Source organism: Carettochelys insculpta, chromosome 1 (assembly GCF_033958435.1).
Source record: "Carettochelys insculpta isolate YL-2023 chromosome 1, ASM3395843v1, whole genome shotgun sequence".
NCBI lineage: Eukaryota > Metazoa > Chordata > Testudines > Carettochelyidae > Carettochelys > Carettochelys insculpta.
The window spans coordinates 184,804,671-184,948,849 of record NC_134137.1 but is presented as its reverse complement, the minus strand read 5'-3'; the positions used below and the strand labels follow the sequence as shown (position 1 = coordinate 184,948,849).

Below are 144,179 nucleotides of genomic sequence, written 5' to 3'. Positions count from 1 at the left end.
ACTGTTCACAGCCATTAACAGATTTTATCCTTCCAATAGCCTTGTGACGTAGAGAAGTATTGTCCCCATTTTACAGACAGGGAACTCAAGCAAAAGAAGGATTAATGTGCTCAGGGTCATCTACTGTTTCATTAATAAGAAGATTGGTGCAAGATAAGCCCTTGAATAGGAACGGGAATTAATGTTCAGAATAAGGAAACAAAATGTCTTACTGCTTTGCATATCTGCATGTCTTTGTTTGCACTCCTCAGCACAAAATGCCCCAGGAAACCAAAGGCTGCATCTAAAATGTTCAGAAAATCTGGCGTTCTGCTTCCTGGGGAACTTAATCGATAGCAACAAGAAGTCCTGTAGCACCGTATAAACTAATGGATTTTTTTGGCGCATAAGATTTCATGGGCAAAGACCCGCTTCATCAGATGCGCGAGGTCTTTGCCCACGAAAGCTTATGCTCCCAAACATCTGTTAGTCTGTAAGGTGCCACTAGACTTCTTGTTGGGTTTGCAGATACAGACTAACATGGTTACTCCTCTGATACTTAATCAATAGAACCAGTCACACCTGAAATGTGTAGTGGAGCTGTGAACTGAATCAAAGATACAAACTGGCCATCAATGACTATGGTAACACTAGCGGATTTTGTCAAGAAAAACTGGTGTAACATTCACACACAAAATGCATTTTGTCAACTGTTTGTTGACAAAACTCAGCACTTTCGCCGGCAGCATTCTGCCTCTCAGCCATGCAGCATAACAGGCACCCGGAAGCACAGCAGACAGGGCTGCCCATTGCTCTGGATGCACTGTCTGTTGAGAGAAGGTCCCCTCAGAGCATCCACACAGCTCTTTTGTCAACAGAATCTGTCGACAGCAGCGTTATGCTGCATGGCTGAGAGTCCAGCCGCTCTGTCAGCAGAGCCGATCGCTCTTCCGATTGGCTTCTGTGCCTGGCTGCACTCTGTTGACAGAAGTTTGTCGGTAAATCTCTTCCGACAGTGACTTCTGTTGACAGAGCGCTGTAGTGTAACCATAGCCAATATGTTTAGGCTTGAAATTAGACAAAGGTGTCTAGTCCTCAGAAGAGTGAAGCTCTGGAATAGCCTTCAAGGGGAGCAGCAGGGGCAAAATATCTAACTGGCTTCAAGCCTGGGCTAGATAAGTTATGAAAGGGGTAGTATGATAAGACTGCCTACATTAGTACATGGCCCATCTGTGCCTGCTTTAGGTTGGACCTCCCTGGTCTGGCACCCTCAGGAGTTCACTGGTCCTGAATAAGGGAATTTGCTGAACCAGGGAAGGACCCTTGCCCCCAGCGTACTGCTTCTCCTTCCACCCTGGCTGGCCTCCCTACTGCTGGCCTGGCTGAGCTGCTAACCCCAGTGTGCTCCCATCTCTCCAGATGCCAGCCCTGGTTGGCTCATAGCTCCCAGCCTGGCAGGGCTCTCAGCCATCACCAGCCCTCTTGCCACTATGCTCCTGGCGCTGGGGCTCTCTGGTCCAGGAACATCCATGGTTCAGATGTTGCTGGATCAGAGAATCCTGGTTTTGAGAGATGCAAATATAATAGCAAATATCTCTAATTGCTGGAGATAGGACACAAAGGCCTAATCTATACTACCATGAGGTGTCAATCTAAACCTTGAGATACATGAATAATCTTGCTAAAGCTGACATACTTAGATCTACACACCGTAACATCTTCTCTGTGACTAAGCCAACAGCTGATACTCTTCCATCGACTCTGGTACTCCACCACAAGGAGAAGTGCACGTGGCGTCAACGGAAGAGCACAAAGCGGCTGATTTATTGTGTCTGTATTAGTGGGTAGTGCAGACATGCCCTAAGGTACTACAGAGAGTTCTTTCCCAGGTGCCTAGCTGGAGGGTCTCACCCACATACTCAGGGTTCATATTTGGGGTTGGGAAGGAATATCCTCTTGTGTCAGATGGCCAGAGAACCTAGGTTTTCTTCACCTTCCTCTGCAGCACAGAGTACTGGTCGCTTACAGGTTTAAACTACAGTAAGTGGTGGATTCTCTGTAACATGAAGTCTTTAAATCATGCAGCTATGAATCTATTACAGGAGGGCGTGGGTGGGAGGGTGGCTTGTGATTTGCAGGAAGCCAGACTAGATGGACATGTCTGGTCTTAAGCCTATAAGTCTATGAATGTCCTAAAACCCAGTCTTGTGTTCTGTCTACTAGGCCATCCTATTTGGTGTTAAATATTTGGAAACTGAAATGAGGATGGAAGAATGAAGCAGTGAGAGTGTGGAGGGGACAGAAAGAAACTGAGAAGAGAAGGTCTTATAATATCACCACATTTTGCTGAGCAGAGCAATTATTCCACTGAGCAAAACTCTTGACAATTGCTTTCCATTCTGAGGGATGGAGAATGTCACTCGTTCTGTAACTAAAACTGCATTTTGAATGACCTTTCACGTTCCATTTATTACTCCCATGGTTAAGATTTGATTAGGAGTGACAAGGGACACAGGATCAGGGAGCAACATCAGCTCTGAGCCTTGACAGTTGAGAGGTGAAAATTATGGTTAGTGTTTTGAGAACGTAAAATGTAAATAGTTTGTAGATGGATCAATTCCAGCTTTACCCAGGTACCTAGACAAAAAGTTTTTGGAAGTGACCACTGATTTTGGGTGCCCTGAGGAATTAGCTACCCAAATTAAGGTGATTTAGGCCTAACTTTTTTTTAAAAAAATATTCTGTGGTGCAGAGCTTCAAGCTGTGGTGCTGGAACAATTTTCATAGTGGGGGTGCTGAGAGATGTTGTGCCAAACGGTAAATCATGTACAAAATGGAAACCACTCCAAGCTAATGCATGCTGCAGCATCCTCTGCATCCCTGGGACCAGCACATATGGCTGCAGGTGCTCAGTGCTTCTGAAAGTCAGGCCAAGTGTACCGCCCGCCGAAAGGCAGTGGTCACTTCTGACAAATGTGGGCCTAAACCTCTGTACCTGCTTTTCCACCTATAAAATGTGAAGTGCTGTTAAGAGTTACTAGCTTGCTAAAGCACCTTGAGAGCCTCAGCTACCGAATGCTATAATTATGAAACATTATTTTATATCCAGTCTCAGCTTTTAATTAGCAAATTTGCTCTTGCAATAAAAACAAAAATAAATCACATACTTAACTATTCTCTTCCAAAATAATGCTACTGCTGTAGAGTGAGAACACCAGACTCAAATAGTTAATAACAGCTATAGATTACATTTTCTTTGACAAAACAATCATTTTATAATAAACTGTTTACAATAAAGAGTGAGTCCAAAATTTGCAACTGCAATATTACTTTCAACGGAAACAGACTAAAAGAAATCATGTCAGATGAAGGTTCTCCAGAATCATAGCTCAGAACATAGAGCATAACTTCTGAATAAACAGATTTTGTTGCATAAGGTAGACCTAGAAGGCAATCTTCAATTAGGAGCATCTGCATTAAGGCTGCATATGACTTACTGTGGTAAACCCACAGGAAAACATCCCTTGGCATGATTATTATTAGTGATTGTAACACGTCCCGAGATGCCCAGCCCCTTGGCCTAGTGGGGGCGGCAGCAAAAAGGGGTTAGAGCACCAGCCCGTACTCAGTTTGGGTGGTCAGCGGCTCACCGCTACAACACCATACAGGCCCCAGCCCTCAACCTAGGGCGGGGCCGCAGTTCACAAGAGTAGTATAGTTCTGGACCCAGCCCTCAGTCCAGGGCAGGGCAGCAGTTCATAGGTAATAGTACCGTTCTAGGCCCGGCCCTCAGTTCAGGGTAGGGCAGCAGTCCCCAAGTACTAGCACAGTTCTGGGCCCAGCCCTCAGTTTGGGGCGGGGCCACAACACAAGGTGTAACCACAGGCCCAGCCCTCAGTTTGGGGCGGGGCAGCAACCCAAGGTGTAACCACAGGTCCAGCCCTCAGTTTGGGGCGGGGCAGCAACACAAGGTATAAACACAAGCCCAGCCCTCAGTTTGGGGCGGGGCAGCAGCACAAGGGGTTTAAACGCAGGCCCAGCACAGGCTGGCCCTGTCAAGGAGGAGGGTAGGGGGTCACAGGCCCTCCCACTCCACTGCGACCCGGCCCGGGGCCCTGGGGGTCGCTCACATGCCACCCCGGCAGTGGGGATCCAGACCGCAACACACTGCCATTGGTTCGTGAGCGTCGTTCCCCGGGCCACTTCCTACCTCACCCTCTGCTGGCGGAAGGTCCCAGTCCATCTGGTCGAGGGGTCCTCCTAGGTCGGTCTCCTCCGGGTCATCCACCTTCGGGGGCTCCGGCCAATCGTCCATAACAATGTCGTTAGGGTAGTCAGGCGGCGGCAATACAGGAGACGCAAGGTGATCCTGGGTCTGAGTGCTGTAAGGATCCGCTGGGACTCTGGGGCAACCCGCTCCCGGGGCCTCTTCCAAGGTGGGGGGTCTCCGCCGGCGGGAAGGTCCTGGTAGGTCTGGGAAGTCCGGGTAGTCTCCTTGGGGCATATGGACCCGGGATTGCTTGGAGCCTCTGGGGGCCTGCTCCTCCGGCCTGGCCAGGCGGCCGCAGGCCCTCTCCCTTTGGTGCCGAGGAGCTCGTGCAGGCATGTCCTCCCTGCCCGGAGGCCCAGGCCCAAATGGGTCCTGAGTCCCGCCTTTGGCTCTTCTAGCCCTTGGCCCCGCCCTCTGAGGGGCGGGCCTCTGGTCTCCTGGCTCCGGCCCCGCCCACCAGGGCCTCTGCATAGTCTCCCCTGCCTCCGGGTCTGCAGGGGGCCATACTGACTCACTACAGTGATGCATTAGTAAGTTTCCTTGTTTTTCTTCTACACAGGCTTCCTCAGAATTGTACGATAGTAAACATTCCTTCCCTACTCTACTCTACAGGAAAACTTAGACCTGAAATTATAATAAGAATCCATGGGACCTAATCCATTTAAATTGCAAATCAACTGCTTCTTCTCAAAATTTTTTATTCAGTAAAAGATTAGAGAAATTGCCCACAAAAAGGTATATACTAGAGCTAGGTGAATGTATTAAAGAATTCAAAGAATTTGTGTAAAAAAAAACAAAAAAACAAACAAAAAGAAACCCTCACAACTTTCATCAACCTGTTCAAATCTTTTTTGACCATTTTTAGGCTCCACTTCAGCAAACACATAAGCATGTGCTTGACTTTATACACTGTGAGTAGTCCCACTGTCTCAATGGAACTCCTCAATATTCTGGTCGACAAAGGTACTTACACCTTCCTCATCACGGAAGTAACTAAGCTTCTTCCATTAACACAATAAAGCGACCAGTATTTCTCGCACACATTCATTCTCTCTCACACCTTCTCCCCAGAGGAAGAAAAAGTTGTGTAGCACAGTGCTTTGTTTGTTCGTTTTTGGGTGGGATTTGGAGTTTGCTGGTCTTAAATGCATACATAGCTATATTTTTATATTGGAGCCCTTGAACCTGACTCCATGTTTTATAGGAATCCAGCAACAGAGATGGTAGGGCAAACATGCTGAGTTCCTGGTGGCCTCTGTTGTTGAGACCTGCTGCAAGATTCTGTACAAGCTGGCGCTTCCTAAGGGCTGATGACATCCCACAGTGTGTAAAATTGAGGATGTGTGTAAGCCTGAGCAGGATCATGACGTTAGTGAGCACAGTTTGAAGTCCTGGGAAAAGTAGAGCTGAGCAACAAGTAAAGAAGGTCCTGGAACATTTTGATGCCCTTTAAATAGCTGTTTACTCCAGTTGTGTTCCCCTTTTATTCACTGTTCCATGAACATTGAAATGAAGACCAATCAATCAGCCAGTCACAGGAGCAGTCTTGGAAAATGAATCTTGGACCTATTGCTGACACAGGTTTCATCATAAAACAAAATTTGGTTAATAGCTAAACAAAATTTGTTTTCTGGAGAAAAAGATTGGATAAGAAACTAGAAATAATTCCATGTAACACATACGTCAAGTCACAAAACTCATATACTTAAAGCAATACCTGTACAGGTTGAACCTCTGAAATCTGGAACTCTCTGGTGTGGCAATATCCATGGTCTGGATGTTGCCAGACCAGAGAACTCTGGCAGCCAGGACTGGAGGACACCTCAGCATCCAGCAGCTGCAAGGATGAACCCAGGCCAGGCAGCTACAGCCAATGACTGGGGGCCTGGCGGTGGCTGGGGAGCCACCAGTAGGAACCCGGGGACCAAAAGCTGGGGAGCCACGGCTAGGTCTGGAAAGGCACTGGGGAGCCAGCAGGCCGCAGCAGCTGGGAAGTCATCAGGGTGTGATGGGGCCTGGAATCCAGCGGCAAGCTTGCTGGGGGTAGCTGGGAAGCAGTGGGGCCGTGATTGCTGGGACCAGGAAACTGCAGCTGGGGCCAGGCAGCCAACGCACAGGGCTGGGGCGCAGGTCTGAGAACAGGAAGCTGGCTGCCCTTGGGAGGCTGAAGGTCCTGCAGCTGGGGCTTGGGAGTGAAGGCACTGACCTCCCCTTGGCCAGGATTGCTCAGGTCCTGAGGGTGCCGGCCCACGTAGGTGCAATCTGTAGTGTAGCAAGCAGCTCTTTTGTCTCCCATGTTGTGCCACCCTTGGGGCTGTGTTACAACCCACTATGCTCACAAAGGGAGCATTCCCTACTCTCTCTAATGAGCCCAGGGATGGCAATGATCTATTGTAGGGGTGCAAGAAGCAGGATACCTCTTTCCAGACTGAGCAACTGGGCATACGCTGGCCAACTGAGATATGTCACAATACTATGAATAAATGCTTGCGTACACATCACAGACAAGAAAAGGCCTGAAGCCACTCAATAAATTGTATGCTAAGAATAAATCAATGAGCTTGAGTGAAGATTCATTTTCAGTTCCTCATAAATCTGTTTGCAGAGGTCTCTCTTTTGCACAACTGTTATAGGAAATTCGAAAATGCAATAATAATACAGCTGCAGTATAAATTTTGCTTATTTTTTTTCTATTTTCCACACCATTTTACCCAGGGGCATACATTTAATTAAGTAACCATTTTACATGATCTAATACTGGTACCAAAGTATTATAAATGCACATGATGCAACATATACTAGTAAGATCTACCGCCGAAGAGCTATTTAGGGGAAAGCTGCTGATAGTTCCCCTCCCCTTTCTGTATAGGGAACAAGCTTTGATGAGCTTTGTCCATCATCCTGAAGATAGCGACAGGGAGGAGAAAGTCACTGGTAGCCAGTTTTACTTGCCAATTTGGAAATAGCAGTATTGTGGGGAATGGGTCTATGGCTATTCTCTTCCAAAAACATGTAGCATGGAAGCCAATAAGTACTGAACAGAAGTGAAGCCTAAATGTTGTCTTTAACTAATATATCAGATATTCAATGGAATCCTACCTGCCATCCAAGTTTTGGACCCTGCTTGGTTACCTTCCTGCTCACCAGCTCAGATCCTGGGCTGTCCTCCTGGTGGATTGATTCAGAACTGGAGCTCCTGCAGTTTTCAAGGTTGTCCACAGGATTTCCAGAGCAATCTGGCCAGGGGACTGTCCCAGAGCTGGGGATCCATTCCCTTTCACAGAGAATTTTGAAATCTGAGGTTTTCATTCTGAATCTGAGTGAAACCAGATTTCAAAATATCAAAGATCTCCATGAATGGAGTAACCTTTCTCTGCCCGGCTTGAGGCTTAATTCATGACCTGCACATAAGGCACACAGACACTCTCGGTCTGAAATAAGTGGTCTGAAAAAAGGATGTGTGTATAGGGACCTATCACATTCAGGGAGTAGCCATTTTGGAAAGACAGTGCTTACAGTAGGCTCCTCCAGCTCAGTTTTGGTTTTCTCCCTGCTTCCACGACTGCTTATGATTTCCCTTCCCCCACCTCTCTCCCGATTGGATACTGTAATGGTAAGTGCTATATATACCTCAACAAACTTTGAGACTGAATGGATTACAGAGAATTTTTGTTCATTTTACTGGCCACTAAGCTATTTTATTTTGCGTAGTGTTGGAGGAATGCATAAATATGAAGTTGTTATTATATGGCAAAGAGTCTTCTGTGTATGAAAAGAGATTTTTAAAGCCCTTGTGTCTTTAAGAGGATGTTTAGAACATAAGAATGATTTTTTTCTTTCTAGATGATGTTATTTATAAAGCTAATGTTACATTAACCAGAGCACACTGAATTAGACTGCACTCTTTTACACATTGCAAAGCCACTTTGTGCATAGGCTTTATTTGTTTCATGTGCACTTACGAGCTGCTGTTGCTATTGAAAGCTGAAACTCACTCTAAGTGTTCTCATGGCCTCCTGTCATGGAGGAAGTCACAGAAAGTCCAGCTTTTCATATGTGAGAGGATGATGTCAACTCTGACCTTTGACTTTTTGGGAAATAAAGTTTAGTAAAACCATTGCCACTTTGTTGCAGGCACTGGTTGTGGGTCTTGGTTACATTAAGCCTATTTCTACACAGAGTGCTGCTGCCAGCAGGGGCACGCAAATGAGGGCACTCAACAAAGCAAATGAACGCTCATTTGCATAATTGAACACCTCATTTGCATAATCACTTGAGATTGCTGTCCTGGCAGAGGCTTCTGTTGTCACAAAACAAGCTGTGTAGACAGAGTTCTGTCAACCACCCCACCCCTTGCTGACAGCCCCTTATTCCTCATTGTTTTCAGGAATAAGGAGCTGTCAACGAGGCAGGGGTTTGGTAGACAGAACCCTGTCTACATGGCTTGTTTTTTGACAATAAAAACCTCTGCCAGGACAGCGATCTTGCACATCTTTGCTAATGAGCAGCCATTTGCATTGTCTAGTGCCCTCATTTGCATGACCCTGTGGGCAGCAGCACACTGTGTAGCGGTAGCCTAAGTGTGTGGCCAATAGGTATAGGTATTAGCTTGGTAAGTCAGGGGATAAATTCAGGCAATCAGCCTACAGGCCTACGTCCTGCAAGACATTATTCTAAGGCTACGTCCACACTAGCCAAAAACTTCAAAATGGCCATGCAAATGGCCATTTTGAAGTTTACTAATGAAGCGCTGAAATACATATTCAGCGCCTCATTAGCATGCGGGTGGCCGCGGCATTTCGAAATTGACGTGGCTCGTCCTGACGGGGCTCCTTTTTGAAAGGACTCTGGCTACTTCAGAATTTGAATGACTCAAGAGTATGCGTGTTACTGAAAAAATATTTTCGCACCATTATTCAAAGGGAAACAGCTGAGCTGTCTTTTATATTCAAATTTGGCATATTAACATGTGGTTTGAACTGGGATGGGAATTCTCTGAGTAACTATGGGGCTTGTTTGCATACTTGGCTTAATCTAATTCTTGACCTTCCTCCCCGACCCCTCCACTCTCTGGTTTGCTCACCTTGATCATATTTTTCTGATTTGTCCTCCTTGATTACTGTTTTTGGTTCTCTGTGCCTTAAATATTGAGTCTGTTCTGGTATGGCTATGGTCTGAAGAAGTGGGTCTGTCCCACGAAAGCTCACCTAATAAATTATTTTGCTAGTCTTTAAACCCCTATAATAAAGATTGAGATGAACAACTAAGACTGGTCTCTTCTGTACGAAAATTGTTAAGGCACAGATAGAGCTAATATCTGAACATGTAATAGAGGGGTGTTTACTAGCTGTTAATCATAAATCGTGGTTTCATTCTAGATTGTTCAACAAATAACCCAACAGCTTCTGAAAGTTGGGAGCAGTAATATGTAGTTTGGCCAGTAAAATAAAAATGGAAGAAAAAGAATTTTATATAACTCTTCTCTTGCTCCTCAGTAAGATACACTAGCCTCTCACAGGAAAAATGGGGGTGCAACCTGTGGCAGAGTGTTGACTTCCTCTGCCCCCGCAAACCAATTCCTGCCTGCTCCTATTCTAGAGACCAGTTTCCAGGCACTTACCTCATAGGTTTCCTATGCCCAATACCACACACCTAGAGATGATGAAACTTTGACTAGCTTTCCCTCCATGATATAGATACCTTTCCTGTTGATCCTATTAACCAAATACTTTTTTCCAGTGCACTTCTTTGAGAGCAACCCAGCTTGGAGATATTCAGTGCTCTCTCTTTCTTCAGGGATCTGCTATGATATTCTATTACTTGGTGAAGCCCTTTGTAACCCATGTAACAGGGTTTCACACACCTCTCATGAGTGCCCTCTCTCACAAGTGCATTTTTGCCCTTATCTCAAGGCTCTGTCTTGTTTGCCATGAGCTCTCCACACTGAGCTGTCCACAACACTGCTACTCTTTTAGCCAGCCTCCTAGTCTTCACTTCTTGAGCTTCACACAGCAACTAACTTCCGCTGTATTGTGTTTCTCCTTTTATATGACCCTCCTGGCCTCTTAGCAGTTTCTCCTGCAGTCACTCTAGCCTGTTTGGAGGACTTCTCTACCGTCTTTTTTCTGGGGCAGGGTGTGATAGGGCCACAAAGCCACCAGTAGAGGGCCTCAAGGCCTAGTCCACCCTGTCATACCCCCATATTTCTCACCTATATATAAATGTATACAGACAAACTTGGCTACCTCGCTGAGATATATAATTGTGATAGTCCACATAAAACGTGTGGTATCTGGGGGGAAAATAATGATCTGCTGCAAGTCATTTCTCAGGCAGGTGAGTCTGGGAAGCTAATAGCTGGGTAATTCCTCAACTTACAGCATGTTTTAAAGTGACAACCATACATGTTTTAAAGTGACATCTCATAACTTCATGACCATTAATAAAATACATATATGGATAGACAAATGATTCTTAGTACATATCATTACCTTCCCCCGATACCTCACACAGCATGCTTTCATATACAACATCACAGTTATATACAGATGGGGAATTTGGGGGTTACAAAGTGCTCTGCTAAGGTATAGAATGTCACACTCACAAGTGGCATCACCAGATTTTGAACCAGGATGTGTGTGTGACATGAAGGGTCACTAGTGACTGTCAGTGGGCTGGAAAGTTGCTTTGTCCTGCACTCACCTGGCTGGACCTGTGTGGCTGGGTCTGGTTCCCCACCTGACGCATGGGGTTGCAGCACCATTTGTGTTTGGCCTGCCGACCCTCTATTCAACCCACTAAAATCAGGAGGAATCAAACACTGAAATACCTTTAAAAATCTGACCCAAAAAGACTTGCCTAAGGTCAGAGAGGAAATCTGCTCAGGAAACATTTTACAGCAAGAAAGAATGACTCTTTTGTACAGTAAGTTTGTGGCAGCTGTCATGTCTCTGGCAATCATAGCAGTCTGCGTGAGCCCACCACCAAGCAGACTGCTCAGTGACAAGGAAAGCACATCAATCTCTCTTTGCAATGTCTAGCCCTGTCAGCTTTCTGACACTTTCTTCTGTTTGCCATGATAGACACAACAAAAGAATATTTCTGTGGATGATCCACTCACTTTGCATTGGGTTCACTAGTCAAGGCATTTATAAAGACATCTTAATAAGGCAAACAGTGGGAAAGCCGGGGCTCACCTTATTCCCCTGAACAATCTCACTGAAAGCACTGAGCCTACCTGTCTTAGCAAGAAGAGTTTGGACTAATGTGGCTTCACTGATGAACACAGGCAGCTCTCAGGGAAAAGGGAGAGTGCACTGAAGCATGAAATTCAAATATAAACATGCAAACATAATTGCTGAAACTAGCTGCCAGCTCCAGGACATTTAACATACAGTTCTATACAGTGTTCGAGGAGGAAGCTGGCACATCACATCCGCAACAGACTTGCCATCGATTAGAGAAAGTTGGGATGATATGCCACCTTGGTTACAATTACTCCAAAAAAACCCCACTAAGCTAAAACAAACAAAAAATACTACTACCACCACTACCACCCAAGTAATAGCCATGTATCCCATGCACTAGCTGTAGACTGGTGTACCAGAGCTCTGTGCTCAAGCTGCACTCACTGTGGCTTGATATTCTGTGGAGGGTGTGTGTGTGAGTGAGTGTCTGGCACAGAAGCCAGACCAGCTTGATTTATTCCATCTAAGAATAACCCTCTGCTCAGAGAGCTCTCAATTTAGTTTTATCCTAGTCCCCTGACTCAGGAAATTCAAAAAAGCTGGGATTTTGGCAGGGAATCTGAGCCTAATGTCATAGTGCCTGAAAGTTACTCGCATCTAATAGTTGTCCAGTGGCCTATATGAATCCCATGAATTTGTGACCTTATGCAATCTGTTCCTTTGAGTTATTTCTAAGGTTGTGTCTTCACTTCCAGAAGGGTGGTTTTTTTTTTAAGCAAGATAAGTGGCAGATAGTTATCGAACTGTAAAACCCTGGTGGAGAGAGCCACCTGTAGTTTTTACTGCAACATAGCTGGGTGAGATCAGCACCATATACCTTGCCCATGGTTGACTTCACCTAGCTTAAACTCATAATTAATCTGCATTGCCATGCCTGCACTAGGATTTACAGTGAGTTATCTAAGATGCATTGGTTACCCCATAGTAAAACCACTTGTTTTTTTAAGCAATGAAGACCTTAGATTAAAGGACCTATTATCTTACTATCTACGAACTCAGGTATGGAATAGGGCCCAACTTCAGAACAGACACTGGTCTTACCCAGTTATGGTTAAACTAACTGGTAGCTTCCTGAGACCCCCATCAACCACCAAAATTTAGTCAATATCCAGTAAAAACTAAACAGAAAAAAATCTACCCAGATTCCTAACCCAGAGCCACAGGCTTTGTTTATGTCACCAAACAGGGAAACAGTCCAATTAAAGAAATACCTTCCCCTTGGTTTATTTTAGTCAGTTTTACATGTTTTAGCATAAAGCCCTGCCTGCAGCTTGTTTTGGAGGTGCTTGAGAGGCACACCCGCACCCAGTTCAATCTACACAATAGCCTGCTTTGTTTATTGATAAGTTAATGAAGGACACCTGCTAGCAAAACCAACTGATTCATAATTCCTGCTGGATCTGACTACCTACTTGCAGTTTGCACTCGCCCATGAGGTTTCTATCCAGAGACAAGCTTAGGGTGAGGTTCTCACCCTGCATTCTCCAAAGCTGGTCTGTTCTCTAAGGCAGACATTAATCACCATCCCGGTTAGTTTCAGCAGATGCCCAGGATTCAATGGGCTTGGAGGATGAACCACTTGGTCACCTTGAAAAGTTCTGTTTTAAGAACATTGAGAAGGAAGTTCACTCAAGCAGTACAGCTGTTGCCTATACAGAAAATACCATGAAGATAAAAAGAACATTCAGTAAAGCACTTCCCAAAGTGGTACTGAGAAAACTGCCATGCTTTTTTTTTTTAAAATCTTTCATCCGAGCAGCCTCCAACACCTGGGAGCAGAAGAATGAGACTTTAATTCCTATAGAGTTAATTTAATTCCTAATTCCTACAGAGTTTTCACTGAAACGTCAGACTTGCATCAGAGCCTACACTCTGGCCCTCCTTCCATGGAGTCCTAACACAGAGGCAAACAGGCTGTGCCCCCAGTCTTGCTGACTCATTTTAGCAAGCAGTGCCTCTGACATATTTTCACGGTTAGCCTTGTATTTGGTATTTCCATGGGCAAAACTGAAGATTTTGTCATGCTCAATTACATATATGAGTTCAAGTCTGCACTCACTCAGAACCAAAGCATATGCTGCATGTACAATAATGAATATTTTCCATCCTGAATCACACAAAGACTGTCTAATTGTACCTGAAGGCAAACAACCGGAAAAGGACGTTCCCTGACTGCCTTCCCTCTAATGAATAAGAACCGTAAAAAGGAATTAAGTTCAATATCAATTATTCATACTCCAACGACTAACTGACACATCCTTAAGTTATGACTTCTATCCACGCGAGCAATAACATGCAGTTTCAGTATCACTGGAATGTATGTTATTGTCAGTTGAAATATCAAGACAATAGAAAAAGACAGCACTGCCGAGGAAATAAATAACACTTGGCAGTCCCTTGGGAAATAAATAGGCAAGACAAGACAGCAAGGATCCTTGTCCAGGACCCTTATCCACAGCTTCTGTACTTTTAAACATTGACCTCTGAAGAAAATATTACCTGTGCTTACCTGAAAATTTGCTTTCTTTAAGTAATAAGCTCCACTGATCTGTTACAATGGGTTGAGGGCAGAGCCAGACCTGTCAGTCACCAGCAGCAGTAACATGATCTGCTCTCTTTGGATGAGGTCAGGCATGATAATTCAAATCTTTCCTAATGGACAGATTTTGATAAATATACATTGAGGAAAATGCACAACATCTCCTAACAACATAAGACCATAGCATAAGAACGGCTCTACTGGGTCAGACCAAAGGTCCATCTAACCCACTATCCTGTCTTCCAGCAGTAGCCAATACCAGGGGCCCCAGAGGGAAGGAACAGAACAGGTGATCAATCCCCTCTTGCACACTCCCAGCTTCTAAGAGCTTTTTACTGCAGGATATGCGATATTCTCCCTAACTCCAAACCTAAATCTTTGAGTATCAATTGCCATCCCTATTTTGGCTAATCTATCTACGTCCGGGACAGGCTGGATCTGTGCAACTTATCACTTGAAGGAAGAAAATGTTCAGATAAGTACAGATTAGTAGCCTTCTTTGTCATCACGTCATGGCCCCACGTATCTTTTACAATAGGACTTCCATTAGTGCTCCTCCAGAGATGGGAATCAGGATCATTCTTTATATAGGGATCGCCAAAAAGAGATACATTATATAGCCTATATCTGCTCTTGCCCACTAAGGCATGGTGACGACTTCTGCCGAAAAATTAAAAACCTGGCATTGCTAAATACTGGATAACCAGCATGCATAAGCGTGTATTAGTTCAGCAGTTTGGCTGTCGCGCAAGGGATCTACAGGCCACATCCCTTGGTCCTTTTCTGCAGAACTGCTGCAGAAGTCAGTCCCCAGCCTGTAGCAGTATATTGGACTCTTCCATCCCAAGTGCAGGACTCTACACTTGTCCTTTTTGAACCTCATCAGATTTCTTTTGGACCAATCCTCCAATTTGTCTATGTCACTCTAGAACCTATTCCTACCCCTCAACACGTCTACCTTTCCCCCAAGCTTAGTGTCATCCGCAAACTTGCTAAGAGTGCAACCCAACCCATCATCCAGATTGTAAATGAAGACGTTGAACAAAACTGGCCTCAGGACCGATCTCTGGGACATTCCCCTTGATACCAGTTGCCAACTAGACATTGAGCCATTGACCACTACCAGCTGAGCCGTCTAGCCATCTTACTGTCCATTTCATCCAATCCATATTTCTTTAACTTGCTGGCAAGAATGATACAGGAGGCTATAGCAAAATCTTTGCTAAAGTCAAAGTATATCCTGTCTAACACTTTTCCAATAGCCATAGTCAGTTATCTCATCATAGAAAACAATCAGGTTGGTCAAGCATGACTCGGTGAATCCATATTGGCTATTCCAGATCACCTTTCTCTACTCTAAGTATTCCAAAATGGATTATATCCATCTAATTATTGATAGCAGTACCTTGTATTTTCTCATTTGCCTTTTAATAATTTTTTTTAATATTAATCTTTCTTTTGGATTATAGATAATACGAAGGTCTTGACCTTTTAATTCCTCGGTGTTTCAGTTCCCCGTTTGTAAAATAAAATAATTATTTATTTCTTTTACCCTTTGCACTCTGCTAAAGTCTTAAAGGAATGGATGGTTTTACAATGTGCATGTACATCAAACTAGGGGCCCTGGTCTTGGTTGCAGCCTCGAGGGGTTACAACACAAATACAAGCATCAATAAATAAAAATAATAATAGTGACCAACTGCTGTTATTAAAGATTCCAGCTATGCTTCTTTGTTCATGATTTGTTGTACAGCTCCTAATTCCTAGGGCAAATTCCTATTTGGATACATTCTGCCTTAATTCCTTGCACAGTTTCAAGATGTTAAAGCATTTTTCTCTGTTTCCTGCCCCAGATTGTCACATAATATTATTCTGTGCTCTTAAATACCTGTCCTATTTCAATCCACAGTTGAGTATATGTCAATGGTGGGTAAAAAAAATTACTGTATAATTAGCTAATAAAGCATTTACAGATCCTTTAGGATGAAAGATGCTATTGAATGTAAAATATTATTATTATTCTAATACATGGCCACTATCACTTTATGAACTATACCAATCCATAAAAATATTGCTGCAGTTTAACAAAAGGTCTCAAGAACATTAGCTTTAAATTAGAAAAAAATGCATTTTTATAGCAGAATGCTGTTACTATCAACTTATTTGATTTATGAAGCCTTATCATCTTTTCATTGTAGCATTATTTGAAAATTAGGCCTCCAGATTTGTTAAAATTGCTAACAATTCTCCATTATAGCTTTCAAACTACTCAACATTAAATGAGTAAATCCTTTAATTTTTCGGTAAGAAAAGTTTATATTGGCACTAATCAGTTATTCACGGGAGAATGTTATGTAAGTAATAATTGTCTAGCACATTTAATTTCTCATGGCTTTGCCTCAAACTTTTAACTCCTCTAACTGATCATTACCTAACTGCAAAATCGCCCCCCAAAAGGTCATTAATGCTTAAATAAATTTCTCTTGCTATTGCTAGAATATGCACTGGGTGCAGTGAGCAGAATGGTGTCTAATGAGATAAGTGGCTTATTCTGTATGAAGATAAACAGCAAATAAAATTAGTGCAATGAACACTGATTTGCTATACTTACTATTAAAAGACTGATGGAGTACTACACATTCTTCCTTGGTTCACGAAGGATGACTCAGTCTTGGTTGTCAGAACATATGCAGCTCTCACCAGCAGCATCATATAGATTCTATTGCACAACCTTGTCTCAGGTAAACATCTAAGTCAAGGCTGAACAATAAGTGACCTGCAATAACTAATCTACAGTCAAGGGGAGCTGCGAGCAAAAATATCTGAGGACAAAAAAGCAGTCATGTAGCACTTTAAAGACTAACAAAATAATTTATTAGGTGATGAGCTTTCCTGGGACGGACCCACTTCTTCAGATCATAGGCTTACCAGAACAGACTCAATATATAAAATTGTTATCAAGGATGGCAAATCAGAAAAATTGTTACCAAGATTGGCAAATCAGAAGAGCAGAGGAGGGCAGGAGGGAGGTGTGGGGTGGGGAAGTTAAGGGTTAGATAAAACAAAGTATGTAAAAGAGCCCTTATAATGGGCCAGGTGATTGCTGTCCCCATTCAAACCACGTGTTAATGTGTCGAATTTGAATATAAATGACAGTTCTGACCATTCCCTCTGTAAACAGTTGTTAAAGTTCCTTTTCAGTAAAACACAGACTTTCAGGTCATTAACAGAATGGTACACTCCAGTAAAGTGCTGGCTGACAGGTTTGTGAGTTAGGAGTTTTTTGATGTCTATTTTGTGTCCATTCATTCTTTGTCGAAGAGTGTTTGCAGTCTGTCCTATATACATGGTGTGTGGGCATTGTTGGCACGTGATGGCATATATGATGTTAGTTGAGGAACAGGAGAATGTGCCTGTGATTCTGTGAATAACATGGTTAGGTCCAGTTATGGTTTCTCCAGAATAGATATGTGGACAAAGTTGGCAAGGGGCTTGTTGCAAGGAAAAGTTCCAGGATTGGTATTATTGTGGTATAGCCTGTGGTTGCTAGTGAGAATCCTCAGAAGGTTGGGAGGTTGTCTATAGGAAAGAACGAGCCTGTCATTTAGGGCCTTCTGGAGTGTGGCATCCCAATTTAGGATAGGTTGTAGGTCTCCAATGATAAGTTAGAGTGGTTTGAATTGGGAGCAGTAGGTAATGACCAGTGGTGTTCTGGTGTAGGGTGTGAGAAGACATTGTAACAGTCGAGAGTGCAGTCCGACCCCTCTGTGAATCCTCAGAAGAATGTAAACAGACCAGTCTGTGCAAGGTGAAAAGCTGCAAAATAACTGCCATGGGAACTGCTGCAGAACAAGGAGTGCTTGCCAAGACTTCAAGGCTATGCTGGCAGTAGGCCACAAGAGATAGTGATAAGAAATGCACAGGCAATTTTAGGCAATCTTATGTTAATGAGTTCAGCTTTATCAGCTAGTGTTAGGAGGCCTGTTACAGAGCCGCTCCCCAAGCGGAGCTGTGGTGCGTCGGGTCTTCCCCCACGGGTGACTGCGGCGTCTCCAGTGCTCCTGCCGCGGGTGTCACGTGCTTTCAATAAACCAAATATAGCACTCGCCTTCTGGGTGCAGCCTCGTCTCTGGGGAACCTGAGCCTGGTTGGTTACATCTGGTATTGGCTTTTCTGGGCCTATCTTGGAGTCGTTGGTTTCTGGGTATTTGTCTAGCCCTGTCGATTTGTTTTTTTACTTCTCCTGGTGGCTAATTCAGGTATATGAATGTTTGGTAGTGATCTTGTAGTTTTTGGCCTCTGTCAGTAGGATCAGAGCAGATGCGATTGTACCTAAGGGCTTGACTATAAATGATGGATTGTGTTGTGTGTGCGCAGGATGGAAGCTAGAAGCGTGTGGGTAAGTATAGTGATCAGTGGGTTTCCAATAGAGCGTGGTACTGATCAGTCCATCATTGATTTCTACTGTAGTGTCCAGGAAATGTATCTCTTGTGTGGAGTGGTCAAGGCATAAGTTGATGGTGGGGGTGCAGATCGTTAAAGTCTCCGTGGAATTCTTCTAGAGTCCCTTTACCATGGGTGGACATGATAAAGATGTCATCAATGTAGTGTAAGTAAAGGAAGGGTTATAGGGGATGAGAGCTGAGGAATCGTTGTTCCAGGTCAGCCATAAATATATTAGCATGTTGTGGGGCCATGCAGGTGCCCATGACAGTGCCACAAATCTGGAGGTATAAATTGTCCCAAAATCCGAAATAATTGTGGATGAGAACAACGTTACAGAGGTCAGACTGTGGTAATGCAGGGATGATATTCCTGATCACTTGTAATCCATCTTCATGGGGAATATTAGTGTAGAGATCCTCTACATCCAAGGTGGCGAGGATGGTATTGTCAGGAAATTTTTCGATGTTTTGTAATTTCCTCAGGAAATCAGTGGTATCTCAGCAATAGCTGGGAGTGTTGGTGGCGTAGGGTTTGAGGAGGAAGTCTACATAACTGGGTAGTCCAGTAGTAAGGGTGCCAATACCTGAAATGATAGGGCGTCCGGGGATTCGAGGTTTGTGGATTTTGGGAAGTAAATAGAATAATCCAGGCTGGGGCTCAGATGGTGTGTCTGAGTGAATAAGGTCCTGAGTAGCAGCAGGGAGTTCCTTAAGTAGCTGTTGTAATTTCTTTTGGAATTCCAAAGTGGGATCAGCGGAGAGAGGTTTGTAAAATGTGGTGTTGGAGAGTTGTCTGGCTGACTCCTGTTCATAGTCTGACTCATTCATGATGACAACAGAACCCCCTTTGTCAGCTGGTTTGATTATAATGTCTGGATTATTTTTGAGACTCTGGACAGCACAGCATTCAGCATAGTTGAGATTGCTTCTCATTTGGTATTGTTTGCGTGTAATGTCAGTCTGTGCACGGCTGCAGAAGTGCTGCATGTAGAAATCCAGACTTGCACTGTGGCTGTCAGAGGGAGTCCACATAGACTTATCTTCTTTTGGTGCTGGTGGTGGTGGTGGGGGGTCGGGGGTGGGAGACAGACTGATGTTCATAGGTGTGTTGGAAGAATTCCTTTGGACAGAGACAGCGAAAGAAGGCTTCAAGGTCACCACAGAATTGTATTAAGTTCATGGAGGAAGTGGGGCAGAAAGAAAGACCCCAGGATAAGAGAGACTCCTGCTGGGTTGAGTTTGTAGCTGGAAAGGTAAACAATATTGTTTGTTGAACTGTGGTTGTTGTAGCTGTAGTATCCTGAGGTATGAAGTAATTTAGATAGTTTATTGTCCTTTCTTTTTTGTAGGGAGTGGAAGGGTGTTTTATAGATTTCTTGTCTCATATAGGTAAAGTCTCATTCTGTGGGATCTTGTGTGGATGCCTGATTATTAATGAGAGTTTCAAGTTCAGAGAGTTCATTTTTCATCATCTTTTGTTTATTGTAAAGGATTTTGATCAAGTGGTTCCTCAGTTTCTTAGAGAGTGTGCAGCACAGATTCTCGCTGTAGTCGGTGTAGTACGTTGATTGCAATGGGTTTTTCACTGTCAGTCCGTTGGGTACAATGTCCATTTTCTTGCATTAGGGGAGAAACATGATGTCTGTCTGCATCTGGGTGAGTGTTTTCATATAGTTGATCGATCTCCATTCCAAACGGTTGAAGGGAGCACCTTGCATGTTGAATATTAACAGAGAGATAGCCGTATTAGTCTGTATTCTATCAAAACAAAAGCAGTCATGTAGCATTTTAAAGACTAACAAATTTATATTAGTCTGTTCTGGTATGGCTATGATCTGAAGAAGTAGGCCTGCCCCACGAAAGCTCATCACCTAATAAATTATTTTGCTAGTCTTTAAAGTGCTACATGACCGCTTTTTGGTTTTGATAGAATGCAGACTAACACGGCTATCTCTCTGTCACTATTCATACTTGAGGACATGCAGGTAAATATTACCTGGGGGTAATCCTGGAGAGGCACATCCAGCATATTGCCCACCCTGATCTAAGTGGATCTGCTAAACCACAAATCCAAGGAAGAGTAGCTTCTGGGAACAGCTGCTTTCGTTTTGGCATAGGAAACCTTGCCCTCCAAGAAGTCTAAGTGGAGCTAGAAGGGGCTGCAATGAGAACTAGAGCATGGGATCACAGCACACAATTCACAAAGGCAAGCAGTGAAGGTAACGTTCAATGGCAACCCAAACTAGTGGCATTGTCCACTACCAAGTTAAGAGATTAAAAGACCAATTGTCCAAAAAAAGCCACAAACTGCATTCTAATATTCTCTCTCATTATGACACATTACAGGACCTTAGACTGAGGGATGTGAGTATACACGTGGCTAAGGGCAAGCCATCTTTACTTTAATCCATTCATTGGTGGGTTCATCAGAGCACGGTGAAGAATGACTCCAAACCACCAAAATACTCAAGGTTTTGATCAGTGAAAGTGTCAAAAGACACTTGCAGTTTAATACCAGTTCTTCTCTTTAGATGTTATATTAGGTTTTAGCTGTTGTCATTTTCTTCTTTTGCAGAAAAAAAATCAGTTCATCTATTTTCTTTATAGTCATAAAAACAAAATAAAGTTTAAGGTATAAACAAGATACATAGTGGAAAAAATGATAATAGTGTGCAGTGATGATCCAACTGATAAGACATTTAATAAATGCTACCTAACCTGAAGTTCTGAACTCAACTAAATACAACTCTGCGCCTCTTTAAGATGGTGAAACTCTCCTTTTTGGTTATGCAGGAACTGTTTTTTTGCCATATTACTTAAATTTAATAAATCTTCTAAACTCTCTTTCATCTGCATATATTGTACAAGTATCTCAATTGCTTTACAAAGGCTGTTTCCATTGAACTTATTCTCTAAACACTCTGAAAGTACTCAGCTGCATATAGATACATAATCATCTGCTCTGATGGAAGCTGATATATATTCCTGCACTGATAAAATTCCAGCTGACTTGCAAGAAAGGAGCAGTCCTATGCTTCATTCTCTGATCAGACAGGGCAAGGGATCACAAAAATCAGTTATGTTACACTGAATTATCCTCTGATATGGCCCAAAAGGGGTTTTTTTGAGAAAATTAATGTAGAAGTAAGCCCCACAAGGCTTTCTTTGGCTGCAGTCCCAACAAACTGAAAACACTGTTCATTTCTGTGAGACTCCAGAATGAATTTCTGATACTGGCCTCCTAAATACATGAGCTTCTTTTGCAATCTAGATACCTTATTCTCCATGACAATCTGTACACCATAATGTGCAATCTGAAAGCTGCAACTTAACTTGTGGGCTTGACCAATGCTTCCTTACTAATCACTAGAAATGCTTTTTCCCATAAGAGATGTGCTTTACTATTTGGACTGGCTAATCTTACTGTAAGAAAGATCATCATGATGAGGGGAGATTTATGATCCAGGAGACATTTATGTTTCCTTTTTTTGTTCAGGAAACTTTAAGGGTTGTTTTCAGCTACAGTGCGGCATGAGCTTATCAAATAAAAATGGAACTTCAAAACTGCTCTGAGATCTATTTGCGTATGCCAGGCAAGCACTTAAAATAGCCTGTGTTTTGGTCAAAAGTAGCAACATCACAGTTGTGCTTTGATGTTACAGAACAGAAAATCCTGAAATGAGGGGAATGAAAAACACTCATTTCATTTGTACCTTCCTCTCCCATTAGAAAGTATTTTGGCATAAAAAGCATCATCAGGTATGATCAGCTGCAAAAAACGTATGGGTTACTAATATGCCCTTTTTGTGGGACAGGAGGAGGGACTTCATGCAGACAAAATGATACTAGCTCTGTTATGCAGGCTGACTACTAGTTCAGACTGGTATATTGGTAGACATGCCATCGGCCTTCGGAAGGGGCTATGGTAATGTGGCACTTTAGAATACGCTAATGAGGTGCTGTGATGAATATGCAGCACCTCATTAACATAATAGCAGCCACACGTGCTTCAAAACTGCCTGATTTGAAACGCATGCCACCCATGTAGCCAGGGGCCTTTTGAAATGACCCCGATTTCGAAAGCCCCTTCTTCCCAAAACCATCATGGTGCCTCATTGCCATATACCTAAGTGACACATTATCATAGCCCCTCCAAAAGGAGGGGCTAGTGTGGTCACAGCCCTCTGGTGTTCCTCATTTGGGACCTAGTTCAAAGCCCAATGTCACCAGGAAGATTCCCATTGCCTTCAGTAGACTGTGGATCAGGTCCTGAGTGAAGCAGCTTTATTTTCAATTTGCAATGCATTAATATCCATGAAACCCATGTGCTTGTTTTTAAATAAACACATTCTGAGCCTTAGGAATCACAATTTACTTGGAGTTTATATGTGTAAAAAAGGCTGTTTCCATAATTTATTGGTCACCATAACTTCTTGATGTGTTACATCATTTTTTCTCTTCTATCTTATAGATAGGTTGTAAAACATACAAATAATAAAGGAAGCCATAAAAATCCATACAACAGCTGTAAATTTTGGATAATAGCAAATTTACATAAAAATATGTTTGTGTCTTTGTTCCAACAACACCTTCAAAGTAATTCTGGAAGAGAAGAGATCCACCTCTAATTTGCGTGGGCAGTTCTTAAACAGGATGGTAAATCCAACTCTAATCTTCTTTCAATTTATGGAGCCCAATTACTTGCACATAATCATTCCCCTATCTTCTCTATTGATGGTAATGTTTACGGTCCTCTGTATGTATTTTTCTTTAGGTAGACTATTAGCTTGTCAGAACAAATGTTCAATTAAAAATTACTACTGATCTTCATACAGTTTAATCAGCAATCAAAGAGTAAGGAAAAAAACCCTTAAAAATTGCTCGTTTTTTCTCCAAAACTATGTCAAAATTTTGCTGAATCTAAATGTACTTTCAAAATTAAAGTAGTATCTAGTGATCTAAAAAACCTGTATATGGTATTTAAATACATATAAAAGATTTATCCATAATTTATAGTGAAATCTACATATAAAAATATTCTGTGTGCTTAGACTACTGGCTATAAACCAGACTTAATCCTCATAAAAGTAGACACTTCAAACAGCTGGTGTTTTGGTCAACAGTAGCAATACCAGTCATATTTTGGCTGTTTGGTGACTTCACAAAATTATTGTTTGCAATATACCCATCAGATCCCATATACTGCTACACATACCAGGTCATCTGGTATTCCTATTTTGGAGTGGAAGTCGATAAATAATTTCTGTCTTGCTTGCTATTCCTTATTTATACCACTTCAAAGAAAGGTATGATCTAGGGCTGTAGACAACAGTTGGAATTTTCCTTGCAGAACAGACTCCAACCACTGTCTCATGCTCTGAAGAGGATGCTTATTAACCATTTCTATCATACACTCCTCTACATGGAAAAGTATTCCAGCTCACTGTAACAAGTTGCTAAAGAAAGCCAGCAGCATTTTGGTGGATGCCAGCCACTCTTGGCCAGGCTCTAAGTCCAAGTAGCTGTTTCTTTTATTGTGCTCTAGTTTATTTGTGAATTACAGAGACTTGGAACGGACTACAGTTTTCTTCTGACTTTAAAAGTCATTCTGAATGACAGCAACTGTCATTCATTACACTATCACTTGGCAGCATTTGTTGAGGTAGGCTCCATTGTATTTTGCTCGTAAGTCAACAATATCTGTCCATAACATGCTGGCTGATTCAATAGGAACTTTACATCTCTTTAAAACCAGTTAATTATTTCCCTGAATATCCAGGGTATGGAGGTGGTGGTGGATATTGTATTGAAGTCTGTGGAGTTGAAGTATAAGAAGGAGGTAGATCTGCTGGGTATTCCATCTCATATGCAGAGCTATAAGGCAGAGGAGCCACTGAAAATGAAAGGGAAGAAGAATTAGTCTGAAAAGTATAATTTAACCAAATCAGTATGATTTAGATGATGGTTTCCAGTCGGAAACAGCTCTACACATTGTGGGACAAAGCCTGAGGTCTTTTCTTTAGTGTTTGTCAGATTTTTACCTGAATACGACAGAGTGAGAACTGACAAGAACTTTAGGCTTTGGTCTTAAATGTGATAATGCTATCTAACACACAGATTTGGTCTTAAATGTGATAATGCTATCTAACACACAGATTTGCTCGCTGGAAGTTTTGGAAAATTCTATTAAAATTGCTCACTATTTTGCCCCTTCCAACCAGCTCTACTGGCTGTTCATTCTACAGAGGGTTTAACCCAGCAAGCATACATCTGGAACTCTTAGTATTTATTTATATCATGGTAGCAACCGCAGACCCCAGCTCATGTCAAGGCCCCATTGTGCCATGCAAATATACAAAAAGACAATGCCTATACCCCAGCATATGTTTCTTTACAGTGCCATATCTCATCAGGGAGGTGACCCACCTTGAAACTACATTGAAAAGAGACTGGAGAGCCTGACGACAGTGAGAGGACATTTGCACTCTAGGAAGCAATCAGATCGCAGTGCAAAAGAGAGACAATGGCACTTCTATGAAATCTATTCAGAGCTGAAGTGGCGGCAGAAGGAAGAGATTCCCACTGGTTACCACCTGCATCTAACACAGCTCCTGTCTACGAAGGGTGAAAGAGAAACTGCTTCTCAGATCCTGTTCCATCGTCCAAACGCTGCTCCTGCTGGAACACAGAGCCATTCCAGGAAGGATGGTCATAACGGGCACAGGCAAAATAGAGAACTAATAATTTCTCCCACCAAAGATGAATGGGTAAGGCTGAAAGACAATGAGGAAAGCCTTGTGTTGGGAAAGTCTAGAGCCTCCATTTTGTTTTTGTGTATCAGGGTGACTGACACTAAAGTTTCTCTTTAGAAATTAGTAACTGCGTATGGCATCATGATACAGTCTGACAATGAGTCTGACATTGCTCTTTATTACTCAGCTCTCTGTGTTGTGCAAAGCAGCGTTCCATAATGAGTAGGATTATAGCTAAGTTTAGTGCAGTTAGAAAGTAGAGGAGTGAGGGGGAAGATAGATACCTTGCTTATAGGAGACTGCAATATGGATACATACACAAATATAGTGAAATGGAGAGATCAGGGTTCTGTGTTTCCCAGACAATATGGTATGGAATTGCATTTTTAAGGCAAGGGGAAATACCTGCAGTGCAGCACGACTGATTTTACTGTTTGTAAAATACATTAAACACAAAGCCGTTAGCAGGCAATTCCAATAAAATTGACAAAATTAGACCACAAAATAAGATACGCTTCACTCAGGTTTTCAGCATTAGTGGAGAGTTCATGATTTCTATGGGTAAAACTGACTCTATAAACCCCAATTAAAACTGCTACAGCTATGAAATCCAATGATTAAAGAATATAGATCTATTCTGATGACCCCCACTCGTGTTCTCTGATTGTTCCTCATACACATGCAGATACAGATGGCGATACTGGCAATCACCCCCAGTATAAATATGATACCAAATACAATTCCTGCTATCGTTGTGCCTCTGTGACATCAGAGGGAAGATGCAGTCAGTTTCAGCTAAAGGCAATTGAAAAAAGAAATCATTTTCTCTTTTTAAACAAAAATGCATATTGACGATAGGAAACCCCACAAATAGCAATGCATCACAGCATCTAAACAAAGAGAAAGCTCTCTCTCTCTCTCACTCTCTCTCTCTCACACACACACACACACAAAATAAGACAGTTAATTCAAAGTCACCTAGAACTTTATTATAAGGATCAGAATGCTGGCAGATGACAGAGTATGACCTCGGTAAATTGTCGACCTTTCACACTGGAAGCCTTCAAAGTATCCTCCATATTTTTCTTGGCCCAGGACAATTTCAAATCAGGACCTGCTTGCATGGTGCAAGCAAGGTGACATGGCCACCATCATGAAAAGACACTGGAGATGGGTTGGGTGCGTGCCCAGGAAAGATGGAAGCTCCATCACAAAGACTGCTGTACACTAGACCCTTGATGGGAAGTGGAAACAAGGAGGACCCAAGACAACAAGGCACCATACTGCTGAAGTAGAAATGCAGAGCATGAATCACACTTAGGGCACTATTGGGAGGCTGGCCAATGACAGACAGAAGTGGAGGACCTTTGTTACTGCCTTACATGCCAGTAGCTGAAAAGGTGACGATGATGAGAACAGTGGTTCCCAACCTTTTCACTAGTGCAGACCCCCAATCATCCCCCTCCCAAACTGTTCACAGACCCCCATCAAAGCCAATTCTAGCTGCTATGAAAAATGAAAACGGAAACTACAACATAGGTTTTCAGACAACTCTTCATAACATTATAAGAAAATATTTAATTTAAAAGTAATAACTGACTGTAACTTTGCAGTTTATTTAAAATTTATTATTTATTTATTTATTAACTTAAAACATGGTTGTTTTTATTTATCTTTTTTTTTTTCCATGAACCCCCTGCAATACCCCCGTGGACCCCAGGGGTCAGTGGATCCTTGGTTGGAAACCACTGACCTAGATCATTGAGCTAGGTCAGTCTGTCGATTTACTGTATGTTAAATTGTCCCACTCCAGGGCACACATAAATTACTTTTAAATACTGTGTAGACCAGTTTCTCCTCTTCCTCCCCATTATGCAGTTTTTCCCCTAGAAAGCAACACTATTCTTTTCTCTTCAGAAAAGGTAATGTTTCCCACAGTAATTCCAAAGACTACCCAAGGTGTTTGCCTGGTAGGTTTCCATTTGCATTTTTCTTGTGTTTGATATGGTTTGGGTCACAAAGTTTATCTATCAAAACAAAAAGCAGTCAAGTAGCACTTTAAAGACTAGCAAAATAGTTTATTAGGTGAGCTTTCATCGGACAGACCCACTTCTTCAGACTATAGCCAGACCAGTTTATCTAGTACACAGAATTGTGTACCTGTTCAACTCCAGGCCCATAGATTTAGGAGAACATTCTCTATTGTGAACAATAAGAAACAAATTCAGTTTGGTTGTTCTTTCCACATCTTTTGGTGCTTCCAGCATGTTTACTTGCACAATGATTAAAATAAAACAACAGTCAAAGGTGCTCAATTCACCCCAGTTATCTCTTCCCCACAGTGATTAATCGGACTGTAGTTACAAACTGTCTTGAAGAAGGAAGCCCATTCGCTGTCATACTTTGGGTCAAAATTCTTCTTTCAGGTGTATGTGTAGAGGTTGTAATATGAAAGACAGAAATCAGCCCCCATGATAACTTTAGACCTGCTCATTCTCGTTATGCTGTGCAGTCCCTGAAGCATGAACAAAGTATGAGAAACTGCTGATAGTCATTACTTTTATACAGAGAAAACACAGCTTATTGAGTATTTTTATTCTGTGCCTCATTTTACTTTCAAACCAGGATTCTAGATAGCAATCTTGTGGAGACTGTAATGTATGTTTTATGCCTTCTAATTTGATACTTTGATCAATAACAGGTAAGCCACACAAGGATATCTTGCAATGCAGAGAATAAAGAATGCACTGCAAAAACGTGAAGGTTATGAATAGGGTTTATAACGTTTTGGTTTTCCTACAGAAAAGTCAGCATAAATAACCGTAATGCAAGTCCGAATGTTGAGTGCCTAACTCCTTCAGTTGGGGCCAACAGAAACCACAAGAACCCAATATTTTTGAAAATCAGACCATGTATTGAGGTGTCTCAGCATCCAAGGGCATTTCTAGAACCACAAAGGGAACTTAGACTCACTGTTTTGTGGTCCAGAGAATCCTCAGCCATAAGCGAGGCACCAGGCTGTTTATACAGTGAAGGGGTAGGCTCAGGTGCCTATGAATGGGATTCATAGAGGCACAAAGAAACCTAGGAAATACGAAGACTGTGCTTATACCCTCAAAGGGAGTTAAGATGCCACATTCCCTTCAGGACTCACCACCGCGAACCCTCTCCTGATGCTTGGCACCTAAGCCAGCCCTTTCTCACAAAACACAGTGGCAGTAGCACCTCCTGAGAGCTGACAGCCCAGCACTTAGAGGGCTTGCTCAGCACAGAATCCAGTCCGCACTCTGCCCATCTTGAAATCAGGCCTCCTGCACTGCAGGCATGCCACATGCTAGGAGACAAGGGGCTGCTCTGGGGTAGGTCTCCCTCAATCACTCCCACTCAAGCTGTGCCACTTGCTTATTAAATATCTTTATAGTTGTTGGAGCAGGTAATGGAACCAGGGTCACCCCGGACAGTGCTCTACCCACTGGGCTACAGAGTCATTCTCACTCGCACAGTGCATATATAACATATTTCAGAAAACCCTAAAAAAGAGGGCAGTCACCTGGGATGTTAAAAACCTTAGCTTCAAGTGCCTTTTCTGACTCACTCGAAGTGCTGTTTTAAACCCCTGTCTCCCATGAGCTAACAACTGGACTACTGGAGTATAATGCATACTGGGTGTTAGCCGGTGGCCGGGTAATGTGCGGTGAGGTACTCCCCTGGGTCCTAAGCAACCCAGTTTTTTACTGTTAGAGCAGGCAGCTCCTAGCACTCTCACCCACGGCCAGGCTGTAGTAACCAAATGGTTAAAGTTCTTTTTGTTGTGCCGGCTGTGTTGCAGTAACAAAAGGGTTAACAAAATGGTTAGGCTTGGATCTTAACTAGTTACAAGTTTATTAAGCTACAGTTATAAGCGTGTGGTTACAAAAGGCTATTGTTTACTTCTTATATGCTAGCAAAGTACAGGTGTTAACAAGTTACGTTACAATCCAACACAAAGATATCTGTTACCATCTAACACAATGATATCTTGATACTAGCTACAGAGCTCTAATTCTTTAGCTGTGCACAAAAAGTCGGAGACCTAGCATGGGTGTATCTCACCCTCTCTGCGTCTCTCGATACCAGCGTAGCCAAGCTGGATCGGTCACTCAATTCCGCGGAAAGACGAATACGAGGTTGGGCGTCCCCAGTTGTGGACCTCGGGAGGCAATCACCTGACCCGACCAGCAGGTAGTTGGTGGAATGCACTCAAAGTTAGAGTTCTGCTGGACCCACCTTTTATACCCCTTTGGGTTACGTATTCTCTTTCTTATCTATGGTGCCAGATCATACTGGTCTGTCTTTGTGACGCCAGTTTGTTACAAGGGTATTTCTACTTAGTTTGCACTTGTAAGACAAGAGATAAGCAATTTAGGAGTACAGGACATTCTTTTGTGTGGGCGGGGCACGTCCCCTTCTGGGATGGTTGTGTGTGTGCATCATATCGATCAATGCCAGCTGGGGTGATTTCTGAGGGTCCCCCTCCGTCTCATGTTGACAGTCTGGCCTGTTAGCCTTCTAGCTGTACTTTCTGCTTCTCAGGGTCACGATAAGCTAGCATATCTGGGCCTCAATGAGGGCATCAAAGACTGTGCTGTCAGCAGCCGTTTCCGTGCCCTATGTGCTTCTCAGTGGCGGGGGGGCAGCGAGCAAGCTGGCTTGTAAGGGGGAGACTTTGTCTGGCTACACTGGGACAACTCCTCCACATCCTGTAGGGGGCCCAATGCTGTAGGCAGCCTTCAGACATCTCTGCCATAGCCAGCCCTGCAACTGAGATAGGTAGGGATAACCTAGTTTGGGAATGCTTCCAGGGCTTACATGGTGAGCAGCTCAGTGGTGTTAGGAATTAGAGAGCTTTGTGCTCACTAACAGGAACGTAGAGGTCTTTAAATGGAGTCACCTAAGGACTTTATACCCCTACAGGGTTAGGCAGCAACCATGCAGAGGTTCTGAGAGTTTACATTTTAAATACCGTTGTCTAAAATGGCAAGTAGGTGCTTAAATCACTTTGCTGCTCTAACCCGCAACATTCTTCAGCAGGAGCAATTATTCCATACTATGGCTAGGTCTACGGTGGCCGCGGAAAAATCAAATGCTTAGGTTCGATCTTCTGGGGCACCGTTTTGCACATGCGCAAAACGGTGCATTCCGGGGTCAACATCGACATCAGAACTCTTTGTGAGCCACAAGGATTAAGGAATGTCAATGGGACAAGCGCTCCCGTGGGTCTTCTGCAGTGAGGACAGGGACCAAAGTTGACGGCTGCAAAGTTGATTTTAGGTATTGGCGTATCAGCCATTGACATTCCTGGTAAGTGCAGATGTAGCCTTAGACTCAAGCCCAGAAATGTGACACTATGAAGCCCTTATTTGTAATATAACAGAGGCTATGTCTACACTAAGACTAAACTAAACAGGGTGTTCAGCAGATAGGAATAAGGGAATTTCAAAGTTGGCGGGGTCCTTTTGTAAAGGATCCCACTGTGGATGAGCTGTGCGGCAGTGAAACACGGCAATTTCGAAGTGCAGCAGCCACCAGCATGCTAATAAGGCACTGAATATGCATTTCAGCACCTCATTAGTATTCTTCGATATGGCCATTAGCATGGCCATTTCGAAGTTTTGTCTTAGTGCAGACAGGCAGAATGTTGCAAAATTAGAATATGTGATGTAGATCTTCCAGTTTTTGAGTTCATCCAGTTCTCTCTGTCTGCAGGTTAGCTATGTTTGGAAGAACGGGTGCATTAAAAATATTTAAAATTCTGAAAAGCTGCTATGAGATAGTCTTTCACTTCCAAAGAGTCTTCTGATGACATTACCAAAATATAAGACTAAACAAAAAACAAAGGCATAATGAAAGCTCCATTTATTATAAATAACTGCAGAACTGTGAATGCTTCTATTATATCCATTAAGTGGATGAATCATTGTGACCTTCCCCGGGTGTGCAATATCAGAAAATGGTACAGAACCTTGCTGTGCTCAAATGATATCCTAGGGTGAAGAAACTGAACCTGAAAACCAAACATCCCTGGACTGCGGGTTACAATTTTAGTTTTATTTTTCCTTTGTATGTGTACAACAAGTCTCCCACGTTAACTGTTCTACTGTTGAACAGTAACTTTCCAAATATGCAAATCTATTCTACCCCACTCATTCACTCAAGCGCTTGAGATTTACACATTTTTGCTATTTTTTTTTTCATGATAAGTCTACAAATTGAGGGGAATCCAAAACACTGTGACAGGGTCACTATGGCTCTCAAAGCTCTCCCCCAGCGGCAAAACCACGTGCTCACCACTTCTCTGGAACCACGGGTTGATCTACAAATACAACAGTATAAATACTGTGTGCCAGCTTCTGCACTCCCTATGCTGACCTAATATTTTACAAGAGCAGAACTGAAGTCAAGGGGATTACTCACTACTCCTCACGGGACAAAATCTGTTCACGTACCTGGATGAGGAGTGAATGCTATTAGTATTCAGATACCATACTGGTACTTAGCTCGTGTCTATTGTTAAGTTTCCCAGGATAGATATGTCAGGAAAAGCCGCCCTGTGTAGATAGTTTACTTGCAAAAAAAGAGAGTGTTTTTGCAAATACAGGTTGAACCTCTTTAGTCAGGCACCCTTGGGACTTCACCAGTGCCAAATGAGAGAATTTCTGGACCACGGGAGGTCAATGGTGGCTGTAAACAATGGTCAACTGCTGGCTGGAAACAAAGTTTATGGGACCACATGAAACTTGGCTCCACCCATGATAAGTGGTCATTTGGTTAACAATAATCATGTCAGATACGGATGTTGACAGATGAGAGAGTGCCAGATTAAAGAGGTTCAACCTGTATAGGTTACAATGGCTCAGTGGGAAAGCTAAGCAAGACCAAACACGTTTTGTTAGTACTACAGTAAACTCTTTCGTATCTGGCAATCTATTATCTGGAACTCTCAAATAACCAGCATTTGAACCAAAAGTTAATTTTAGTTACGTTTTTTGTAAGTATGGTACAGTCGGATCTCAACATTCGTGAGGGTTCTGTGATCAGAACACTTGCAATGTTGATTTTCATCAATGGGGGAGTAGGGTTGGAGCCCTGGGAAGTGGCAGCCATGGGTGCTTCCTGCCCTAGGGCCCCAGGGAAGCCATGGCAGCTGCTGATGCTCACCGCCCCGGAGCCCTGGGGAAGTGGCAGCAGCTGCCGGCGCTCCCTGCCTGGAGCCTTGGGGAAGCAGCGGCAGCCGCCAGCGCTGCCTGCCCTGGAGAAGCGAGGACACTGGAGAATAACTGAATTTGCGAATGTGGCACTCACGAATGTCGAGACCCTATTGTATAGCAAATGTAAATACAAATAAACACAGCAAATACAGTGTAGGTTTACAGTGTACAATACTACTGCTGTTGGTAAATAAAGTACTCTGTGTGCATTTGTTTGTTTCGTAATATCAAATCTTGTTTTTCCTTAGTGTTATGCATTGCGAGGCATACCTCTCTCATATCCAGAGTATTTGAATATCCAGCAACCTCACGGTCCCAGGGCTGCTGGATAAGAAAGAATTTATTTAGCAGGGTTTTTAATGGTAGACTAAATCACGAAGAAATGCAACAGAACACACCCGTAACTGACATAGTCCTGCCACCTAAACTTTTAAATATAGACCTGGCCCTACATTCTATAATAACGAGTGCAAAAACATTCCCAAAGATTGAAACATTTTCATTTCTAATCATGAAGTCAGGTTTCTTGTTAAAGTGGCGTTTAGTTTGTTAGTGAGAGCATGGAACATGGAAAGGAGCTTCTTACCCTAAGATGGCTTCTCTGTTCAAATAAAGGATGATCCAAAACCTGGTGACTCAGGCCCATAGGTAATATGTTTCACATTGTTATGTGAGCTGATATTTCACATTTAAAAAAGATTAAGAGGATTTTGAAGAGAATGTAACAGCATGAAAGTACTATTTGTTAATCAGCTGAATAATATGAACATGCTATTAAGAGGTCCTGAGTGCACACAGCTCCCATTAACTTCAGCTGGAAGCACTCTGGAAACTATGAGAACTCTGTACTTCCGAAAATCAGGCTCCAAAAGGCTAAAACTCTCAGACTCAAGTCCTGGCATGACTCGGTTGGAAAAACTGTTTGTGGATATGACGTGAAAATAAACACATGCTCATTTGTGGATAACCTTTGTTATGGCTACAAGGTATCAAAATCATAAATATACTTACTCTTCTGACATGGTCAAATTGTTTTCTATTTTCATGCTTTTCAATTAAATACCCTATAAACAAATTTCTCTCACATTATAAAATGCACGTTCTCTCTCTCTTTCACTAAGTACCTAAGAGGCTACGGATGACATTTTTCATGCTATCACCACTGCAAGTTTCTTCAAGGGAGAGTGTCTTTAGAAAAAAGGGCAGTAAAGCAAAGGAAGACCTAGAAACTGCACAGCAGAATCACATAGCAACTAGGAAGATTTGAAGGCAAGAGAAAACTTTGCATCACAAGAGTTTAAAAGAAACAGCATGCACGGTCCTTCACAAGAAAGATATGCATGGGGGAAAAAATACAGCCATAGAAATAGTAATGCCAAAAGACTACATAGAAATGTAAATGGGGACAAGATTTTTTTTTAAAAGGGAATTTCCAAGAGACATTCTCAAGGTAACAATAAAATACTGAAAAGACATGTTTCCTTCCCCTCGTCTCTAACACGGCTTTTGCGCTTTACCAGTCAACATTTCAGCTGGTGCAAGGCCCACAGGATAACTTAAGACCTTCGGCTGGGCTGCAGAGGGAAGCTGCCAGTAAACAGTAATCCAAGAAGCCTCTGAACTTCAGATGTATTGCACAGGACAGCAGTGGCCAATAACCGGTCTGCTGGCTGGATGCAGTTCACTACAGTTAGCCTCTGGCAGGCTGCCAGTGCTGTATTTACCTGCTTGTTTGCTGGTATGGGCACTTGCAGCTTCCCTTGGCTGTGGATCACTGTGCCCCATCAATGGAAGCTGCGAGAGCAGCATCCTGGACTGTGTCACTTCTCACAGCTCCCATTGGCTGGGAACAGCAATTCAGAGCCAATGGCAGCTTCAAGTGGCCTTACCTGCCGGCACACACCAGTAAAGCAGTGGTGGCTCACCAAGGGCTCACTCTGGCAAACTACCGACCCCTGACATAAGAGGTCTTGCTTAACACACTACATAGGCTGAGTGAGGGTGGTGATGGGTAAATGAAAAGGAGAATGGCCATAAAATCTGCTACTGTGGGGATTCAGTGGCCTTAACACCCTGCACAAATGGCGGACGGACATTAGCTACTACTCTAACTTAGCAGTGTGCAAATATGGGGTGCAGAGTGCAAGAGGTTCTTGGAAGGAGGGGTGAAGAAACTGGGATCCCCACTGTGGTAATAATGGGAACAAAATAAAAAAAAGTCTATATTGTGGAATGGCTGGGGGATGAAAAAAGTACAACCCTACCACATTGCCAACGCCATGAACACCCTGGCCAGCAGCTGCCAACCTCTGGCTAGTTGACATTGAAGGCAGCATGTCACCAGCAACAGCATTGCCTCCAGCATTTCTGGGTCGCTACTGGCAGTGATGCTGGCTTCAGAGCTGTGTGCCTGGAAAGTGGCAGTTGCTAGCTGGGACGCTGTCACCCTTCTGTTTGCACTGCTGCTGGCCTTCAGAATTGGGTGGCTCGCAGGAGGGTGCGCCAAACCCCAAGAATGGTGAGAGGGGCATGACTGGCCATGTTTGCACACTGCTCCTCTAACTTGTAGGCTGTGGGAGTGACTGCTGGGGCCAGGACAGTGACTGTACTCCAGCTCCACACCATAATCCTACACTGGTGTGGGCAGATTTCACCTGCTTGACTTCCTTCCTCTGCAGAAAGCTTGGTAATGTGGAATTCATGCAAACGAAGTGAACTTCAACCTTGGATGAAGGAAACAAATACACTATTTCCAGCGACACCTACTTGGCACTGTGGCTTATGTGCCTTGGAAGCATAAAATGCCTATGATCCATAAGTTACATTTGCTTCAGTGTAATTGTGGCTATTGATCACCTCCTATTGATCACGTGTATGAAACAATGTAGAGGTTTTCCCAAAATTTAAAGAGCTCATCTACACAGAGTTTTTCTACTGCTATGTAAAGAGTACTTAACCAGGCTGGCTTTGGACCTTGCTTGCTGCTCCTCTAGGTCCACAATGACTCACGAGCTTCCCTGCATCATCTTGGGGACTGGTTTATTAATACAAAATTCAAAAATTCCACCCAGTCTCCCCAGCTGTCCCACAGCCCATAACACACAACTCTTAGCCCTGTCCCTGCTGAGTCCCTGCTCTAGATGGTTTGCTTCCTAGCTGACTGCTGCTCTGCAAAGAACTGCCCTTACCCAAACCCCTACCTGGTAGCTTTCTACATAGAGCAGCTCATGCAGCCATCTTGGCTTCTTTAAGTCTCCCCCAATCTCCAGCTGCCCTTACCTTTCTCAGCAGGCCTGGTTCAGAGCCACTTGCCTCCATCCCTTGCCACTTGGACTTATTCCCTTCATTTGTGGAGCTGGGCTGAGCCCAGCACTCTTAAAGGGGTCAGCTCACGGTGTGGCACGCACAATTATATCAGTTTAAAATGCAGTACAGAATTAAAATAGTGCAAGCCTCTGGTATAGCCAAAGTTACACAGTAAACCCCTGTCTGATGCGTAGGTTGCGTTCCTGGGCAACCACGCTTCAGTCAAATTTTGTGCAAGTTGGGACCAAGTGATGGAGGAGCCCCCGATTCTGGCTGTGCTTGGCTCCCATCTCCCCTCCACTCCTGGCTCTCCACCACTTGTGGAAGCCAGGAAACTGACTAGCACTACCGCACTGGTCAGTTTCTTGGGTCCCAGGAGCAGTGGGGAGCTGGGAACTGGGCAGCAGCCTGGCTTCCAGTTCCCACAATGTTCCTGGTGGTGGCCTGGTTCCTGGCTCCCCACCACTCACTGGAGCCAGGAAACTGACTAACACAGCAGTCAGTTTCCTGGCTCCCACAAGCGGAGGGGAGCTGGGAGCCAGGCTGCCACCTGATTCCTGGCTCCCTGCCGCTCACAATTTTGACTCATGTTTTTGCAAGTAACACGAAAGTGTAATCGTGTAAGTCGGAAGGCTTGTGTACTGGGATAAAAGTCCCTATGTTGGGGTAGCTCACTTTGGGAAATTTACAAAAATTTGGTCTATTACGGTGCATAAAATATTGTTCTTACAAGACATATGATGGCCAGTACGATCAGGTACTGTGGATGCTCATGTCAACTGTATGTTTTGGTACGATAAGGAAGCTCTCGTTTCACAATCTGCTCTCTGAAGTCTCAGTTAGTTAATTTGTTGTCAGCTGCTGGCACCACATCAATAATTACTCCTAGGGGAATTCTACACCTCTGCACAAGTGCAGACTTCTTATGTCCTGAAGAAATTTATTTTTTCCCGCACAATGTACATTCTGCCCCAGAAGTGCTGCAGTTCTGCCTTTCACTCACCAATATCATGCCAGAACAGCTACCAACATGAACAGGGCATGCTGTTCTAGGGCCACAGGCTTGGAGGGGAAAAGGTAGCACTGGTATGCGCCAGGAGTGGAGAGGAGCCAGGAGCCAGGCACAGCCAGGATCGGGGGCTCCTCCCTCACTTGGTCCCAACTTGCACAAAATTTCACTGATGCATGGTTGCCCATGAACACAACCTACATACCAGTTGGAGGTTCACTGTATAAATTTGTCCATACCAGAGGCTTGTACTATTTTAATTCTGTAATGCATTTTAAACTAATATAATTGTGTGTGCCACACCGTGAACTGACCCCTTTAAGAGCGCTGGGCTCAGCCCAGCTCCACAGATGAAGCACTTGTAGAAAAGAAACTAGTTTCTGTGGGGAAAAATAAATTGTGTGTGGGTGCAATGGCACAGAATTCCCCTGGGGGTAGAATTTCATCACAGCACCTGCCCTGTGGAGCCAGGTCACGACACAGTGGGACACACTGGGCTATTGTGTGGGCCACCAACTGGAGCGCAGCTGGAGAAGTTAGTGAGGTGACAGCATTGAACTAGGGGCTGAATGGGAGTAGGAGTGCATGGCCAGATAGGGGAGGGAGGGCTGTAGGAACACATGGAGATGAGGGGAGGTGGCTCCAGGGATCCAACAGAATGAGGAGTGTGGGGACAGAGGCAGATGTGCCTGATGAAGGGGAGAGGCTTGGGATCAGCCAGGGTCTTCATGCGGGGAGGCTACTTAACTCCCTAACAATCCTGCTTCCTCACAAATCTGTTCCCTGCGTGTCCCACTCACACCCAGCAAAGCTCCAAGTTCAGTCCAAGCTTCTTCCGTCTTGCTCAGGTCCTCTGTTACCCGTGATACCACCTAGCCTTTGGACTGTTTCTGATGGGTGCAGCTATACAGCTCCAAAAATTTTGATCTGAAGGGGGGTTGCGGGGTGGAGTTGAGCCAGAGCTGCGTGTAGGGGGGAAGGGGTGAGCCAGAACTGCACATGTGGGGGGGAGGGGGTGGTGTCGGAAGCTAGAGCCGCGCGCACAGGTGGAGGGGGTGAGCTGGAGCAGCACACATGGGGGATTGTGTGAGCTGGGCTGCGGTGGTGGTGGTGGTGCGGGGGGGATGTTGAACTGGGGCTGTGCGGGGTAAGGTTGAGCCAGGGTTGCGGGGAGCAGGATTTTGAGTTGCGCTCAACTCATGTTAATGTGAGTTAAGCGCAACAAAATCACGCATTTTGAGGGATTACTGTACCTTTGAGGTCACTCTAATTTACACCACATGCTTAGTAGTACCCCTTATGGTTCCAAGACTACAGGGAATGCAAAAATGGCTTAAAGCCCCCTTCTTCCATTTCTTTGCCCAGGACAGAATAGCTGTGTCTACACGTGCACGCTACTTCGAAGTAGCGGCACTAACTTCGAAATAGCGCCCGTCGCGGCTACACGCGTCGGGCGCTATTTCGAAGTTAACTTCGACGTTAGGCGGCGAGACGTCGAAGTCGCTAACCTCATGAGGGGATTGGAATAGCGCCCTACTTCGATGTTCAACGTCGAAGTAGGGACCGTGTAGACGATCCGCGTCCCGCAATGTCAAAATTGCTGGGTCCTCCATGGCGGCCATCAGCTGGGGGGTTGAGAGATGCTCTCTCTCCAGCCCCTGCGGGGCTCTATGGTCACCGTGGGCAGCAGCCCTTAGCCCAGGGCTTCTGGCTGCTTCTGTGGCAGCTGGGGATCCATGCTGCAGGCACAGGGTCTGCAACCAGTTGTCAGCTCTGTGTATCTTGTGTTGTTTAGTGCAACTGTGTCTGGAAGGGCCCCTTTAAGGGAGCAGCTTGCTGTTGAGTCCGCCCTGTGACCCTGTCTGCAGCTGTGCCTGGCACCCTTATTTCGATGTGTGCTACTTTGGCGTGTAGACGTACCCTCGCAGTGCCTATTTTGATGTGGTGCTGCGCAACGTCAAAGTTGAACATCGACGTTGCCAGCCCTGGAGGACGTGTAGACGTTACTCATCGAAATAGCCTATTTCGATGTTGGCTTCACGTGTAGACGTAGCCAATGAGAGCAAGAGCCCAGCCGAGGTGGTGCCTTCTACATGGAACTCCTTTTTTAAACTAAAATTCCCCAAGCAAACATCTGAAGGTAGTATTATGTTCATCAATCAGTTACGGCTTTAAAGATCTGAGCACTAATCAACATGTTAAAAGCACACCACCAGCTAATTTAGGATTTCAACCCTTACTTCATTAATTCCGTTTTGCTCAGATTATGCATTTAAATTCATTGCTGATGTTTCGTTCCATCCAAATTGATTTCCACCCCCACTTTGATACTCACCAGGTGAGTTATTTTTTAACAGCTTTGCCAACCAAGTGCCTTGAGAAGTTCAAGTACTGTGAAAAAGCAAAGTGCAGCCCTTTGGGCATAACTCTGCAAACCCTAACCTTCCGTCCTTCTCCGATGGCAGCTCAGGATGGACCTAACGCAACATGGGGTTAAGAGAAATATCTTTTGTATTCCAGTATTTTTCAATGCACGAAGTGCAGGTCACAGCCGGCAAGTTTGTTACAAGGTTGCACATCCCGTGAAGCACAGCCCGGGCATATTTAAAGGATAAATCCTTTCCAGAGAGGAAATCATATGCACTACAGCACAAAGGGATACAAAATTACAGTTTGTTTTGGTTTCTGTGTAATCCTTGGATGGACTTTCCAGAGAGCTTATCTTTTCAGAAACATGCAAACACAGGGTGTTTACTTCCTTTATGCACAGCCACACACTCCTCCCTTTGGCACCTAGCCTGAGCCGTCTGGGCTGTGGAGAAGTCGGCATGGGGCCTCTTAAGAACACAGTACTACAGAGTGTTCCAAGTAAGCTTCACTGGAGAATCCTGGAAGAGCCAGGTGCTCATCCCCCACAGGGAGAAAGGGCCGAATGCCTTATATAATTATGGATCCTCGAGCCCAGTGTTTCTTAAACTTTTTGAGACCACAGAACACCAAACAATAATATTTTAATGAGGAACACCTCAGAACGTATTCTTAAAAAAACCTGTTGTCAGACCAACAAACAAACTCGAACAAAATATAACAACAACAACAACAAAAACCAACAGCAACATATAGAGCAAAACCAAAACGAAGTAATTTAATCAGGTATCGTAACAATGAAGAAGTAACCTTGTCTCTGGTTTTAACAACTGAAATTATGTACCATCAATGCATGATATCAAAAAAGTGTCAGAGGGTTGCAACACACCCACAAGCTGTTCACCGAAACAACACTGTTCTGCAGAACACAGTTTTAGACACGCTACTCTAGCCTGTTCCAAAATACCTTCAACGTGACACCTGCGAGCTTGCAGGATGCTTGAAACACACTATGAAGGGGATGTGATAACTCTCCCTTCCCCACCCGCTGTACAATAGAGAAGTATCTTAGTTCGTCTACAACTCTGCCCTTTGCCCCCACGGAGGATAACACCAGATGCCCTGCTTAGTATATTCAGGACATACAGGTAAAAGTCTTTTTGTCGATTTTATTTCTTGTGTGTGTGTGTGGCGGGGGGCAACAGGAAATGAACTGAGTGCTTTTGGAAATTGCTAATGTGACCTTGGAAATGAAGTCATGTATCCACAGAACAAGAGTTTTAGTGCATGCGTGCCCACAGCTATAGGGTCTCCTCCAGGGTATTACGGACATTGCAGTTTGAAATCCACATCCTTTAGTCTTGGACTTTGGCCCTGCCTGCCCACCAGAGCCAACCCTGGTGCGGGAAAATATGTGACATCCTTAAATGATTTCACATAGGAGAACATCATTATTAGTTTGTACTAGAGTAGTGCTTAGGTGTCCCATCAAGGATCAGGGCACGAGTCTGCAAGTCCCAAGAAGAAAGTTTCCGTCCTGAACAGCTCATCAGATAGGATTATGACACTATGTGAAAGGCAGAAAAATCAGATGTGTTTGTGGGAGACAACCAGCGCAGACAAGGTAAGAGTAAATTTACTATGTTTTGCATAGCAGGAAATGGCTTCAGGCTATAACTGGATAATGACTAAGCAACTACATTTTTATCAGTCTAGATCTGTTCTGTGTTTGAAGTTGAATTTTAAAAGGGCACAGATCCAGGTCATAGCTTTGAAGCCCTGAAATAATCAGTCCAATCATAAGGAAATTAAAAGATTTTACTGCCCCTTGAAAAACCTGTGAATCCAGTTAATTTAAAACAAAAGTGATACAGAAAAATGCTATTAATATTGTGGTATCAGAATTGATAGCATTTCTACTTACTTGAAAGTATTTTGATCAGGACAGCACCCCAAGCTTCCAATTATTGACTTAGCTCAAACAGGTAAAATGGCAAAGTGCTACAAATGTACTTGAACCTCAGAGGCCCAAATTAGTTTGATGTGTCTTTTCTTTATTTTCTAATCAATTCCTTTACTCCCTTCCCCACAGTCCTCCCATTGTAACCTCATAAAGTTAAGAGTTTTCTCAGAGCTGGCTGGAAAGGAAATGGAAGCTGCAATGGAATTTCCACTTTTTGATATGTTCCACTTTGTTATGCTTGCTCAAGGGCCTGACCCAGACATTGTATCTCTAGCTAGGAAGGAGACGGTGTCATGCTTAGTGTAATCACCGTTTTCTTGTTTTAGGCTATGTTCTTTTGTTACTTTTGGTCCCTGGTATTTCTGGGACAATACTACCATTAAAAAGTGCCTATCAGAATCCTGGGACTAGGGTTTGATTGGTATACGTTTGAAGTCCTGTTTCGGGCACCAATTTTATTTACATCAGCTTCTGAAAACATTTGGCTTCTCATATTTCCACCAGCTCGCTTCAGAAGTGGCTTTGCCAAATTCTGTGTGTTTGCTCCACTGGATTTGTCTGAACATTTTATTTGCTTTCAGTTTGCAGCCTTCATTTGCACTTTTGAACTTGGTATTTGGCAAAATCCAAAAGCTTCACTTGGGTTTGCAGCCACAATGGACGTGGCATAGCTTCAAAGCCAGGTGCATTTAGGAGGTTGTCAGTGAACTTGATCCACATTTCAACTTGTATATGATTTTAGACTTCACTGAGAACATCACACAAGACTAGGCCCTTAATTACAGCCTTGTGAGGCAGAAGCGCACAAGCTTGTGGGAAGAACATTAAGTGGTTGAATCACATGAAGGTTGCATTTTACCAGGGTGAGGAACAAAGCTATCATAATACTCAGGGTAGAGACTTGGCAATCGCTGGTGCACAGTGGGAACTGAGTCCAGATATGCTTTGTCTATGGCAGTATATGCCTGAGACTGCACAAACAAGTACGCCTCACTCAGCCTGGGAACACAAACATCCAGCTGATGACTATCTCCTGCACTAGTGCACTGGGGGAGACAAGGATGTTACAAGTCTGTGTGTTGCAGAGAACAGTGGTAAGTACTAGATAAACCTCTTACCCACATGCATCCACTCACACACACAGAGGAAGGCTACTTGCTCCCTCTCCCAGTGTATTTGAGAGGGAACAGCTATTGTTTAGTCTTAAAGGTTAAAACACAGTCATTTTTCTTCGAGATACTACAGCATTATTAAAGAAAGAATTATTAAAATCAAAACCTGAAAACCAAAGGTCAAAATAAACTAACAAAAATAAAAATAAATGTGTTTGTGACTATTACAATTAAAAAGAACAGACTCAGGAATGCAAAAATACCTGGCTGAATTGGAGAAGTTCTGTACCTTGAAAAGCAAAAGTTAGAGCTGGAAACCAAACATCTTAAAAACAGAAAGATACAACTCTAGTTGAGAGGTGTTTTAGCATATGTAGGCAAACTGTAATACAGCAAGAGAGTCCTAAACCAAACTGTGATTCTTCTTGTGAGATTATATTCTACTGACTCAAACCATCTCTCACAGCCCTGGAAAGGGTAAAGCCCAGAATAACATTCTTTCCTTCCTGGTGGTGAGGTCTGAAGACACAAATACTCTAGAAACAGATCCAACAGCTTGTATAGAATTGCTAAGGGATTTTTTTATGCTGAACATTGTACGTTCTAAGTGCTCCTTTATTCAATCACTAGAAAGAACTCTACTGCCATCTACTAATGGCTATCAAAAGACAATATTAACCAGCAAATGCAAAAATCCAGATGAGTCCCTTGAGGAAAGAAACTCAATTTGCACTTATAAGGAATAACTTACTCAAACAAATGCCCAAGGGACAAGTATTACATAGTCAGATCACCTCAATCTGGTAGAGAGCCAAAAGATACATTGCCTTGGAAGCAACCCAGTAACTTTTAATTTTGTTCCTATCAATGGTAAGTGGCCATCTAAAGCACAGCACTGACATAAGATCAAAATAAGTTCTACTCATAACATCATTTCTATTTCTCTGTATTTCTTGCTGTGAGTGCTTTTGTGTGACTATTGCTAACCAGAATCTGACAAGAGATCCCTAGAAAATTGTAATATAAACAGAAGGCCACTTTGGTCCCAAATCTGAATCCACTGGAGTTAACACTAATACCATCACACATTTCAGTAGAAGTAGGATATGGTGCTAGGGCTGAAATTCACGCACTCTGAGCACTCATGCAAGGTCCACTACACCACTTCAACAGCAAGGCACCTCTGCAGGGAGGAAATAATCCTGGAACAGGTTGCCTGTATCAGCTCTGACCATACCTATTTCCATTGAGGCGGTCAGAACTCCAGCTTAATAGTTCCCACAGTGGCCAACTGGGCTGCGGAGTAAATTCCATCTCCTCCAATGCCTGCAGAGTTCTCTACACACAGAATCTGACTCAAAGCCCACCAAAAGTCAACGAGACTCAAGTGGGCTTGGCACATGCCAATGGATGATTAACCCTTGCTTTATGCAGGGGGTGGTGAATTTCACCCCTTAAGAAAGAAAAATCTGCTCCTTTATCCCGTGTGTGTGTGTGTGTGTGTGTGTGTGTGTGTGTGTGTGTGTGTGTGTGTGTGTGTGTGTGTGTGTGTGTGTGTAAAAACACATAAAACGGCAAAATAATATATGACACCCGAAAAGAAATCTTTAAGATTAAAACACAGATGCAATACTATTTTTATGGGGTTGGGGGGAGCCTTAGACTTTATTTTCTTACCACTTCAATCTCAGAATTTAAGTCACACCCAAGAAATACAGTTGTGATATATTAAATTAGAATTCAAATAGGAAGATTCTACTGTCTTTAAGAAAGCTAGAGAAGTAGAGTAGAAATTAAATGTGTATTTTTAGAAAATAAACTATCAGAATTATCTTTTTTTATCCATAGTGCGAAATTAAAATCCCAACTTCATTAATCATTTACACTCTAATTTTTAAAAAGAATATTATATCTTTATGTACATTGTCAGATGAATAAAATAACTGTGAAATATCTTTTAAAAAGGCAACATTATCTGGTATTGTAATTTGTAACTCTGAATAATTAATTCTATCTGGCTTTGAATTATGTGGCATAGCTTTTTTCCCTCAAATCTTTGCATAAAAAAAAGAAAGACACTGGACATTCAATTCTGCTTTAGAGTGGAACCAAAACTAAAAGGAAAAAATTTACTTCTCTTCTTTTTAAAGTACTTTAAATTGCCATCCTCTTACTAATAAATAATAAAATCGACTTTGAATATTCTAGCTGCTAAAATAATTGTGAATCTCAGCATTCCTTCCCTTGCCAAATTTACAGGATGGTTTACTTTCTTTAACTTTTTTCTTCCTAGAATCTGCATGAACCCTCTGGAGGTAACTCTCATGTCTTTTGTGAGTTGTAAGAAGGGCAGGGCCCAATTCTTTTAAAGTAAATCCTTGAATTATTTGAGGGTTGAAGGAACAACTCCTGCATAACTCAAATTTTCACACAAGTTGAGGGGGATATGGGAACCACGCTGTCGCTTGGTTCCCAGCTCTGCTCTGCTTGTGACCTGGGAAACTGACCAGCCCATCTGGGCTGGTCAGTTTCCTAGCTGCTTCTCCCTGTCTTCCACCAGTGGCACAGCTGTCAGTCTAACAGCTGTGCAACTGGTAGAAGGGGCTGCAGAGCAGCATGAAACTTTACTTAACTCACTTTAAAGTGAGTTACGCGCAACTTGAAGCTGCGTATGTCGAGGGTTTACTGTACGCTGAAGACAATGGTAGGTCTCCCAATGACTTCAATGGAAGCAAGTCTACCTTCCAAGGCCCTGATCCAGCAATATATATATATTTATATATATATACATGCATAACTGTAAGCATGTGGATATACTGTGTAATGTAATATGCAGAGCTTGTCAACAAACTGTGACTGAGGTGATTAGATAAGCACAGGTTAAACATGGTTGTAATATCAGATGTATGAATTTACTTTGTTAGCACGGAAGTGATTGGGAATGAGTCTACATTTCTAAAGAAATATGAAGCGCTAAATTGTGAATTCGTGCTTGCAAAGGCTCCTTCTGTTTGTTTTATTCCTCTTATATGTTCCAGAAAGTGCAATAATTAAGGCCATTTTATCCAAAGGAAACTGAGGATTCAGAAGGGGTCACAGAACTGCAAAAACCTCTGAACATGATAATTTAAATAAGACTGGGCGATATTCTTCTTTCACCAGAAGGAGTGTTGGAAGTGCTGAGGAAGGGCAAATTATTAATGAATCAGCCAGAATTCCTCTTCAGGAATCCCAGAGAACGCACACGTTGATTTGCTCACTGCACGGTCCTGACAAACCCTTTCCCGCATATAGTAAGGGTGGAAACATGACATAGCCCAGGGGTCTACAACCAAAACAGAAAGACAAGCCATTTTTTTAAATTCAGTTATGAAAATCAAAACTTCAGGAACTGCAATGCATGTGAATATGAGACAGTCCTTAATGAATAATGTTAAACGGTACTTTTTGTAACCCCTATTTTAAGAACAGCGCATACACACAATAATTTGTACCAGTTAGAAAGTTTCAGTTACTTTCACTCCTGGATTGGAGAGCAAATGAAGAGACGGAAAATGCTGCACCTGGGGATAGGCTCTTAAGCAGGAAGGAACAATGTTCGCATCCACCATCCATGACTCCCATCCCATTCCAAGGCTCTACCCCATCAGCCCCAAACCTGCTCCCCATCCCCAGGCTTTATCCATCTCAACCCTTGACCTGCAAATCCGCCCACCTATCCCCAAACTTTAGCCCTCATCCCACAAATCCCCACACCCCCAATCCCCAGGCTTAACCCCTCTCAGCCCCAAACCAGTTTCCCCATCCCCAGGATTAACCCACCTCAGCCCCAAACTTGTTCTTGGGACTAACGCATCTGTGGTGCTGGCTGGGGAGCCTATGCCAGGCGTCCACATGCACCCAGAGGAAGGACGGCTGGCATGGAGGTGTTCCATTGGTGGGAACAAGTGAAGGACTCTCTGCATCTCCCTGCCCTGCCACCACTGAAATAATGGAACTAAATTCAGTTGGTTTAACATCCGGATCCCTCCCGCAACCCTGCCAGCCATTAAACCAATTAAAGTAAGTTCTATTCTTTCAGTGGCAGAAGGGCGGGGACCTATGAGAGGAGTCAGCGGTGGCAGCATCCAGAGCTGCAAATGATTCCTTAATGAACCACAGGAGGCTCAGGAGCTGCAGGTTGCTGACTCCTGACCTACCCCTTCCTGCCCTCTTTTTCAGGAATGTGTGTCCACTACACTGCAAACATGGAAAAAACTCTATGCACTCCCTATATCAACTCCAGCTAGTTCCTATACAATTTGTGGGATGAGCTCCTTGTATTCCTCCTCCCTGCATCATGTAGGGACTGGGCACAATGTGGCCCTTTATCACTAGACGGCTACGTCTACATGTGCCCCAAACTTCGAAGTGGCCACGCAAATGGCCATTTCGAAGTTTACTAATGAAGCGCTGAAATGCATATTCAGCGCTTCATTAGCATGCGGGCAGCAGCGGCGTCCAGGGGTCTGCAAAGTAGGCGGGGTCCTTTTGAAAAGGAGCCCCGTCTGGACGCGCCGCGCGGCGGCAAGCTGCATCAATTTCGAAGCACCGCTGCCGCCCGCATGCTAATGAAGAGCTGAATATGCATTTCAGCGCTTCATTAGTAAACTTTGAAATGGCCATTTGCGTGGCCATTTCGAAGTTTGGGGCACGTGTAGACATGGCCGACATGTCTCCACAATATTTAGCCATCTGAACTTAATTTTCTTTGCCCCTGACAGGCACAGATGCAGGGATAAAACCAGTGCCCGTTACTCATGCATTTAAGACAGGGAGGATTTTCCCTACAGTCTGGAAGGGAAGAGCTATGTATTATGTAACCTCATGGAGGTCCCAGTTCAGCAGTGTTTAGCATGAATTTAACTTTAAGCATATGAGTATTCCCACTCTATCCCACAGAACTACTTGAGTGCTTAAGTGTTTTGTTGAATCAGGGCCTGGGTTCTCATCTGCTACTTATTATGCAACTAAAATGGCCCCTTGCCTCATGTTCCCATATGGTGCAGCATTTTGGAACTACCAGGCTGCCTTAAAATTATATGATAAAAATATTCTGCCATAGCCTCTCAAAACAATGCACTACTCCTAGATTCTCAGTGGAAAGGAAAGCTCCCAAGCCCTCACGATCACATGCAATCATTTCAGAACTAGGTGGAATCAAAAAATATTGCTCAACTTTAGGAGTCCCCTCTCATACTACACACTTTACAAAATGAGGTGTCTGGAACAGTACTATTTTGCAGAACAATGATGATCTCTCCAAGCCAGAAAGGCTCATTTCTATGCAAATGTCCCTTGTAATAAAAAAGCAGAAATAATGAAACACTGAGCTATACTGGCAAAACGATCTGTAAATGGAATTTGCCAACCCCCAAAATTCTCCTTGAGGCTTTAAGTATGGTCTTTATGTTAGAGTCCATTATTAATGTATATTTTACATGATTTTTATAGTAGTGCGAAGGAAGTGACCAAACAGCATAATAAAAGGGTTTACAAAATATTAAAAAGCAAAAGCATTTGTAACTGCATGGCCACATACTGATGTGATTTTCACTGTGGTGTACCCCAGAGGATCATTTTATTTTAAATGTCACACTCCAAAGCGTATGTCTCAATGCATCTCAATGACATAGCTCCTAGGGTAGAGTTGTTGGGGCAGTTACATCTCATAAAAACACATCACTGAAAAAGGAAACATTTCTGAATGGAAAAGGGCTAAATTTTGATGTGTGCAAGTCAGTACCCCGACAGGAGTTACGCACATGCCTCTGGGGCAGAATCTTGCTCAAAGAATTGAGTAAAATATTGAAAAGGAATGTTAAAAATACATAAACAAAAGTACATTGCCATGCACTACAACAGTGATTCTCAACCATTCCAGACTGCTCCACTCATTTCAGAACACAAATCTGTCTTGTGTACTCCCAGGTTTCACCTCACTTAAAAACTCCTTGCTTACAAAAGCAAACATAAAAATACAAAAACATCAGCGCTACTGAAAAACTGTTCTTGTTTTTACCTTATAATTATAAAATGAATCAACTGGAATACAAATATTGTACTTACATTTCAGTGCACAGTATACAGAGCAATATAAACAGGTCTCTATGAAATTTGAGTTTGTATTGACTTCGCTAGTGCTTCCTATGTAGCCAGTTGTAAAACTAGACAACTATCTAGATGAGCTGACGCTCTCTCTCTGGAAGATAGCTGCATACTTCCGTTTGAGATCCACTGCACTACATCACCAAGGAAGGGGCTATAGCAATCACTGTGTACTTTGTGTCAGGCAGGCACATATGGCTAATTTACAGAAAGAGGCCAAGCATGCTTCACCAAACATGACATGCTATTAGTAGAGAAAACTTTACAAGAATGTATGTGGTGATGCTCAGTTCCAAATCTACACCCTCAGCAGGTAAAAAGATGCTGCACAGATTGCAAAAGAATTCAAGCCTGTTACTAACACTGTGGAGCAAGGCTGCTGGGTGAGGAGGGAGACAAGAGAACCTGGGTTTTAACTGATGAAAAATATGCAAAAACTAGGTCAATTCTTCTCTTTCTGCAGCATGTTGTATGGGAGCTTAGTGCTTTGTGAGTGCTTGGGGATAACACCATATTCAACGCACTGACTACTTGCATGGAACAAATGTTAGTTCTAACAGCTGGCATTTTCAAGGCCGTAGGCCAGGCTCACCACTTAAGTGAGCAGGTACATCTCCATTGCCTACAGTGGAGCTAGACCTACTGAAGCCAGTGATAAATTTGGCCTGTGGAAATTGATAAAATATTGAGTACCAGAACTTCCAGCACACTCCACTGTAATTAACTAACTACAGGGAAATGTTCAACGGCACGAAGGGGAATCAGGTGCCCAACTCCAGGGAAGGCAAATGAGTGACAGAGGAAAGAAGGACAGGAGTGATAGAAAGACAGGAAGGAACAGAAGAAAGAGTCAGGCTATGTCTACACTAGAAGGTTTTGTCAACAAAACTGGAAAGTTTTCAAGAAAACCTGGGCAGTGCCCAGATTCCCAAAGCTTCCTGTGAACAGTAAATTGACAGAACACAGCACTTTTGTTGAAAGTCTGAGCCTGCCCCCGCCTTCCCCCGCCACGAAGCATAACACCTCTGTCGACAAAGACCTGTCAACAGAAAGCTGGTTTGAATGTTCTGGGGAGCCCTCTGTCGACAGACAGGGCTTCTGGAACACTGGACAATCCTGTCTGCTGTGCTTCCGGTTGGCCGTTTTGTCATGAGAGTGGCTGGGCAGTGCAGACGCTCTCAGTCGACACAGCAGATCACTCTTGTGGTCTGTTTGGCAGTTTGGCTGCGATCTGTCAACAGACGTTTCATTGGAAGGTATCTTCTGACAAAAACGACTGTTGAGAAATTGCTGTAATCTACACATAGCCTCAGAGTCAAACAATGGGAATCAAGAAGAAACTCAAAGAACAAGGAAGAAAAAGTAGAGTGACGGAAGAAAATAAAAAGAGTTGGGCACCTAAAGCCCCTTTGTACCTTGGAAAATTTCTTTTCTTCCTTTCAACCTTATAGAGGCTTTTTCTCCCTTCACATGAGCTGTGTTTCAGAGTGACTAACACTCTGATTTAGAAAAGCATGTACTTGAAGTGAGGTTAAGTGCTGTCATTGACTTGGGACTGATTTCTTTAATGTAACGAGGAAAGCAGTGGCTGTATGTTGGACTTGTGGGAAGGAGGGAAAGCCAGTGCACCAAATGTACCATATTAATCTCAAATGCAGAAAAAGCTGGGAATTGATCAGATATGGCTTTAAATGGTGACAACTCATATTGCTCTGGAAGACCTAAGATCCAGTAGCAATACTAGTGAAGTCTATAACAATGCTCGTATATTTCTATGAGAGCAGGACTGAGCCTTTTGCAGAATCTCAGAGGTCTGACTAATTTTCAAAAGCAGAAAACCCACAATTGGTAAGAATAATTTTAAGAAACTAGAGGAAAACAATTAAGCTAAATACTAGTGAGTGGGGATAATGAACTGAGAGAAATGGGCAACATTAGAGCAATTTTACGTTACAGTAGGGTCTCAACTGCGAACCCTTGTGAAAGTTGAATTTCATGAATATGGGGAAGCTGCAGCTGCCAGCGATCCCCGCCTGGAGTCCCAGCTGCGGACCCGGGGAAGTGACAGCTGACGGCGCTCCCTGCCCCGGAGCCTTGGGAGGCGGCAGCAACCAGTGCTCCCCACCCTGGAGCCCTGGGCTTGTGAATAATTGAATTTGCGAACCTGAAGGTCACGAATGTGGGAACTTTACTGTATTTATGATGATCGATGTTAATGAAAAAATATTTGATTTTCAAAACTTTACAATGAATCACTTATGTGTTGTTTTTTGGTTTCACTACTTCATGCTTGATCAACTGACGTTTGACTTAGCATAGTGAAAATTAAAACTAAATCAGGGCATTCTCTGTGAATCTGTAATATGTCAACGTTCAAAAATCAAGCTGACAGATTGCAAAATTTAACCCCACTGATTTCCTTTTTCTGAGCTGAAACTCAATGTCACTACCAATGTGAGTTGCACATCTGCTTGTATATTTGCAGGATTGTGATTTTAGACTCGGGTACAAACCTTTATTTTCAGCTTCTATTTCCTACCCTGGTAAATATTGTACAGTATAACTCTAATAACTATATATTAATATTTTAAGTATTATTTGTAAGGGTGAATATAATAAAAAAACCTCAGCCCTTGCAACGAACTGATAGGTGCTGCTTCCCTTGGTGTCAAAGGTAACAGGGCTACCTTTGTTCAGATCAGCCATCCTTCAAGGTGGTGTAGTGTGGCTATTGCAGCCGGCTAATATTTTTAAACAGCCACATGGAATGTGCTAAATTAATACAAAATAATGTAAAATAAAACAACTGTCCCTTTGCGCAGCCAACATCTGAGGTGTTAATGAAGCAGCCCGTCACAGTAATATCATACATATCACAAAGCACAGTAGGTGCAATATTGTGTGTGCCACAGAAATAGCCTGAACAACTCAAAAAGTCATTTAAAGCCCACTGTACTTTTGCTTTCCTATACCAGATGTTTATCTTGGAAGGGTGTTTCATACATCTCACAGTTTTTTCACAAATCCCTTTATTTCTTTAATGGCTTGGGGGATTATGAATATACCTTCCCCTCTACTCGGGAATTGTACAATATGCCTGCAAACATCTGTTTAGAGACTTATTGCTGTGGAAGGGCCATTACCATATTAAGGGTGGCCTGGAGTCAGCTGTAAACATTAACTTTTGGAGGGGCGGGAAAAAAAGGGATAAATTAAATCCTTTTAATTCAAGATAGAAATTTGATAAATTCCTCTCCCCTCAATTTGATAGACTTCAGGAATACTAAGGGTGTATGGGGGAAGGATTTCACTAGTAACGAGAGGATTCATTGATGTGTTCACATAGTAAGAATCACGGGATACCTTCGTTCAAATCTAATTTTCAAAGGGCATAGTCTTGCTTTAATTTTGTGTTCTCCGCATTTACTAATTCCAGAGGAAATAATTTCCTTTACCCTATTTGGTTCCTAATCGAATTTAACTCAATGAAAACGAAATACAAATTAGGGTCACTCAATGCCAGTTAAAACAAACCATAGCCGGTTCATTCTGATTTGAACTCAAAGAATGTAAATATGTGGATAATTAACATCCTTCCACTCCTCACCCCCCTCCTACGTATTTGATTTGTCAATTTTTATTGCAAATGTTTTTGGTCCTCTGTACTTATAAATGTCAGTCTGTATTGGAAATGAGATTGACCTGATGAAACAGGTCCGTCCCACGAAAGCTCATCACCAAATAAATCATTTTGCTAGTCTTTAAAGTGCTACATTTCTGCTGTTTTGTTTTGTTGGAGCACAGAGTAACACGGCTACCTCTCTGTTACTATTCAACATGCAAGGCACTAAATTTAGTCATTTGGAATGGAGATCCATCAACTATATGAAAAAACTTGCTCAGATCCAGATAGACATCATCTTTCTCTCCAAATGCAAAAAGATGGACATCACACCCAAGGGACTGACAGTGAAAATCCCATTACAATCAACGTACCGCACTGATTATAATGAGAAGCAATGCCACACATTCTAAGAAACCGAGGAACCACTGGATCAGCATGCTATACAGCAAGCAGGAAGGGATCAAGAATGACTGCTCTGAACCTGAAACTCTCATCACTAATCAAGCTTCCATGCAAGACCCCACAAAGCGTGACTTTTCCCACATATTAACGTGATATGAACAGAGACATCAATTACCTCACTCATTACAAGGGCTGCTTCCCTTCCTCTGATGCTTGTAATTATCTCAAGCAGACAATTAACATCCCTTCACCCCTCATCCTCTCCCATATATTTGATTTGTCAGTTTTTATTGAAACTTCTTTTTTTTTGGTCCTCTGTAGTTATAAATGTCAGTCTGTATTAGAAATGAGATTGAGCTGATGAAGTGGGTCTGTCCTACAAATGCTCATCACCGAATAAATCATTCTGTTAGTCTTTAAAGTGCTACATTTCTGCTGTTTTGTTATGTTTCCAATAAGGAAGTCATGATTAAGCACTCTCCATGTAGTGACCACACAACTGTGTCTGGATTTATAGGGAGTACCCAACATATGGGCATTTGTTGCATGTTTGACCGCATATTAGAAAGCCTAACAATGTCCACTACTCAGTTCTAGTGCTCCCGGGATAGAGGTGAAAGAGCCATTTTAGGGGTCAGAGAAAATAGAAATTGCTTTCTTAGCTTTCTAAAGCAAATTCTACCCTGCTGTGTTTCTGAGTGCTGTATCTTTACAAAAGTGCTTGCAATAAAGAGAAAGACTTCTTCCTTTTCCTTCCTACATGACAGAATAGTACTGTGGGAGTCAAAGAACCAAATCCTTCGCTGACCTAAATCAATGTAGCTCCATAAAAGTCAATCAGAGTATGACAATTTTCACTATCTAAGAATCTGGCCCAGATGGATTTATGTTTGTCCTCATGAACTACTGTAAGTTTATTCTGCCTCTGATATCCAGCTGTATATCAACAGATGTACAATCTGATTCTGTTATCACTTCCACTGGTGTAACACAAGAATAACTCTACTGTGTAACCCTAGAGTAAATGACAGAAATAAAGTTCATAGGATAAAATTTTTAAAAGCAACTAAATGACATAGGGGCCCAAATCCCATTTCCAAACTTGTCTCATACACTTAAAATCCAAAATCCTGTCAACTTTCAAGGAGACTTAGGGCTTCTGTAGACAGCCCTGCAGTTTCAAACAGGACTATATTGACACAAACAAGGTACCTTCTAGTTTGCACTAGCACAGGGATCTGCAACCGAACCAGCAAGAAGAGCCATTGTTTCAAATTCAGTTACAAAATCAATATATCAAGAGCCGCAATGCACATGAATACGAGACAGTCCTTAATAAATGACATCAAACGGTACTTTTTGTAACCCCTATTTTAAGAACAGGGCACTCACAATGATTTGTACCCGTTAGAAAGTTTAGGTTACTTTCAACCCAGGACTGGAGAGCAAATGAGGACAAGGAAAATGCTGAGCCTGGGGATAGGCTCTTAAGCAGGAAGGAATAATGGTCACATCAACCCTCCATGTCCCACCCTGCCATTCCCAGGCTCTACCCCTTTCCTCCCCCAAGCCAATCCCTCCCACCACCCTGGCAGCTGTTTAACTGATTAAATTTAAATTTGTCAATTGCATAGGTGGCAGCTGACAAGGGGGGGTGCTGTTGTCATCATGAATAAGTCAGACTATGAACAGGAGGCAGCCAGACAACTCTCCAACACCACATTTTACAGACCTCTCTCTCCCCTGATCCCACTTTGGAATTCCAAAAGAAATTACGACGACTACTTAAGGAACTCCCTGCTGCTACTCGGGACCTTATTCACTCAGACACACCATCTGAGCCCCAAACTGGATTATTCTATTTACTTCCTAAAATCCACAAACCTGGAAACCCTGGACGACCTATCATTTCAGGTATTGGCACCCTTACCAACAGACTATCCAGTTACGTGGACTTCCTCCTCAAACCCTATCCCACCAACACTTCCAGCTATCTCCGAGATACCACTGACTTCCTGACGAAATTACAAAACATCAGAAAAGTCCCTGACAACACCATCCTTACCACCATGGATGTAGAGGCTCTGTGCCCAAATATGCCACACGAAGATGGATTACAAGCGATCAGGAATACCATCCATGATGTCACCACAGCCAGTCTGGCGTCTGACCTTTGTAACTTTGTTCTCGCCCACAATTATTTCCGATTTGGGGACAATTTATACCTCCAGATTAGGGGAACTGCTATGGGCACCTGCATGGCCCCACAATATGCTAATATATTTACAGCTGACCTGGAACAACGATTCCTCAGCTCTCATCCCCATTACCCCTCCTCCGCTTATGATACATTGATGACATCTTTATGATTTGGAGCCATGGTACAGAGACTGTAGAAGAATTCCACAGAGACTTTAACAATCTGCACCCCACCATCAACTTATGCCTCAACTACTCCACACGAGAGATACGTTTCCTGGACACTACAGTACAAATCAAGGCTGGCCTGATCCATACCACACTCTACTGGAAACTCACTGATCGCTATACTTACCAACACACTTCTAGCTAGCTTCCATCCTGCACACATAACAAGATCCATTGTTTACAGTCAAGCTGTTAGGTACAATCGCATTTGCTCTCATCCTACTGACAGAGACCAAAAACTATAAAATCTTTACCAAATATTCATAAACCTGAATTACCCACCAGGAGAAATAAAAAAAAACAAATCGACAGGGACAGACAAATACCCAGAGACCAGCTACTCCAAGATCGGCCCAAAAAAGTCAAGAACAGAACACCACTGGTCATTACCTACAGTCCCCAACCTCAAACCACTGCAATGCATTATTAAAGACCTACAACCTATCCTTGATCAGGATGCCACACTTCAGAAGGCCCGAGGTGACAGGACTGTTCTCTCCTACCGGCAACCTCCCAACCTTATGAGGATTCTCACCTACAACCACAGTCTATACCGCAGGAACACCAGTGCTGGAACCTTTCCTTACAACAAAGCCCATTGCCAACTTTGTCCACATATCTATTCTGGAGATACCATCACTGGACCTAACCAGGTTATTCACAGAATCACGGGCACATTCTCATGTTCCTCAACTAACATCACATTTGCCATCATGTGCCAACAATGCCCAGATGCTTTGTATATTGGACAGACTTCAAACTCTCTTAGACAAAGAATTAATGCGCATAAAACAGACATAAAAACACTCCTGATCTACAAACTGGTCAGCCACTACTTTAATGGAGTCGGCCATTCTGTTAATGACTTAAAAATTTGCATCTTAGTGAAAAGGAATTTTCACAATGCTGTTGAAAGAGAGGCTGCTGAACTCTCTTTTATATTCAAATTCAACACATTAACACATGGTTTGAACCGGGATGGGAATATTCTGGGTCACTATAGGGGCTCATTTGCATACCTGGCTTAATCTAATTCTTGACTCCACTCTCCCTCCCACTTCTGCCCCTCTACTCTCTGATTTGCTCACCTTGATAATATTTTTCTGATTTGTCAACCTTTATTACTGTTTTTGGTTCTCTGTGACTTAAATATTGAGTCTGTTCTGGTATAGCTATGGTCTGAAGAAGTGGGTCTGTCCCACAAAAGCTCATCACCTAATAAATTATTTTGTTAATCTTTAAAGTGCTACTGGATTGCTTTTTTGTTTTGATAGTATACAAACTAGCACGGCTTTCTCTGTTACTGATTAAATTTATTTCCACTGTTTCAGCAATGGCAGGGCAAGGAGCCGCAAGAGGAGTCAGGGGCTTCAATGTCCAGAGCCACAAATGACTCCTTAAGGAGCCGCATGTGGCTCTGGAGCCACAGGCTGCCGTCCCCTGCACTAGCAGGATCTACATGAGGCAGCTGCAGAGCAACATGTTACTGTGTGCTGCTGTTCACATCCCTGTAGTCTGTACTGCAGGGTCACGTAGGCAGGCCCTTAGTTTTATAATTAGTTTAACCACTTTTGAAATTTTTACCCAGGCTTTACAAAGATAAGCAACCAGTATCCTTGAGCCTAAGAAAATACTACAGACAATAAAAAGCAACACCAATACCCTCCTTTGAAAGCATTCTAGAGCCAGGATGCACAAAAGACATTACAAGGGGTAGTGTTAGGGAGATCTTCTAACAGAATTCTCCAGTATTGGAGGCACCAGTCCAGCAGAGCATTTTAGGTTGAGTAGTCTCCGTAGAGTCAATGGCAGTAATTAAGTTAGAGCCTGTAGCAAAATGAAAGTCAATTTTTGAGAACAAATTTGAAATTTCAAAGTGATTTTTGTTGTGAAATGCTAAAACCAGACCCATTTTAGTATTTTTGTACATTTGTACATTTTATATTTTAATAATATAAAAAAAAGAGTTATCACAGAAAATGAAACTTCAACCTAGATCAATTTTCAACAAAAAGGCTTCATCTGAAATAAAAAAGCACCCTGCTGTAACAAGTGCTTAAAGTTATGCATTGACTACGTGGTTAATTGGATTGGGGTCTTAAAAGGAGAGGTCGCGAGCAAGCAGAATTTCTGCTTATGCCTCTTTCTTCCCCACTTGTGCTTGCGCAGAGTGTAGTGGTATGAAAAAAAGGATTCTTTTCAGAAGTAAGCTCCCTCTTTCTTTTTGTTTCTTACTTAATTTTCATATCCATTTATTGACTGCTGAGTAGATCGATCTCTTTGATGCAACAGATACAATGGATGAAACAGGAATGACTCTTTACCATAAGACTATCCTTTAATGTGCATGTTTTTTCTTGTTTTTGTTGCTATTAACATAAATATGGCTTTCTCAATCAGATCAGTTGGAAACTCTGCCCCTCCAAAGGACTTCTGCTGGCAGAACAGTGCTGTCAAACACAAAGGCTCTCCTAATATATTTTAGAGTTGAAGAAGTAATTGTTGACATTACACGATCCCGTTTTATTTGCCATGCAAATGCTACAATGCTGGGTGAACAGTCATAAAACGATTTTAGATTTGCCATAAGAACTTTCCCCCCCACACAAACACACTTCTAATATTTACTTACCAAAGCATAACATTGATTCTAAGTTTGACAACAGCACAAGATAGAATCCTATTTTTCCTTTTCATAAAGTTTTGTATTAGTGTACATTCTACATAAATTCACAAAAACAGCCTGAGAGAGAACAGACTTTCAGACAAGCACAGTTCAAAATTTATTACCACCTGTGTTGAGAAACATGCATTATAAAGAGAGTATATATGTCAGTCACTCCCAGAGGATAATTCCATTCCAGAAAAAAAGATACCTTTTAAAAGCAGCACTGTAATAGTAATTTGCTTATAGAAGGCAAAATTCTACATTCACTTAGTATTAAAAGTATTTTTCATATTTTTAACACAATGTAGTGTCCCACTTGAGCTCAGAATTGTCATTTTTATGAGTCTACAATTTCTGTAACTCTGCTTTGAAAATGTATATTCATGTGCAATGTCCCATTCCAGCATGGTGATTCAGAATGAAATGTCTAGTAATCACCTGCATAAATCCTTGAAAGTATCTAAATCTGATCATTTTTCTGTAGTTCTGTTCTTACTTGCACTGGTAAACATTCAGCAATTCTATACAGATTCTAAAGCAAGCTTTAACTTTAGCACTTGTTCAGGTGAGCCACTACCACTTGAAGATACTCTCAAAGCTTTCTGCTATACTAAATAAAGACAAATCAGGGTGGGGGTGATCCTATGACAATTCTAAAATCATTTTATGACAGGTAACCCAGAAACGAACAAGTGCCAGATTGACAGGCCAGGAAAGCGACAATCATTAACAAAGAGAGACACAGTAAGCAGCTGTGTAAACTTTGTAACCCTGCTCCATTTCTGTGCCTCAGTGTCATATCATGAGGATTAGCCAGAAGCCTGAGAGTAAACGGGTTGACCTCCTTAGCCAGGTGGGGTTGGCCTATAGCAATGTAGGTAAGAATTGAATTTTTTGGCTCCTCCCCTTTTCTGTCCTCTGTTGCTTCTGCTTCTTTCCAGCCATGAGGGAGAGAGACAGAATATCTCCCTCCAAGAACAGGCCCTCCAATGTTCTTTAAGTAGGGTAAAGTTTAGATAAGTCTGTTAGGCTTTATTGTTTGGGAAGTGGGATCTGATGTCTGTGCACTTTTCAGAAATGTTCTTTTTCTCTCCTTGTAACCAAGTTCTGGGCCCATGGTGGAGACTCCCCATGTGTTTTACTTTGTGACTCTTCCATCTAGTCATGAGGCTTGCAATATGAATATTGTAATAATAAAAGTTCTCTCTTTTTCTTTTTATTAACCTGGTATTGGTTAATGTTTGTGTCCTGGTTTTTCACTTTTGGGGCTGAGCTTTCCCAAGTAGTCTCTCCCTGGTTTTCTTATTATTACTTGGGTGGTAGCAGCAAATTTTATCCCCAAAATCTAAGGTTTTAAGGATTTTGGGGGGGAAGTTTATACCAAAACCTGGTAGATAAGATTTTGGAGGTACTTCTGCTGGCCTCCACTTCTGCATTTGTCTTGCTAGAGTGGGGAAGGAGCCATGACATGGTGGCATAGCAGTGGGATCATGCTGAGAACCCAGGATTTTTAAGAGGACACAGGTTTTTCTTTTGTGCTGCAAGCTTTGCCATTTCCCCCCCTCTTTTTTCCCCTTTGTTTTTGTTCTTTTGTTTTTGTGCTGCCTCAGGGAGGGGCAGACAGAAGGTTAGGTTTTCTTTTGTGTTGCAGGCTTTGAATTTTTTTTTCGTTTTCCCTTTGTGTTTTTTTCTTTTGTTTCTGTGCTGCCTTAGGGAGGGGCAGACAGAAGGTTAACTTTTAGCCAGACACAGACCATCCCAAATGGTTTGTTTTTTTTCTAGCTTTCGGGACAACTGGATGGTTAAGCCAGAATAGGGCAGGGAAAGAGCCCCAGTACATCCTTTTGTGATCAGGCAAAGTAGCCCTAGAGAAACCAACCCTTCCTAAGCAACACCCTGAGGCAGAAACAGCCTCAGAGCAAGGCAAGATGTCCAGCTCCAGGGAAGATTCACACCGTGGAGAGGGGAAACAGGAGCATGTCCTGATGAGTCCAAGGGGAAGTGGAGCCATGGCACTCAGTAATAACATAGAGACCGAGTTTAGAATTGAGATGCTACAACTTGGTCTCCTTGCCAGTTAACACCTTAGCTTCTGTTTGGAGACTTCCAAAATAATACCAGCCAGTAACAAGTATGATGATGTTTGTCTTCTCGAACGCATCCTCTAGGAAAAAAACCACAACGATCAGCTTACTGGTAGCTCTGTTTCTCTCTGCAATCTGCTGTGTGTGCTCTGAAAGGACGTTTGGGTGACATTTTCAGGAACTAGTGTTAGTGCATACAGAGGGGAAACCCCTCATCTATGGAATTATTTGTCACAGGAAATCAGGGCACTCCTAAGCCTTGGTGTCAGAACACTGAGAGAAGAGCCAATGGCAGGTGCTGTAACTACGACAGAATGGCCAACAGTGGTTCTCATGCATGATTATTTTCAAATCATTCCCAATAACCAACAACAGCTGAAAGCAGTGGTGGAAAGGAGGACCCCAATCACGCAAATACACTCATCCCTCGCTACATGAGCACAATTTGTTCCCAAATTTTTGCTCATAGGCAAAAACTCATGAGGGACACTATATTCCCATTAAAATACTTATAAAAGTCTTCAACTCGTTCCAAGTGCTTGTAACTTGACATAAACCAGTTGAGTTTAGGTACTTTTCTGATGTATTTGAATAGTTTGGCACCAGAAATAGGAAGTAGTGTATGTATGTAGAGCAGGGATTCCCAACCTGTGGGTCAGGACCCAAACATGGGTCCCATTAGATTTCTTAAAGGTCACCAGCTGGGCAGTTCCCAGTTGCATGTGGCTGTTAAAGAAGCCATTTGCGGTTTCTTAGCGTGGCTGCCTTAGGCAGATATCTATCAATAGAGAGAGCTGCCATCTCCAGCAGCTCTCTATCACTAGGGATAGCAATTACCTTATGCCTAGGTGCTGGAACCTTAACACTTGAGTTAATTGATGGGAGCAGGAGGGCTGGGGGAACCACCCAGCCGAGCAGTCCCAGTGAAGAGGCTGCAAGAAGAGGAGGCATGTCTAAGGCTGAGGCTGTTGAGGGATGAGCGGGGTGGGTCTAAGACTGGGGGAAGTTTAGGGTTGCACGGGAGGGTTGGTAAGGCTGGGGGCTGTTTGGGATGTTTTCGGGGGGGGCAGTTAAAACCTGGCCAAGGGTGAGGTCTGGAGGGTGGGTGGTGGGGTCCAATACAGTAAACCCTGGAGTTACCCAGGAGTTGTTCCTGCAACCTCTTAGTAACTCAAATTTTCCTGCCAAGGGAGGGGAGCCAGGAACCACCAGGGCTGGTCAGTTTCCTGGCTCCCAGAGTGGCAGGAGCTGGGAACCAGGGGCAAGTTGGTTCCAGTCTTCCCATGGCTTGTGGGTCTGGGAAACTGATCAGTTCCTGCCATTGCAGGGGAGGGAATCCGGCTAAGAGTTTTCTTCCTCTCTTCCCCCAGCCGCAGGGTTGTCAGACAGCTGCATGTCTGAGGGAAGGGAGGGAGGAGGCTGCAGCTGCGGGGCTGCAGGTCTTCCCGCCCCCAGCCAGGAACCCTGCTCATATAAGTGGGAGAAGTTCACTCATATAGTGAATAAAGGTAGGTGTATATGTCCCTTGTTTTAGCGAGTACTCATTAGTAAAGTGCTTGTTAAATGAGGGATGAGTGTACTTAAAGGCATATGTGTAATTTTATTCATGTTCGTAGCGCCAGTGACTGTTCACATGAGAACAGGTGGCAGGTTTAAAGCTGATTTCTTTTCAAATTCTTTCCTGTCGTGATTCAGTGCATTCATAGAAGTCTGAGAGAGAGAAATTTATTAGGTGATCTAGCCTATCTCTGCATTAGTGCACAATTATTCTCTACCATTATTTGTCTACAGTCTCAGAAGGGAAGACATGTTAGAGAGTAGCTTCACAAATACCAAGCAGTCCTGTACCATCTTAGGGTATGTCTACACAGCACTGTTATTTTGAAATAACTAACTTAGTGTCTACATGAAGCAATCTTAATTTCAAAACAAATTCAAAATGGTGGGTGTCTTAATTCAAAATTGGTAAATCTCATTTCAGCTACGTCTACACTCTCCCCTTCTTTTTGAAAGGGGCATCATAATGAGTGAGGTTGGAATATGCTAATGAGGTGATACCATGAAAATGCAGCACTTCATTAGCATAATGTATCTCTCTCTTTATGATTTGGACCCATGATATAGAGACTCTAGAAGAATTCCACAAAGACTTTAACAATCTGCACCTCACCATCAACTTATGCCTCAATTACTCCACGCGAGAGATACATTTCCTGGACACCACAGTACAAATGAAGGATGGCCTGATCTGTACCACACTGTAGCGGAAACCCACTGATCGCTATACTTACCTACGTGTTTCTAGCTTCCATCCTGCATGCATAACAAGATCCATTGTTTACAGTCAAGCCCTTAGGTACAATTGCATTTGCTCTCACCCTACTGACAGAGACCAAAAACTACAAGATCTCTACCAAATATTCATAAACCTGAATTACCCGCCTGGAGAAATAAAAAAACACATCGAGAGGGCCAGAAGAATACCCACAGACCAGCTACTCCAAGATAGGCCCCAAAAAGGCAAGAACAGAACACCACTGGTCGTTACCTACAGCCCCCAACTCAAACCACTGCAACACATTATTAAAGACCTACAACCTATCCTTGATCAGGATGCCACACTCCAGAAGGCCCTACGTGACAGGCCTGTTCTCTCCTACAGACAACCTCCCAACCTTATGAGGATTCTCACCGACAACCACAGTCTATACCGCAGGAACACCAGTCCTGGGATTTTCCTTGCAACAAAGCCTGCTGCCAGCTTTATCCACATATCTATTCTGGAGATACCATCACTGGACCTAACCAGGTTATTCACAGAATGACAGGCACATTCTCATGTTCCTCAGCTAACATCATATATGCCATCATGTGCCAACAATGCCCAGATGCTTTGCATGTTGGAAAGACTTCAAACTCTCTTAGACAAAGAGTTAATGGGCACAAAACAGACATAAAAACACTCCTGATCCACAAGCTGGTCAGCCAGCATTTTAATGGAGTGGGCCATTCTGTTAATGACTTAAAAGTTTGCATCTTACTGAAGAGGAATTTTCACAACACTCTTGAAAGAGAGGCTGCCGAACTCTCTTTTATATTCAGATTCGACACATTAACACATGGTTTGAACTGGGATGGGAATTTTCTGGGTCACTATAGGGGCTCATCTGCATACTGGGCTTAATCTAATTCTTGACTCCCCGCCCCAACCTTCTGCCCTCTACTCTCTGATTTGCTCACCTTGATCATTTTTTTTTCTGATTTTTCCACCTTGATTACTATTTTTGGTTCTCTGTGCCTTAAATATTGAGTCTGCTCTGGTATGGCTATGGTCTGAAGAAGTGGGTCTGTCCCACGAAAGCTCACCTAATAAATTATTTTGTTAGTCTTTGAAGTGCTACTTGACTGCTTTTTTGTTTTGATACTCGCATGTCAATGAGTACCTGCACTCCACATTCAAACTTGATAATCAGTTTTTGACTTCCCTGCTTCAGCAGTAATCAGTTTCTTCTCTAATAATCAAAATGATTCTTATGACTAATACTTGAACTTCAGTGCTGATTATCTCTTCTGTTCCAGGATAAGATAATTTTGTAAAAGTTACATCCGTCAGCTGCAGTGAAGTATTCCAGTTTACATCAGATAAATATCTCTCTAGGAGATATAGTGATTAGAGGAAGAAAAGGCTGCCAGGAAACCTGAGTTGTAGTGCTGACTCTGCCAGTGACTCACTATGTAATCTTGGGCAAATCACTTTGCCTTACAGTGGCTCATTTTCCCCATCTGTGAATTTTTTTTTTTTTAAATTTCAAGTCCCTCACCTAGGCAAAGGACCTCCAATTTACTCTCTTCATGTTTGATCCTTGTATTATGGTAGCACCTTGAGGCCCCAACCTAGACCAAAATCTGATTGTGATAGATGAGATAAAGGTACTTAGTAGGAGATAATCTCACCCCAGTGGCTTTACAGTCTAAAGAAATCTAATGCAGGCCATCCCAAGGGTGGGGAGTGTGGCCCGGGACAACTCTTCCCCAGTACTCCAGGTGAACAGCCCTGGGCAACCCCCTCTGGCACTGTGGGCTCCACCCCGTCCTCATTCCACCCCTGCTCTGACCCCCTCCCCAACCAGTCTTCCAAGGGATTACCTGGGGCAGCGGGCTGCAGTGGACAGCAGCAGCAGTGTGTGTGGGCAGTCACCTCCGTTCAGCCTACCCCACCCCTGCACCCACCATGCTGCACTAGTGGCAGCCTGTTCTGCTCTGATGTGTCCTCCAGGCCCACTGAGTTCCACCTCTCTGCGGGCAGCTGGGAGCGGAGCAGGCTCCTGCTCATATTGGCTACATCTACACGTGCACGCTACATCGAAATAGTCTATTTCGATGAATAACGTCTACACGTCCTCCAGGGCTGGCAATGTCGACGTTCAACTTCGACGTTGGGCAGCACCACATCGAAATAGGCGCTGCGAGGGAACGTCTACACGCCAAAGTAGCACACATCGAAATAAGGGTGCCAGGAACAGCTGCAGACAGGGTCACAGGGCGGACTCAACAGCAAGCCGCTCCTTTAAAGGGCCCCTCCCAGACACAGTTGCACTAAACAACACAAGATCCACAGAGCCGACAACTGGTTGCAGACCCTGTGCATGCAGCATGGATCCCCAGCTGCCGCAGCAGCAGCCAGAAGCCCTGGGCTAAGGGCTGCTGCACATGGTGACCATAGAGCCCCGCAGGGGCTGGAGAGAGAGTGTCTCTCAACCCCTCAGCTGATGGCCGCCATGGCGGACCCCGCTATTTCGATGCTGCAGGACGCAGATCGTCTACATGTGCCCTACTTCGACATTCAACTTCGAAGTAGTGCGCTATTCCCATCCCCTCATGGGGTTAGCAACTTCGACGCCTCGCCACCTAACGTCGATTTCAACTTCAAAATAGTGCCTGGCGCGTGTAGCTGTGACGGGCGCTATTTTGAAGTTGGCGCTGCTACTTCGAAGTAGTGTGCACGTGTAGACGCGGCCATTGTGTGGTGGGTGTGCAGGTGTGGGGAAAGAGGTGACCCCCCTGCTACTGCCACCTGCTGCCCCCCACCCCAGATAATCCTCCCCACTCCTGTCCATAGGACGGTGGGGGCGGCCACCATGGGGCCCTCAACACGTGGGGCTTAGGGCAGCTGCCCCACCTCATCCTATGGACGGGACAGCTCTGGAAGTATGACTTGCCCAAAATTACATGGGACGTCTGTGACAGAGCACATCATTGAATGAATGCTTCTCGAGGCTCTACCCAGTGAGTTAACTTTAAGGCCGTCCTTACTGCTCTTGCCCTTCTTCACAAAACGAACAGGGAATCCCAGCTCTCGTTAAAACGATTCCCAGGAATCAGAGACTCCTCACATTGTCAGAATGGTTCTTTCACATCCACCACAAACCTGCTGCATAAATTCCTAGCAAGCCAGTGAAAATGACAGTATGATGGACTACACCCTGTATTCACACACTGTGCACTTCTGTGGTCATTTTTGTATGCCATTAGCTGATCTGTATTGTCCTAATAAAATGTTTATGGCAACATTGCGTGGGAAGTTATGAGACTCCCATGTATGATGATATTAACACACGTACCAAACCCCACAGCCCCACCCAAGCAGAAGTCAGCAAACAGATCTGTCCTAAAAAAGGAATATTCACTTGCCTGAATTAGAATTTAAGCAATCAAAAGTCATTAAGCAAGCCGGGCTCAAACAGATGGGAAAAAAAAAAAACCAGCAGGGAACATGCTTCCATATATACTACTTTTATCCTGGAGCTCAGCTGCAAATATTTTTCAAGAAAGAGATTGAAGCTATGGAAAGGAGGAACAACCACCACAAGGGAATGCCTCCCGCCCACCCCCCCCGTCCCCTGCCTATCACAAGGAAACACACATTAAACTTTAAATGGGTAGCGATTTTGACCTTTGAAGTTTAGTAAGAAACATTTCTGGAAGCATGTAATAAAGACAGGTTACTCACCGTTGTAACAGTGGTTCTTCGAGATGTGTCCCCGTGGGTGCTCCACAATAGGTGTCGGGCTTGCCTGGCGCCGCAGATCGGATCTTCCAAGCAGTTTCTGCCGGACCGCGCATGCGCCGGCATGTGCCGCTCCCTTGCGCGCTCCTGGCCATGTGCGCGATCCGGTCCCCGCCAGTTCCTCGACCAACCGCCTCGGATGCCCCTGCAAAACACTAACAGAGATCCGAAGCAAGGAGGATGGGCGGGTAGTGGAGCACCCACGGGGACACATCTCGAAGAACCACCGTTACTACGGTGAGTAACCTGTCTTTCTTCTTCGAGTGTCCCCGTGGGTGCTCCACAATAGGTGACTACCCAGCAGTAACCCAAGATAGGAGGTGGGTAATTGGATTATGTGCAGCTTGTCCCCGAGAGGACCGCTGTCGAGAGACGGGTATCCTCTTGGAATACCCTGTGAAGGGCGTAATGTTTGGCGAAGGTGTCGTAGGATGACCAGGTCGCTGCTCTGCAAATGTCTTTTAATGCAACGCCCTTGAAAAAGGCTGTTGATGCCGCCACCGCCCTAGTGGAATGAGCCCTGGGAGTGGCCGATAAAGGAGTCTTTTTGAGCTCGTAGCACATTTTTATGCAGGATACAATGTGCTTTGAGATTCTCTGCAAGGAGAGACCTTCTCCTTTCGATTTGGGAGCGAGGGAGACTAGGAGTCTATCCGTTTTCCGGAAGGACTTGGTCCTGTCTACGTAGAAGGCTAGCGCCCTCCTCACGTCCAGGAGGTGTAGGCGCGCCTCTTCGTTGGAGTTATGAGGCTTTGGATAAAATGAGGGTAGAACAATAGGTTCGTTAACGTGAAACTCAGAAGAAACTTTGGGAACAAAGGCTGGATGCAGCCGTATGGTTACCGCCTCCTTGGAAAAAACAGTGCAGGGTGGCGTTGCCATGACTGCCGCGAGCTCGCTCACCCTACGAGCTGACGTAATTGCAAGAAGAAAGGTCGTCTTTATTGTAAGGAGGCGGAGGGGGACCATGGCCAAGGGCTCGAACGGTGGTCCCATTAGCACGGTAAGCACCAGGTCCAAGTTCCACGAAGGTGGAATCGGTTTCCGAGGGGGGTATAGGTTTACCAACCCTTTGAGGAACCTGGTAACCATAGGATGGGCGAACACCGTGTGCCCTTCCTCCTCGTGTCTGAACGCCGAGATAGCGGCAAGGTGGACCTTCAACGAGGATAGCGAGAGTCCTCCTCTCTTGAGGTCCAGTAAATACTCTAGTATTGTAGGTATAGGCACCGAAAGGGGGGCCAGCTGTTTGGTAGAACACCAAGCCGTGAAGCGAGTCCATTTCTGCTTGTAGGTCTTCCTGGTGGAAGTCCTCCTGCTACTTTCTAGGACTTGCTGCACTTCCTCTGTGCATGTGCTCTCTAGGGAGCTGAGCCATGGATTAACCACGCTTGCAGTCGCAGGCTTTGGGGGTGCGGGTGCACTATGGACCCCTGGGCTTGCGTGAGCAGATCCAGCGCCACCGGAAGAGGCATCGGTGGACGGTCCGACATGCGCAGGAGTAGGGGGAACCATTGTTGTCGATCCCACGTTGGGACTATCAGGATCATCCGGGCCCCTTCCCTCCTGGCTTTCTGCAAGACTTTGTGGATCAGCACTGTGGGAGGAAAAGCATAAAGCAGGGGGCCCCTCCACGGGATCGCGAACGCGTCCCCCAGGGACCCCCATCCCAGTCCTTCCCTGGAGCAGAATCGTGGGCACTTCTTGTTGTGCTGAGTGGCAAACAGGTCTATCTGGGGAAAACCCCATGCGCAGAAAATCGGCCGTAGCAGATCGGGACGGATCTGCCACTCGTGTGTGAGTGCAAAATGCCTGCTTAGCTGGTCTGCCTTCACATTGTGCGCACCTGGCAAGTATGAGGCTTTCAAGATTATATTGTTGGCGATGCACCAGTTCCATAAGCGGACTGCTTCCGCGCATAAGGCACGGGATCGAGCTCCTCCTTGTCTGTTTATATAAAACATGGTGGAGGTATTGTCTGTACTGATCCCGACGACTTTGCCTTGTATATGGTCTCGAAAGTGTCTGCAGGCGTTGAACACTGCTCTGAGCTCCAGTATATTTATGTGTAGTGACTGCTCCGTGGATGACCACAGTCCTTGAGTCACGTCTTCGCCCATGTGCGCTCCCCACCCTATCAGGGAGGCATCTGTAGTGAGAAAAACCGATATTTGTGGCTGGTGGAAGGGTACCCCTGTTAGCAAGTTCCTGGGGTTTACCCACCATTGGAGGGATTTGCACACCTCCGGTGTGGGCGACACCACCCTGTGAACGGTGTGTACTGCCGGTTTGTATACGCTCGCCAGCCAGTGCTGCATGCTGCGCATGTGTAACCTGGCGTTCTGTACTACGAACGTCGCCGCTGCCATGTGGCCCAGCAGCTGTAAGCACGTCAAGACCGGCACCGTAGGGCTGAAGGTGATGACCTGCACGAGGGAGCCGATGGCCCGAAAGCGAGTCTCTGGTAGATATACTCTCGCTGTAACAGAGTTTGTGCGAGCCCCTATGAACTCTATGTCCTGTGTGGGGTCTATTTTTGATTTTGCCAGATTGATAACCAGGCCGAGTGAAGAGAACGTGTTTGCTGTGACGCGTATCATGCGTAGTACCTCCCCCTTCGAGGCCCCTTTGAGCAGGCAGTCGTCCAGATACGGGAATATAAATACCCCCTGTCTGTGCAGGTAGGCTGACACCACTACCAAGGTCTTGGTGAAGACTCTGGGGGCCGAGGAGAGGCCAAACGGTAGGACCTTGTATTGGAAGTGTTCGTTGCCTACCATGAACCGGAGGAATCGCCGGTGAGCCGGATGGATAGTTATGTGGAAGTACGCGTCTTGTAAATCGAGGGCTGCGAACCAGTCTCCATCGTCCAGTGCTGTAAGGATGGAGGCGATTGTGATCATCTGAAAGCGTTGCTTGCGCAGGTACCGGTTGAGGTCGCGAAGATCTAAGATGGGCCTCCAGCCTCCTGTCTTTTTCTCCGTGAGGAAGTACCTCGAGTAGAACCCTTTTCCTTGCAGTTGCTCCAGCACTCTTTCCACTGCCCCTATGAGCATGAGATGGTCTACCTCCTGCTTGAGCCTCGCTACTTGGGAGGCCTCCTGGAGGTGGGGCCTGGGTGGAGGTCATGGCGGTGGGAGCGACTGGAAGGGGATGGCGTACCCCGTGGCTATGATCTCCAGCACCCATTTGTCTGTGGTGATCCTTTGCCACTGGTCGTAGAATGGTCAGAGGCGATGGTGGAATAGCCGCTTCGGATGACCTTGTGCAATGGTAGTGATGGCGCAGCCCTGGATCTGTGTGTCAAACTTGTGGCCTTTGGCCCTGCCCCGAGGACGCACGGCTCTGTTGTGAATGTCGCCTGGGAGTTCTGTACTGCTGGTGCTGTTGATGTCGCCCTTGCTCGTAACCCCTGTGGTACTGGGGACGCTGTTGCTGGTACTGGTACCGTCTTTGTTGAGGGTAGTACTTTTTCTTTCTGTATGGAGGGGTGTAAATCCCCAGGGTCCTAAGTGTGGCTCTTGAATCTTTACTGGAATGAAGGACCGAGTCAGTTGATTCAGCAAACAGCTTCTGCGAGTCGAAGGGAAGGTCAACTATCTTCGCCTGCAGATCCCTTGGTATACCCGAAGTCTGGAGCCAGGACTCCCTTCGCATCACCACTGCCGTAGCTGTGGAACGTGCTGCTGTGTCCGCAACGTCCAGGGCGATCTGAACTCCCGTCCTCGAGGCCGCGTAGCCTTCTTGCACGATGGCCTTGAGCACCGGCTTTTTGTCCTCTGGAAGCGAGTCCATGAGGGAGGTTAACCTAGAATAGTTGTCGAAATTATGGTTCGCTAAGTGCGCTGCGTAATTTGCCATTCGCAACATTAGAGTGGAGGAGGAGTAGACCTTTCTGCCGAACAGGTCTAGCTTCTTGGCATCTTTGTCTGTTCCCCCTGTCCTGAATTGAGATGTCTTTGATCTTTGTTGCGACGACTCCACCACCAAGGAATTTGGCTGTGGGTGGCTGAACAGGAACTCCATGCCCTTCGCCGGCATGAAGTATTTCTTATCCGCTCTCTTGTGGACAGGCGGAATAGTCGCAGCGGTCTGCCATATCATAGTGGCGGACTCCAAGATTGCTTCATCAAGTGGTATTGCTACTTTGGAGGAGGCCGGAGGTCTCAGATTTTTGAGGAGCTTATGGTGTTTCTCTTGCACCTCTGCTGTCTGGATGCCTTGCGTGAAGGCCACCCTCTTAAAAAGCTCTTGCAACTGTTTGAGATCGTCCGGGGGATGGACGTCCCCCGGGGCCGTAGCCTCGTCCGGGGAGGAGAGCGAGGAACCGCTGGGGTACGTCTCTCTGGACCCTTCCGGTTCCTGTTGGTGATGGTACACCCTCTCATAGAGGCTTGCAAGGGAAAATCTCGGGGTTCCATAACCAGTCCCCCCTGAGATGCTTGAGTCTCTGTCCCCAGTCGCAATTGCCCTCGGGGATACGCGATCGTCTGTGGGGATCTTTCCCTAGTAGATTGCCGATGGTGTCTATGCCCCGCGTGATAGGGGCGACCATGGCAGTATAGGCACTGTTCTTGGGAAGGTGACCTAGACCACTCCCTTGGTGCATACCCTCTGTGTCTGGGGGAGCGAGATCGTCGAGAGATCTGGGACACTGGAGAGAGCGATTTTGAATAGTATTCCAGCGGTTCAAACCCCAGGAAGGGTGAAGGTGGTCCCAGCCAGGGTGAGGCTGGTTGCAAAAATGGAGAAGGGGGCTCCGGGTAGGCTAGGGAGGACCCCCGCCTTCTCGTTGGAGTCTGCAACATAAGCGGAGGGCTGTGAGAAAGCAACTCCACAGCCCTGTCTGGAGAGGGGCTGCGATGCCTCGTCTTGTGTGCAGCCTTCCCCCTCCCTTGAGGAGGTAACTCCGCCCCTTGACATGTAGGGGATCTCTGCCCCGTCCGCGCCATGCTCGGCACGCTCAAGGGCGGTGCCGCACGTGCGGTGTCCTCCGGTGCCTGCAGGCTGCGTGCCTGCGCGCTCTGCACCACCGGTTCCCCGGGGGTTGGTGCCGCTGCTTGCGGTGCCGCCGGTACCGGCGCTTGTTTAGCCGCCGCCCTGCCTGCGGTGCAGGGCGGCTGCTTGATTATCGGAGGCTGAGCCGCTGCCATGTGGCTCTTCGTGCCACCGCCGATCAGCTGTTGCTGCGGCTGGGGGCTGCTCGCTCCTCCCGTCCCGCTCGCTGTTGCTGCCGGCAGGGATCGGGCTGGGGAGGCTTTCCTCCGTTTTTGCGCTGATGGGGTGAGGGAGGCAGCTTTCCTTTTATGGGCCCCGGAGGGTCCCTCCTGCTGCAGCCGCTCCGGCACGTCTGGCTGGAGGGCCTTGTCGAAGAGCAGCATTTTAAGCCGCATCTCCCTGTCCCTCCTTGCTCTGGCTGTTAGTTTTGCACAGAAGGAGCATTTCTGTGCAACATGGGACTCCCCAAGGCACCTTATGCATAGACAGTGCCCATCAGACGCTGGCATTGCCTCTCGGCAGGACTCACATTTCTTAAATCCTGAAGAGGACATTGTTGGTGAGTCTTTCAGTTGTTAAACGGGTACTTAGCACCTTCTCTGTGCTGTTTTCCCCTTCTGATGGCCCTATGCTCCTGGCCTCCGGCGCTTGTTACTGGGACTGGACTGAAAGCTGTCCCGCTTGCTGTTTGTTTTTTTTTTTTGAAAAATAACAACCGGCTAACTTGCAGTAGCCTAAGAACTTGAAAACTTTAAAGAAAAACAGTTAAAGCCTATTGAATACGCTAACTTGGCCTTAGCCTAGTCGGATTCCGTCTGCAGCCGACGGCGGTTAAGAGGAACTGGCGGGGACCGGATCGCGCACATGGCCAGGAGCGCGCAAGGGAGCGGCGCGTGCCGGCGCATGCACGGTCTGGCAGAAACTGCTTGGAAGATCCGATCTGCGGCGCCGGGCAAGCCCGACACCTATTGTGGAGCACCCACGGGGACACTCGAAGAAGAAGAAATGTTGCATGAATCTAATGTAATTTGTTAAGTTCAGCACTACTAAGGCTGTAGCCACACTAGAGAGTGACATTGAAATGGCTTATCCCTATCCGTTATTTCGAAATAAGTGCCATGGAAGCAACTACACAGGAACTGAAAAGACTCCCAGTCATTTTGAAGTGGAACGGCTACACAGCCACAGCTTCATTTCAAAATAACGGGGCAGGAAAAGGCGAGGGCAGGGTCAAATGGCCGACAAACCTTCCTGGAACATGGGTGAGCCAACCCCTTAAAGGGCTCCTCCCAAACACATCCCCCGTGCACATGCTGGGGACCCTGGCTGCTTTCAGCACGTGACCTCCAGCACAGCACTCGGCAGAGCCTTGGTTAGCCACCACACCACTGCCTGCTATGGACCCGCAGCACTTCACTGATGGGGACACCTTGGACATCACGGCCAGCCTGTTGGCCATCCTGACAGTATGTCATATGAGGCTATGTGCTGCCTGACACGTGGCCAGCCTCCTGCAGGCCCCCACCCCCACTGTGCATCCAGAGCACCCCTGGTTCCAGCCCCACTGTTCCCTCTGGCAGTACCCCGCCAGCAGGGAATGGTGGGACGACATTGTCCTAGGAGAGTGGGATGACAAATAGAGGCGCCACAACTTCTGGATGACTTGGGCCACGTTCATAGAGCTGTGCCATTGGCTGGCACCAGCACTTCGCCACCAGGACACCCGCGTGCGGCTTGCACGCCTCCTTGAGACACGAGTAGCCATCGCGCTGTGGAAGCTGGCCACCCCGGACAGCAACCACTCGGTCTGCCACCAACTTGGGGTGGGGAAGGCCACCGTTGGGGTCGTCCTCCTTGAGGTAAGGCACCCGGGGCCATGCACCCAGGGCAGGGTCCTCAGGAAGGGGGTCCCAGGGAGCAGGGCCCTGGGGAGGGGGCCCCCCATATGCTACCACGCACTCACGGGCGCCTGTGCCCTCTACCCTACAGGTTGTCACCACCATCAACAGGATCCTCCTGCGCCACCTGATCCGCCTTAGGGACATGGATGCTGCCATGGCCGGCTTACAACAGTCGAGATTCCCCAGCTGCATTGGTGCATTGGACAGCACCCACATCGCCATCTGGGCCCCACCACACAGCCGGGGACGGTATATCAACCGAAAGGGCTACCACTCCATCGTCCTCCAGGCCCTCATGGATGCCTGAGGACATTTCATGGACATCCGTGTGGGCTGGCTGGGCAGGGCCCACGATGCCCACGTCTTGCAGAACTCATGGCTTGGCTGGGACCCAGGGAGGCTGCACCACCCGAGAGACCCTGGACACGGCACAGCCAGAGGGGCAGGGCGAGGAACCCCAGCCAGGACCCTCGATGCCCCACCTACTGCAGGCCCCGAAGTACCTGCTGGCACCGGGGACAGCAACAGTGGGAGCGAGGGACCACTGTGCATGGCTCAACCCTCTGAGGGCCCTAGCCGGGCTACCTCCACCCGGGCCTCCCCTGAACCACCCGAGCAACCCTCAGGTAGGACCGGGTGTGGGGTGCACTGGTCATGCGGGGGAGGGGGCGGTCCCCGACGCAGCTGGTACAGGCCTGGGCACACGGCCACGGGCCAGGGACCCAGGGATGGCCGTCATCATTGCCAGGGAGGGGCCCGCATGGGGCCATGGGCTGCCATGAAGGTCAGAAGCCTGGGAGGGCTGGGGCAGCCACTCTAACGGCCCCGCGTTGATGGACCCCACAGAAGACAGGCCGCCCCAGAGCCCTTCTCCACAAGCAGGGTGGGATGGTAGTGGGGATAAAGCCACTAGCCCATGGTACCAGGGCTCATGACACCACCTTCTTGCATTATGTCGCCACAGCCTCGGCATCTGCCAGCCACCCCAGCAGCGATGATGGTCATCCCCGGGTCCCTGGCCTGTGGCCGTGTGCCCTGGCCGGTACCAGCTGCGTGAGGGACACCCCCCACACATGACCAGGGCACCCCATGCCTGGTCCTACCTGGGGGTTCCTCAGGTGGTTCAGGGGAGGCCCGGGTGGACTTCGTATAGTTGTATTACCCATGAGATTAGTGGGCAGTACAGGATGTACACTTCTGAGGGAAAATCTAGACATGTGCTGAGTCATCCTGCAGTATATCCAAGGCTTGTGAGAGCCAGGATGTGACTGGCAGGTGGCAGTTATACACAGACACTCAGGGTGTGGCTTCCATGTTGGGAGGCACTCTGTGAGCAGCCCAGGTCAGAGCTATTTCAGCAAGGTGTTGTAAGGCACTCAAGTCCGCAGGGCAGGTGTGACATAGGTCCCCATTGTTCTGAACTGTACCCCTGTATGTTTTATGGTAAAATAACGAACTGCTAAACTCCAATAAGGGTTGAGCAGAAAGCTATTTATTTCAATGGAACAGCACACTCTTATAGGTGAGTTATGCTTTTCAGTGGAGAAACCGCATTTGTACTAAATTACTGTGTGATTTGAATTTTCCATTTCATCAGGTCATGAAAGATTCAATGGATAGCTGAATAAATCACTTAAACATGCAAATCTTCTAAGCTTCAGTAATATTTCTCCAAGGACTCTATCTCACCAGCTCTTACCTGACCATGGAAATGACAATGATTCCAAAAAGGAAGCATATTATATTTTAATTCACTATATGTTTATTTTAGCTGCAGTTATTATATGTGGCATAATCAGCAGCACAGTGTTTTTTCCCCCAGTGAGCTCTAGAAATGTGTGAAATCTCCAGAAAAGAAGTAAGCTGCAAACGTGCAGAATGTGGAACATCCAGCAAAATGAATGCATAAGGAAGGATCAAAGAAGATGGCAGTTGTATTGCTTTACTCGGCTACTCATGCCCTGAATTTCAGATCTTTTCAGCACTCATGAATTTCACTGAAGTCAATAGGAGCAGGAATTGCACTGTATCTTTGCAATTAGTGTATGGTACAGTATTTAAATAATGATGAAGATTTTATATTGGTTGTAAATTCTGTGCTTGTGACTAGTATACAGTGTAGGCGGCACAGAAGATTCCAAGTTGCAGTTCCTAAGACATGCTGTTATAAAGATCTCACACTGAGATTCTTATACACTAGGTATTATTTGATGGCTCCAAGTAAGTCAGGGCTTCACTGTGCTAGGCACTGTACGGACATACAGTAAGTGACTGTCCCAGTCCTCAAAAGCTTAGTCTTAAGATAGGCGATAACAAGTCAATACAAGTACACATTTTTAAAAAGACTGTCAGCATTCTACTTATATAACAAAAATTCTGTGGGCTTCATGGAAGAAATGAATCTAGGGAAAGATCCAGTATTATACTGAAAGTTAATTTTTTTTTTACATAAATAAAGTAATTCACAATTGCTTTACAGAACACAGATGCAGGTTGAACCTCTCTAATCCATAACTTTCTTGCCTGACAACATCCACAATCTTGCATGATTTTAGTTAGACAGATGTCCACATGCACAAGTGGTCAAGTTTGTTTCTAGGCACCAGTCTTGGCTCTCAGTGTTCTGTGCTGTTATTTAGCTGTAATTTACTCCTAAGTGTCTTCTAAGAGCCCAGTAAGCAGTGGAAGTATTGGTAATGCTGCTGAACAATACTGACCTCCTGTGGTCTGGCAAATTCTCTTGTTCAACATGGTCAGGTCCCAAGGGTGCCAGACTGGAGAGGTTCAACCTGTAGCATTACAGAATTGTGATGCATTGGATCTCAAAGTAGCACTCTGTAGCTCCATATTCATCATTTGTATACGGTTGTGATATTTCATATAAAACATAACATAAGAAAATATAGATCATGATCTTCTGAAACTCACTATTCTCTCAGAAAAAGTCTATTGTTAATGTATATGAAGTTATGAGATTCTGAGACATTTTTGTTATTTTTGCAATGTGTTTGGAAGATGCCCACTGCTAGCTCTCCAGTGACAACAAAGGTGATGAACCACAGCCAAATGGGTGTTAAGTAACCATCGCAATACACTGGGCACTAGGGGAACTGTACACTAGAAATTACAGTTCTGTAAGAGACAGCTATGTATGCACCACACCATGAGACTTGCCGAACTATGTGACTCAGCAAGCTCCACCTGGGCTTGTGTCTTTCCTGGGACATGATCTAACTGTATAAAATAAAAGATAATGGCATTCTGAGACCACCTTTCTCCTTCCTCTATCTACACTGAGGGCATCAAGAATGCTGGAAAGACAAAGACTCTGAACTGGAGCAAACAGGTTACAGCCTGAGTTAACCAGCCTGCAGGTTCCAGTGGGGGCAAGAAAAAATGTTTGAGTCACATCCTGCTTACTCTGAAAATTCAGGATTTGGAATGGGTGGTGCTTTTTACTTTCTTTGTTAAGTCTCTCTGACCTTTCTGTCTACCACTTATTAGCTGTGTCTACACGTGCACGCTACTTTGAAGTAGTGGCACTAACTTCGAAATAGCGCCCGTCACGGCTACACATGTTGGGCGCTATTTCGATGTTAACATCGACGTTAGGCGGCGAGACGTCGAAGTCGCTAACCTCATGAGGGGATAGGAATAGTGCCCTACTTCGATGTTGAACGTCGAAGTAGGGACCGTGTAGTCATTGCGCGTCCCGCAACTTCGAAATAGTGGGGTCCGCCATGGCGGCCATCAGCTGAGGGGTTGAGAGACGCTCTCTCTCCAGCCCCTGCGGGGCTCTATGGTCACTGTGTGCAGCAGCCCTTAGCCCAGGGCTTCTGGCTGCTGCTGCTGCAGCAGGGGATCCATGCTGCAGGCACAGGGTCTGCAACCAGTTGTCGGCTCTGTGTATCTTGTGTTGTTTAGTGCAACTGTGTCTGGGAGGGGCCCTTTAAGGGAGCGGCTTGCTGTAGAGTCCGCCCTGTGATCCTGTCTGCAGCTGTGCTTGGCACCCTTATTTCGATGTGTGCTACTTTGGCGTGTAGATGTTCCCTCGCAGCGCCTATTTCGATGTGGTGCTGCCCAACGTCGAAGTTGAACATCGACGTTGCCAGCCCTGGAGGACGTGTAGACGTTATTCTTTGAAATAGCCTATTTCGATGTCGCCACATCAAAATAGGCTACTTCGATGTAGGCTTCACGTGTAGATGTAGCCATTATCACTTAACGTCAATCTCTCTGTAGTGAATAAACTTATTTTAATGTTCTATCCTTAGAAGTGAATTTGCCTAATGTCATCATCATCAACCATGGGCTCAGCACCCATTGGTGTCTGATGCCTCTCTCACTATTTCCTTCCATTTTTTCCAGTGCAGTGTACAGTGGCTTAGTTTTGTCTAGCGTGCTAGGGAAATATGCTCAGATTACAAAAGCTGGAGCCAGTCTACAGTCCTTTGATGTAGAAGTGAACTAATTAATGAGCTTGCATTGTTCAAGGTCTTCACCCGTGTCAGATAGTACGCTTCTGGGGTACCTGGCTGAGGGGCTTTGCTGATGTTTCCCTGTGAATGGTTCACGACTCTTTTAGAGAGCACTAGGTGTTTCCCTGAATATTGTTAACTGAGTGATCACAGACCTTGTGAGGTTTGCTGCTTGTTACTAGCAAAGCATTGCAAGAGACAGCCTAGGCTGAAGAGTTACGGGGCACAGTGGTTCCACAGTTCCAGGCTGCGCACTGTGGGGCTGGTCACAACAAGTTACTAAAAATCTAGCATGCCTCTGATACCCAGACAATGTGAAGATGAACTCTAGGGGAAACTCGCATGTTTCAGAATCTGAGGCATTTCCTTGTCCACATGCTAAGTTAACTGTTCTTCAGGGCTTCCTTTGCAGCCTGTAGCCTCTCAGTGGAACAGGAGATACGCACAGTGACCAGAGGCTGAACAGCCTGCTCATCAACTGTTTGTACAAACTCCCTCTTCTTTATTCCAAGCAAATGATCTGAGTCTGCCTCCCGGCAGCGGATGTTTCCATAGGAGGGATAATCTGGTCCCCCAACTTCTTAACTCCTGTTGCATTAGCAGCACTGAGATTTAACTTAAGAACTCAGAAAGAGAACTGGAAGGCTGAGTCTGCACTAGTGATCTTTCAAAAGAAGTTCTTCTAGAAGATCTCTTCTGAAAAGACTTCTTTCAAAAGAGCATGTTCACACACAAAATAAGGGATCAAAAACTTAATCCACTCTTTCAATGGAGTGTGTCCACACAGCCCCTACTCTTTTGAAAGAATGGGCCAGGGACTGAAAAATCCAGCACCACGAGGACAGCTCTTTCAAAAAAGAGGGCCCCCGGAGCGTCTACACATGCTTTTTTTCAAAAGACACTTTGGAAAGGAGGCACTCTTCCTGATCTGTGAGTGAAAGAGGACTTCCAGAAGAAGAGCCGCATTCTTTCCATTTCGGATCGAAAGAGCATGTTTTGTGTTCAGATGCTCTGTGTGTTCTTTCAAAAAAAGGGCCGGATTTTCCAAAAGAACTTGCTAGTGTAGGCACAGCTGAAGGGACCTTGAGAGGTCATCAAATCCAGTCACCTGCACTCACAGCAGGACCTAACACCACCTATGTCATCCCTGAGTTCATCTAACCTGCCCCTAGGTACTTGGGAGCTGTTACCATGAAACACATTTGAGGCCCCAACAAGGATCAAACTCACAGCCTATGGTTTACAAAGGCAGTGCTCTAACCACTGAGCTCTAACCACTCCTCCCAACTGCTCTACTTTTCTCTACAGACCTAAGAGCTAGTTGCCTCAAGCCTGTACTTGAAATGTGAAAGGAAAGCAAATCCTTCATCTATTTGCGTCTTAATTCTACTTATTCAAGTACCTCCCAGGAACAGATAGGCTGATAGACTATAAAAAATAATACTTGTTATGCCAGAGAAACTTTGTTTCTTATATTTCAAAACATGTATACCATTGCAGAGAGGAAACAAAATGTTCCAGATTCAACAGGGCCTTATTAAACAATAATAATACAATACAAACCCCATTGCAGCAGAGCTGGGGATGCTGGTTCTGGATATGCACATTTCCCCAGTGACCCGCTTCAATCAGAATCAGAAAGAGTGATTTTGAGCCTTGCAGTGTGTTGCGAGCCAACAAATTATTTAAGGATGAAATATTTATATTAGGAAAAAAGGCCATGCTCATTCTTTAAGAAGTGTAATGAGTTGTTAAATATGTATGAACACGATTTGGAAGAGTTTGCAATTTGTTAGGTACCAATGGTTTCAATGTGCATATCCCCATTTTTCAATATTTTCAGACAAGAAAAATATCTGAAATTTTATCTTTTGGGGTCCCATTTCCCTTGAGAAACTAAAATTTAAGTTGATCTAAATTTTTTAAAACTACCATGATGGTTGGTACTGTACTGCTGCAGTGCCTAAGAGCCTCATTCAAGAAGCAGAACAATATTGTGCTAGGTGCTATACAAACACAGAACAAATACTAATTCCTCTCGCTTCATGTCTCTATCAGCTTTGAGCAGGACAACACAAAGAAAAAAGCATTGTTTTTTCCTGACAGCATTTTGTTCCATTTACATAAAACGGTGGCTCTTTTCTATAGTTGGACACAACTGAAAAGCTGTCATTAAAAATACTAATGACTGGTTTAGTCCCTGTGGAATTATAGCAACTTGGGATATGTCTATAGATCAAAGAAAACCCACAGCTGGCCTGTGCAACCTGATGTGGATTCTCAAGGCTCAGACTCTGGGGCTGTTTCAAAGCTACTTAGTTGTCTGGGTTTGGGATGAATTGTGGTCACTAGGACCCTGCAGGGTGGGAGGGTCCCAGAGCTTGCACTCCAGCCAATACCTGGAAGCCTATGTAGAAGTAAAAAAGCGCCACAGCCAAAGCCTCACAAGTCCAAGGCAGCCGGCATGGGCCAGCCATGGCCTTTTCTTTGCTGTGTAGACATACCATTAAAGTCTGATCCAGTGTTTCTATTATGCAATGAAGCAGGTGGCAGCTGGCATTTATGGAGAGATTCTCTGGCTACGGCATCTGATGACCTACAAATAATAATTCCACCCAAAAATGAGACCAGAAATAATACCGCAAAGGAAAATAAACCAATTAAGACAATGGGGTCCCACATGATTGCAAAAGTCCTGCACACCCAACAGTTTTGCAGGAACAAGTTTGCAGAGTCTGCATATGCTTGTAAATTCTAACCATACAGATCTTCTTCTATTTTGATGTAGTTTTCTGTTTGCTGAAGTTTGGAAATGCATAGTTAGTGTCCTAACATTGACCCTTCCTTCTGTAACAATGCACACATATTGGGTTTGGTGTTTCCCCACAGATTTGGAGAGAAATATTTACATACAGTGAACTAGCTGGCTATGAGAAGAACGAGCCAAACTTCATTTATATTGAAGTACCAGAAAAACAGTAGTTCTTGATGAGCAGAAGGATAGCTGCATTATTATTATTACTGGATATGAGAGAAGCCATTTGCTCTGTGTCACAGGTAGGTATTTTTCTTTCTCAGAAGATTTATGCGATTAAAAACTCTTACCATTTGGAAAGACAAGGGTCAACTGACATGCCTTCAACTCAGTATAGTAGTGCCTCGAATGTGAGGGTTGTGTTCCCACACACTCTCACATAACTTGGATTTTGAAAGTCAGGGGGCAGCTTTTTTCCCAGGTGGAACATACGTGCTGCAGCTGGGGAAGCAGCAGGAGCACCTGAAGCTCCTTTTGAAATGTATGTCTGGGGTTGTGGGGGGCAGTTGGGGAGGGTTAAGCCTGGTGGTGGGTTGGGGCCATGAGAGGGGGGCGGGGACTTAAGCCTGGAGTGGGTTAGGGCTGCAGGGGGACGAGGCGGTGGAGTTGAGTTGGAGCCATGTGCAGGGTGGGGTTGAACCAGGGGCGGGGGGTGGGTAGAGCTAGAGCTACATGTGGAGGTGGTGAGCCAGACCAGTGCTTGGGTGGTGAGCTGGGGGGTGGGGGTTTAAACCGGGGCTGTGCATGTGGGGGTTGAACCAGGTTGGGGGGGTTGAACTGGAGCTGCGTGTGAGGGGTGGTGAGCCAGAGCAGAGCTGGGCACGGGGGTGGGGCAGGGTGAGCTGGAGTCTTGTGCAGATGGTGAGCGGGGCTGTGGGGGATTTGAACCAGGGCCACGCAGGGCCGAGGGGTTAAGCCAGGGCTGGGGGAAGTGAGATTTTGAGTTGCGCTTAATTCACGTTAATGGGAGTTAAGTGTCATTCGGAATGGTGCATTTCGAGAGTTTACTATACCAAAACATTCCTCCCTATCCAGCTCCTGAAAGTGAAATCCTTGCTTCGCATCTTCTCTTAACCCACTCTAGAAATAGGCCACTGAATTGCTGCTTTTATAGGATGGCTTCCATCTGCTAGAATCAATCTGAATTCTTCTTGTGACACGAACTGGCATGGGTAAAGCTGAGCCAATGGCATGCTTTATAATTATCCACTAAAGATAAGTAGTTTTTGGACTACTCATGCGGGAAATCTACACCACTGTCCATCCACAGAATTCATGACCCCCATATAGTTCTTTGCTTCCCCAAAGAAAAGTGATTTATAATGGGAAAGTAAAGGGAGCAGTCTTGCACCCCAATACATTGTTTTGGGCACCCAGAGCAGCCAGCAGAGAGATACCACAAATGCTTGTTTAACCAGTATCTGAGTAACCAGCCCTGTCAAATAACCGGCATAACTCCTGTGCTCTCTCCATCCCCGTCCCCTGCTGGTGGCTACCAGATACATTATAGTAAGCTGGCAGCAATAAAATCTCCTTGGTTTAGTTGGAAGTGGGTCTCCTAGAGGGACATTTAGATGGTAATGGACAAACCTCATGTCTTGACATCCTGTTCCCTAAAGAAACTAAACAGACATGCTTAATCGAGCCCCACTAATCATGTAGTTAGCCAACACTTTAAATAGATAACAGGCACTACCTCTCTCCTCCGAACCCCATGCCTGCCTGCTGCTGGTGCGGGCTCCACAGGGAGCTGCCTGCTCTTAAAGGGGAAAGCTGGCAGCGGGAGGAGAGGGGACAACAAGACCCACTCTGGAGCCAGTGGCAGCTCCCCCCATGGGGCCACCCGCTTTCCCCCTGCTGTGGGGCTCCACCTTGGAGGGCTTTGAAGAGCCCTGGGCTGGAAGGTGGCAGCTGCAAACCTCCACCTCCTGCCCAGGCCCATGGCCATTCTACAAGAGATCACAGGGAGAAAAGTGCAGGGAGCTGGAGCTGGAGTTTGTGTACAGCCCTGCCCCTCAGGGGCTGAGGGGGGCGCATCCCACTCAGCGCTGCCCTGCATCCCTTTGTGCTGTGTGAGTGCAGCCGACAGGCTCCTCTGCACTTCCACCCAGCGGGAGTACCGAACTCTATCATACCCAATATTTGATTATTCAGAAACCTCCTGGTCCCACGGATGCCGGATATCAAAGCGTTAACTGTAACTGCAGGAGCAAGGGGAGGAGGGGCACGTCTGGGGATATTCCCCCTGGTGGGTTCTACCCTGCTCCAGACTCAGCTGCTTGTCCCAGCTGGGCTGGGGAGGAAGAGACTTCTCACCTTGCAAGGAATGGCCAGATCCATGTCAGACCCACCCACATAACTTCTGCTGGCTCCCAGAAGCTCCACTCCACCACCCTTGTGTCCTGTCCCCATCACTCCTCAACTGCATGTGTGTGTGTGCGTGCGGTGTGTCGGGGGGTGTCACTATATAGGGAGCAGCTTCCTGTCCACCCAACCCCTGTGAATCTGGACTCCCTGTACCCAGTCATCCTACCCCCAGCCTCACTTCCCCACTACCCAGAACATTCTCAACTGAGACCCTTGCACACAGAACCACTTCTCCACCAAACCTGCATTTGGAGCTTCCCTAGGCCCAGACCTCCCTACCTAGCCCCACTCCTCCAGCACCATGACCCCCCTGCCTCCAGGCCTCCATCCCAGCACCAAGACCATTCCCTGCTCAAATCCCGCCCCCCCCGACAAGCCTGTTCCCCTGCACCTGGACCACCCTGATGAACCCCACACACCTAGTTCTCCACACCACCGAGGCCCAAGCAGCTGCACCCAGAGCCCCACGCCACCAAACCCCACTTCTCTAGCACCTGGACTTCACTCCCAGCCAAGTCGCCAACACTTAGACTCCCCTGCCAAGCCCTATCCCTCTATATGGAGAACCTCCCTGCTGAGCTGCAACCAGCCTGCACCTGGCTCCCTTTGGAAAGTCACATTCCCCCTGCACCTGGACTCTCCACCAAACCCTTATGCGCCCAGACTGCCCCCCACTGAACCCTCACCCGATATTTGGAAACTCTCCCCCTGCCCAGTACAGAGAGACCCTGCAGTGCTGCGCCTGCCTGCACCACAACTGAGCTCGAGGCAGGGTCTGTCCGCATGACTCTGCCCCCTGACTGGCTGTCTTGAGTCACCTGGCTTGGCAGGACAGGGCCTCATGATGCTGCTTGGGTGAGCCAGGATCTTGCACTGCATCAGGTTTAGCTGTAATCTCACAACCAAGTCCATGTCCTGGGAGGGCCAGTGTGGGAAGGAGCACTGCAGAGTTATCTCCCACCTCTATCCAGCCAGTGGTCTGTGCTTTCCACTGCCATACTGGAGCCGCCATGTTTATTTACTGACAAATAAAATATGCAGAATTTTAAAATACTATAGGCAGAATTTTTACTTTTATTTTTTTTTGGTGTAGAATCTCTCAGGAATTTCAGATAAATTCAGCAGCTGAGGGTGGAAGGAATTCCTAAGTTTCCTTTATGCTCTGTTTAAGGATGCATAGATCTAATGATAGACCATTATTAAAAGTACAATTATAATTTGGGTTGTCTGCTGTACCATCATAACTAGGATTGGCTACTGATCTAAGAAGGGCACTAGTTAAACTAACTGGGACAAATTTATTGTTGGTGTCATCAAATGCTAGTCCTTCGAGGATAACAGAGTTACAGTCCATTGTCTAGTGATGACAGAAGGGTACCCAAGAAAGGCGCTACAAGGACTGTAATTTTTCCTTCATTAAAGAGCAGTTACTCTAGCAACAACCTTTCTTTCAACAACCACAGGAAAATGTCCAGGGAATCAAGTATTTGCAGGTGTGACTCATTCGTTTCTCACGGTGGCCATCAACACCCCTTCAATCACTAATGCTCAGTGAAACACTACATGTTTGACTGGCATATACTGCAATGACAGATAATGCAAGAAAGAAAAAAAGATTACGATTTTCTGTACTTCAATCATACTGAACATATGCTTAGAAAAAGAAGCATTTACTCAAATCAGCATACTATTAATTAGGTTGACTGCATATTACCAGGCATGGAAACATTATTGGCTTTAAAAAGCAAATGCACAAATCACACAGCAGTTAGAAAATAATTTACAGATCCTAGTAACAGAAAATTAGTTTGTTAGAGTTTTTTTTAGAATTTTTTTCCTTGCTATCTGGGGGTCCTTTTTGTGGCAATAGAATTTATTTTTGTTTGAGTACCAGAAGCTCTGAGATATGGGAGGTACAATGTCCTGACCTCAGGCATTAGGTGACTAGATAATGAATTTTAAATTCATCAGCTTCATCTCTAATGCTTCCCTTTAGCCAAACTGTGCCACATTGCTTTTATTATGTGACTTTGCTTCAGGGGTCCTGAAAGGAGATTATATTGATTTTATATACATGCTGCTTAAGGGAGACAAGAGATAGTTTAGAGGATTTGTAATGAAACATAGCGTCTTACCTTCAGGTTGTAGACGAAGATAACAGGCACCAGGTATATTTAGGATACAGAGGTGAACTACAACTGTTATTAATATTGTAACAGAGAGCCTACAGGTACCAGGCTTGTAAGATATTTAGCAAATTAGGAATTAGTACAAATTGGGATATGTAAATCAACAAATATGTATTTGTGCTTGTGATATGCTGATGTTTTGAAAGCAACTGCTAATTTTGGATAATAATGTCTATAAGAGACCAGCAGACACCACAGGATGACTGTTGATAACCAGGGTGAAATGTTAAGAGACTTCCCTAAGGTAACTGCCTATTATTATTGCAATACAGTGACATAAGCGTTAATGAGAGTGAGGGGAACCAAACAGTGAATCTATGAAAAATGATGCACCTCAAAAGAAGTGGTGTGTGGAAGTTCAACTCAGAAAAAGAGGTAATGGGTTCAAAATACATATGAGCCAAAGCAGGCCAGTGTATTACACAAACTATATCAAACGTGCATGACGGTAATGGTAGCGATACCAGGAGGCTATGGTGACAATGAGGATGGCTATGAAGGTGAGGACTAACACTGAGTTTTCCCACAAGGCACAATATGAGTAATGCAAATAGTATACATCATGAACTGGTCTCTCACTGTTTTACCACACTGCAGTGAGTGCATTGATTGGTTGGTTTATAAAAATAATGATTATACCCAGAGAACTATGTGGTTTCTGTTGTACACTGCTAGATCCCTCTTCTGCTGTTTACTTCTCTACTTGATCATGGGGTCTGAACTCTAACAACAGGCATAAAATTCTCACCATTGGGCTGAGTCCCATAACCCATTGCTATAGATAAAGCTACAAGTCGACCAGTTCAAAAGAGGACGCTGTGTGATTGCTTTTTGATGACCTAATGAACGGGAAATGAAGTAGTAGCCTTCATCAAGTTCTAGTGCAAAGGCATCCATTTAATAAAAGCCACCATCTACCTGGGAGTAGCTGGCATCTGGCAGTATCAGCAGACTGAATGAGCCTGGAAACTCGAAAACCTCCTCATCCTAAAAGACTGACTGTCATTTCTTTGTTTATGATTCAGGCTATAGCTCGATCAACTGGTCGATTGTTCTTGACTGGCAGATCCCAGGGAGCCTCCCAGGCAAATCGCAATTAGTAGGCTCCCTGCCTGCGCTGCCCCATGCCACTGGCCTGTTCCAAGAAGTGGCCGGTGCAGATCTTTGTGTGTGTGTTTATTTGTGGGAAGTGAGGGGGCAGGAATCTTGATACACTGCTTCTGCCTGCAAGCACCGCCCCTGCAGCTCCCCTTAACCAGGAATGGGCAACTCCGGCCAATGGGAGCTGAAGGAGTGGTGCTGACAACAAGGGGGCAGCGCGTACAGCCATCTGTCCCTGACCCTCAGGGGTTAGTTGATTCCTTCCATTCCATACCATCTCCTGAACCCCAAGCCCCAGCCCAGAGCTAGTATCCTGCACCTCTACTTCCTGCCCTTACGCCTCTCCCACAGCAAGCACCCCAAAACCCCTCCTGAACCCAAGAATCCCCTTCTGCACCTCAACATGCTACCCCAACACTGATCCCCTCTCAGAGCCAGTGTCCCATACCCACTCCTCCACCCCAAAACCTCTCCTATACCCCAAGCACCTGCCCCAAGCTCAACTGTGAACCCCTCAGCCTGAATCTGGGGCCCACACGTGGCCTGAACCCCTGCCACTGCCTAGTCAAAGCAAGTGAGGGTGAGGGAGCATGAGTGGGGCTTCAGGTAAGGGGCAGAATAGATCTTCGATTGTCCTTAAATTCAGAAATGATCTTTGGTATAAAAAAGTTTAAAGACCACTGCTATGGAGGATAACTCTTGCCATCTTTGCTAATAGTGTGGAAATTCTTCAGTTCTCAGAGTCATGATCAAGCTACCCTGACAGTAGAGGAGAGTCTTTCAACTGACTTCAACAGGAGCTGAATCACGCTTCAGTTAGTGTATCATGCACCTTTCAAAAACATATTTTTAAAATATTTTTATATATTTAAAATGTGAAACAAAACTACCTGGTTTGCAGTACATCTGTACATTCTTAGTAGCAACCATCTGTATTTTTTTTAACAAAGAAACATTGGTTTTAATCAAAGAAATTGCTCTTATACAACCATTTTAATGAATGTTACAACATATTCTTTCTCAGTAAAAACACAAAAGATTTTGGAAATTTCTATTAGTGTTGGCAAACTCCTCTTGTGATTTAAACACCATTGCATAGCTAGAAGTAATTAAATAGGTCTTTCCCATTAACACAACTTCCTGTCTCTTGTCCCTTGTGACAGCTAACCAGATGTTCACTCTAACCCATGCTACCCTCTTGTTACCTGTCTATGCCTATTCCCATATGAACAATGGTGCCCATGAATCAGAAGGGCAGGTAGAACACGTGATCCGTGATTCCATGTTTGAGTCAGTATTTTTCCATGTACATGGATTGAAGGTATACACTGGAGACTGTGACACCACCTCCTTCTCCCCTATTCAATATCTCTGGATTGTGACTTCCAGCAAAGGGAACTTTGAAGACTGAACTGAAATCTCCAATCTTTTGGATGCACCAAAGAGCCTGCAAAGTAGCAGACTTAACAGGACTACTATTATCCTGATCAATAGACTCTCAAGTCAGCTATAATGTATATGATTCACTGTAACTGTTTAGTAACATTTTTTTTTTAAAAAAAATATACATTGACCAACCTTTAGATTTAGTTTACTAAGTATGTGGCCACCAGTGTGGTTTTTGATAGAACCCAGGGCGGATATAAAATTTGTATTTGTGGATGTGGCTACCTGTGAAACTGCAGAGCTCCATCAGGAACTGCAGCAGTGAATGCAGCAACTTGTCAGGCCACCACTCACAGGAGCCAGAGGCAGCAGCTCTGGCAATGTGGCTCTATTGCTCCTCAGCCCTGCACATTAAGGGAGGCATCTGGCCCACTCCACTGGCAGCTGACTTTGATCATGCTAGAGTGTGCAAGCGGCTCCCATACTTCCTGACAGAATCCCTTTTCACGCTGCAGTCTGCATCTCCTATAAGCATGAAACCCCACTTATTATTTACTTCTGTGAATTTGTTTTTCTTTCACATTTGTTCCAAAGCCTGGCATTCTGCAGAGATCAGACCAGCAAACCAGTAATTGTCCAGGCTATTTTCTTCCTCTCTAAAATAAAGGTAAGACTTTAACTATGCACCAGTCATTTATGGGGTAGTGCCATACACATAGATTCATTATAAATTCTTGCCACCGGACTAGCAATTCATGTGCCAATTCTTTCAATATTCTGGAACAAAAATCATACGGTGCCCCTGATTTACAGGCATTAAGCTCTAAGTTTTAATTTCACACCAGATATGCTAATTTCATTCACAAGTGTTCATTTCCATCAACAGTACTGCCTTCATGCCCGTGCTCCTCTACGTCATCCTTCATGAACAACCAAGGCAGAATATTTAACTTTGGGATCATACCTAGATTACCTTTAATCTCCCCATCCAACCACTAAAAAGCCTATTATTATTTATTTAATTTGCTTGGCAAGAGATAATTTTACTGAAATTTTAGAAATTTTCACTTTATTCCTACATTTTCTCACCACCAAGATGTAGCTTCCTCTGTTGATTCACCCTCTTTTCTCCCTTCCCAATAGGCTCTTTGCTTACTCTTAAATTGTTTGTGTGGGGGGGTTGGGTCATTATTCATTCAGTTGGGGTCTGGAGCCTTTTCCTGCATGCTTTTTTCTCCTTCCTTGTCTTGCAATTTTCCAAAAGTTTTCATACACAGTAAACCCTTGATTTTATGGACCCCAATTTAGTGGACTTTGGGAACAATGGCTGTCCCTTCCCCCTTCCCCCCTGTTGGTCCTGGAGTCCACTCAGTCTGTAAAATCCTAAATCCGTCCACCGCAAAAAAAAAAAAAAAAAGGTGGTGGGTGGGAACATTCCCTGCTGCAGACTGCACTGCGTGCACACCTCACCGCGGTGGGAGGAGCGCATGGCAGCTCCTGCAGGCCATGTGGTGACCCCTCCAGCAGTGCACAGCAGGCACTTCCAGCCACATGCAGTGAGGCAGCTGTGCATCGTGAAGAGCCTTCAGCTGTGTGCAGGGAGGCAGCAGATGCCATGCACGCAAGGCACCTTTAGCCCCGCGTGGCGTGTACCTCAGTCCGCCACGGCGAGGCAGCTCCAGCCGTGGGCACCTCCAGCCATGCACAGCAGTGGGGTCCCAGATGCGCAGTAGGATCTGAACCAGGGTGGAGACTGGGGGCTCCTCCAGCGGTGGCTTTGGCGAGTGGTTGGGGGGGATTGTGGGGTTTTTTCTGGGGGGGGGGTTGGCTTTTTTTGTTTTTTGGGAGGGGGACTGGGACTTGGAGAACCTGGGGTGGGGCAGTAAACTGTCACATTTAATCGACTTTCAAGAATATCAGACACCCCTCCCCAGATTAGTGTGTGAAATGGAGGGTTTGCTGTACTGGATTTGGAAAAATTCCACACCACCTCTACGTTTAAGTCCTTAAGCTCTTCAGTCCAGTTAACTACATCAATTAGTTCCCTTAACTCCACAAAGTTTATCATTTTGATATGAAAAAAATCATACATGACAAACATTTTTCACTTGCACATAGTTGCTTATCCTTCCATTTAATTACACTGAATAAATTCCTGATGACTTGGTCAAGGCTATTTCCTATGAAATCCTTACTACAATCACATAGCATGCTCATTAAGCTATGATTTGATGAAGACTCATCCATCACACCCAATATTAGTGTAATTTATTCTTTGATCTACATATGTGAATTTATATTCTCCCATTATGACAATTCCTGAAAGTATTTCTCTGATTAGATTTAAGAGATCACTACCCACACGCGAGTAGGAACATGGAGGTCTGTAGCACACCACGAACACTATCCCAAGAGAATCTCTTTCACTATCCTTCCCCTAAAGCAATTTTGACCCAAACAAATTCTCTTTCCTCCACGCTATCTCTTTATATTTTTACAGTCCATCTGTCAGGTAGAATGATTCCTGATCTCCTTTACCTTTATTCCAACCTCTCGTAAACAGCACAGACCACTGAATACCTGTAACCCTCTCATGGATGTTATTCCAACATGTTTCCGTAATCCCCATCATATCTGATTTGATCTCCTGCACTAGTAGCCTCAGTTCCTTCATTTTCATGCCCAGATGCCCTGCACTCATGCACAAGTGTGTCAGTTGTTTCTTTGGGATCTCACTCAGTTTTCTACCTTCTGGTGTTCCACTGTTCCTTCCTGTTTCTTAATTTAGCAGGTCTTCCTCCTTCTGTGTCTCGAAGCCAGGCATGGAGGTTTCATGAGTCTCTCCCTACCTTCCCTCTTCATGTCCTGTCTTAAAACCTCATTAACCATCATGCCAGTCTTGATTCCAGAATAGCAACACCTCAGGTACCAAAGTGGAGTCCTTCAATAAATAAGAATCTTAATGCCTTCCAATGGCAAAGCATCCTAAAACCCTTCTCACAGCACCAAACACTGAGACATGTGTTGCTCTTCATTACCTTGAAACACTCTTGCTTTCCTTCTCTTGAGGGCCAAAGTATTGAGCTGAACATCACCTGAACTTCCACTTCCATGCAGAGCTTACCTACCTGAGCCTAACTGTCCTTGATCCATTCCCCTGGGAATCTAACCATGTTATTTGTCCCAGCATTCAGAACTGTGGATTTTTTCCCATTCTCACAGGCCTCAAGTCCACACCTCATATCGTTGCTCCTGGAAGACAGCACACTATTCTGTTCCCTGGATCTGATCTGCTGACAGGCCTGTGGATTCATGGGTATGGAATCTTAGTGCCCATAGGCCTGTCTCCTCCTGGTGTCGACTTACCTTCTCTTCTCTCTCACAGCCCATCTTTAGCCTGTTTCTCCTCGTCACTCCCCAGTGTAGCCAACTAGTTACTCAACTTGATTTTACCATCACTAGCTCATCCATCTTGTCCTCATGGTCACATTCTTCAATGAATCATCCTCCTCTTCTTGCAGTCCACTGTCCAGGTCCTTTAGCTTGGCAGGTATCAGCAATCTTGAGTTGTCTCTACCATCTTCTTTCCTGCATTATATGTTCAAACCCGCCTGAATTTTCCTTATAATCTCCAGCTGCCTTTCCAGTGCTTGGATCTTCCCTTCCATGAAACCTATTTCCTGGAGAAGTAGCAGAGAAGGCACATCAAATACCTGCTTGAGAATGATGTGCATTCTTTTTAGAGCTACCTCACAAGACATCATTGGCTTCTCCTCCAAGACCCTATTCCTAGGTGGGGGGAAAGGACAAAAAAGGGAAGTGAACCACCAACTCCCTCACACCCCAAAATACCTCCTACTTCTGAACTCCCACAAACACACCATTAACAGCTGCTGGCTACTCAGTACTTCAGTAGATCAGACTGAAGTCCTCAGCAACATGAAAAAATCTGTGTTCAAGATAATTCTGAAGGTAATAGTTCAGCAAAAAGTTTAGGAGGCAAACAGATTAAGGTGAGTCACAATTATTAGGCATAGCCTAGTAGCATCACTTGAAAACACAAAGCCTCTTCCCTCCCTGGGCAACCAAGCCATATTTCACAACTCAAAAGTATCACTAAAAAGATATCTGAAATACCCGTCCAGCTAGAGAACACTGCATGGTTCTCCTCAAACTTATTCCAAGCTCTGTGGTGCGTAGTTTTGCTCTATTCTTGACCTCAAACTGGAATGCTGTCCTGAAGCTCTGGAAACACTGTGTCACATTATACCTAGCGCCACTAGTTCACGGGTGCCTACATCGTGGCTCTCAAGCTGCATGCAGCTCTTTGAGCCTTTAAATGTGGCTCCCCCTCAGAGTCTCAGGCTGGAAGTGCAGCCTGCCTGCTCTGCTCACATGCCCCACCACTAGGTGGGTGCAGTGCATGGCGGTGGCAGCAGCGGCGGTGGAGGCTCCTCCTCAGAGCCACATGGGGGGAGTGCCACCCACCTGCTCCACACACACGCTCCACCGCTTGGTGGGAGAAGCGCGGCAGTGGCAGTGGCTCTGGTGAGTTGCTGGCATGGAATGAGAGCATGGCTGGAGCTGGGGAAGCCTGGCTCTGGGGGAGAGGGAGGGCAAACATTTAGAGCAGGAGGGCCTGTGGGGGGAAGGCTGGCTCTGGGGGAGGGAGGAGAGCATTGAGCTATGTATCATATATTTATTTTTATCTATCTGTCTAGATAGATAGATACAAATATAAATAAATACATAATACGTGGGTCTTTGTGCTCTATCCACCGCTATTTTAGCTCTTTGTCTCTAACTGGTTGGCCACCCCTTCACTACTTCAAAGTAATATTCTACCAATATCCACAGTGAAAACCAAATCCCTCTGTTGGACTATTATATGCAATATACATTTATGGCTCCATTTTAATCTCATATGAAGACGCACATGCCTTCACATGGGTCTGATCATTTGTGGTCGCTAAACCTTTCACTTTTCGCAAGAGCATGGGTATAAGCACTGAGAGTGCAGACAAGAGTGCAGACAATAGTGGACACGTGTGTAATCTATTGCCCTGAGAAGTCCATTTGCTAATGTGGCAATGTCAAGCCAAATGGCAACAACAGAGTAGCAAAAGACAGCCCCAGAAGGGTAAAAGTCTCACTCCTGTTAGCTGGGAGGGGGCTACTGCTGGTCAATCAGGATCGGCTAAATAGGCGTTGTCTCAGGCAGATGAGGATCAACTGAAGCACAACTACCTCAGACCAAGTAGGGTCAGCTGACTCCATTTCAGGGCTGCCCAAGACCTTTGAAAAACCCTCCCCTCCTGGGAGAAGGGGGGAAGGGACACAGACACACACGGCTGCCAAGCTAGAGATAGCAGGCAAGTGAGCAGCCTACAGTAGGAGAGGCTGGGCTCCATCTCATAGGGGAAGATGACATGCCCAAACCCTCTGCTAAGGTGAAGGCTGGCTGCCTGGATGCAGCAGGAAAGTGGTGCTCTCTTGCTGGGGGGAGAACTGCAGAGGCTGGCAAGTGAACGAAGGGGTCCTTGCCACACTAACAACTGACTTCAGGAACTAAATGTCAGGAACTAAAGAGCTTTTTAATCTATTGGAGACGGGCCTAACAAGAATCAATGGCTGGAAGCTGAAGACAGACAAATTCAAGTAAGAAATACGCAGAAGTGTTTAACAGGGAGACTGATTTACACTGGAACTAACTACCGAGTGAAGCTGGTCAGTTTCCTGGGTCGCACAAGCAGCAGGGAGCTAGGAAACAAACAGCAGCCTGGCTCCTGGCTCCCCTTCCCTTGCAGAGATGGGAAACTGACCAGGGCAGCACCCTTGGTCAGTTTCCTTGCTCCAGCCAGTAGAGGGGAATCAGGGCAGCCTGGTTCCTGGCTCTCCTCCACTCCTTGGAGCCAGGAAACTGACAAGCCCACCACCCTTGGTTAGTTTGTGGCTTGAGAGCTGACAGCCATGCGGCTGGGGAAGGCAGAGAGAGGGGGCCTGCACAGCTGTTTGCAGCTATGGGCAGCCATGCAGACTGACAGCTGCAGAGCAGCTTTAAGTTGTGCTTAACTCATGTTAAAGTGAGTTATGCGCAGCCTGAAGCAGCACATTTCGAGAGTTCACTGTAGGTGCATGAGCTGTTATAGGAAGACACTGGCAGATACTGCAACCCCATGAAATATCTCTGGGGACCATACTGTATTAAGTGTATATATCAGTGTGAGTCAGAGATGGTACGCACTGGAGGGCTGCCACAGCTACTCCAGGAAATAAAAACAGCATGGAGTGATTAAGGTGAGTCATCTAGAGTGCAAACTACTCCAGAGGGAGATGGGGAAGACTTACTTATAACGGTTCAAACTGGACTATTCAGAGACCAACAGAAAAAGGAAGAGCTTTGATATAAAAGGCCAGGTTTCTCCTGACTCAAAGCCTTCATTCTGACCCAGCAGACAGGCAGGCCCTTCTGTCCAAGAAGGGCCCTAATCCTTGCAGAAGGGTCCACAAGGCCCTGAAAGACTGGCAGGAGACTACTGGTGCTCTCAGTGTGTGTTTGTTTAAACCTGTTTAGTGTTTTTAATGTTTTCTTTGCAATGCTTTTGTCTTAAGAATAAATGTGTTTGCTTAGTAAGAGCTGTGCTGTAACTGCCAGCAACACACTGTCGATAGCCCTTGTGGGGGAAAAAGCAATGCACAGGCAGTGGCCATTAGGCAGACTGTCAGCCCTTACATGAAGGAATTCATATGGTAAGAGTGGTGAGAAATATATTTGTAACAATCCCTTAGTGCAGTAGGCTTAATTGGCATGTTTTGTTTATTTTGGGTAAGTAACTTACTTTGATCTGTCTGTTTCCACTTGCAATCACTTAAATCCTACTTTTTATTCTTAAAAAAAGTGTTTTTAATTATCAATCCCACTGTAAATAATTGTTATGGGGGGCACAACTTTGCATATCTCTCTTTTACTGATTAAAAAGAGGGAACATCTTTGTGAGCTTTCTGTGTATAAAATTTTATACAGAGTAAGATGGACTTATTTGGGATTTTGAGCCCCTTTGAAGGCTGTGATCTTGGCTGCTGGCAAGTTCCTATAACTGAGCCCTTCCAGAGCTCAGCTGGTTCAACATCAGGGTTACTCTCTGGGGGCAGACCAGAGCTTCTGGCCCAGTGGGCAGGGTATTAGAGCATTCCAGAGGGCAGCTAGGCAGGCTCAGTGGTATGATCAGCATACCAGGTAACAGCCCCAATGGGATCTTTGTGATCAAACCCATCACAATGACATCTAAACAAAACTGGCAACCCTATCACCAAGGTCCCTTGTCTACCTTATAGCATATATTCTATGCCCATTTAAGAGGCAGAAAAGAAGCAAAATCACCTTTCTTAAAGAAAAAAGCAGTCTAGCAAAAACAAATAAAAAATGCTTTATGAATGGCTAAACCAAAATAACCTAAAACAAAGACTACTTCTAAAAGATCATTTGATGTATATGGCTGACATTTTTGTGGATAAAAACATTATTGTCTTTTTGGTATTCTTGACATTAAATAAACTATATTAGAAGCTAATGAACTTGTGCAACTGTTGGATATAGAAGTTAATTGTCAAAGGCTCCATTCTCCTTCCACAAAAGTCAATATCCAATATATTATTTGTAGGCAACAGCATTTATAGTACACCTGTCATACAACACTTTTGAAAGCATTGCTGACATTTTATTTCCTTCCTGGAAGTATGCATGGTCAAAGATCTAATTTTGGTCAATAAGATGAAGTCTCCCAAAAATGTGTAAGGATATGAAATGTTGATTTTTCTGTCAAACATGTGGCTTTACTATTCTATTAAGCTGTAGAAAAATGAAATTTTTAAATTTTTTACTTTGATTTAATTCTCCTGCTATCCATTTGAATGAGATATTTCATAAGCATGTATAAAAAGCAGCAAATGAGAGCTAAATGGTGATTCTATAGGCGCCTTTCAGAATTTGATTATGTTAATGAAACTTAAGAATTAGTACAAAGTAGTATCCACATTGTTAACAAGAAGCTTCTTATTTCTGGTCAGCCACAATATGACTAAGATTAAACAGATGATAGCATATGAGCTATATTATTAGACTGTTTCAATGCAGTTCCTCTTAGGTTAGGACTACATAGCATAACAAATTAGTACATTGCTACTCATGCAGAGGCTTGCAAACAGCTCTTTAATTTCATATGCTATAAAGAGGTGCAAGAGGCACATTAAATTGCTGTGTGATTATTAACCAGTACAAATTATTAACCAATCATGATGCTATTACTATGTTATTAATGGTCTGTAGTTGATAAAATAATAATTGGGCAGTTAATTTGCTGTGAGAATAATACATTTACATGTATGTATAAAAACAGTAAATAAAACAAATTCACACCACTTAGGCTCTTTTAGATAATACTAATTGATAATTTATCTCCTGAACCTGATAAAGGATGTTGCAATTTAGGAAAAAAAACATTTAGGCTTTAAGGCTTTTAACAGTGTACACAGATGTATCGCTGGAAGATTATGTCTTAATGTGGGCTACTAGCAAAAATACTTGGAATAATCAAAACACATAGGATAATACTAAATGGCCATGTAGCTAGAACACACCATAACATTGAATAAGGCCTCAGTGCACCCAGATAGCCACCCTTTCTAATTGGTAGAAAAGAACAGCCTAATGCTACTGGTTAAAATGCATCAGACAGACTGTTTCTGTCCATCACTGATATCAAGGCAGAAAGAGACCAGAAAGGTTCCTCGTGACTCAGTGTGGTCATCCTTCTACTCTTAGGACCATTTTCTTCTTTAATTTAAGACTATAAGACTGTCTTTTGTATTATGAAAAATTTGTAGCAGAATATTTTATCTTGGACTATTTTGTACTAAATCTGCTTTTACAAAAGAAGCTATGAAATCCTTGCTTGCGTGAAGTAACTTTGTAATTTTTGTTTGTGTAAGTGAAGAATGGTATTGTCTGACAAGAGATAATAAGTCTTAGGGCTAGCACAGCATACAGATGGTCAGAGGAGGGTGCTGAAGGCTCTGGAACAGCAAGCAATTCTTAAATGCACCCATTGCATTTGACGGCTGAGATGGGGCAGACTGACGACCCTGATTAGAAGCAATCAGGGTGTGTCTACACTAGGAACTAACTTCAAAATTAACTTCCAAGTTAGACGCTACTTTGAAGTAGCCTGCATACAGTCTACACATTTTCCCTTTGTTTAAGGGAACTCAACTTGATGTACTTCAAAGTAAGCAACTTCGAAGTTATTTTTGTAGTGTAGACACGGCCTCAATGTATTATGATAACAAATCTCTCAGAAACCAGGGTGCACTAACATCCAGAAAAGTCTTCAGCAGACTGATACTAACCAGTAAAAACAGTCTCCAGATAAACATATGTTGCAAGGTGACCAATTACAACATGACGCAGCAAAATTCATATATTTGCATGAGAAGAGATTCCTGTAAAAGATGGGGTGTCTAGCACGGTTCTTTGGGTTCCATCCTGCCACGATCTGTAGATCTGATGTGGAAAAACAGAGCCTCAACCTCTCCCTTGCATTCAGCCTAATTGGCCACTAGGTTGATGTGAGCTACAGGCTGCTACCTATAACAATGTTGGCAGGACTAGTGTGCGTATATGCAATGAACATATGCACAAATGGATGCATACTTGCATGCCTTTCACTCTGTATTCTCAATAAATGCAGTATACTGCCTTTTCCTAAAAAGATCCCATGTGCTGCTTATAATCATAACCCGCAGTCAGAGATGGTGATAATATCAACTAAAGGTTTGCAGACAACTTGAATAAGGCAAGAGTTTATTATGCCCCACTGTTGTTTGCACTGGCCATTCACTGCATCATGAAGAAAGAAACTGAAGAAGGTAACTGAGGAATTACATGGACAAATGAGAAAGTACAGGAACCTCTCTCAGCTGGCACCCTTGGGTCCTGACTGGTGCTGAACGAGAGAATTTGCTGCACAATGGGGGAATGTGTCTGTGCATGTGTGCAAATATTGTCTTGCAAAAGGATCAGCAACCTGTGGCTCCAGAGCCGCATGCAACTCTTTAAGGAGTCACTTTGGTTGTAGACAAAGCTCTCTAGTGTAATTCCAGCCTGGAAGAAATAAGTTAATTCATGTGTCTAGGCAGGGAGATGTTGCAATGATGGTAATATCATTCTAGATGACAAGAAATTAATATCAAATGGAGCAAACTATTATCATAGAATTTAAAAGCTTTGGAAAAGTAAAATGATCAGCACTGATCCAAAATATGAATTTTCAACACTAGCATTATGTTGGTCTTTGTTCACAGAGCAGAACAATAGGAACATGTAACAGCAACTGTTAAGATGATCAAGGTATTCCAAAGTACATGCCTGATTTTCTGGGTCTACTGGAAAAAGCTTGTTATCCTAATCAGATGTTCTAAGCAGAGCACACCAATTTAAAGCATCACATGACAAGAGGAAGACTGTGGTCATACTTCAGGCACACTTTAAGTATGACACTTAATACAATTTCCGTGTCAAATGATGACGTGGACATATCTGCAACTTGGAAGATAGAATAACCTAGAGAAAGGTTATATAGGACAGGCAAAAAAACTAAATCCATAAATATGACTCAGAAACCAGAACAAAAGATTAAAAAATGGTGAAAACTGACTTATGCACCTGATAACATGGAAGAATAAAAAACTAAAAGAAAGGAGAAATATTAAGCCCTGGCCATCAACAGGGCTCTAAATGACTAGGAATAGATGAGAACAGCTGTCTCACAAGAATGCAACTTTCGTAGGTCAGATGGTTTGAGAAAGATTACTTGCATCAGAGTAGCAGGATCCACAGACCTTTTTGCACTGGGTGCTGCAAACACACAAGAAAGGACAGTCCCTGTTCTAAAGAGTTTACAATGTAAATTTGCCTACATGACTACAAGAGACTTGTTTAATTTTTGTACATGAGATCTGGGTTCCAAACAGTCTGCAGATCAGGAGTGGGGAACCTATGTCTTGCAGGCCAAATCCAGCCTGTGGCTTGCCTTGATCCAGCCTATGAGTGAGCTGGTGCTGGTGCTCCTCCCATGCAGGAGTAGAGGGGAGGAGCCCTGAGCTTCATGAGCCTGATCAAGGCAAGCTGCAGGCTCAAGGAGGGAGGAAGCAGCTCTGTGCACTGCAGGGAAGTTCTCCCTCCAGATGCTGCCCCATGTTGGTCTCATTGGCCAGGAATTGCAGCCAGTGGGAGAGCTGGAGGGCAATGCCGGCAGGGACTGCTTCCAGCAATGCAGAGAGCCATGCAGCATGCCCCCTGGGAGCTGCACCAGCTGGGTACCCCATTCCTCTTCCCTCCTGGAATCCCTTCCTGCCCTGACTCCATACCCCTATCCCACTCCTGAACTTAATCTCCCAGACAGACCCTGCTCCTCCACCCCCAGCATGCCTCTGCGTCCTACCTCCTGCCCAGACCCTCCAGCCTCAGCCCACTCCAGTCCCCTATCCCCTGCCATAGACCTCACATCCCTACCCCCCGGCAGCCCCATTCCACGCACTGAATCCCTCATTTTGGTCAACCCTCAGAACCCGGGGAGGGGCCCACAAAATCTACTACACGCAGGCCCCAGAAGAGTTAATCTGGCCCTGGGATAAGCCCTGATTCTCGGTGCCATCTGTCTCCCACCCCCAATGGGGCTGGAGCTTCAGAAGAATGAGGTGTCTTTTTTTTTCTTCCCCGCTTCTCAGTTGGGAGGCCACATCTGTGAGGCTCTCTCTTCTCTTCCCCCAACCCCTTCTCACTTGTGGGCCAGGTCAGTGAGGGTGTGCTTTTTTTTTTGCTTGTTTGTTTTTTTGCTCCTCGCTTGTGTGTGGCCCCCAACCAAAAACCAGTTCTCCAACCAACCTGTAGATTGTTCAGGACTCAAGTACTATATCTATGACAACTTACATAACGACAGTGTCAGAACTCATCAGGTAAATCAACATCTGGTCTGCTCGGTACTTGGATCAGAGATCACTGAGGAGAACATTGATACAACAGGCAATGGCCTTGTTGATGCAGTTTCCTCCTGAGTTAGTAATAACAGAATATTGCACTGTAGTGCTAGGGGATACTGCGTTCATTAACGATTTAATGGAAGCTTTTCATATGAGCAGGAGCATCAACCTGGGTGTTCTGGACAAATTCCATTCCCGGATAATTACATTCTCCTTTGCTGAAATCCCCCTAGGGTTTCAGCTGGAGATAGCATTCTTTATTTTTTGCCTCAAACTACTGTGTAGTGCTGCTCTGTGCTGCCACAAGCTGCAGTATTCCTTTCCAGAGGTATCTTTATTTTAATTAATGGAGGTGCAAATAACTTCTATATACAAATTACTTGCCACATAAGGCTGTTAGGAGGTTGAAAAAACTGGCTATAAAATCTTCATATGAAAGGTGCTGTACATATGGAAAGCAGAGCTGGCTCATAAAAACAGTAAAACTTTTTTTAAAAAACCAGAAGTATTTAACTCAATAATTATTGCCATTTTTCACTGAAATTAAAAAAAAATAAAAAATTGAAACCAGGTCTAGTACAAAGTATTAGAATTGCTTTTGCTCCATCAGTTGAAATTACAGCCTTTAAAGAAATTACAGTAGTATTCATGCTGATTTATATATGGCTACTTATTTTCTCTGATACTGCTTTATGTTTTCAAAGCATAACATTCAAGGAGGCTCTGATTATCTGGGACTTGCACTCTGAAGAGATACAAGAATTTCGTGCCTCTGCCATGTGCCACACAAACATCATTAAACAATCATGCAAATGTGTCAACATCAATCTGGGATTCTTTTAGATTTTTTTTTTTGGGGGGGGTGGGGGGCTGAATTTTCTTCAGACTACAAAAAGGCAATTTCTACTTCCTTCTAATAGTTAGACTCCTCCTAGCTTTAATGGCCAGGAAATCCTCTTGGAAAGGAAGACACAACATTTAAATGTGTTTCTTGCTGAATTCTCTTTTCCTGACCGCTTATGAAAGGCCACAGACTCTTGCTTTGATTCTCCACTTAGCAAAGGCAGCTTTAAGCTCTGGACTGATCTAACTTAAACACCTATATGCTTTCTACCAGCTGAGCATAGCAGGAGTGCAGCAGTGCTCCTGCCACCTTGCTAGCACAAACAAAATCAAATTTATTGGAAGTGCTAACATGACTCCAAAGGTCAAAGCTACAATCCTCCGTTTTCCAGCCTTAGCTAAGAAAATTTAATTAAAGCTTTAAAGATGGCTTCATGCACCGTGACACGTCTTGCTGACTTGTGGTTATAAATCTCTCTGAAGGAATTCCTGGTTGCCCTTTACATTAATGCCTCATTTTCTTTAATTGTTTATAACGCATTTATACACATCAAACTTTGTTTCCGACCCTTTAAAAACACACATTATAACTGGAATACAAGTTTATCTTTCAAGAAAGATATTGCTCAAATACTTATTTATTTGTGTTTCCAATTTAATTTGACGTTTTTAGATGTATTTGAAAATCACAAGAACATTTAGCAAATATATTTTCCTACTGTCAATATTTAGTTAGCACTACATATTTTATTCAGGACTGCCATCCTTCTAAATAGCAAACAAACAATCTCGTCTGACACATAAAAAAATCTTCATATATATCTTTTGACCCAAGAATACCACTGTGCATAACACTGCACTGAACTGCAGCTGGGATATTCCTTATATTGCAGCAAACACTAGGAGCTTGGTACAGAATTATAGAATACTAGGACTGGAAGGGACCTTGAGAGGTCATCGAGTCAGCCCCCTGCCCTCATGGCAGGACCAAGTACTGTCTAGACCATCCCTGATAGACATTTATCTAACCTGTTCTTAAATATCTCCAGAGATGCAGATTCCACAATCTCCCTAGGCAACTTATTCCAGCGTTTGACCACCCTGACAGTTAGGAACTTTTTCCTAATGTCCAACCTAAACCTCCCTTGCTGCAGTTTAAGTCCATTGCTTCTTGTTCTATTGTCAGAGGCCAAGAAGAACAAGTTTTCTCCCTCTTCATTATGACACCCTTTTAGATATCTGAAACCCGCTATCATGTCCCCCCTCAATCTTTTTTTCCAAACTAAGCAAGCCCAATTCTTTTAGCCTTTCTTCATAGGTCATGTGCTCTAGACTTTTGATCATTCTTGTTGCTCTTTTCTGGACCCTTTCTAATATCTCCACATTATTCTTGAACTGTGGTGCCCAGAATTGGACACAATACTCCAACTGAGGCCTAACCAGTGCAGAGTAGAGCGGAAGAATGCCTTCTCGTGTCTTGCTCACAACACACCTGTTAATGCATCCCAGAATAATGTTTGCTTTTTTTGCAACATGACTCATTTAACTTGTGGTCCACTATAACCCCTAGATCACTTTCTGCTATAGTCATTCCTAGACTGTCTCTCCCCATTCTGTATGTGTGAAACTGATTGTTCCTTCCCAAGTGGAGCACTTTGTATTTGTCTTCATTAAACTTCATCCTGTTTACTTAAGACCATTTCTCCAATTTGTCCAGATCATTTTGAATTTTGACCCTATCCTCCAAAGCAGTTGCAACCCCTCCTAGCTTGGCATCATCTGCAAACTTAATACGCATACTTTCTATGCCAATATCTAAATCGCTGATGAAGATATTGAACAGAACCGGTCCCAGTATAGACCCCTGCAGAACCCCACTTGTTATACCTTTCCAGCAGGATTGAGAACCATTAAAAACTACTCTCTGAGTACAGTTATCCAGCCAGTTCTGCACCCACCTTATAGCAGCCCCATCGAAGTTATATTTGCTTAGTTTATTGATAAGAATATCATGTGAGACTGTATCAAATGCCTTACTAAAGTCTAGGTATACCACATCTACTGCTTCTTCCTTATCCACAAGGCTTGTTATCTTATCGAAGAAAGCTATCCGATTGGTTTGACACGATTTGTTCTTTACAAATCCATGCTGGCTGTTCCCTATCACCTGACCACCTTCCAAGTGTTTGCAGATGATTTCCTTAATTACTTGTTCCATTATCTTTCCTGGCACAGCAAGAGGTCTCAGTGCCTCTGGGTACTACATGCTTCCCTGGGCTGAGGAAGCATGTCCTGAGCTTCGGAGACCTTCCAGCAGTTCATCCCAGCAGGCACAGGTGAGGTTTATTTGGTAAGCAAAAAAACAAAATAAAACAAGAGACTCAGTGAGGTTTCACCACTTCACAGGATTATTTTCTAAATCTAAAGCCTGGCTTCAGCAAGGTCCTTAGGCACATTCGCAGTCCCATTAAAGTCAATGCATGAAAACTTGGTCCCACTGAAATCAGTACTTCCATTGGGCCATAATTCTACCAATGGGTCTACTCATGTACTTCAAGTTAGGCCTGTGCTTTAGTATCTTTTTAAAGTGGGAGTCAATTGGTTAGCTGAAGACACTCTAAAGCCACAATATGGCTAAATAAAATTAAACTTCTCCCTCTGACATGAGTGCTTGCAAGAAAGCAACTCACCAGCCAGCCTGCAACTTCATGGCTGGGTGCGGCATTGTCCGGTTTTTCCACTGCAGCCTTACTAACATTCAAGTCTTCTGGTGGCCTTCCCTTTGTCTTAGGACTCAGTCCTCTGGCCAAGTTACCTTTTAGTTTTGCCTCTTTCAAGACAGACCAGAGTCCAGTCCAATAACTGTCCATGACTGGTTCTTAACCTTGGGTGCATATGCCCGTTGGGGGGGTGTGATGCCCTCTGTGGGGGTGTGAGACATGCCAGATTTTTTAGAACGTAAATCATCAAAAACACGAATTAAGCACAGGCATGTAAGTACAACTACTTTGTTTCATCAAACCTACATATTTATTAACATTATACATTTTTAACGATTACTGTAATATACAAATAAAAATTTATTTTTGAGTTTTTAAGCTAATTGTAGTGAAAGTATCTCGCTACAAAATACAGTGTACCGCCAAGTTGTGGGGTATTTCTTGACGCATGCACAGATGATGATGTGGCACCAGAGAGCCTTTGTTTAAATTCAGTTAGCTGCTAACTGTTAGCGCATCGGTTATCATTTACTTCCACAGCAAAACTCTGCAACATCTCTGGGTAGTATTTGTGTATTTTTGCACGTCTACTGTCCTATTATTTGTGGTCAGTAATAACATAAAACATTTTACATATATTTAATATGCATTTAGAAGTGTATAGGCCCCCCCACTTCCATTTTAGATTACGGGTGTGAGAACATATTTGATTTTTGGTAAGGGGTTGTGAGAACATATTTTGAGAACCAAAGGGGTGCTGGCTGCAGTAAAGGTTAAGAACCACTGATCTAGGCCTTATGACCCTTGTCCAGGGCCTTCAGCAGGCCTTGTGTTGATTGTCTACATGAGAAGTCCCTTCCCCCATCTTAGGCTACAGTCCAAGGTTTCTGTAGCAAGTAATTATGGGAAGGTTTGGCGATTTAGATCTCTGCTTCTTCCTACAGGCCCTCTTCAGGCCTAGAAGGAAAGGCATAGACCAAAATTAATCTAAGCATAGCCCTAGATTCCCTTCATTCAGGACATACCTAGGGATTTGTAGCCTGGAGTGGACCTGCCCATGGTGGGCCCTGTGAGGCTGCTCCAGGCCCCAATATTTAACTGTAACCAGTAAGCCTCATCTGTTTAGGGCAGGGGTGTCGAACAGGTGGCCAGTAGGCCAAAATACAGCCTGCAGAGCATCCAGCTCGTGGACCTAGAAGCAGCACCATTGTTAAAAGTCTGGCTGCTACACAGCCGGCTGCCATGGACCGCCAGCGGCTGGGGTGCAGGGCCCGTGTTGGAAACCCCAGTGGCTGGAGCACCAAGACACCACGAGCTGCGAAGACAGAGCCCTGGCTGCCATAGCATGGAGCCACCGCTGGCCCCAGGGTGGGGCCTGTGGCAGATCTCTGGAAGCCAGAGCATGGAACCGCCCCAGCACACCGGGTCTCCTGGATAAATTAATCTTGGGTTTGATTGCGGGGAGGGGAGGTGGTTGGGACTGTGAGTGAAGTTAAGCCGGGGGATAGGTGGGGAATGGTTTGGAGCTGCAGGGGGTCTGAGGCTGTGGGCAGGGGGGTGCGGTTTGGCACTGTGAGGGGTTTAAGACTGGTGGATGGTGCTTTGGGGCTATTTTGTGTTTGGTCCCCGGAGTGTGTAAAAAACTGCTGTGTGGCCCCTGATGAAAAAAGGTTGGATACCCCTGACTTAGGGTAAGGCTTACTAGTTACTAGTTAACCATTAACTTCGCTACAAGACATCCTGTGGTTTAACACAGGCTCTGACAGAAACTTCTAATATGGCCCTAGTCAAGTCTCATACTCTTTCTGCTTTGGATTCTCCACTGTAACATTGTAAATTATGGTCACCACTTTATGCCTGGGAGACAGATCCCGACAGACTGCATAGCATGTGCTCATTTTGGAAACGCACTAACAGTGGACAAAAACGTTTATAGCCTTCATTCACTAAACCAAGCATAGTTAATTCAGTGCTCCCTTCCTGCATCTGCAGACAAACTTAAACAATGACCCTGAGATGTGGAACTCCCCTGTCCTGGTTAATGCCTCTGTGGTGTGAGTAAACCGATAATTTTTTACTGAGAAGGAAATGCAAATGAGAGACCAGAAGGTAGGCACAAAGACAGAAGAGGGAGTGTGTGCTGGAGAAAGAAAGATGGGGAAGATTAGAAATGAAGAGAAAAAAGGGAGATACAGTCAGTCATAAATATAAGCACGTATTACCCACTGAGCAGGAATTAGTACATGAAAACACTAAACTAATTACAATTATGTCAAAAAGTTCAATTACTACCACAGGTCATACTGTAACAGTGTGAGAGCTGCCATGAAGGTAGAGTGTATGTGGTCATAAATTTATGTCCAAGCTCACAGATCATGATTGAAAATGGAATTTGGCGCTCTATACAGAATGTACTTGACATCGCTGTCGTGGATAGTAATATCAAACTCCTCTTTGGAATGGTGTATATCCCCTCTGAAGGGCTATCAGATGATAAAGGCCTGAGGAATCGAAGGCTGAATTTGATACTCACTCTGTCTTTCACGACAGTGTATAAAACTATTTCTAATTCATTGAATTGATCTTGCCCATGTATTTTTGACACTTTATTCTAACTTCCCAACACTTACAAGTGTCTTCAAGCACTACCACCTTTACCTCATGCACACCCCACCACATTTATTCCCACAGGGAAATTCTCAGTATTAAACTCAGGTGGAAAGTTTTATAAAATTGATCCTTTCAGTTTGCACCATGGTGGTTGTTTTGTTTCAGGAACAAGGGTTCTTTTGAAGATTTTTTTTTCCCTGAAAGAGCCCCATCTACACCGCCTTTTTTCTTTTTTACCCAAAAGAAGCTCTTTCAGAAGGAGAATATGCAAATAAGGTGCCAGATATGTAAACCAGTACCTCATTTGCATTTTTGAGTTCCTTCATTTGTGTGCCTCTTTCAAAAGAGGAATGCAGGTGTAGGCACAGCCCTAAGGTTTTAATTTGTCCTGTCTTCCATTTGGTTCTTGATACCTTTGGAGTGATGTGTTGTATTTTTCAGACTAAACAGGCTCAAAATAATCAGTCTGAAAATGTTTACCGGGGACTACATAAACTTTGCAACAAATCATGTCTTAAACTGCCCCTGCAAACAAAGGAGCCTCGACAGAGTGCTATGTGGAAGAGGCTTTTAGGTTTGTAAAGCCTGCCGTGCCCCTTCTCATTCATTCTGAAGCCTTTTACATCAGTGACAATCTCAACTTTTATCTCCTTGTCTACTCTTTAAGTAGACATTTCCACCTCTGTATTTTGTGAAAATACCCCTGAGAATATGAACTGATCATTAGGGTAAACCCGTGCCAGTGATCTTCCAAAATAGCCAAGGAAAACATTGCCCATGACATAACTGTCGGGACACAAACCCAACCCCTCAAGCTCCTCCCTTTTTGGAGGAGCTAGACTCGGTCAAATAAAAGTCATAAAAATTATTTAGCTTATTTCACACCATTTTGTGACCAGTTATTCAACATTTGCCTCATCCTTCACCCAGCTCTTTTAAGACCAGACCCAGTGAGGTGAGGCTGAGGGCTGGATGCCACCTAAACTGCTACTGATGGCATAGGATTTGCTAATGCAATCTCTCATAGACAGCTCCACTGATAAGCACTCATCAGGCCTTTGGCTACACAGAGGGATAGGTCAATTAAATAAGATATTGACTGGCATAATGAACTGCAGAAACGTTACCCTTCTAACTCTGGCTGTGACACTAACTACTTCCATGTGTGGGCTCAGTCAAGTCACTTAATCTCTCTAAAACTCTTCTTCTCTGTTGGCATCTACACTTGTCTCATCAGCACCAGTATCTTAGCATGTGTAAAAACTGGGATAATGTACATGCCTATTTCCCTGAAATGCTGTGACAATTAGTCTATCATTTTACTAGCGAGTTTAGCTGTCAAAACCTGTGGAACTTCCACACACAAAATGCATTTTGTTGACAAGACTCACCGTTTTTGCCAGCAGCGTTCTGCCTCTCAGCTATAAGGCATAACTCTGCTGCCAACAGATTCTGTCGACAAAAAAGCTGTGTGGCCATTCTGGGGTGCCTTCTCTCAACCGACAAGGCATTCAGAACAATGGGCAGCCCTGTCTGCTGTGCTGCTGCTTACCAGTTTTGTTGAGAGAGCAGCCAGGCAGCCAAGCTGCTCTGTTGACAGCGTGGAGCACTCTTCCAGTTGTTTTTGTGTGTGGCTGCACTCGGTCGACAGAAGTTTTGTCAGGAAATCTCTTCCAACTGTGACTTCTGTCGACAAATCACTGTAGTATAACTGTAGACTTCTAACTCCCTTGGACAAAGGGTTAATGGGCACAAAACAGACATCAAAACTCTCCAGATCCACAAACCAGTTAGTCAACATTTTAATGGAATGCGGCATTCTATTAATGACCTAAAGGTATGTGTGTTACTGAAAAAGAACTTTCGCACAGTTCTTCAAAGGGAAGCAGGGAAGCTGGCTTTTATATTCAAATTTGGCACATTAGCGCATGGTTTAAACCGGGAGGGGAACTTTCTGAGTCACTATAGGGGCTCCTCTGCATACTTGGCTCAATCTAATTCTTGACCTTCCCCCCCACCCCTCCACTCTCTGATTTGCTCACCTTGATTATCTTTTTCTGATTTGTCCTCCTTGCTTACTGTTTTTGGTTCTCTGTGCCTTAAATATCGAGTCTGTTCTGGTCTGGTTATGGTCTGAAGAAGTGGGTCTGTCCCACGAAAGCTCACCTAATAAACCATTTTGCTAGTCTTTAAAGTGCCACTTGACTGCTTTTTGTTTTGATAGTGTATAGACTAGCACAGCTTCCTCTCTGTTACTATGTAGCCTTAATGTTTGCAAAGTTCCATAAGTGGTAAAATTCATCCAAATACATTCAAAAGCCTCCACCAACCCAGCAAGACCCAGGTCTCAGGCTTATTTAAATAACTGTCCATTGCAAAACTGTTTATGACATATACTGGAAACCATGAATTTTCAAAAGAAAGCAGGCCAGCTCTATTTCTCCTGCAGCTGAAGGCACTGAGACCTAATGATTGCCTCCTTTCCCCTTCCTTTATATAAAAAGGATCAGTTTAATCTGGGAGGATGTTAAGGACTCATTGTGTTGACCCTCCCTAAACCCCTGTGCTGAGCACTGCTATCAGGAAGGCAGAATTGGTTTGGTTTGTGCAGCAGTGGTATATGAAAATTGTTTCTGAGGCCCACACAACGATGAAAAGATTGTTTCTGAGGTATGATATCCTTGGCTAACAGTCTCACCACTCTGTGCAAGACCTGCAGACTTGAGCTGGAATAGGGATGTCAGAAACAAATACTTTTCTGTGTATTAAATGAGGAAACATCCTTAGAATGAGTTTTCATTACACAGAAAAGAAAAATAAATAGGAACATTTTATCCCCTGGGTGGAAGCATGAACAATACCAGGAAATCTTGAATCTGTGCATTCCTATTTCCAGAGGCGTAAGGGATTCTGACATTCTATTGTTAGATTATTTAGTCTAAAAATTTTCTAATTTGATCCAAAGGTTTCACATAAATTCAGATTACATCAATATGTCTGCTCCTTTAAAGCATGATAAGGTACACTGAAGGTATGTCCACACTTACAGTGATTTCGATGCGCCACAATCAATCTGCCGGAGTTTGATTCTTCTGCATCAGTGAAGATGCAGCAAAATCGATATCTCTGGGTTTGGCTGTCAACCCTGGTGCTCCATGCTGCCATGTGGAGTAAGGGACATCAGTGTGAGCTCAAGGAACCCCGAGCTACACGAGGAAACAAAGTCGATCCTGATATGTCGATACTAGCTGTGCTAATGGCATGGCTAGAATTGCATATCTGGGATCAACTTTGATCCCTAGTGAAATGATTGATGCAATTAGCTCAACAAAATTTGTGGTGCAATATGTCACAAAATACAGTTGTACATTTTAACGTTGATTTTGTTCTGATACATGTGTGGCCCTCTTCCTTGCTACTGCAACATTTAGACAGTGAGCCGACAATTAGACTTGCTAGTGCAGACTTGCACCTACAAGAAACCTTACTGATTTTGAACCGTCAGTAGTAGTGGATTTAATTACAGGCAGGACTGGGACCTGTTTCTGTGCATGCATGTTGAATGAAGAATTTAACCCTTATGTTTCTTTCAATATGGAAATATCCTTGTTTTCTCCCACACCAGCAGCCACTGTTTTTACACATACCACAATGTGCAAGGCTATAGAATGTGCAACACATACTAGAATGTGAAAGGACCAGCAGAATCTATCTTGAAAGCTTTACAATGAATTCTAGCTAACGATAAAACACCATTTTTCAAAAGAACAAACAAATGACGTTGGGTTAAAACAGGAAAAGCGAATTTACAATAATCTAGCCCACTCGTCTAATGCCTTCTTTCTGGCCTGTTTTCAGCCTGAGTAAATCGGTCTAGCTCCAGTGACAAGGAATTCACATTAATTTACCTAAGGTCTAGCTGTTTTACCAAATCTAACATGACTACATACTTTGGAAGTATACAATTCTTAGATTTCATGAGACCAACAGTTTTTATTCTGGAAATATCTATGATGCTATTAGCAGGAAACAATCTTTAAACGTTTATTGCCAAACTCAGTTTTCAGTAATCTAACTCTACAGCAAGTCATGAATAGAGTGCATCAATTTTCTCAAGAAAATGAAAATACTTACAAAAGGACATTCCCAATGTAGGCATAATATGAGCAGCAGTAGGGGGTAGTCCCATCACAGCAATAAGCTTTGCAGTCATTTTCACACTGAGCAAGACAATCTTTTGCAGAATAAAAACAACATTAATGCTGTCACAATAGTAAAAAAACAACACCCCCCCTCCAAAAAAACCACCCTAACCCTATATAGAACAGCTTTAAGGAGGCATTGGAGCAGTTTTTTTTGTTAAACCAGGCCCACAGGCCACGAGGTTTCATCTGACCCTGCCATCCAATTGCCAGCAGAATTCCAACTGGCTTGAGTGAAGAGTGCATCTTCAGGTACCACTGCATGTCTCTATTTTGCAGTGTGGCTATATGGGTTCTGTCCCTCTCTCTGGATTTAAAAAAAAGAATTTCAGATTTCCATCAGTACAGATTATCTTTTTACATTTTAATAATAAAAAGAAATATCCTTTGTGTACACCTTTGTGGCAAGGGTACTCCTAACTAGAAAGATATAATCACTTTTTCTCCCAATCCCAACCCTCCCAGCCTTTTACTATGTAATTTTTACAGAACAATCAAACTGTAAAAAAGGAATAAAAGGGTTAGCAAATAAATCAATATCCATGTATTAAAGAGAGATCAAGAATAACATATAATCTGCTCAAAGTTTTGCACTATCCATGATTTTGTTGTTTTTAAAGAGGGACTAGTTTTTTTCCCCGGAAGTAAAAGCAACAACTCAAAGTTCAGGTTCTCCTCTGAAAAAGTACCTCTGTAAAAGCATCCTTTCAAGATTGCATATTTACTGCATCACACTGATTTCCAGTGCAATTTTGTTAAATTTACACAAAGATGTTTTTCTAACTGTCATAAACTCAAGGTGAACTCTGAGAATTCACTGAGATTCTTTCCATCTTGTAGGTCATTGATAGCAATAATAAAGATTCAACAAGCCAAATAAGACCCTAGTTAAACAGTTAGTTAAACAGATGCAGACTCACTGAGAGCTTAAACTGAAAACAATGGGTTTGCACAGGTGCAATTGAGTATTTAATTTGGAGACTTCTGCCCCATGCAATTACAAATGAAGCCTTTATTGATGTTCTAGCATCAGTTTTCAGTGGGACTTCTCAAGTCAGTAATCACTGCCTCCTGGTTTTACTGGTCCTGGTTGACCTAGCTGAAAAGGAGGGTTTTAAAAAATTTGCAGTGCTCATTTAGGGAAAGTAAATGAGCTAGTTAATTTTTGGCCGCATTAGAGACTTAAAACTGACATGGTTTCTTTTTTTTTGAAACTAATAGAAGTATCCTGTTCACACTCATCTCATTCAAAGAATGTGAACTTTTTTATAACCAGCAGCCCTGGGACCAAGAGTTTACCAGATATTCAGGATAACAGAGAGGTGTGACTAGCAATGAATAATACTAAAAAAACCAAAATTAAATATTAAGAAACAAACAAATATGTGTGCAGAGTACTTTATTTACTAACAAGAGTAGCACTGTATACTGCAAACTTATACTGTTATTTGCTATATTTATTTGTATTTACTGTCACTATAAGTACTTATGGAAAATGTAACTAAACTTTATTTGTGGTTAAAGTGCCAGTTATTTGAGAGTGCTGGATAATAGAATGCCAGATATGAAAGAGTTTCCTGTCAACTGTATTATTTGGTCAAGTAGTTGATAAATGAAACAAATCATTTAAATTATCAAAAATCATGAAGTTTCCCCAAAAGTGGCAAACATTATCAGCAAACGCACAGTCTTGTGCAAAAGAATAGTACTATGTTAAATTGTGAAGCTTCTGATTATTATACCTTCTATTTTAAAGTTACTAAGTCAGGAAAGCACATAAACATATGTTAATTTTTATCCACTTGCCTTAAATCCCAAAGAGTGCTGCCCTCAACAGTGAGTCTTTGCTAATTTGAAGCCTCAGTTCTTGTCTAATGAGGGCAATATAATGTCAATTAGTCCTGTGGGGCTAAATTCAGACCCACTGAAAGTGGAAGCTACTCCGTTGTAATTGTGGGACCTGTATACATAAACTTTATTTTCCCCCCATTGCAGCTCCCCGTCTTGATAGGGCAGACCTAAGACTGTTACTTTGTTGTTGTTGTTTAAGAACTATCATGTCATGTATACTTCCTCTGTGCAAATTTAAATGGCAGTGGTAGAAATGCAGTCACCTGTTTACACTAGCACTGCCAATGTGTTTTCATTTGTTAGTGCATCAGTCCAAGCATTGCAAAAGACACTTATACACATATGAAGAAGTGCCCCAAGAAAGCTCATCACCTAATAAATCATTAGATTCCAGAATGTATTTAATTATTCTCAGTGCTTTTCTGTGACATACTTGAAGTGGAGGGGACTTGTACATGACCTATACTTCACTTGGAGTTTGAGGGTTTAACCATGGGATTGGCCAGGGGTAGGGTTACCATCCATCCCATATTTGGCAAGATAGTCCTGTATTTGGGAAGTCAAAAAGGCATCCTTACTTATTTTTTAAAAGGGCCTAATTGTCCCATATTTGGGCCCTCCTGCCGCTGACATTTTTGGCCAGCAGCTGTGCAGGCCGGAGACCACTAGGTCACTTCCCTGAGCCTTGACGGAAGTGAGGGGAGCATGGGTGGCTGCCACTTCCCAGAAAATGCTGACAGCTGTTGTGTCCCTGGGAGTGCTGGGAGCTGCTGCCTCCATGCTGGCTTCCTGGGGCTTGGTGGAGCCAGGAGGAGTTACCCTTCCCCCACATCTCCCCTTGTCTCGTATTTGGGACAGGGAGATATGGTCGCCCTGGCTGCGGGGGCACAAGGGTGCCAGACCAAGGAAATACAACCAGTAGCAGAAATCAAGCCGACTTCTGGGGCCCAGATTTAATTAGGCACAGGGATCCTAAGGTGCTACAGCAGGAGCATGTTATGTAGTGGAAGGATGTTTGGAGACTTTTGTATTCGTTTCACTGAATTCCTTTTAAAGAAAATTAATCGTCATTATTAATTTACACCCCCACCCCCAGTAAAAGGGTCCCAGAAGAAGTTGCTAAAGGAGGAAGATGTGCCCCTACTTGATTTACTCTAATTACTGAGCTTTCCAAACCAATCCCTAGCAAAGGGTGAGCTCCCCTCTGCAGATGACCCATGGAAATCTGAGTTTAATTAAAAAAAAAAAAAAGGCAGTCAAGTAACACTTTAAAGACTAACAAAATAATTTATTAGTTGTCTGTCCCGTGAAAGCTCATCACCTAATAAATTATTTTGTTACTCTTTAAAGTGCTACTTGACTGGTTTTTGGTTTGGGTATTATATAGACTAGCAGGGCTCCCTCTCTGCTACTGTTCAACATGCAAGCAAATTTGAGTAGTAACAGACAAGCAGCTCTGTTAGCCTGTACTCCGACAAAACAAAGCAGCAGTCACGTAGCACTTCAAAGACTAACAAAATGATGTACGGGATGATGAGCTGTTGTGGGACAGATCCCCTTGATCAGATCAATGGGAAACCTGCTCAGCCTGGAGACAAGGAGCCGCGTCTGGGACCCAGAGGCTGGCACTAAAACCAGGGCGAGCAGCTCCCCAGCCCCGCCCGCCACGCCTCCGGTTTCCTCCGCAGAGGGCTGGCCGCAGTCCCTCGCCCGTTCCGCGCACCCAGCGGCAGGGAGACCGGCCCCTGCGCGCCCCCCGGCCCAGGCACCGCGCCCGAGACTCGCCCCCTACGGCGGGAGGGAGGAACCGCGCGGCGCCGCCCTCGGCCCCTTCCCCAGGCGCAGCCGGCCCGAGCGCAGCGCCAGCACAAGGGCGGGCCGCAGGGTGCGCGGGCCCCGGCCCGCCTCGCGCCCTCCCCACCCACCTGGGAAGACCGAGAGCAGCGCCAGCTGGGGCAGCTAGTCCGCCGCGCCGCGCCGCGCCGCTGGGTCCATGCGGGCGGCCGGGCGGCGAGATTCCTCTTCCGGCAACGCCTTCGCGGCCCCAGGAGCGAGCTGTGGCGGGGGCGGGAAAGCAAAGGGCGCATCGCCGAGGCGGCCGGGCTGGAGTGGGGGCGCTGAGCCCATCGGCGGGGTGCGGAGCTCTGCCGCCGCCCGGCCTCTCCCGCCTCCTTTGTCTTGCTGCCGCAGCCGCCACCGCGCTCCCGGGTCAGCCCTGCGGTGTGTGGGGCGGCAGCGCGTCTCCCCTGGCCCGGCCCTGCCCTGCCCTGCCCTGCCCTTCCCACGCGGCAGGGTTGCTGGGGACCCCTCACTCGAGCCGGCGGAGGTGCTGGAATACGGGGTGTGGGGCGTTGCTTAGGGTGCCCTGTGGCAAACGGGGCACAGGCATATGGGGCGGGGGCTGCTGTCCTCTGTCTGGGCTGCTCCGCAAGGGGGGCTGCTGCCCCAGGGAGGTAACAGGGATGAGGGCCCCACAGCCTGCCTGTGGGGGGTCTGCAGGGCATGGCAGGGGTTGGTGGCACCCCGGGGCTGCTGCCCTGCAGATGAGCTTCCCTGCAGCAGGAGCTGACTTCCTGAGTTCAAGGTGCGGGGGAACAAGACAGTTGCCCCATAGAGGAACTCCCTGGCAGCAGACAATAAGGAGCAAGGCAGTCGACCCACAGCGCAGCTAACTGGCAGTGGTGACTGCTGCTGGGTGGTGCCAGGGCATGGAGTAGCTGCTTCCTGGAGGAGCTGCCACCCGGAAGCATGGGGTGTCAAGGCCGTGGGCTGTTGCCCAACAGCAGGGCTCCCTGCCAGTGGGGGCTGCTGCCCTGAGACACTGGGTTGCAGGGAACAGGAGCCCCACAAAATAAGGGACAGTTTGCCCATTTTCTTTAAAAAAGTGGGAATGCCTGTGAGACAGCTTAAATAATGGCCTGTCCTGGTAAAAACGGGTTGGCTGGTCAGCTTTTTGTTGCAGCGCCCCCTGGCTTAAAGGGATTTCCACCTTGGTTCAATAGCTTTCAGTACCCCCAGCTATAAAAACTGTTGCAGGGCTTCTGCAAAGCACCCTGTTCTGAAGATGGTTGTGTGCAAGGGCAGCGAGGAGCCTGAGAGAGCTAAGAGCACACAACAGAGCATCATTCTGCCAGAGCATGCCTGTGTTTCAGTGTGTGAGGTGAGATATGTGGACTACTGTGAGCCTTTCCTCCTGGTCTGCTCCTAATGCTGTTCTCCAGTGGAGCCACAGCAGCTTGCTTGCTGGGGTTGTGGCTGGCTCGCTATAAGAAGCAGTTATTTATGTAACAAGAAGCACAACCCCAAGGTAGCAGTGAGATAGGCCAGGAGTGAGCAAACTATTTATGTCAGGCCCCCGCTTTTTGCCCCTACAATTGGCAGCCACCCCACACACATACACCTGTCTAATGTAATCCAAACTGATGGAAATTTTGGTTATGTTCATATAAAAAAACCCACTTTGGTGCAGGTAAGAAAATAATTTAGAATGTAAAAGTTTAATAGCTGGTATGGAAATGTAAATAGAAACGCATAAAAACAGAAACATTTCAACATTTTTGATGAGATGGATGAGCCTGATACCCAGCAGCTGATCATGCTGCACCCCCTTATGAAATCTCACTTCCTCGGGCTGAAGGGGCCCATCCCCTGCTTTTTGCACTTCTGGGCAAGGCTAAGCTGTGTAACTTAATAAAAAATCACACACCGTATAGGAGAGGATATTCTTGAAGGAAGTCCAAGCACAGTTTAGATCCAGAATATCACTAAATGCAGCAGAAGCTGAATGCCTGAGTCAGCTTTGTGGACAGTTTTTGACAGTTTACTAAACAGGACTTGTAAGACACAACTGATTTGTGCTGGCTTGTATTCTTTTTATTAGTATATCTATCTCTGCAAGCACAAGAAAAACATCCATCCTCTTTACTTTATGCAAACTTTAAACAGCTGTACTAGTTTACAGCACAACGGAAATGCTTGTTATCAGACTTGTTATCCTGGGTCTCACCTATTTGTTGTTTCCCTCTCCGCTCTGGCTTTATGTCACACTAGTTTAGAAAAGCAGGAGTTACCTGTAGGGTTGTAGGAGTTGTCATTGATATGTGACGACACAAACCTCCAGCCTGACTGACGTGGTTGGCATACATGTAGGGCCACCAACCAGGAAGTACTGGGGCAGTTTCCCCAGGGCTTGGTGATTTAAACGTGCTCTGAGCAACAGCTAATGGGGCAGCTGGTGCTCCACATGGCACCGTCTGGGAGGCACAGAGGGCTGGTTGGTCCTAGCCCTGCCCCTTCTGCCAGAAATCCCACCCTTTCTGAGGGACCCAGAGCTGAGTGCACCCCAATCATCTGAAAACTGCCCAGGGCAAAGGCAAAGTCTGTTGCCATCCCTGTGTACATATGATAAACCAAAGCCAGTTAGATTTTTTTATTGCCATGGTTTAAGTGATACACTTCCACCATAATAAAGTTATAAGTAAAAGCATGGATTTATCAACAAAAAATACCTTTTTTGACAGAGTGACAAGTGTTGTGGATGGAGGAAGTTGTAGATGTGGCATACCTTTACTGTAATAAGATACTGCCTTGCATCATCTTCTCATAAACAAACTAAGATGGAAATACAAGTTAGATGGAGCTATTATCTAGTGGATATATGAAAGGAAAACCATTCCCAGGGAGTAGTTATTAGTGGTTCATTGTCAAGCTGAAAGGGCATATCAGGTAGGGCCCCCACAAAGATTACTTCTAGGTCTGTTCAGTGTCTTAATCAGTGATTTAGATAATGGCATACACAGTACATTTATAAAAGTTAGAGACGATACCAAGAAGGGATTGGAAAATAGGATTAAAATTCAAAATGATCCAGACACACAGGAGAAAGGGTCTGAAATAAATAGGGTGAAATTCAATAAGGACAAATGCAATGTATTACATTTAGGAAGAAAATTGGAAATGACTGTGTAGTAGGAAGTAAGAAAGGAATCTACTGGTCATAGTCAACTACAAGCTAAACATGAAATAACAGTGTAATACTAGCAAAAAAAAAGCAGACATTCTGGGATGTATTAACATGAGTGTCGTAAGCAAGATACAAGAAGTAATTTTCCAGCTGTGCTCCTCTCTGTTTCAACCTCAGCTGGAATAGTGTCCCATTATAGGCACCACATTTCAGGAAAGATGTAGACAAATTGGAGAAAATCTAGAGAAGACCAAAAATGATTAAAAGTCTAGAAAGCATGACCTATGAGGGAAGATTGAGAGAATTGGGTTTGTTTAGTTTGGGAAAGAGAAGATGCAGAGAAGACGTGATAACAGCTTTCAAGTACCTAGAAGGTTGTTACATGGAGGAGGAAGAAAAATTGTTCTCCTTAACTTCCGATGATAGGATAAGAAGCAATTGGCTTAAATTGCAGCAGGGGAGGCTGGACATTAAGAAAAGCTTCCTGTCAGGCTATGTCTATACTACAGCATAAAGTTGATTTTAAGGTACTTAGCTTGATTTTACAATGTTACTGTCTTCACTGCGAATACCATTAGATAGATTTTAAGAAGCGCTAAGGTCGACATTCTTGCATTGACCAGCCAATGCAGCGTAACACCAAGTTTGAATTTAAAGGTCAGATTAATGCTAGTGTGGAAACAGAGTTTCTTTATATCAGTTTTATTGGCCTTCAGAGTTATCCCACAATTGCCCAGAATGCGTATGTTCTGTCCGCTTTCACCTCCCTTGCTCTCCAGGGCTACGTCTACACGTGAAGCCAACATCGAAATAGGCTATTTCGATGAGTAACGTCTACACGTCCTCCAGGGCTGGCAACGTCAATGTTCAACTTTGACGTTGCGCAGCACCACATCGAAATAGGCGCTGCGAGGGAACGTCTACACGCCAAAGTAGCACACATCGAAATAAGGGTGCCAGGCACAGCTGCAGACAGGGTCACAGGGCGGACTCAACAGCAAGCCGCTCCCTTAAAGGGCCCCTCCCAGACACAGTTGCACTAAACAACACAAGATACACAGAGCCTACAACTGGTTGCAGACCCTGTGCCTGCAGCATGGATCCCCAGCTGCCGCAGCAGCAGCCAGAAGCCCTGGGCTAAGGGCTGCTGCCCACGGTGACCATAGAGCCCCGCAGGGGCTGGAGAGAGAGCATCTCTCAACCCCTCAGCTGATGGCCGCCATGGCGGACCCCGCTATTTCGAAGTTGCGGGACGCGCAACGACTACACGGTCCCTACTTCGACGTTGAACGTCGAAGTAGGGCGCTATTCCTATCCCCTCATGGGGTTAGCGACTTCGACGTCTCGCCGCCTAACGTCGAAGTTAACTTCGAAATAGCGCCCGGCGCGTGTAGCCGTGACGGGCGCTATTTCGAAGTTAGTGCCGCTACTTCGAAGTAGCGTGCACGTGTAGACACGGCTCAGGTGTGCAGGAAGTAGGAAACAGGAAGACTGGCGATTTGAATTCATTGCTTTATGATCAGCATGATGATGGCATTAGCTATGAAAGCCATCAGGAGAGCCATGATCTCATTTTGGCTGGCAGACTAGCCCCTGCCCCACCATTCCAGATGGCAGCTTCTCTGTGTGGCACAGCGGCACATCAGACAGTATCACGCCCTGCCCTGCACAGGGTGAGGGCTTCTTCCCTGCGCAGGATATAGCAGGAGAAGCCGAGAAACTTCTTTTCTGTGCTTCACATTTCTACGGGGCAGCCCCCTTTCCCCCAGGCGCCATACAGTCAGCAATCTAGCACCACCCCCTCCACAGGCGCTGTGTGGCTGTGGGGCCAGTCCCTGCCCCATCACACCATGAGGCAGCTGGGCTGTGGGGGTCGTGCTTGCAGACAGTGGCGTGTCCTGCCCTGCATGTAGTGAAGGCTTCCTCCCTGCACAGGGTTTAGCAGGACAGGCCGAGAAATTTCATTTCTGCACTTCACATTTGTATGGGGTAGCTCCCCTCCCCCACATGCACCATGCGGCTGGCAGGCTAGCCCCCGTCACACCACATGGCAGCCGTGCAATGTGGATCATGCTTCCAGACAGCAGCATGCCCTGGCCTGCACGGGGTGAAGGCTTCTGCTCTTCACAGTTGCTGGGGGGGCTCACCAAGCACTAAGGGGCTGGCTCCCCAGTGGCAAATATTTTTAGGGGCTGGCTGGCCCCCTAGAGGCAACACACACTGGGGGGATGACTCCTCCTATGTGAAATAATTTCAGGGGCTGGACTCCCTGCCTTGAAACCTGCTGACCAGACCATGTCAACTGGTCCCTCAGCTTGCCTCTTCCAGCTGAAGCTTTGTTGGGAGGCCAGCCCCCAGTGGCACCTATTTTTGGGGTTGGCCCCCAGCCTATGCACACAACTGACAGAAAAATCTCAAAAGGTTACAGGGGCCGTGGCCCCATTGAGGGCAGCATGAATTTTCTCACTGGATCCCCAGCCTAAGATACCCACTGACTGAACCATGTCAACTGGTCGCTCAGCTTGCCCCAGCCAGCTGAGGTTTCATTGGAGGGGCTGGCCCCCGGCAGCACCTATTTTTAGGGCTGCCCCCACCCCACAGGCACACAACAGGCTCTGCTCCTGTACTCTCCCTTTGCAAAGCATGTGGCTTGGAGGAAGCCACAGTCTGTGCAGTGGCCTGCTTGCTGTATTCTCACCCGGGGGGAACAGTAGCTGAGCAACCTGTTGATATGGCACAGTCAGCTGAGTGCTCCCTTACTTTACAAAGACACTGTTTTTCCCCTGGGATTTCCTACTTCTTACGGGCTTTGCTTGTGAGTTACACAAAGTCTTTCCCAAGTTGCAGAATGGGTAGATGGCATTGTCAGCTGGGCACTCCCTCAGGCTATTTTTAAAAGTCACTGTTTTCCTTTCTCCTGGGATTAGTTGAGTGACCTATTGATGCGGCACAGTCAGTTGGGTGCTCCCACAGCTCTTTCTAGTCGCATGGAGCCAGTTTTTTCCACTTGGGCATCATAGGTACATGGTACTGGCAGCTGGTGCTCCCACTGCTCGCTTGGGTGCTTCACCTTGTGATTGCCTCCCTACTTTTCTGCATGTGATCTGGTTTTAATCCACCATTACCATAAACAACATTGTAGTATGTGGCATGGACAGTTCCCTGACATGCTGCCTTAAAATGAAAGGTTTTCTCTCACGGGGGGAAAAGTAATTGAGCAACCTGCTGACATGGCACAGTCAGGTGGGTGCTCCCAGAGCACATCTGCAAAAGATGCATCAGCTTCTGAAGCCCACGACCTGTTTGGATTTCTTTCCCTCAGGATTCCCGACGTTCCATCTTTATGAATAATATTAAGTTTTTCCTTATTTACATGGATCCAGATTTTTCCACTGCTTGGTGTTTTTTGACCAGGAGACAACTAGTTGAGTGACCTTTTAACATGGTTTAGTCACCTTCTGAAGCGCATCTATTTGGGATTCCCTACTTTTCCTTCTTTCCTTCTGAAAAATGGCCATTTCTTTCAACAAGAAGGGAATGAGGACAATGCAGTCTGGGAAGATGACAGTGGGTGCTCTCAGGACACATTTGGTTAAAAGGTCTGTAATGTGGCCAACTCAAACAATTCCTCTCATCAGGGAAAGACACTTTTGAAAAATTACTTTGTGGGGAGGTGCAGGAACTCAACTTTGACTTTATAAAACCCAGTGTTACAAAGTTGACTTCAATAAATTCGACTTTATTTCAGACTGTAGATGTAACCTCAGGGTAGTTAACCACTGGAACAAATTTCTCAGGGAGACTGGAATCTCCATCATGAGAGAATTTTAACAGCAGGTTAGGTAAACACTGTTAGGGATGGTCCAGAAGGATGTTTTTTAAAGTGGGTTGTGAAAGATGAAGTTAGGCAGCTCAGGAAGAAGGAGCTGGGATGCTCTGCTGCAGGAGGAGGCATGGTGCACTCCCAGCCTGGCTCGGGCTCTCCCGCAGGCTGCGGTGCTCAGCAGCAGACAGCCAGGCAGATTAAAGGAGCTGGTGGGTGCAAACTCCTCCACTGATCTGGGACAGCCCCATGGCCCTCACACCCCAACCCTCTCATCCCCAACCCTGATCCCTTCCTTATCCTGACTCCTGCAACACTCCACACACAGCACCCTGCCCCTGAGCCTCCCATGCCCCCAAGGCCCCATCCTGACTCTTGCACCCTCCTACATATCCCCATTTTCTGTTCTCAGCCCTTCTACACCCACCCACACCCCAAACCCCTTCCCTGAGTCCCACTCCCCATGGGGGTGCAGTATGACTGTATCTGTAAGAATCTTGTTACTTTCACCCCTGGTTGTGACTCCATTTTAATGGGGTCACCAGAGCTTGCCCAAAGCAGGTGGGACCAAGGATTGAAGCCCAAACCTTACTGCCCAGGGCTTCAGCCGAACCCAGAAGGCTCAGGGTTTGGGTTACAAGCCCTGTGCCTGTGTTAAAGGCCTTGAGTTTCTGCTTTTGCCCTGAGCAGGGAGAACATGAAACTCAGGCTTTGCCCCACCTCCCCATCCAGGGGAGCTCAAGTGGGCTCAGGCTTGTTTCCTGCCTCCTGGGAAGGTGTAGTCACTTTTGTTGTCAGAAAAGGGTCATGGTGCAGTGAAGTTTGAGAACCCCTAATGTAGATCGTCTGCTTAGCCCTGTGATGAATGCAAAGAGTTGGACTGGATGACCTCTTGAGATCCTTTCCTATCCTACAATTCTAAGATCATCTGTCATAAAAGGCATAATTTAATTTTTGGCACCAGTCCTGCTCCCATTGATGTCAGTAGAAGCAAAATCAGATCTCTGAGTGGTGAATGGCCTACGTGCATTCTACTGTAAAGGTTTGGATAATGGTTGTATTTATACTAGCTTTTTTGAAACAATCTGACATAATATTAAAATCTGATGTTGTCTGGATCTAGCGAAACTAGATTGCCTATTTTGCTTGCAGCCATAGGGCAGAATTAATAAATAGAAAAGAGAATATAAAACAGCCGTTGCCCACCAGAAGATTTTTTCACCACATCTAAATCTGTTTGCAAACATGATTACAGCTCTGTGTGTTTATTACTCAGTTTGTGGCCATATTTATGTAAAGATAAACTAAAAACTATATTACCTGGGGAAAGTTTTAGCATGCTTTTTACCTACTGTAGATGATATTTTAAAATAATTGTTGATATTCAATAGGAAAAGTGTTTGACAATGAAGGTGAAACAATATCTTCTAAAGTATTTGTTACATATGAATTCTACAACCATATGTAAATATTGTAGTTAACCCTATTCAAGAATTACACTAACATTTTTCATATCCTGCAACCCAGCCCAGGGGCTGGGAGGTTGCAGGACATTCAAATGTTCTGGATAATAGAGAAGTATATCTAGTGATGCATAACACTAAAGAAAAACAAGATTAGATATTAAGAGGCAAACAAAAATGTATGGAGTGCTTTATTTACCAACAACAGTAGTATTGTACACTGTAAACTTACACTGTATGTGCTGTATTTATTTGTATTTACTTTCATTATACTGTACTTAAGGAAAATGTAACTTAAGTTTACTTATGGTTATAATGTCAATTATTTGAGAGTTTTGAACGATAGAATGCTGGATATGAAAGAGTTTTTTGGAATAGGAATAGGGCCTAATAGCCAAAATATTTAGACTGTGATCAAACCCTTCCCTCCCCTCTTCCCCCGGAATCTCTGTAAAGAGTTTTATGCCACAAAATGCACTTTGAAATATTGAAGAATTACACACAAAAAATGAGAGAAATCCACACGTGTTTTTGTCCATAAAAGGCCTCTTCTAGAGGCATCTGTTAGTGCCTGGGAGAGGGAGCACCTAGGGACAAGAGAGTGACTTTATGGGAATGAGTTACTTCCCTGCCTCAAAAACGCCCAAACTAAACACAGAAAGACAGGAGAACCTACAAACCAGCTAAAACACGTTGCTAGCCTGTGTTCTTGTCCAGGGTTTCATTTAGTAGCATGTGTGTTATTTTTGTTAGAATTAAGAATTAAAGCAGGGCCTCTTTCCCTTTTTGTTCTTGATTATCTTGCCCCGTCCCCTCCCCTCACACCTCAGGCGATAATGTGGAGGGACTATATAGAAGAGACGATATAATCCCAGATTTTTCCATTATTGCAGCACTGGCTTGTATTATCTTTTCTCTGAGGATTCCTTATAGGATTGGAGTGAGAGCATGAGGAGCACCTACCACAGTGTATCTACTTCTTGGCTTCCTGTCTCCTCCCTTTACACGGACCCCGGGCTTCTAAAGGGACCTTTGTGGGGTCCAGAGAAAGTGGGGGATCGCTGTGACTCTTCCCTTTTTGTCAAAGGGAGGTCTATGGGTTGAGGATCTGGTTCACATTCAGATCCGTATTAGAGAAGGAAGAGAACAGAAATGAAGGCTTCTAATCTCACTTACACAGGTATAAATTAGAAGTAACGACAATGGGACATAACCAGAGGTGGATTAAAAATTATTGGTGCTCTGGACACAAAGAACATTTGGGCCTCCCACATCTGGGGACCCAGGAGTGCCAGAACTGAGGAAGCCATGGAGGGCCACGCCAGCCCACTTTTTAGCGTGGGCATAATAGCTTCAGGCATTCATGAAGTGGCGGTACATGGGAGTGTTGGAGGAAAAGAGCCACATGTGGTTGCTGTTGCAGGAACAAAGCCCAAGCAATAGCCAGTCACCAGGAGCAGGAGAAACCCAGGGGAAGCAGGAAGATGGGAGCCTAGAAACAGTGGGACCTGTCTGGGAGCCAAGTGCAGGCTCAGGTGGACTGCAGTGGCCTCAGAGGCTGGGCCAGCAGCGATGGGTGCTGCATCAGAAGAGTTTTCCCTGCCTGGCTCCTTGCTGCCTGTGACTGTCCTGAAGCTCTCTGCTGCCTCCAAGTGAAGGCAGGGCCTCCTCTCCCCACAGAGCATGCAGGCCCCTTGGAGGGGGCAGGAGGCTAGACTGGAATCTCCACCCCTGGGTCCCACTGACTGTAGTGTTCCTCAGAGGGCAGGGACATGGGACATGGGCTGCTGTTAGGGTTTTCTGCCCCGGCCTAGGGCAGCTGGAGGGTCTGGGTCTCCCTCCAGTGGCTTGGTCTCCTTGGGCCCTGCCAGGGGAGAAAGGGGGAAGGAGAGGAACAGGAGGCAGGGGTACAGTTCTGGTGCTCCTACGGGCCCCCAAACTGGCCGGGACCTAGTAGATAGATGTGTTCATCCACCACTGCACAAAACCTAAATAAAATGAGAAGTAGGCTCATACTCATGATGCTTTTTAACAAACGTTTCCAGTTTTCCATTACATAGAGCATCTCGACTGCAAAATCATGTTCCTTGAAATGGTTTTCAACATGTGAGCTTAAAAACCATTTCAGGATTGGGGGAAAGATTGTAAAGTGGACAAGTCCTCTAATACTAGCCTCCAGGGACATTCTGAAGAGAGAATCCCTCTCCCAGTGTTAATGTCTTGAAACTCACTCTAATCAAGCCTCCTTTGCTGTAGCCAAATCAGCAGTTTAGAATTAGTAATTACCACAGGCAGAATACAAAATGCAGCATCCAGGACAATGAACGGAGAGGGATGTGGAAAGGTTATTAGGACAGTCTCTGAAAATGGTCAATAATATACCAGATGATTCAGCAGAATCTGTAAAAACTCCCATAATGGACAATTATATAATAACATGCCCCTTGGGGAGGGTTCATCCTAAACTCTGTTAATTAGTTTGGCTTATGCCTGACACAGGAGGGTTGATGCGCCTTATACATATTTACTTAGACATAGTGGAACTCTAGATGTGACTGTTACTATCCAATCCTCTTTTGTATCCCACTAAGTTCTTTTCTTCAATATCTATTGACAGGAGTTCTGCTGGTAAATTATACTTTTTGCAATAAAGTATTTCCTTTTATGACTTTTACATTTCAGTTGGTGTCTCCATATTCCCTTATCATGACAGAGTAAATAGGAATGTCTGAATTGAGGCAGGATCCAAACATACACATACATGAGAGTCTTCCAATTGACTGCTAGGTTAGTTAGATTAGGTGTATGAATTCTTATATATTCATTGTATCAACTTTTATTCATCTTCTTTCTGCTCTAGTCTTCATGCTCCTAATCAGCTTCAGTGCCATTCTTTGGATATTGACTATTTCTGCTATAACTTTTTTGATGCAGTGTGAATATTGAACACAATAGTTAAGATGGATGTGGCACTATAGTACTTTTGGTACTGATCTGTGTTGTATCACAGCCATTCAACTCCAATTATAAGGATCTTAGGCTCCTAAGGGCTAGTTTTGTGTAGTTATCAAAATAGTAATTGTTAGGGTTCATGAAGTACAGCTTTCTTTTCTTCCATCACAAAAATCCTCTGAGTCTACACTGGTCACTCTTGATTTTTACCACTTTATTGCACAAACCTACTGGTTGCCTCCTTTAAGGTCTCAGTCTGAGAAAGATTGGAAGAGGAATGCAGTTTGTCAGTACAGTTCTAGAACAGAGTGGCTGAATGATACTCAACGCTCCCTTTTAATATTAGCTACTGAAGTCAGTGGCTACAACCCCATCACAAAGCAGAACCAACCCCTGACATTGCCGTGTGGCTGGACCCATGAACTACAGAGCACAGTCTGTTTCCAGAACTCCTGAGACTAACCGCGTTACCTCCCAAGTTGTTGCTGAATGATAACATTTTATAAATCTCACAAGGGATATATGAATTCTTATGAGTTCCGGTTCTTATGCCCTTTTGTTCAATCTAATAGGTTGAGCGGTTTCATTTCTGTAATTTGTGGAAAACTTAGAGAAATCCTCAGGCAGCCTAATGTGCACAAAAGCTCACAACAGCAAAGGAAGAGGTGTGTTTTTATTATTGTTTGCTTGTCAAACATTTTGCTGTTCATATGTAACATTCACCTAGAGGAAGAATGGGCAATAGTATTCCTTTTGCATTGTTTCCAATAAGAGTGAGCTCTTCCTCAGGTATCAGAGAGGTAGCCAAGTTAGTCTGTAGCTTCAAGAACATTTTTGGTATAGGGTGGTATTTATATATTTATAAATATATATATTTATATTTATGTAGGGTGTGTGTCCTCACCCACAACTATTTCAGATTTGAGGACAAATTATACCTTCAAATCAGTGGCACTGCTATGGGCAGCTGCACGGCCCCATAGTATGCCAACATTTTTATGGCTGACCTGGAACAACGCTTTCTCAGTTCTCGTCCCCTAGCGCCCCTCCTCTACCTGCACTACACTGATGACATCTTCATCATCTGGACCCATGGGAAGGAGGCTTTTGAAGAGTTCTACCATGATTTCAACAGTTTCCACCCCACCATCAACCTTGGCCTCGACCAGTCCACACAAGAGATTGACTTCCTGGACACTACTGTGCAGATAAGAGACTGTCACATAAACACCATCCTATACCAAAAACCCACGGACTGCTATGCTTATCTACATGCCTCCAGCTTCCACCCAGGGCATACTACACGATCCATTGTATACAGCCAGGCACTAAGGTACAACCGTATTTGCTCTGATCCATCAGATAGAGACAAACATCTGCAAGACCTTTACCAAGCTTTCCTCAAACTACAATACCCACCTAAGGAAGTGAGGAAACAGATTGACAGAGCCAGATGGGTGCCCAGGAACCTCCTGCTACAAGACAGGCCTTGCAAGGAAAACAAGAGAACACCACTGACTATCACATACAGCCCCCACCTAAGGCCTCTCCAACGCATCATCAGTGATCTGCAACCCATCCTGAACAATGATCTTTCATTCTCACAGACCTTGGGAGGCAGGCCTGTCCTTGCCTACAGACAGCCTGCCAACCTTAAACAAATCCTCACCAGCCACTACAAATCATAAAGCAGTGGCTCTACGCCTGTAACCAGCCCCTGCAACAGTCCTCGCTACCAACTCTGCTCACATATCTATACCAGTGACATCATCACAGGACCTAACATCAACCATATCATCAGGGTCCTTTACCTGCACATGTACTTACATAATATATGCCATCTTGTGCCAGCAATGCCCCACTGCATTTTACATTGGCCAGACTGGACAGTCTCTACATAAAAGAATAAACGGACATAAATCAGACATCAGGAACGGTAATGTACAGAAGCCCTTGGGGGAACACTTCAATCTCCCTGGACACTCAGTAGCAGATTTAAGGGTGGCAGTCCTGAACCAAGAAATTTAAGAAATCAGATGGAGAGACAAATCTCTGAGCTGCAATTTATTTGCAAATTTGACTCCATTAACCAAGGATTAAACAGACTGGGACTGGCTCGCAGCTTACAAAGGCAGCTTCTCTGCCCTGGGTGTTAAGATCTCCCCATTAGGCTCTGACAATGGCTCATATCCCCCTGTTTGATCTGACTTGTTTTTTCCTCTTTTGATACCTACTATTGATAATGGGCCATTTTCACCTTGCTGAATAGACCTTGTCAGCTCTGGCCCTCCCTTTTTCTGGGACCCCACACTTTAAATACCCCTCTGAAACCCCGCCACCCCACTCATGCATCTGATGAAGCGAGTCTTTGCCCACAAAAGCCAATGCTCCAAAATATCTGTTAGTCTATAATGTGCCACAAGACTTCTTGTTGTTCTCTTCCTCAGGATGGCTGTAGCCTTTCTGCTGAAGCACCAAATGTTATTTATAAACCTGCGCCAATAGACTGCATCTGGAAAAAGGGTGAATTTCATTCAGCCTTGATAATCACTATTTAAAAATAGAGGCATTCATGTGCTTTATTGCTTTCCTTAATGAAACATTTATTTAATAAAGTCAAACTAATCAGCAGTGCTTTGTGAAGCTTAGCAAGCAGTTACATCCAGGGCTAATTCACTAGCTGCAGGGGTCTTGGACATAGGCATTAACACGGCTATAGTTTCCTTTACCAATGCCCCTTCCCACCACGTCATAATTCAAAATTAAGTTTGATAGTTTGAAATAGTTAAGGTTCCAAAATGATTTAACTCTTTCCTTTAACATGCACCTTGTAATCAGGGGTGGCTAAAGTGGCTGGAATATCAACTTTTTATCCAGACTTCTTAACTAACTAATAAATGAACAAAACCCTGTACCTCTGAAGCAGTGGGCCCAAGATCAAGTGGGCATAAATGTGACTAAAAGCCACTTTTGTACTCTCTGCGATGAACCAGACGGAGAGCCAGCCCCCAGGGTTCTCCTCTGCATTTCTAGAATCTTTGTGGAGAAAGTGTTACATCAGGTTCTAGTGTGACATGGCCGGAAGTGTGTTTTTATTGAAGTTCAGCGATCTCCTTTTCAAACAAAAGTCATTGTGTACAAATATACAATACGCTATAATCTTTGTAGGGACTGCCAGCCTCCATAATGTTTAAAGAAAGTGAAGAAAAACTTGGAGATATGCCAGGAGGGGAATGTTAAGGAGCTGCTGTTCACAAGCAGAAGATGAATACCCACTTGAGGGCAGCCAACTGTTATTTCCACAGATTTCACACTCTGCTCAGTCTAAAATGCTCTTTTTAGTTTCAAGTCTGTTGCACTGGCGGAAGAAGGCTTAGGCAAGGTGGAGCATAGACTGCCTGTTAGAGAGGCTAGCCTGCAGCTCTGTCCCTTCCAGCTCAGGCCCCTCCCGTTCTGCCCCCTTCTCCCTGCTGCAGCCCAGTGCGTTGCCCCCTCAGGCTGCTGGCCTCTGCCTCAGGCTAGCACCACCCTCATCCTGGAGTGCTGGGAATTGTGGGAAGGGGGAGGAGTGAGGATGCAGCACACAGCCTCTCCCCAGAGCCTTCTGAATGCCTATGAAATAGCTGATTGCTGTGACTGGCAGGGAAGCAGCATCCCTCCCTTCCCCTCCACAGTAATCAGCTGTTTTGCTGCCATCAGGAGGCTGGGGGAGGTCAGAGGGGAGGAGTGAGGAAGTGAGTGGGTGAAGTGACGGTGGTCCAAAGGCAGAGAAGAGGGTTGGGCATCCCCAGGCACTATGGAAAGTCAGTTCACTGAAGCCGTGCTTGTCCAGAAGAGACACGCACCAGCAGGGTAGCATGGGTTCATCATCACCTTCAGTTTCTGCAGGGGGGTGTTTGAAGCTGCTCCCCAGCTGTGTCTATTATGTCTCCTCCCTACTGCCTCCCTTGGTGATGCCTTGTCACGTGTGTGGCTCCATGAGCAATGTGTTAACCCTGGAAGGCTCAGCTGAGTGCTAGTTCATCATTTAGCAGCAAGGTATTCCCTGGGAAATATCCCACTTGGTAGCAAGACGGTAGCTTTAGGACAAGCTCAGGGAGTTCATGAGCAGGAACTCACATGACCCTCTGATTAGAATTTGTTTAACATTTATACTGCATATGTGTAGAATGTCTTTTGCCTGGTGCAAAACATTTCCCTCGAACCTAAACCCTGATTTACATTAATTCTTGTGGGGAAATTGGATTAGCTTAAAGTCGCATTGTTCAAGAGCAAAACTACAGTGTTAAGCAAGGAGTTACTATACTCCATGATGTCCCCATGAACGTTACCGCTGCAGTCAGAGGTACAATTCACAGTGGCTGTGTCCACACTTGCATTCCTATTTTAAAAGAGGTATGCAAACGAGGGAAATCAAAAATGCAAATGAGGCAAATATTTACATATTCAGCAGCTCATCTGCATATTCTTATTTCAAAAGACCTTCTTTCAAAAGAAGAAAGCCAGGGTAGATGCTGCTCTTTCAAAAGTAAACCCCATCTTTGAAAGAATCCTTCTTCCCATTAAATAAAGAGAAGGATTCTTTCGAAGATGGGGTTTACTTTCAAAAGAGCAGCATCTACACTGGCTTTCTTCTTTTGAAAGAAGCTCTTTCAAAGTAAGAGTATGCAAACGAGGTGCCAAATATGCAAATATGTACCTCATTTGCATTTCAATTTCCCTCATTTGCATACCTCTTTCAAAAGAGGAATGCAAGTGTAGATGCACCCAGTGAGTACAGTAAACCCTTGATTTAACAGACTAATGGGGGGAGAGGTGCTCGTTAATGCCGAAAGTCAGTTAAATCCAAATCTGCAGGACTAGAGGCACCTTGCAAGGCTCACTAGAGAGCAGTCCATCTGATACCCAGGAGGAACGCTGCAGGCTTGGGTGAGAGACAGCTCAGCACCAGGTTCTTTGCGCTGTTTACAGCGCAGAGCCTCTGGGCTTGTCTGCCACGAGCCACTCATCACCCACCCTAGGCTGGGCACTCCTGTGGAAACCAAGTTTCCCTCCTCTGGCCCCGGTGGCTCCAGCAATGGCTCCAGCCCTGGGACACCAGCATTTATTTGGGGCGAGGGTTGGGGAGGGGGAGGCTGGCTGGCAGACAGTGTCCATTATTTCCGAAGTCCGCTAAATTAGGGTCCATTAAATTGAGGGTTTACTGTATTCTTTAGCACCTTGGCAACTTGCATGGTCGCTACAACTGGCTATGGAAGCAAGTGCTTTGTATTAGTCACTTGTGAGGAAAACCATGTCCTCACAAATGTTGGATATTTTACGTGTGTGGGAGCATGAACCAAGGGGGATATGGGGTGTCTGGGGTAGAGGTAGTACCTTTGACTCTCCAGCAGCTGCACCTTTTCAGGCGGATGGAAGCACTGGTCCTCACCCACCACTCAACTCTCACTGATGGCTCCTAGCAGCTGTTGTGCATTACAGCGACGCCATCCCCCGGGCAACTGCGTCAGCTCACAGGCGAAACACAGTGAGGGGGGTCTGGTCTGTCTCACATACCGACCTTATGGAGGGACTTGTTCCTTCTCCCTTCTAATGCACAGTCTCAACGGTGGACCAGGAGGTGTGGTGCTGCAAATCGACAACTCCTGTGAAGCTGGAGGAAGACGCCCCACTGCCTTGTGGGTTATCCTGGGAAGGAGTAAGGCTGAGGGAGTAAACCCTGACAGAAAATCCGGAGGGGAGTCCTAAGGTGGTTCTGTGTCAACTTCTGGCACTGTCCTAGCAACTCCTGCAGCTCAGCTGGTACCAAACGTAGAGGTTATCCTTTCCTCTGGACTATATCAGTAAAGCCAAGGGGCGGGGCCTGGTGTATGGGCAGCCCAGGGTCTACATAAAAATTGGTCAGGCTCGTGCCTGGAGAGGTACTCCAGCAACGCTTAACAGTGTTCAACCAACGTGAGAGGCAACAGATACTGGTTATGAGCTCTTGCTCGATTGGCGTACAGAATGAGCACCAGGGTTTGCTTCTGACAGTGGAAGAGATCATCGCATCTCATTGGACAGTCACTGCCCACCTTAAGCTGGGCAGCCCCCAGCCAGTAGGGCACTGTCTCACCACAGTTCACTTGCCTCACTGGGTGCATGAGGCTTAAGGTTCCCACACCTGACAAGTGACTGAAATGAGCACCAGACAAACCAACAAGAAAATTAGTAAGAAAAAGAAATCATCAAAGTTTCAAGCTTGCTTATTGGAATGTATGGACCATGTTGACCGGTTTGACTGAAGATCTTCAGGACATCAGCGACACCCAGAAGACCTCTGTCATCAAGGAGGAACTGAAGAGGCTCCAAGTTGACATCGCCACTTTGCTGGAGACATGACTCGCAGCTTTGGGATCCCTAAAGGAAAAGGACTACACCTTTTTCTGGCAGGGCAAAGCCCAAGAGGAACCCAGGGAGCACGGTGTCAGCTTTGCCATCAGAAACACCCTTCTGCAAATGCTGGAACTAGTCATGGGCAGATCAGAAAGACTTCTTCAGGTCAAACTTCAAACCTGCGCCGGTCCCATCCACCTGATCAGCACTTACGCTCCAACCCTGAACGCCACACCAGAAGCAAAGGACAAATTCTATGATGAGCTCAGTGCCGCCATAGTGCAAACACCTGTTCGTGAGCAATTGTACCTTTTGGGTGACTTCAATGCAAGAGCTGGAGCTGATTGTGACTCATGGCCCTCTTGCCTAGGTCACTTTGGTGTGGGAAAAATGAATGACAACGAACAGCGTCTCCTCGAACTTTGCACGTAGCACAATCTGTGCATCACAAACACATTTTTTCCGAACCAAGCCACAGCACAGAGTGTCATGGAGACACCCATACTCGAAACACTGGCACCAATTAGACTTGGTCATCACCAGACGCGACAACCTCAAACATGTCCTCCTGACACACAGCTACCATAATGCCGACTGTGATACAGATCATTCGCTAGTCTGCTCCAAGCTCAAGCTGAGACCCAAGAAGCTGCACCATTCTAAACCGACTGGAAGGCCCCGCATTGATGCCAGAACGACGGCAAACTCAGAGAAAGCCGAAATGTTCAGAGAGACCCTTGAGGACAATCTGCGCAGCAGCCCTGGGGGTGCTGATGTGACATCCAGATGGCAGCATCTGAGGGACACAATCTACAATATGGCCTTGTGAGTGTTTGGAAGAAGAGCTGGAAACACAAATGAGTGGTTCGAAGCTAACTCCGATGAGATGATTTCAGTCATCGAAAAGAAGCGCGCTGCATAAACACTCACCGAGTATAAACACTCACTGAGTCAGAGTACCCAGGAAACACTCAGAGTAGCAGAAAAATAGTACAACAGACAGCCAGGCGCTGTGCCAACAACTACTGGCTTTAGCTATGCAGCAGTATCCAGACCTGTGCTGACTCTCGTAATCTCAGGGGAAAGTACGAGGGCATAAAGAAGGCAATGGGACCCATCCAGAACAAGACGGCACCTCTGAAATCCAAATCTGGTGAAGTCATCACTGACAAAGTCAAACAGATGGAACAATGGGTCAAGCACTACTCTGAGCTGTACTCATGTGAGAACACTGTGGTTGATACAGCCCTCAACGCCGTTGAGCTCCTGTCAGTCATGGACGAGCTGGACCAGGAACCAACTGTGGTCAAATTGAAGAAAGCTATTGACAGCACTGCAGTAGGAAAGGCCCCAGGCCACGATGATATACCACCAGAGGTATACCACAGAGAACACACTCCTGGAACCCCTACATGAGCTGCTGTGCCTGTGCTGGAGAGAGAGTGAGGTTTCACAGGATATGCAGGACACCAACATTGTAACTTTGTATAAGAACAAAGGAGACAGAAGCGACTGCAACAATTACTGTGGAATCTCCCTCCTAAGTATCATTTGTAAACTGTTTGCTCGTGTGTAGCCGGACATGAATCCCCCATTTGTCCTCTTCTTCTTCTCCCCACCACTGGGAGAGACAGAGAGAGAGACAGAGAGGGAGACAGGCAGCCTTTGATGCCCTGGGAATGCTGTCTCACCCAGACTCTCTACCATACACAGAAACCAGACAGTGAATGGGCTAGCTAATGGCCGCCTTCTGGCTGATATCGGTAATTGACATGCCTGATCACCACCCCAGGAAAAACGGGGAACCTCCGCCCATCACCTCCAAAGGTGCCCAATTGTGCACAATTCACAGGTGCGAATTGAGCCTTGCACCTTCTCTGGGAAACCTGGGGCTCAAACATATTCCTCCCTGATTGGCCACTTGAGACCAAGAAGCCTATGTGACCAAAGGGGTATAAAGAGGGGTTTGGCAGCCCACCCCTTTTGAGCTCCAATCACCTACACCTGCTGGCCAGGTCCGGTATTGACTCCCAAGACTAGGGATGCCTGGTTCATATCTACTTCTTCCCGAGGGATTGAGAGGAAGATTCTGGTCACACCAGATCTATGAGGCAGGGGTAAGAATTACACCTGTATTACACTTCTTTCCTATAGGAATTGAGGGAAAAGACTCTGGTTCCACCACATCTAAAAGGCAGGGGTGAAAATCACACCTGCAACATGCCTTTCTTGTGTACACATTAATTGTATTAGTTTAAGCCAGCTAGTTTGTCTAAAACTTTTCTTAAGTTAAATTGTGTTGTTTCCCCTTTAAAAACCGCAGGTACTAACTGTTTTTTGCTATAAACTCTTAAAAACCATTAGCCTGTCAATCAAACCACGGGAAGCTCTTATCTTTAAAACATGCTTACCATTTAGATCTATTAGAAAACTGCGATCGGCCATTACCTTTTACATAGAACTGTAGAAAATCATTATCCTGTCACTCAAACTCGGCAGCCATCTTGGTTTCATTCATAAAATTGGGCGGTCAGTTTAAAACCCCTTTTACTCTCGGCAGTCGCTTCTGTTGTAAAATCGCTGCCAGTGGTTTTCTTATTAACTGCTGCTAAAGTTATAAACAAACATTCACAACTGTTGTACTTTAATCATTTGTCTTAGTTAAATTGTTTCTATCTTTGTATAAATAAAGAAGTAATTGTTAAAGCCTCTAATAAGTGTATTTTCCTCTTGCTGCTGTACCCGAACTAAACGCAAACCATAGAACCCAGCCTGCCCTGGCTGCTTAGCGTAGCTACCGGTGCGGCATCACACCCTTTGCCCCACCAGACCTTTACCTGGCACCTGGGCATTGGCTCACATCGTGTCATCCTTGGCAGACTCCAGAAGCTTGCTGAGAGGGTGTATCCTGATTTCCAGTGTGGATTCCGTGCCGAGAGATCTACCATTGACATGGTCTTCTCCCTGAGGCAGCTGCAGAAGAAATGCACGGAGCAGAGGAAGCCACTCTATGTTGCCTTCATCGACCTGACCAAGGCTTTCAACTCGGTCGGTAGAGATGGACTGTGTAAATTGCTTCCTAAGATAGGGTGTCCACCATGGCTGCTTAATTTGATCCAGTCTTTCCACGAAGACATGAGAGGAACCATCCAATATGACGACACATCATTGGATGCCTTCAGCTTCAGGAGTGGCGTCAAACAAGGATGTGTCCTTGATCCTTGTTTGGGATCTTCTTCGCACTCCTCCTGAAGCATGCCTTTGGATTCTCAACAGAGGGCATCTTTTTGCACACAAGATCTGACGGGAAACTGTTTAATCTTGCAAGGCTGAAGGCTAAGTCTAAGGTGCGGAAAGTGCTCATTAGAGACATGCTGTTCGCAGACGATGCTGCTGTAGTGACACACATAGAAGGCCAGCTTCAAAAACTGCTGGATCAGTTCTCCAAAGCATGCAAGGACTTTGGGCTTACCATCAGCCTAGAGAAGATGAACGTACTTGGTCAGGACGTTGCTGAACCTCCATCAATCAGCGCTGATAATTACACGCTAGAGGTCGTCCACAAGTTTACTTACCTTGGGTCCACCATCACCGACACCCTGTCGCTGGAGACTGAGCTAAACAGGAGGATTGGAAAAGCAGCCACAACTCTGTTCAGACTTAGCAAGAGAGTGTGGAATAACAACAAGCTGTACACTCACACCAAAATGCAAGTCTACAGAGCCTGCATCATCAGCACACTCCTCTATGGCAGCAAGTCTTGGACCTTGTATGCCCGCCAGGAAAAGAGGCTGAATGTCTTCCACTTGCGCTGCCTCAGGCGCATTTTTGGGATATCATGGAAGGACAGAGTGTCCAACAATGCTGTCCTCGAGCAAGCTGGAATTCCAACCATGCACACCCTCCTCAGGCAGCAGCGGCTCCGCTGGCTTGGCCATGTCCACAGGATGAATGATGGAAGGATCCCAAAAGACACCCTGTATGGTGAGCTAGCCTCTGGCAAAAGACCTCCCGGATGCCCCCAGTTGCGCTACAAAGACGTCTGTAAGAGGGACCTCAAGGAGGTGGACATCGACCCAGATAGTTGGGAAGAGCTGGCAGATGACCGCAGCAGCTGGAAGCAGGAACTACACAAGGGCCTTCAGAAGGGCAAGATGAAGATCATACAGCTGGCAGAGGATAAGCGAGCCCATAGAAAGGACAGAAAGGACCTGCCAGACACCCACTACATATGCAGCAGATGTAGCAAGAACTGTCACTCTCGTGTGGGCCTCCACAGTCACAGTCAATGCTGCAAATGACGATCTTAAATGGAGTTACGAAAGGTGCGATCCATAGTCTACGCAGACTGAAGGATGCCTAGGGAGCATAAGCCTCATTTAAACCCTAAATGAAAACAGTTTGCATTTATTATGCTGTACATTTCAGTTCCCCACAGGAACACTACTGATCCATCCTGGGATGTAAGCAAGAATGACTAATCATGGCGCTACTCCTCAGTTTTTAAGATGAGGGAAGGCAGATCAAGTGACTTGTCCAGGGCTGCATGAAACGTCAGGGGCACCAGGACGTCATCTCAGAAGACCTTGTTCCACAAGACCGAACTCTGTTCTTTAGGCAATGCTGTCCCACTACTTTATAGCACTAGCTGCTTAACACAGCGAGAGTATTCTGCATGATATGATTGCCTACACTAACCTTTCCTCGGCAGGCTGTTGTGAGAAGACATCAGTATGACATAGCTACTTAACTTCGTCTTCTAATTCAAGTGCTGGTCACCCAAAGAAGTGTAAAATGGCTGACAAGAACTAGGATGCTGTCACAGTTCAAAACAAACTCCGTGCATAAAAAGCACATTATCTGTCTATCATTTTGCAAAAATAGATTCGTGTATGCCCACATTTATCAAACTGTGGCTCAGGATCCCAGAGTGGGTCAGGTCTCTGTTTTAATGGGGTCATCAGGGCTGATGCTGAAGCCCAAGCCCCACTGCCCAGAGTCAAGGCTGAAGCTGGACGCCCACCATCCTGGGACTGAAGTCACTGCACTTTGGCTCTGGGCCTCTGTCTTGGGTGGGCTCACGATTTTGTCTCCACTCTAGCAATTTATTATCAAGAGGTCACAGTGCAATGAAGTTTGAGAACCCCTACTATGTGTTAAATACAGGCCCAGGCCTGCCACTCAAGCCTTGCTCAGATTTACGAGCCTTTGCTCTGACACAAAACTATCATGGAAGGAAACTGCAGCACCAATACATATTTCATGCCCATGTCATCCACGTAGCTGACTTGCAGATTAGTACTGTTGTCTAGGCAGTTGGAAGTAATGGACACAGCCTGATAATCCCTCCATACGTGATTTTGTCTTCTGTGGGTCTGCATCATGAATACTACAACACATACTTCCAAGATGGTCACTTCTACCATCCCTGAGATACAGCAGTGCCTAGTTATGCTGAGATATTCTGTGGGCTTTTAGTTCTTTTATGCTGGTTCTCTACTGTTTGGCACTTTAGGGTAAGTCCAGCACAGTGGAACTGCAGGAAACTAAACACTGCCTAATGCTTCTGTGTAAGGCCAAGACAATCCCTTCCAATGTCAAAGCGCCTCCTCTACAAAATTTCCCTCAAGAAATTCCCCCACAGCTGTCATTACATCAGGGGATTGGATTCTGGCCCTCAATGGAAAAGACCACAGGGCTTCCCCTAAGCTTGGAGGATACTTTGGGATGGCAAGGGCCATTCATGCAGAGGCTCCATTTTGCCATATTGTCTCTGGACTCCGGGAGGACTCTGGGAGGCCTTTTCCATCTCTGGTAGCACCAAAAATCCATCTGATCTGTACTACCAGGGGACATGACTGGTTGTCACAGCCCCTAGAACTTCCTGAGGGAGGAGCAGGGGCAATGCAGAAAAGATAATGAAACTTGGCACTTTTTCTCCTGTACTTCATGGACCCAGAGCAGCAGGGGACCATATGTACTCCACCACCATCGCCACAGGGAGCCCACTCTTTTCTCCTTCTGGCTTTCAGTGTCTACAGCCTCCCGCTCATGGACAACACGGAGGGAGGAAGAAAGGAGACAGTGCCCGTTGGAGGTGGGAAAGTCCACTTTCCACTTGTATGTGATCAGATCTACCTGTGGAAGGGATGAGGTCTGAGGATGAGGCTTTCAGCCTAAAGGAGGTCAGAACTGGGACCTATATATGAACAAAGTAGGACATCCCCCCCAAAGCCCTTTCCTAAATTATGTACATCTTATAAACCCTTGGTAGTAGCATCTAACTGCCAAATGACTGGTTCTTAATAGATACACAGAGTGACAGATGCATTATGCAGTGGCTCTGTCTCTGTGACTGACTTTGTGAGATCTTTGGCCATTGTTTTGACCTCTCTGTGTCTGATAATGTAACCTCATTGCTCAGGGTTGAGGACCAGAACTAGAGTAGAAATGTTGGAGGAGCAGGCAACCCCCAGGCTGGAGGAGCAGACCTCAAAGCCTATGCCCTAGAGCAGGGGCGTGCAAAATGAGGGGCAGGCCCCCTCAGGGATCGTGAAATTTCATAAGGGCTGTGGGGGAGTAGCACAATCAACTGCTGGGTCTCAGGCTCATCCATCTCATTAAAAATGTTGAAGTATGTTACTGTTTTATGTGTGTTCATTCATATTTACATACAGATTAATAAAGATTTTACATTCTACATACTTATTTTCATACACATGCTGAAAGGTTTTTTTTTTATATGAATATAACCAAAATGTCCATTGGTTTGGATTACATTAGACAGATTAGGGGATGGGGGACTGCTAACTGTAGGGATGAAAAGTGGGGGTCTGACATAAAAAGTTTGCTTACCCCTGCCCTAGAGAGGCTAAGCTTGCCCTACTGAGGAAGTCTCCTGAGGGGAACCGCCTGGGGATTTACTGCCTTCAGAAGAGATGATCAGGGTCTATGGATGAAAATGTCTATCAATGACAAAAGGCCTTCAGAGATTATATGTTCTCCCCATAGCTCAAATCCCTAGGGCTTTTAATTAAGCAATAATGTCCGAAGAGCAAGGCGTTTCTTGGACATTCATAAGTAGCTGGGAGGGACTCAGGCATAAATCCCAGTTGGTTATCCAAAGCAATGCCCTACTTTGCATGCCATAATTTCGTACTTTTTTCTGATGCTTCTTTTGCACTTTGGGAGGTCACTTGCGTGTAACATCAATGACACCAGCAGTATGACATTCCAGTTTTTCACAGTAATACTGGAGGATGTTAGAGATAGATCTGAAAAAAGCTGTCTTTCCAAAATGTGGAGAAATGGATTATGGAGGAGTAAAGAGAGGCTTTTATATATTAGAATCCAGGGCAGGACGGGCCCGGGCATCTACGAACTTAATCAGAAAAAAACTAGTCTGATTTAGATTTAATTGTGTCTATCTTGTCCATCATCAATACCAACACACCTTCACCTACCTACCCCATTACAATGAGCCCACCCAATATATATGCTTATTAACAACCTGACACAGTTAATAGGGAGGGAGTATCCTGTTCCATCCCAGGGACAGAATTTTTAAAAATCTTCAGCACCCGTATTTGGGAACAGATTTTCTGAAGTGCTTGTCTCCCATTTAGGTATCTAAATGAGAGGGCCAGATTTTCAAAACACTTAAACACAAGGGGAGTACAGCTGGGCGATGACTCTTTCTGGAGGTGTCACTCTTGTGTAAGGTGCAAAAGGTGACATCTTTTGAAAATCTAGCTTGAGTGAAAATCTTTGCCCTATGTAAGTGTTCAGCTTATTTATATGCCACAATGATTAAGTATGAGACATTTTTTCCTTTTTCTGTCTTCAGTGTTAATGTTGTTATACAATTGATTTAAACTTATGAGAGCTGCTGAAATTGCTGTTTGCAATTACATGATCATAAATCCATAGCAATTTGAGTTAAATCAATAGTTACTCTGATTTAGATAGTGGTAGCTGAGTAGCATTTGACCTGCTGTTTGTAAAAGTCACAACACATTGAAGCTGTGTCTACACTACAAAGTTCTCTGTAGAAAAGAGGCCTTCTGTCGACAAAACTAGGGAATGTCCACACTATAAATGCGTTCTGTCTAGAATCTGTCAACGGAACACAATCTTTTTCCTGGCAGAGTTACATCTTGAAAGTTGGAGGCGTAGTGCCTTTGTAGACAGATTCTGTAGACAGAAAACTAGTGTAGATACTCCTAGGGGCCCTCTGTCAACAGAGGGGCCTTTCAGTTCACCTAGCAGCCCTGTTTGCAGAGCTTCCGGTTGTCTGTTCTGCTGACAGAGGGCTGGGAGTCTGGCCATTCTCTGACAGAGGGCATCAACAGGGGGAACCCCTATTAGGTGTAGACAGAAGTTCTGTTGGCGAAACACTGTTGACAGTGACTTCTGTAGACAGAACTCTGCAGTGTAGACCCAGCTACGGTAAATACATTCTTACTGTTTCTTTTGGTGTTCATGTCTAATCAAACTGCACTCATAATCCCCTTCCTGTCATACATTGCCATGATAAAATCTTTGCCTTTGACTGTCATAAGAAGTTGAACATAAGTGCAATTTAATTAGTTGATTAAAAGGTCGACTTCTTCAGGGGAGCCAGATGGAAGACTGAAGCCAAAAAAAGGACATGCTATCAATGTCTTTCCCTCTGAAAAGTATCTCCAAAAGTCAACACACTTTTCCACTGATTAGAAGAACCAGATGGTTGACTGATAGAAAGGATTATATCCAAAGCAGTAAACACCAACAGTCTCAATAATTTCTTATCACCGATCCATATTATATATATGAGAGTGCATTTGTCTGTCTGTCAGTGCAATGTTTGTTCAAGAATTTCTCTTAACATAGACCTAAGACCATGAAATATGGTATGCAGCTTCCTCTGATCCTAACTTAAAGACAGGTCAGGGTTTGGTTGTGTTTGGGCAGTGCTGAGAAGGCTCCCCCCCTCAGGACGTGGAAAGGGAGGGACAGATGGAGGCAAAAGAGAGGGAGACAGAGAAGAGGAGACTTGATACTGAGAGTGGTCACTGGAGGCAGCTGCAGCACCAAGAGAGAGTTCAGCAGGGCTGGGGCTCCGCCATCTTGCCTATCACTGAGACCAGAGAAGTAGCTGCCCTGCCTCAAACCCAAAGGCTGCCCCCCAGGAAGAGCCTACAGGCTGCAGAGGAGGCTTCTGTGGTGGGGACAGCCCCCAGACAGCCTGCAGGCCATGGGAAGGGGAGCTAGAGGGGGAAGAGATGGAGAAGGGGGCAACACCTGGAGCCTGGTTCCCCCAGACAGCCTGCAGACCACAAGAGGCAGCTGGAACAGGGAGGAGCCCACTGAAGCCTGCTACCCACACCCAGACAACCTGCAGACTGTGGGTGGTAGCTGGAGGAGGGGCAGCTTCTGGAGCTTGCCTCCCAACATCCAGCAGACCACAAGGGGCTAGCTGGAGCAGGGACAGCTGGAGAAGGGAGGGCAGCCCCCTGCAGCCTGGTCCCACCCAGACAGACTGCAGACTGTAGAGGGACAGCTGGAGTGAAGCAGCCTCCAGACAGCCTGTAGACCATGGGAGGGGGTGCTGGATGCTGGGGGGGCAGCTCCCAGAAGTTGGCCCTACCCAGACAGCCTTCAGGTTGTGGGGAGTCATTTGGAGGGAGGGCAGTGCCCTGGAGCCTGCACTCCAAGAGCCTGCAGACTGCAGGGGGAATCTGGAGAGGAGGCAGCCCCCAAGAACAGGGCTTCCCCTGACAGGCAGCCTGCAGGCTGCATGGGAGTGGGGAGCCTGCTGGAGAAAGGGGGAGCCCCCAGAGCCTAGCCTGCCCCTGGAGATTCCCATGAAACAGGCTGCAGCATAGAGGGGGCCCTGGAGGCTGGGGATAGCCACAAAGGCACCAGTGCCTAGAGCAGCACAGGACTGAGAGGCAGCCAGCTGGAGGCCAGTGTCAGCCCACAGAGTGCTGCCCTCTCCCTCAACAGGCTGCGAGGTGAAGTAGCCACTACCCAAGCAAAGACCCCCTGAGCAGCTGCAGGACTCGGGGCTAGCAGCCCCCACCTGACAAGCACACGGCCCTGGATCCTTCCCTTCAGGAGGAGCCGCTGGCCAGGGAGTGCTGCCCTGGTCCCTCAGGAGGAGCTGCCATTGGCGCAGCACCATCCTCACCACCATGGGTGGCCCCAGTAGCCCACCCAGTCCAAGCCCCCTGTCCTGAGCTCCCTGCCCGAACTTCTGCACTTCCCACCTGCCTTGACTTCTGTACCTCCCCCACCAGCCCTCTGCCCAAAGCCAACTACCCCTGCCCCTCCTCACCCCCAACCCTCTCTCCAGCCTGCATGTCTTCATTTCTGAAAAATACTATCACTGAAAAAAACATCAGAGGGGTAGCCAAGTTAGTCTGTGTCTTCAAAAACAACAAGAAGTCCTGTGGCGCCTTATAGACTAACAGATATTTTAGAGCATAAGCTTTCGTGGGCAAAGATCTGCTTTGTCAGATGCATGAGTGGGGGTGTTTCAGAGGAGGATTTAAAGAGGGAGTCTCAGTCAAGGGGAGGGCCAGAGCTGACAAGGTCTGCTCATTCAATGTGGATGTGGCCCATTATCTGCAGTTAAATCCTTTAAATCCTCCTCTGACACCCCCACCTCCCATTCATGCATCTGATGAAGTGGGTCTTTGCCCACGAAAGCTTATGCTCCAAAATATCTGCTAATCTATAAGGTGCCACAGGACTTCTTGTTGTTTTTGGAAAAAAACATTTCCATTTTTCATTTATTTTCTAACAATTACTTTAGTGAAAGACCTGAGCAATGCTGGGTACATCTGCTAGTAAATTACTATACAGTGGAACTACCACAATTAAAGAATCGGGTTTTGTCTACAGATACTACCAAATTATTGAGATTCCATAGTCTTCTCTATGCTTAGAACACAAAATACCCATGATACTTTTAATAGAGGGCAGAATTTTCAATCATGTTCACGGCATGATACTGATGTTAATATATGTGTTACAAGCTGCTAATTACTAGAACATTTAATTTTGCTCCAAAATACACCATGAATAGGTTGGTACAGCAAAGGGTCATGTGCAAGTCCACAACCACTCTCCTTTTTAAAAAGGCAACTATTAATTTTCCTAGTGACAGTAATTCTTGTTAAACACTGTATCTATTTATAGTACTAAATGTTAGGAAGGGACCTCTTCATAGTTTCTCAACATACATCCCTGATCAAAGCAAATATTCTTGTTGGGCTGACAAGCCTCACTTTTGCTTTTAGAGCATAAGAGGTTAATAAACACATGAAGAACATTTGAATAGTTCTACTTAAAGGTAGGCTACAGCGCCATATCCTCAGTCTGTGTAAATTAGTATAGCTCTACTAAACTCAATAGAGCTATATCAATTTGCACCAGCTGAGGATCCTGCTCATGACAATAGTACTTAAATATAACTTATAAATTCTAAGGGTACAAACTACAGCAGAGGTTAAATAAAAACCCACAAAAAGTGATTGTGTCGTGGTATCAAACTCTGTTCTTTTTCTGGAAGCCATGGAGAGGAGGTACAAAAGTAATTGGGACAGAGGTTTCAGAGTCAGCAGCCATGAAGGATATTCTCAGCTCTGCCAAGGATTTCCTTTGAGAGCTATCCTGTCTCCTGGCCTGTACATTAAAGTGTGCAAGTAGGATCAAGCACCGCAAGGTGCTTAGTAGAAGGTGTTTGCAAAATGTTTTGAGAGCCATGGAAGAAAGCCACTATACAAGGGGAAATACATGTTATTATTCAGTAAGAACAGTACAGAGTAAATGGAAAGTCTTTTATAACTATTTCTTGTTCGCACCATCATTATAACAATACAAAAGAAGTCTGTGCATAGGTAGTGGTGACTGCTCATTTCATGGCAGGCATCAGAAATGGTGACATTAAGAACTGCTAATCATTGGGGAAAAGATCCCATTTGCCAGAATGTTGGCCCTTTTACAGGCTTTAATGGGTTTACACTTTAAAAAGCTATTTACTTCTGGAGTTCTTCCTTTATCGCCATCCTACACACACACACGCACAATTGCACTGAGACCAGGGATTCCTGCTGGGCCTCCTCATTTGTAATTCAAAAAAATCCATCCTGTTCTTAGGAATGCCTCTGCCTAAATCCTATACTTCCCAAACTCAAGTGGGTCTTACCCACGAAAGCTCATTACCTAATAAATAAATCTGTTCATCCTTAAGGTGCTACAGGACTGCTCGTTTTTCGTGAAGCTGTGCGAAACAGTCATAGAAACGTTCCTACCCTTTACCAGCATGACAGATAATGATGTTAAAACATGAAAATACTATTTTACTTGCCTGTGAAAAATAATTGCTCATTCCTGGTGAGTAGGTTGATTGGGACCAGCTTTGCAGAATTCTGAGCTGCTGCTAGCTGGAGATCTCTAACTAGCTCACACCAGGAACCTTGGCGCTGCTGCCCTGTGAAGAACAATGCAAAGGCTTCAAGTCAGGAGGAAGAGGAAGCAATGGGAAGGTTTGAACTCCTGGAATGTAATGATTAGAAGCAACAGAGGCTTGAACTTCTGGAATATAAAGAGTAAAAGCAACATATGTAGTCTCTGAGGTATCTATACAGGTAAGAGGTCTCCAGGAGCAAACCTCTGAATATTTTCTGTGATATTCACCCAGTGTAGGTGGAAATCATATATTTGTCATTTGTATTTACATGCTTTCCTGTGTCTGACAAGTCTGGACATTTATCAACTTGCACGAGAATGACACTTTTCTGGAGCAAAATCAAGGAACTGAAACCACCCTAATTATTAGTGTTTGAAAATCAGCAACTGTCCCATTTGCTTTAATATCAGTGGAACAGGCTTAAATTTAAGCATGTGCCTAAGAGCATTGTTAGGTCTTAGTGCTGTAACTTTTTCATGTCTTTATTCCTATTTTTAATTCTTATATAAGTAGAAATATTATATGTGAACGTTATATGTGGATATAATATATGTTAATGTTATATGGCTTGTTCTGTCTTATTTAACAGGACTAGAAGCTTGCACAGAAGAAACTATTATGGTCTAGTGAATAGCATGCAATATTATACATACTCACATACATATTATTCTCATAAAAATGCTGACGTGAAGCCTTCAGGGAGACTGCTTGTTCATGAGGGGTGTGTCTACATGAGCCCCCTCCTTTCGGAAGGGGCATGTTAATGAGAGAGTTCAGAAGATGCTAATCAGGCACTCCCTGAATATGCAGCGCCTCATTAGCTTAATAGCGGCCATGGCAATTAGAATGTGCCGGTTTCTAATCGCACGCTGCCTGTGTAGCCGGGGGTCTTTCAAAATGAACCCCAGGACTTCAAAAGACCCTTCTTCCTATCTGTTTTTGGAAGAAGGGACTTTTGAAGGCCTGGGGGTCATTTCGAAAGGCCCCCGGCTA

General features: G+C 44.9%; 1 protein-coding gene across 1 annotated transcript; it reads right to left on the bottom strand.

Annotated features, from left to right (window-relative positions):
* Positions 1-22,862: 22,862 nt before the first annotated feature.
* Positions 22,863-143,142, bottom strand: CYYR1 (cysteine and tyrosine rich 1). Its single transcript, XM_074983460.1, has 5 exons — positions 143,085-143,142; positions 126,182-126,247; positions 109,235-109,334; positions 25,862-25,992; positions 22,863-24,397 (listed from the first exon to the last, which is right to left on the bottom strand). Exons 2-5 carry the CDS (start codon positions 126,219-126,221, stop codon positions 24,240-24,242), a joined length of 429 nt encoding a protein of 142 aa, XP_074839561.1. The 5' UTR covers positions 126,222-126,247; positions 143,085-143,142; the 3' UTR covers positions 22,863-24,239.
* Positions 143,143-144,179: the final 1,037 nt, after the last annotated feature.

Bases quoted from the DNA above. Each gene is read 5' to 3' on its own strand.
- CYYR1 (XM_074983460.1), bottom strand. From the start codon at position 126,221: ATGCAGTGGGGCATTGCTGGCACAAGATGGCATATATTAT. The intron at 109,335-126,181 runs GTAAGTACATGT...ATTCTGCAAAAG, and splicing joins CACAAGATGGCATATATTAT to ATTGTCTTGCTCAGTGTGAA. The intron at 24,398-25,861 runs TATATTCTTTAA...CTTTTCAGACTA, and splicing joins GGGGGTCATCAGAATAGATC to ATTCTTCTTCCCTTTCATTT.